Consider the following 138,250-nt stretch of genomic DNA (forward strand, 5'->3'; position numbering starts at 1 on the left):
ATGGAAGAAGAGAGTAATGCACTGAGATAGATTTGCTATGAAGCGAATAAGCTTAAGCTTCAGGGCCCCACACTCACGCTCACATGCACCACTTTCAAAGCCCTGGGAGGGGTCTAGTGATGTAACCATATGGTCATATGTTTTTGCAAAAAATTTCAAATGTAAGGTATTTTGATCACCATTGGTTAGGACCTCTGTCTCTTTTCATTCCAGCTTGCTCTTCATCACAGTTTCTTTTATGATGGATGGTACTGGAGTGGTCATGACATTTGGGGAGCCAGCTAAGGGGAAGCTGACTTGAAGATCCATTTAGTTTAGGTTTATTTGGATATATTCATGTGGTCTTCAGCCACCATGATGTATAGTTAAAGTCGTCATTAGCCATCAGAGTGCATGAATGGCTGCTAAGAATAGTAGCAACAAAAATTGATAACTGTCAAAATAGACTGATAAATTAAACATATTCAAGACTAAAGCACATATAGGAATTTCTTTTGATAAAAAGTTGCATTATCTATAGTGTTCTCCCAGAGCAGTCTACCCAGGCAATAGAAATAAAAACAAACATTAACAAAAGGGACATAATTAAACTTATAAGCTTTTGCAAGCAAAGGAAATCATAAGAAAAACAAAAAGACAACCTACAGAATGGGAGAAAATATTTGCAAAAGATGAGATTGACAAAAGCTTAATCTCCAGAATATATAAACAGTACATACAACTTACTAAGAAAAAACCAATCCAAAAATGGGCAGAAGACCTAAACAAGCAATTCTCCAAGGAAGACATACAAATGGGCAATAGACATGAAAAAATGCTCAATATTGCTAATTATCAGAGAAATGCAGATCAAGACTACAATGAGGTGTCACCTCACACCAGTCAGAATGGCCATCATTCAAAAGTACACAAATGATAAATGCTGGAGAAGCTGTGGAGAAAAGAGAACCCTCCTACACAGCTGATGGTAATGTAGTTTGATACAGCTGTTATGAAAAACAGTGTGGAGATTCCTCATAAGACTAAATATAGACTTACCATATGATCCAGCAATCCCATTCTTGAGCACATATCCAGAGGGAATCTTAATTCAAAAAGACACATGCACCCCAATGTTCATAGCAGCAATATTTACAATAGCCAAGACTTGGAAACAACCTAAATGTCCACAGACAGATGACTGGATAAAGAAGTTGTGGTATATTTATACAATGGAATACTACTCAGCCATAACAAAGAATAAAGTAATGCCACTTGCAGCAACACGGATAGACCTGGAGAACATCATTCTAAGTGAAGTAAGCCAGAAAGAGAAAGAAAAATACCATATGACATCACTTATAAGTGGAATCTAAAAAAAAAAAAAAAAAAAAAGACAAATGAACTTATTGACAAAACAGAAACAGACTCATAGACATAGAAAATAAACTTACGGTTACCAGTGGGGAAAGTGGGTGGGAGAGGATAAAATGGGAGTTTGAGATTTGCAGATACTAACTAGTACATATAAAATAGATAAACAACAAGTTTATACTGTAACTTACAGTGAAAAGGAATATGAAAATGGATATATGTATGTTCATGTACGACTGAAGCATTAGGCTGTGCACCAGAAACTGACACATTGTAAACTGACTATATTTCAATAAAAATATATATATACGAAAGTAAATAAATAAATATATTTATGAAAGACGCCCAATCTCCCCAATAATTTAAATGAAATAAATTAAACCATAGTGAGACATTATTTTTTCATTATAAAACTGGAAACACTCTCGTGTTTGATCTAATACTGACTGCTCCTTCACCATGAGTTTTCAACTTAGACTTTTGTTTTATTTAAAACATAAGTCAAATGGTTAAAAAGAAGTCAACAGGAATACATTATGCTGACGGTCTCTTCCCTGTTCAACTTGGCTATAAGACATCCATTCATCAAAGGAAGTGATACATTTATCAACTTGCTCTGTGCAATGGTTACACATTAATAAACTCAAGGAGGGGAGTCAGATTTAAAGTTTTTTAGAAAAATGAATGATGCACAATATATTCTAAAATCCAAACTTTAAAAAGAAAGACCTCCCAAATTCAATTCTCCACAGAAACAGTAAGAACACTAGCAAAAAAGTCAAAAATTTTTTTTCAGTTTTCTGGAAATTAATCAAAGGCCTGCAACAATCCAATTTTTCTTACGTCCTCAAGAAAAATGGCTGAATCTCTGTAAGAAAAGAAAATCTTGCGGAATTTTAATTTGCCCTATTCTTAACCTCATGGTAGTCTTGAAACCCAACAGTCTCGCAATCAGCAGCTGATAATACAAGCAGCCTAGAAGTCACTGGGGGAGACAGAACAGGTTTGACATTCCCCCAAAATCTCCATTCCCAAAGCATTGTCATTATGTAACCTGTCCAGCAGCTGCCTAGAAACCCCCACTCACAGGGCCAGTTTCCATTTGGCCTAACCCAGCACTTGCTCGATGGAACAGCCTCCCCCCTCCACCGACAACGCTTGTCAAAAGCAATCCATGCATGAGTGGCCAAGAGAGTTAGCTGGAGGACACTGAGCTCATCTCCTCCCACAGGCACACCAAAACTACAACCACTTACAGAGTAACTACCTATGAGAACGACCTGAAGACTGGAAGAAAAGAGTTCCCACAACTAAAGACATGAGGAAGGAACCACAGGATGGGTAGGAGGGGCAGAGACAGAAGAGTCAAGACCGGCACTCCCCAGGGAGGCAGCACGCAAGCAGGAGGGTAAGCACAATTGCAGACGTTCTCCCCAAGGAGGGGTTTGAGCCCAGCATACGACGTGCCAGCCCAGGGGTCCTGCATCAGGAAAATGAGCCCCCAGAACGCTTAGGAACAACAGTGATGTTCAAACCTGTCCACTAAGGGGCCAAGAGGTTTCTGTCCCAGAAGTCTCACCCATCCTCCTGCCTGTGGCTAAAGCGTCACAATCCCACCTGGAGGGAGAAAGACCCACACTCCATGTCTCTTCTGAGGGAGGCTGAGGGGAGGGAGGAGCTCCACTGAGGGAAGGGGGCAAGGTCTGATGGGGCATGGGAGATGCTGCTGCCGCTGTTATCTGCTGTTGGGGACTGAGGGCGCTGGGGCAGAGAGACTGCATATTGCACAGCCATCTGCCTCCAGGGTGCTGGGGAGGGAGGCAGGTCTGAACTGAGCTACCAGAGAGGGTGAGTGGGCAAGAGGGCCTGTGTCCTCAGGCCCTGCCCCTTCTACAGTATGTGTCGCCATGCACTCAATCACTTTTGGTTTATGAAAGGGGCAGCTCTACACTGGCCATCCTGCTGCAGCCACAAACAGACCATGGCAAAAGCTGCAGAAGATCATCCCACACTTCTGGAGCATCCTCAGAAATCCCCAAGAACCACCCCCTGGGTGTCAGAGATGTCGGATGGGAGGCAGTGAAAAATAAACATGGTGAGTGGCCAGAGAACTTGTGTGACATATTGTTAAATATGTAAAAGAGAAAAGATCCGTCCGCCTGTGGAAACGCAAATGGAATTCATTTTACATGTAGAACCTCAATTTTATTACCTATAAAAGGAGGATAATGTCTACCCCTTAACACTCAAGGACCCTATAATGTAATCTAAGTGTTAGAATTCAATTCTATTCAAAATCTATCTTCCACCTACTAGCCCCAACGATCTCTAGTACATTTCAGGTGGGTGTTTCTTTTTTTTTTTTAATTAACAAAAATTTTTTTATTGAAGTATAGTCAGTTTACAATGTTGCATCAATTTCTGGATGAACTCTTTTTTTTACAAAACAGGTGGGTGCTTCTTGAATTGCAGGAGTGAAGTAGCTACTGTGTTTCTATCCAACAGAGAAAAGACAACACACACACACATTAAACACCTGCGGGAAAAAGAAAAAACACATAAAGTGAGATTGTAAAAACAGATCAGGAATTCAGAGAAGAGAAAGCTCACTGCTGTCTGGAGCAGTCGAAGAAATTTCATGGAGACTTGAATTAAAGGAAACCCAGGCCTTGGCCCGAGGGCAGGCTGAGACTGGCTCAGAGGGAAGGAAAGGAAGCAGCCATACGTGGACAGTGGAGAGTCAAGTTGGATGGATAAAGTGAGTGTTTGAAAGGCCAGGTCGGGAAGTTTGAATTTGATCCAATAAACAATCAGAGCCATTTTAGATCTCATGTACAAACAAATGACAGAGGAACAGGCTGGAGCAGAAGTGTGGTAGCACCCCAGGACGGGAATTTTGGAGGCTATAGCAATGGCCCAGGTTTGAAAAGCAAGAAACAACAAAATGTCAGTTCCCCAGTGGTCAGAGAGACGACGCTGATATCACGCACCCCCAGATATGACGTGATGAAAAGGCCACCTTTGTGGCATTTTCCTCCCAAATCCATAACCTCAGTCCCATCAGGAAAAACATCAGACAAACCCACACTACGGGGCAGTATACAAACACCAGTGCTCTCCAGAAGTGCCAAAGTCGTGAAAGACAAAACACCAAGAAACTGTCACGGATTAGAGGAGACTAAAGACTAAGGACTAAGTGTGTTTCCCGGATCGGATTCAGGAACAGAAAAGTCGTGGTGGAATAACTGGTGAAATCCAAACAAAATCAGCAATATAGTTAACAGTCGATTTCATGGTTTGTTTGTTTTTTTTTTTAAGTTTTGACGGTTATATAAATCGTTAGCATTAGGGGAAGATGGGTGAAGGGTGGACAGGAATTCTCTGTGCTACCTTTGCAACTCTTCTATAAGTCTAAAATCAATCTTTAAGTTAAAAAAAAAACTACCAGTCCTTCTTTCAGCAAGGTGGGCACACCTTGCAAAGCATGAATTAGAGGGTCTTTCAGGGGAAAGGGTCCTGTGTGGCCCCAGATTAGGATCTACACAGCCTTTTTTGGGCAAATGATTTATACTCTCTATGCTGGTTAATTTTCTGTGTCAACTTGACTGGGCCACAGGATGCCCAGATCTCTGATTAAACAGTATTTCTGGGTGTGTCTGTAGGGATTTTTCCAGAGGAGATTAGCATTTGAGGCGTTGGACTGACCAAAGCAGAGGGCCCTCCCCAGTGTAGGTGGGCACCATCAAACCCACTGAGGACCTGAACAGAACAAAAAGACAGAGGAAGGCTGAATTCCCTCTCTGCCTGACTGCTGAGCTGAGACATGGATCTTCTCCTGTCCTGGTGCTCCTGGTTCTCAGGCCATCAGGCCCAGACTGGAATCTACACCATGGGCCCTCCGGCTCTCAGGCCCTCAGGCTATATCAATGGCTTTCTTGGATGTCCGTCTTGCAGATGTTAGATCGTGGAACATCCCCATAATTCCATGAGCCACTAGCTTATGATAAATAAACAAGTATCTATCTAGTGGTTCTGTTTCTCTGGAGAATCCTAACTAACACACAGTCTAAGCCTTGAACCCCACGTCTTAAAAGCAAGGTTGGCAAGGACGGTCTTTCCAACAATGGGTATTAGGAAAACTGGACATCCACATGCAAAAGAATGAATCTGCACTCTTACCTTACACCACATACAAAAATTAATTCAAAATAGATCAAAAACCTAAACCTATGAGCGAAAACTACAAAACTCTTAGGAAAAAACAAGGGGGAAAGTTGCATGACATCAAATTAGGCAGTGATTTCCTGGATATGACACTAAAAGTACAGGCAATAAAAGAAACAATAGATAAATCAGACTCCCATCAATATATAAATATTTGTGCACTAAAGGACACTATCAACAGAATGAAAAAACAATCCCCACAGTATGGGAGAAAATATTTTCAAATTACATATCTGATAAAGGATTACTACTCTGAATATATAAAGACTGCTACAACTCAACAACAAAAAAACCCAAGTAATCCTATCAAAACACAGGCAAAGGATTTGAATAGACATTTCTCCAAGTAAGATATACAAATGGCCAATAAGCACATAAAAAGATGTTCAACATCATTCATCGGTAAGGAAATGCAAAACAAACCACAATGAGAAATTACTTCAAACCCCTTAGGATGGCTATTATCAAAAACAGAAAGTAAGTGTTGGTAAAAATGCAGAGCAACTGGAATCCTTGTGCATTGCTAATGGGAATGTAAAATGGTGCAGTCATTACAGAAGAAAGTAAGCAGTTCCTAGAAAAATTGAACATAGGACTACCATATGATCCAGCAATTCCTCTTCTGGGGATATACCCAAAAGAACTGAAAGCAGAGACTTGAACAGGTATTTATTTGAACACCACGTTTCTAACACCATTATTCACAACAGTCAAAAGGTGGAAACTAGCGTCCATCAATGGATAAACAAAATGTGGTAGATATGTGTAATGGAATACTATTCAGCCTGAAAAAGGAGAATTTTGACGCATGCTACAGAATGTTTCAACCTTAAGGACATTATAATAAGTGAAATAAGTCAGTCAGAAAAAGGACAAAATGTTTAATTCCACTTATATGAGATACCTAGAGTACTCAAATTCACAAAGACAGACAGTTGAATGGTGGTTGCCAAGGGCTGAGGGAAGGGGAAATGGGAAATTACTTAATGGCTATATTTCAGTTTGGGAAGATGAAAAAGTCCTGGAGACGGATGGTGATGGTGGTTGCACAACAATGTGAATGTACTTAATGTCCCTCAACCGTACAAGTAAAATGGTTAAAAGGGTAAATTATATCATGTATATTTTGTCCCAAAAGCTTAAAAGTAAATAAATAAGACTGGCTTGATGCATTCTGGGGAAGTGTGAGGACCACACGCAGCTGTTCTGTAAAGCATAAATGACCGGACACCTAGCGGACACTCGGAACTAATTCCTTTCTCCTTCCCTTCCCAAAGTAGATTCTCAGTTGCACCCAAGAATCAATCCCTTAAACGGAAATTCTGCAGCAACATTAAACTCTTATTATAATGATGATTTGTTTATTGTATGTATGCATTCCTTTTAGCGTTGCCTTCCTTGCCAAAAGGTTTGCCTTAAGTGCGCGCGCACACACACACATCCCTAAAACATTAAAACCTCAAAAACCGGACAGAGAAAGTGTCTAGAAAAGCAACAGAAGGCAGCATCACGCCCTCAGAGCTGCTGGTTTCGCTCGGCATGGTGCGTTTTAGCTTCCAAGAGCGGTCCGCGCGCCGCCGCTGTTTCACCGTTAAGGGTTTTATCGTCTATAGACGCGGGACCGGATTCTAACTTCTGAGATTCTGTCTAAACAACGCAAACTTAACTTAAACTGGAAAGAGAGCAGTCACATCCCACTGTCGGCTTTTGCCTCCCACAGCCCCAAAGGCACCGCCGTGCTCCCCTCTCCCCCTCGACTCGCCGCCCTTTCCACCTCCTCTCTTCCCTCTTCCGTTTTTTCAGTGATGAGCTCGCGCAACCACAAACCCACCACAAAAAAATGCAACCCTCTTGAGAAAAATTCTTAAGAAGCGAGAATCAGCGAGGACGTGAAAACGGAGTAGACCCTCCAACTCCTCCCTCACACCCCGGAAAGAGCCGCCCACCAGCACTGGGGCCGCCGGCGGCCTGGCTCTCGGGCCGGGCCGGGATCCTGGCCGGTGCCCACTGCCCCCCGGGAACAAGCTCTTCACTGTTCCCGCCGGGAGCGGCTGCCAGCCGCCAGGCGCGCCCGGGCCGCCCCGCGGGCCAGGGTCGGTCGAGGGACCGCGCGGGCGTGCGCCTAGCGGTGGGGCCGGCCTCCGAGCCGCGGGAGAGCCCGCCCCGGCCCGGCCCCGCCCGGCCCCGCCTCGCGCGCCGGCCCCGGCGCGTTAAGTCCGGCAGCCGCCGCGCTCTCCGCCACCCGCCCGGCTCGCCGGCGCCCGCGCCCGCGCCCTCCCCACGAGCCGCGGCCATGCGTCCCCCAGCCGCACGCGTCCTGGCGCTGCGGCTCCTCGCGCTGTGGGCGCTGCTGTGGCCGGCGGCCGGCGCTTGGGAGCTCACCGTCCTGCACACCAACGACGTGCACAGCCGCCTGGAGCAGACCAGCGAGGACTCGGGCAAGTGCGTCAACGCCAGCCGCTGCGTGGGCGGCGTGGCGCGGCTCGCGACCAAGGTGCGGCAGATACGCCGCGCCGAGCCCCACGTGCTGCTGCTCGACGCCGGAGACCAGTACCAGGGCACCATCTGGTTCACCGTGTACAAGGGCGCCGAGGTGGCGCACTTCATGAACGCCCTGAGCTACGATGCCATGGTAAGACGGCGAGCCCGGGAGGCTGGGGAGCCCCCGGGGGAGGAGTCCCGGACCCAGAGGGAAGCTGGGATGCGGGAGCCGCCGTTTGCGTGGCGCAGGCATCGAACCTGGGACCTGGTGCGCAGGGCGATATGGGGAGAAAGCGAGGCTGGTCGGTGTGCGAGGCGGACGCAGACCTAGAAGTCCCTTGAAAGATTAGTCTCGAACTGGTGGTGTTGCCCCCGCACTGTGAGATGGGGCACTTAGAGGAGCGGGACGCAGCCCTACCTGTGAAGGGGTTCGTGGCACCCCAGTTATCCAGTGCCTAAGACCGAAGTAGACCCATCACGCATCTCTTACTTACTGCTCAGACTATCGAAGAAACTCTTTATCTTGATTTTACTGGAAAGTAAACAAACTCAGTGTCAAAGAGGTTAAGTACATTATCTAGGTCACCATCTTCAAAAGACGGAGACAGGATAAGAATGGACTCCAAATCCCTTTGACCCCAGACCTTAATTAAGCATGATTAAGCTCGCAGCCTTGGGTGGAATCCCGGCCGGACACTTCTGTGTGCAGTTGACTCTGTGCCTCAGTTCCAGCCTATATTAAGTGAGGATGATAACTGTATCTACTTCAGAGGCTTCCCTGGCAGTGTGGCCTCTTTAAATGTTAGCTCTTATTACCAGACTCGACTTTATAGATTTTTTTAGAAAGAGAGAAAGAGAGAGGAACTTCCAGAGAGGACCAAAATGCTGAGAACACTGGGTTTCAAAGGATTTCAGTAAAACCAGTTTGGCAGCAGAAATTTAGGAAGAGAGTCCAATTTAAGAGAAGAGAGGCTCTTAAAACATGTGCGAGAGTTTAAGTCCAAGTTCCCCAGTGCTCTTTTAAAGGTGGTGCCTTATTTATTGGACTAAATTCTGGAAGAGGAACAGAAAGGAGCTACACAGTAATAAACAAGTATGATCAAAACAGAGAGAGAGAGTGTTTGCTGTTTGTAAATCAAACTACCACCCAGGTTTAACCTTGTGTAAAATCCAGGAGTGAAGGGATTCTGTGGAGAAACTGGAGGCAGGAAATGCTAGGGGCTTTAGAAGAGGAAGAACAGAGCAAGCGGCCAGGGAAATCTGTGGAGTCCATGGGCGTGGAAGTGGACGGCGGGGAGGTCCAGGCTGGGATACAGAAGGCTAACAGCACACTTTGTGTGACAGGAGCACAGAATTCAGCAATGCACGAAGCATATTTTTCCCCTGGAAACTTGGAGAGAGGAGGACAGGAAAAGATAAAAGGGTAGAGTTGTTTAGTCTTGGGGGTTTTTCCCAAGAAAGATGTGTGAAGGGCAGAGAACTCCGCTCCATTGTGATTGTTGGTTTTAAAGTTATCAGGAGCGCTCAAAGCAGCAGCAATTTAAAGGGATCTCTGAGCCCTAGGGTTTATCTGCGGGCTCACCAGCATCTGGACTCCACAAAAGAATCACGGGTCTCAAGAATTCTGTGTGGCCTCAGGCATTCTTATTTCCACAGGTCAGCCTGTCTGATGCTCTGTCCTATGTGATGACAGAATAAATATTTATAAAATTGGATTGTTACTAGCCTGTGTCTGCATTCCCCCTCCCGAGAGGGCAGAATAAACCTTACACGAGTTTGTTTTCATATACAAAGCACAACTTTCTAAACTTTTTGTGACACTGTTTTCTCCACAGTTGTGTAGGCTCCTTTTGATGGGGAAAAAAAAAGGATAATTCCTAATTTTCCCTAATATTTTCCTCTTTTAAGTCAAATTAAGTTCATGACATTAATTGTCATATCAAGTGTTTATGACAGGACACTGGGTGAAGCTGAAGCAGTCTGCTGCAAGTTACAACCCATCACCACTGGGAATGTTTAGAATATTTTTTATTGGATGGAATTACTGTCTTTTAAATTTCACCAAAAATAATTGGACTGGGGCCTGAGAAAAATAGGCGACTATATAATGTTGGCAGAGGGTACAGAATGGGAAGAGAGCCAACAGTAAGGCTGATAGCCAGGTTCCTGATAGCTTCTTATTACTCTGTGCCCTTCTGGGGTTTGACGAACATGATCTGACCTGCATTAAACCCTAGTTCTTGTGAGGCTTTAGCATACAATAAAGCTCTGCCATATTCTTGTTTTACAGAGATTTTTCTTTCCAGTGACGTTTTGCTCGTACTGCTCTCAGGGAACTGATTGCTGTTCTGCTGTTAACATGCCCCCTTCCCCCACCCGCCGCCGCATCTGGACTCCCAGGAAGCTGGAGATGTAGATCAGGGTGGAAAACAGTTGTAGAAAGGCATCTCCAGTTCTCTAGAAACAACCTGGCTAGAGGAGCCACATCTAAGGACGTGTGGGTATGGAGGGCAAAGAGGAAGCTGCTAGAATGTAGTTCAACCGCAGGAGTTCTCGAGAACAGGAGTCTTTGAGGAGGTGTAGACCTTCTGGACCTCCGTGTCCCAAGGGGAGCTGCTGGCACACTTCTGACAGTTCTGGAGCCCCACGCCAAGCCTAGAGACCCCCAGCTGCTAGGCAGAGAATTCTAGAGGGCGGACGTCAGAAGCCCCTAGTTGATGTAGCTGTGTTGGTGGAGGCACAGGAAGATGGCGTGGCTGCACTCACTGTGTGAGTTTGGCGGGTTACTGGCATGATGGGGGGCTATGCCATTCACCTGTCTAGATAACCAGTTCCTCATCTGTAAAACCTGAGGTTCCTCACATCTCTAAACAAATGGCGTCCTAAGAAGTGTTTTGATTCAGCTTCGGTTCAGTGAAGGGGCACAAGGATGAGGCAAAGGTGCAGAGGCAGGAATCTGCAAGGTGGACCAGGAGTCAGGGGAGGTGAGGTTGTATACAGTTTACAGGCCACCCTGAGAAGCATGGGCTCTTCTCTGTTGTCATGGGAAGCATGAGTAGATGGCCACTGTGGTTAATAAAAAATAAATATTTTGTCTTTGTCTCCAGCACACAGCTGGCACACAGCTCCCAAAACTCTCGAAATCTCATGAGTAATGAGTGGCTTCTGTGTATTAATGAGGTGATTAATATCTGGGGACCCTAGGCAGCTTCCGAATAAGGGCTGGTGGCCTGAAAGACCAAGCCATGATGAGAGGGTATGAACTTTTGACCACAGGGGAGGAGAGAGGAGGGGGCCCGGAGATTGAGTTAATCACCAAAGGCTGATGATTTGATCAATCACGTCAATGTGATGAAACCTCCATAAAAACACCTAAATGATGGGATTCAGAGAGCTTTTTTGGGTTTGCGAACACATTGACATGCTGGGAGGATGGTGCACCTGGAGAGGACATGGAAGCTCTGTGCGCCCCCTACCTGTACACCTTGTCCTGTGCATGTCTTCCATTTGGCTGTTCCTGAGTTGTATCCTCATAATACACCCGTAATAGTGACCAAAGCACCTTCCTGAGTTCTGTGAGTCATTCTTGCAAATTATCAAACCTGTGGAGGAGCTTGTGGGAATCCCTGATCTATAGCTGGTATTTCAGAAGTACAAGTAACCCAAATCTTGTAACTGGCATCTGAAGTAGGGGCAGGCTTGGGGCTCTGAGCTCATGATTTGTGGGATCTGAGGCTCACTCCAGGTGGACATTGGATTGAACTGAATTGAATTGTTGGACACCCAGTTGATAACCGGCAGAGAATTGGAGCATTGATGGAAAACTGATTCCCACAGAGGGAAATCACGGTTTTGGAAGATGAGCAGAAATGGATGGAATGGTGAAGATACCAGAGAAGAGGCTGTGAGAAGAGGTTGAGCAGTGGTCTAGACGGGAGATGATGAGGACTGAATGTAACAGGGCAAAGTGCCCGTGTGCCCATGCCCATGGTGCAGAAAGCTGAACTCTGACAGCAGGAGTTTGCATCAAAGTACAGATTTATTGCAGGGCGCCAAGCAAGGGAGTGGGAGACAAGCCTCAGATCTACTCCAGCTTGGTCTTTGAGTTGGGGGTGTTTTTAAAGGAGAAGAGCAAAGAGGCTGGGGTTAATCATCGTCTTGCGACATTTCTTAATCTCAGTTTCAGGAGTCAGGATGTGTCCAGTTTACAGTTCTCTGGCCAGGCAGCCTGGGGGCCTGTTGGGAGAGCCTGAGTCGATATGTTAATGAAGATGTGGACAACAGCAATCCCACTCTGGTTGGTGATTGTTTCCTTAGCACGAGGTTGAGGTCAGGGAGGAGGAGAAAGGGAATAAAGTTTTTAATGGGGACGTTAGTCATCAACTCGGTAAGGGAACTCGCTTTTAGGGGGGTTCTGTTTCAGAACCATGGTGATGGAGAAAGAAAGGCTGATTCCCCCGGGACCAGTTTCAGTAAGCAGGCAGTGCAGCACCGGGCTGTGAGGGTGAACTTGGGGGTGACTGTCTGGGATCAAGTCCCCTCTCTGCCACTTCAAATCTGTGGACCGTGAGTAGGTGCTTTAATCCCGTGAAGCCTTCCTTTCCATGTGGGGAAGATGGGTGTGATGGCAGTCTTCCCCCCATAGGCAGTTGTGGGGTTAAAGGAGGTAATGTATGTGAAGTGCTTTGCACGGCGCTGGCCCTTGGTCGGGTCAGTCAGTGCTGGCTGGGCTCACCTTCTGTTGGCAGAGGTGGCTCAGGGCAGGGTATAATCAAAAGATGACTGAGAGGGTTCAAGCCAGGGACACCGGGGAGTCAGCAGTGTTTGACACTGCACCTCAGGAGTACAGATTCTTCTACTTAAGCTTACCCGCTGACAGCTGAAGCCTACTATTTCCGGCACAAAAATGCCATCTTAAGGCTTTTGCTGGGCTTCCTGGACAGGACTAGACCCTGTGAGGCGTGAAAAACTGGAGCAGTGGAAAGAGGTGTGGACAGGACGTCAGGATACACAGCTTTCACTTCTTGGATCTTCCAAGCTATGTGAGTTAAACAGGGGAGTTGGAGATGGTGGGCTGTCTGTCATTTCTTAGCACCTCAGCCCCTGCCCAGCCATCTGTCTTGCTTCTAATCAGCCAACATAGCTTGGTTTATCCCAGGACTTAATTTTACACACAAGTCCTAAATTTGCTTGACGACGCTCTCATTTCTCCTTCACGGTTCCTTTTGTGGCCGCTGTTCCCTTATGGACAGATGGCTTGGGTCTGTTCCCGGGGCCTCCAGTCAGCCACTGTTTCCAAAGAGTTTCCCAGGATTTGGGGTGGAGGGTTGCTCTCTGAGAAAGGGAAAATGGTGGCCAGAATGGGAGGGTGATGAGCCCAGTTTCAAGCCTGTTGTCTTTGAGGTATTTATTCATTCGGTACACACATATTTGCTAGGCACCAGCTGCGCCAGGCTCAATGCTAAGTGCTGTGGGCAGTGACCAAGACCTACCAGTTCAGCTTAAACTTACTGTTCAGTAAAGGGGATCATGTGCATTTAAGCCCTTTTTAACCACATAGGCTGGGGAAGACCTATGAGGGAGGCAGGGGTTAAGAAGCAAAGCAAAGAAAAGCAAAAAATAATTAAAATTCTAACATCTGTGCAGAGGGATTCTCGAGCTAAAAGATCTGGTCTGCAGAAGACAAAGGTCAGGTACCATATATGTCCAAATTGGTAGGGGATCTGTTTCCTCTCTCCCACCCCCCGAAACAAGCAACCTCTAAGCAAAGAGAAGTCACTTTATATTCAAGTCCTTACAAAGTCTCTCATATCAAAGAAACTCTGAATTACTTTATCTTCAGTAACAAAGCAGCGATGTTCCAGGAAGACAGATTAGCAGTGCTGGTTTAGAAAGCTTGGAAGAGTTATCTGATGGCAGTGGTATTCTTTTTTAAAAGCAAAGAAAGCTAGTAGTTAATTCTAGACCTCAGACCTCGGAAGTTGTGCGAGCCTAGTGGATTGTGACTCCCCGAGCATCAGTGACGTGAGCACCACCACCTCATCCCGTGGCTGTGGGCCTGGGCCCTCTGCTTCTTCTCTTCCAGTCTGAGTTCCACACCAGAGCTGGGCTGGGTGAGACCAGCTTCAGGCACAGAAGGGAGGAAGTAATCTGAGCTCATCTTGTCTGAGCATCTGTGTTTCCTTAACTGAAAATGGGAAAGAACCAAACAAACCACGCAGCAGATTGGCAGCTCGCCCCACTTCACTCACAAATACGTGTAAACGCTGTGTAGACACGTTCCCTGTTTGTGTTCTTTAGCACAAAAATCCTCTTACACTTCTTTCCCTCACCTGAATCATCGGTTCTGTATAGAATCCAAACATTAGCTGGAGCCCTCTGCCTCCTCAGGGATGTAGTTAAAATCTGCCTGGAATCCAATTAGTTGAGCAAGTAATTCTACATGTTACACTGATATGGGTATTTTGCTGTCGGGAGAGTTTGTAAATTTCTCCATCTGATACAGTGTATGTGAAGTCCTTTCTTCAACACTTGTTCATTCATTTAACAAACATTAAGGTGTGGATGAGCTAGGTTGAGCCCAGGGATCTTTTTTGCCATTCAGTCAGACCACCTCATCCACCTGCCAGGGTCTGAGATGGGGGATGTGGATCAAAACCCAGCACCAGAAGCAGCCACAACGCCAGAAACGCACCAACCAAACCAAACCTAACTTGGAATCCTCCCCTCTTCCGGTTATTGCTGGCCCTGAGTGACTGGCATCTAAGCCCCATTGTGTAATAGTCCAGGTTCTCTCCTAGCTCTTAAATTGCAGGGTGTACTGCTGCCTCCAGCCCTTCGTGGGTTGAGCTAGGGTGTAAATGACTAACTAAAGTCATGTGTTGCAGACTTCTTGACATCTGGCTTTCTGACGTTATTACAGTTGATTCCTGTGGATTAAAACAAATTCTTTCCTTCTGTACCGTGCATACTGCACTGCTCTTAAATCAATTCTTCTTTCCTTTGTTTTTCTTGTATGCAGGTTTAAGCTTCTTGTCTTCACTTGGGACATTTTTAACTGTCTCATTCCCTCATCTGTAAATACAGCTGAATGTCATTTGCCTCTGAGTTTCCCCTGCCCAGCGCCACGGAGGTGAAGCTCACACTTGGAGCCCTGTCCCTCCTTACCTAGCAGGGTGTGTTATCCTTACCAGGCTTCTCGTGCACGCCCCCGCCCCCTGGGGTTCCCACTTGCTTTGTGGAAGCATGGAGGGATGTTTTTATGTCACACTCACCCCCTGTCTGCCCTCCCCTTCCCAAGGACAAGGACCAGGGTCTTGTTACTTGGCATTCTAACCCTGGAAGAAACTCGTGAGTTGCTGAATGATGCTCATCCCTTCCGGATGGTTGCATTAGCAGCAATTTGGCAGGAAAGTTAAGGTCCCGGATGCTAAAGCCTTGCTTTGCTCATATCCCAGCTCTGCCACTTCCTGGCTGTGGAAGCCTCTTGCCCCAGTTTCCCCATGTATGTAAAGGACAAATAATAACGCCTAACTCATAGCATTGTAAGGATTGAATGAGCTCATGTGTGAACAGGGCCTGACCATGTAGCATGGAAGTCTTAACTATTAATATTTTTTGTCATGGTTTTTGTCTTTAAAACATTTTTCTCTTTCTTGAAATTCCCTTATGTCAAATTCACTTGTAATTTTCACAGCCCTTTGTGTACAAACCTGGAGCTATGAAATGTCCGCTTTCTAATTCAGAGACTATATAGGCACCCTTTGGTAGGCCAGGGAACTGGTCTTCCTGGCAGATTTCCAACAGAAAGAGACTTCAGCAAGTTCCATTTTATCCCTAACTGGCATCATGAAATTTATGTAACGGTCACGTGTACACACACAAAATGCTGAACAATTCAAAAACCTGTTTTTAAAAATCTGTTCTAACCACAAGTAAGTGCCAATAAGATATTAGTGGAAATACAAATTAAAACGTGGGACATGAAATAAGAGACCCAGGCCAAGAATCGTGATGCAGTTGGCTAAGCTTCCAAGCTCATTGGTTGGTCACCTTCCAAGCAATTTGGTTTCCCCAATTTTACAACTAAGCTATTGCTTAACTACTGTTTTCCAAGTGTGTTTTAAATATTGCCTTCTTGTAAAACATTTTATTGGTTCACATAATAAATCATAGAGTAAAACAGAGCCCATTAAAGAAGCAGGTGGGGTAGGTGTTTTTATTATTCATTTAGTACACGTCTGCTGGGTGTTGGTGCCAGGTGCTTTGGTGTCACTAAGGATGGTGGACACCGCTCCTGCCTCCCGGAGAAAGATGTGTGAACAGACGGCGGCAGCCAGGTGTGACGGATGCCACAGGAGGGGCGTCTGTGGTCCATGGAAGGCTTCTCATGGAAGTCACACTTGAGCTGCGTCTAAGACAGCTCACTGCACGTGGGTGCTTTAATGTTCCTGGAACTGAGGGCTTCTAGTTCAGTAGGAAAAATGAGGCAGCTCAGGGAGATCAGGGAGGGGCTCTCATGATATCTAAGGAGTACGGACTGGGATTTCGGTGGGAAGTGGGAGCCTTGGAGAGACTCCTGCTTCTAGCAGGGTTAGAAGCCGTCAGGTGGGGGTTTGGGGGACGTGCATTCTGGTGGCCGGAGGTGAGTGGGCAGAAGGTATGTGAGCCTGGTGGCCAGGAGACTGGCCAGAAGACTCTGGAAAGGTCTGGGTAAGAAGTGATGAGGCAGTGGGAGTGTGCGGAGGAGGGACCCTCTGGAGGGTTGATGAAAGAGCAGAAGCAACAGGGTTTCAGGCTGGTTAGCCATGAGGGGCGGCCCTAGGAGGGGAGGGCTGCCCAGGTGCTGTACTGGGTGTTGCTCTTTTCCAGCACCTGGGACCACTGCATCCTCACCAGTGTCTCCTGCACAGTTACTGAGGGCATGTGTCCTACTGGTGGTCAACCTGGCCATGGACTCCCTGGCAGCAGATAGGGGGGAGGGGGAACCCTGGGGAGCATGGGGAGAGGTCAGTGAGCATCTCGACGAACAGAATCAATAAACAATCAATGATAAGAAGAGAAAAGAGTTTTATTTGAGCCAAACCAAGGACTATCCCAGAAGCCAGCTTCCCAGATTACTCTGAGAAACTGCTCCGGAGAAGCAGGGTTTTCAGCTCATTTTATATCTTGTCAGAACAAAGATTAGATAAGTCAGGGGTACATTTCTTCATTTAAAAATGAAGGTTTAAAAAAAGAAAAAGACTAGCACATACACAGCGAGTTAGTATGACCCTGGCACCTGGGAAGGCAGTCTTACTATCCAAAGCAGGACCAGCACTGGCATTCCAGGAAGAGGGGCATTTAATCCTTATTTTTAACATGGACATTTTTTACTTCTGATCAGTACAGCCTTTTCTTTAATAATTAGAGCAGATACACAATGTATGTTTTATAAGCCACAAAACAGGCCACTTTAGTCAGCATAAAATTCAGGTTAACATGTATGAGCCAGAATGAATTCCCCCTGCCTCAATATGTGAACATTCCTTTTAGCAAGCACATCACTCCCAGGCACCTCCACATAGCGTCTCCTGAAACAGGCAACGGGCAAGGCGGCCCAGGCCTCTGCCCCATGGCCACACCCCCGCCCCCACCGCAACTCCATGGGCCCATTTTCAGTGTCTGAAACCTACCTTGCCTGGGTTCAAACCAGGCAGGCCTGAAATGGGGGGAGGAGGAGAAGGGAGGGAAGGGTCATTTTCAAGCTTGGGGGGAAATCTAAATTTTCTGGTAACGCTGGAGTAAAAATTCTGCTGCAGGACGCGGCAGACTAACCAAGGGTGCTGCATCAGGGGCTCGTCGGAGCTGAGCCACGGTGACCACCTCACAGGTTAATTATCTGGGGAGGCCTGGCAGGTTCTTGGCCTGGGAGTTTCTCTCACTTCTGGGGCTTTACTGCTTGCTTGCCTTTTGTGGCTCTGTTTCCTGCTAAAAGTAACACTCCGCGGCTACTGTGTCCACTCATCAGAGGCTTTCTGTGCAGAAACTATTTGCCAGTTTGGTACCCGGATTTCTAGGTTACGGGGAAGAGGCTGCCGTTGGCCACTGGCCCAGGATCTGAGGACCAGTAACCCCAGCCTTAGGAATAATTCTTTTTTTTCCCCCTTCACCAATTATTTATTCAGTTGTTCATTCATTCAGTAAATATTTACTGAGCATTTGCCCCGGTACATTTTAAATGGATTATTGGGGTATTAGCAAGTCCAAACTTGTTCTGCTCACCACACGACAGTCCAGTAAATCAGGAGATGAGGTGCTGGGGCAAGGAATAGCAAACTTATTCGGAAAGCCGAGAGGCCAAGAAGATGGCAGCATAATGTCCTGGAGCACCATCTTCCCCAAGTCAGAATTCATTCTTCTTTTATACTAAAAAAGGGAGGAGCTGTGGTTGGTTGTTGCAGACTTCTTGGTGTCGGAATTTTTTGTTCTTGCAGCTGTCCAGGTGGATCAGGTCATGGTGCCCCTGTAAAACCTCTAATAAAACAAATGTTATTTTCTATTCTGCAACTTGTTATCTTCATGTAAGTGCAAAAGTGTTAACATCCTTAAAGGTCAGAGCCTTGAGAATAGGCTCTCCTGCGTATTTCAGGCTAAAGGCAACACTCTTACAGAAAGTGCAGCGCTGGCAAGATTAAGCCTAGAAAACAGGGCACAGGGTTAAAGCCAAAGAAACAGATCTAACACGGAGTCAGATTTGTCATTTTCTATTACAGGGGCTGATTACTGCAGACTATTTCATAACAGGGAGAGAAATTGCTTTGATCAGTCGACTGTCACTGGAGAAGTCAGCAAGTAGATTTCTCCATAAAAACAAAATGTTCCGGAATAATAAGAGGCCTTCATAGAAGGCCGTCGGATGGCCGCTGGCTTCCGCGTTCCCTCCTGCAGACGACAGATGAGTAGCAGCACCAGGGTTCAGGCCTTGGTCCTCCTCCCTGCGTCAGCCAGCAGCCCACCCACTCCCAGGCCAAATGTCTGCACGTTTCTCCTACTCTCACCCTGTGGAGTGTCCTTATTATTTCTTCTGTTCATTCATCCACTGATACCACTGGCAGCGTTTTTTTAATGGGTGAAGGGAGTAAATGAGGGGAGATGGCAGCTGCCCCTAGAAAGAGCTTTGGGAAAGAAAACACCTGGAAGTGGGCACATGGCCTCGGAGGACAGTGTGGTCAGGCCACAGCGTGTCAGCTGATGGCTGAATTCAGTTGCAGATCGCATCCACGCCGTTTGCAGAACAAACGTGGCAAAGAGAGAAACATCAGAAAGGATTTGAAGGTGTTGCCTCTAGCCTGTGGTGCTCACTGAAGATGTATCTTACTGCTGTTAGAAGCCCGTGGATTCCATACTCTTAATTATTAGCATGAGCATGAAAAACAGTTTCATCTCAAGTTGACTGACAGTGACTTCCTGCAGGGCCAGGACAGAAAGGGTTTTGAGGTTCAGTCCAGCCTCAGTGGGAAACACTGACTCCATCAGTGAACAGACATCTGCCCTGGGTAAAGGAAGGGGCGGGGGGTGGCATTATGACCTCGTGTATTTGTTTGCACTTCAACTTGGATGGATCCTAGGAACCTTCCTTTCCCTTTGGTATCCAAAAGATGATAGTTGAACGTTAAATTCTCTTTAGTGTACAGTGCAATGGAATTAAATAAATCAATACAGTTGTGATCACCTCATAAAGCAGCTGAAAATTGGTCCTAGTAAGGAAATTGCTTATCCCCAAAGGAAGTTAGACTTTGTCCTGGATTCAGAATTCATGAGAATTACAAACCAGTGTCTGTCAACATAAGCTTTCCCTCACTTCTAAGTGCAGGGTGTTTTTACGAATCAAAACAAGAAACTTGGAGACAGAAATCTCAGAATATCTTCGTACTTCCACTGCTGACTCATACGACTGGAAAAGTCTCCTGGGTCCTCTCCTTAGTCAACAGAGAGCTTCTCGAAAGCCACTAGACTTGCACAAATAAAACACATCAAATGTAAATGTTAACAAATACCTGCAGAAGGGGGTAAAAATCATCTGACTGTATTCCTCAGAGCTCATTTAACAACAAGAGGCTTTTGAGTCACAGAAGAAGCAGATCTCTTGTCTTTACATTTTCATTTGTTTTTAGCTTTGAAGTGTTTGGTTGGTCAGAAATACTGGGCTGGGCTAGATGGAGAATGTGGAAATTTCTTCATATATATGCACACACACACATATATATATAATTGAGGTATAGTCAGTTTACAATTTTGTGTCAATTTCTGGTGTACAGCATAATGTTTCAGGCATACACGTACATCTATATGTTTGTTTTCATCTTCTTTTTCACCATAAGTTACTACAGGATACTGAATGTAGTTCCCTGTGCTGTACAGTATGAATTTGTCTACCTATTTTATGCATATTAGTATCTACAAATCTTGAACTCCCAATTTATCCCTTCCCACCCTGGCAACCATAAGCTTGTCTTCTATGTCTGTGAATCTGTTTCTGTTTTGTAAATAAGTTCATTTGTCTTCTTTTTAGATTCCACATATAAGTGATATCATATGGCATTTTTCTTTCTCTTTCTGACTTCATTTAGAATGACAGTCTCTAAGTCCATCCATATTGCTGTAAATGGCATTTTATTCTTTTTTATGGCTGAGTAGTAGTCCATTGTATAAATACACGACAACTTCTTTATCCAGTCATCTGTCTATGGACATATAGGTTGTTTCCATGTCTTGGCTATTGAAATAGTGCTGCTATGAATATTGGGGTGCACATATCTTTCTGCATTAAGGTTCTGTCTTGATATATGCCCAAAAGTGGGATTGCAGGATCATACAGTAAGTCTATTTTTAGGCTTTTGAGGAATCTCCATATTGTTTTCCATGAAAGTTTCTTTCATAGAAGATCATCAGGTTTGGTTTGGTTTGGTTCAGTTTTGTTTTCTGTTGTTTTTATTGAAGTATAGTCGGTTTACAATGTGTTAATTTCTGGTGTACAGCATAGTGATTCAATTATACACATGTATGTGGATTTTTTTATATTCTTTTTCATTATAGGCTGTTACAAGGTAGTGAATGTATGAAGGTCCCTGTGCTATACAGTAGGACCTTGCTGTTTATTTTATACATAGTAGTTAGTATCTGCAAATCCCAAGCTACCAATTTATCCTAGTTAATATTTAGATTTCTCCTGAACAAAGGAAGCAGTGAAGGTCAGGAGCTGGGGCTAAGCCAGACACTTTCATTGTATTCCTACAATCCTGGTGTTGGAGATAACTGAAGAAGGTCATTTTGCGAGTCTCTTAAATTACAGAGATTTAAAATGTAACTGCTGGGGGCAAAGGCAGGGGCGGTGTCCCTGTGGCTGTGGGACATAAAGGTGCAGAGTCAGGAGAAAAGTCAGGGATGCAGATGTTCAGTTTGGGGTGGAAGGTGTGTGTGTGAGTGAGATTATTCAGCCAGTCCATGCGCAGCATTGAGCACCCAGATCGGGGCTTCTCTCCCCACCCGGCAGAGAGGTCAAAAGGCAGCCGAGGTCACCACCTCGAGGGTGTGACACTCCAGTCCAAGGAGGAGATCCCAAGAAAGCCAAAGAAATGAAAACACTGAGTACAGCTGTTGCTCTGTGCCACAGAAGCAATATGCTTTTGGTTAAGTGCAAGGTGGCCAACACGCTGAGTGATCTTTCATGAAGAGCTGTAGAAACAGTCGTTTAAAAAAAAAAAGCTTTACAGTTAAACCAGAAAGTTACTGTAATCTCATAAGGCAGACTTCTTTCACCATAGGAAGAAACCATGGTGTTCTAATAACAGACGAGAAAAAGAGTATCACCCAAGACTGGGAGAACCTTTAGCTAGGTCACCCTTTAAGGGGGAAGCAGTTAGGTAAGAGGAAGAAATAAAAATGCACATTTATTCAGAGATGGGGGTTGGCAGATTCAGAAATTCTAGTTTAATCGGGAAGACAGGCATGTGGGAAAGTGAAGACACTGTGCTGCTTTCTCTGTGTACATGTGTACGCGGTCCTTCGAGCACAGGTACCAGGCTGCCTGCGGAGCAGGGTGGAGGTGGAGGGATGCACGGTGGCTCAGGGAGCAGTAAGAGCATCCGGGGGCCTAATTTGGGCAGAGGGGTCACCAGCCAGCACTTCCAGGCCCGTTCCTGGATGACCCTCCAAGTGAAGCAAAATCCGACGTGGTAGTTAGAAAGTCTGAAACTCGCTGGCCTACGCACTAAGTTAGCAAACCAGCCTTGCAGCCAGAGCGAGTGGGTGGGGGCCCAGGAGACCTGGGCTTCTTCCAGGAGGCCCCCAGGGGGAAGAGGGAGTGGAAGGCTTTTGAGGAGGTGGCGGCCATGCCAGATGTCAGAGCAACTGTTTTCCCTCCTAGATGGTCCCAGAGCAGTGAGGGACAGGAGCGAGTAAAGAAGGTGGGAGCAGGGGTTGCCTTACAGCATGCCAGCTCCTCCCAACATCCAGCTCAGAGCGAGTCCAGACCCCACAAAGGCCAGGGATGATTTCACCATCCTGCTCGTCCTTGGATGTGAAGCTGCTGGGGATGAAACAGAGGGGAGCCCAGAACTGACTGGAGGAAGAAACCAATGTCCTGCTGTCAAATCTGTTTGCCCCAGGGGGTCCTCACCTTCCCAGACGAATAGAGGACCATAGAGTGCTTGGGAAGAAAGGATTGTGGGAACGCAGGACATCATGACCCAGGAGGTGCTGTGGAGCCTTGAGGGGAAAGGAAAGCCTCTGGCGTCTGTTAATCACCCACCCCCGCCCCCCATGCCGCTTCTCCCCTTCAGATGGTGGTTGGAGCAATGGGGTTGCTGGATTGAAATGCAAGCTTATGAGAGACAACAGAATATGAGAGGACTGGGCAGAGCCTGGTAAATTCAGGTGCTCAACCCTGCCCCAGATCTGGGGGTGACAGGACAGCGGACACCTGGCCAGGTCTCCAGGCGACGCCTACGCACATTGATGCCAGCCTAGTAGGTGGCACGGGGTCTGGGGACAATTCTCAAACCAGCCTGATGATCTGGCTGCCCCTGGGCCCAACCCCAGGGCCCCAAAGTAAAATCTCAGGGGTCACACAGTCACCTCCTAGGGCTCTGCCAGGTTTAGGAGCCCTGGACCAAGGTAATATTCTTTAAAGTATGCTTGTATTGGCAGTCCCAGAGTACCTAATTCTTTTTCTCTTTTCCCTTTCCATTAGGCACTGGGAAATCATGAATTTGATAATGGTGTAGAAGGACTGATTGAGCCACTCCTCAAAGAGGCCAAATTTCCAATTCTGAGTGCGAACATTAAAGCCAAGGGGCCGCTAGCATCTCGAATATCAGGACTTTATTCGCCGTACAAAATTCTTCGTGTTGGTGATGAAGTTGTGGGGATTGTTGGCTACACTTCAAAAGAAACCCCCTTTCTCTCAAATCCAGGTATTCTCTTCTTTTACAGCACTTGCTGCTTAAAAACAGATGCACTAAATCAGAGCTTGGCATTGTTTTTATGGACCGTGAGTCGTCGTAGGAACATGTGTGGTGCTGGACACACAGGGACTTAGGATGACGTTGAAAAATCAGCGCAGAGGCTGCCACGTTGTCCTGAGCCACTTCTTAAAGGCATTCGCTCCTCTGCTCAGCAAACTTCTTTGCAGAGATAAACGGCATCTTAGTTTAACTCAGCACATTCAGAATTGGACTAGAAGGCCTTCTGTACCCATTGCTGAGCAGTGCAGTCACTGCAAGAGCCGTGTGACTCCCACCCTCCTGCCCTTGGAGCCAGGGCACCCAGAACTAGGGTTTTGCCTCAGTTTACTTCATCTTTCCCTTTTTTTTTTTTTTTTTGGTGGGTGGGGGTAATTAGGTTTATTTCTTTATTTATTTAATGGAGGTACTGGGGATTGAACCCAGGACCTCGTTCATGCCAAGCATGTGCTCTACCACTGAGCTCTACACACCCCCATCTTTCCTTTTCTAGTATGATTATTACATGTCTAGTTAACTCTCCTGTCTCCCTTTTCGTTATTTATCTCTTGTAGTTTTAATGACTTTGTTGTACCTGGCTTTCTGGGAATACACGTGTGTGTTTGTGTGTGTGTGTGTGTGTGTGTGTGTATTCCTGAATGATCTTACATATCTGTCATGTAGCAGCTATATATGTACACACACACACACACATACAGGTATAACCCTAAAATCATTCAGGCAACATTTTTGAGCCACTTTTACAGGAGCACTTTGGCAGTGAGAAAAAAAGTACGGTTTTATTCTAAATGATCCAAATCAATTTTCTTTCCGTATTTGAAACAAAAGGGGAAACTCGGAGTGAGAATTATCCAGAAGCAAGGGTTTTTGTTAAGAGCTAACTGATAAAGGACATCTAATTAACAATTAGAGATGCCATATGCTTATTGCTGTTAAAATAGACGCAGGCCATCCGAAACAAGAGAAGGGCCAACTGTACCTGGGCCTGGGCAGCTCCGGAGGGGAGAGGTCCTGCAGGGCTTGGAGGCGGGGTGTGGCCGTCTGCCCTCCACTGATGGGGCCGGGGGGCCCTGGTGGCTATCTGTCCCACGGTGACCAAGCCTTTGCACACGGTCAGGAGCTGTTGCTGAGGTCATTGTGAAGCCACAGGGCAGTCACCGTCTTCTGAAGTGTTGTAGGAGTGCTCTTCTAACTAAAAGGGATGTGGTCCCATCAGAGGGGCCTGGTTTACAGTCTCCAGCTGCTCTCCTCCTTCCCGGCCTGACCTCGGTCCTTCCCTCCCCCTGCAGACACGCTGCTCGGGCTGATCAGACCTTCCCCTCAGGGGACGCTGTCCCTCTGGGCCTCCTGGGGCCTTCCTGCCAAGAGGCAAGGGTGGAGATCACAGAGTGAGCCAGTCACTGATGTGGTGGGGCTGGGGGGACGCAGTCCAGTTGCTGCAGCCTTGCTGCAGGTCCCCCTCCTCAGGTGGGATGCCCCAGCTGTGGGCCCCTGGGGTCCCCCAGAAGACACCCCCCCATCACATTTGTCCCTTGCTGTTGGCTTCCTGCACCACCAGAACAGCCTGAAGACAGAGCTGAGTCTCCTTTCCATCAACATCTGGAACCTAATAGAGAGGCCAGCTGAGGGTCTTTGGCTAAAGCTGTGGATGTGTTGAGTAATTAAATAATTATGTGTCTCCATAATTTCTGTTCCATCCGTGGGTTTTTTAATTCATTTAAAATAGAATGTAATTAAATGGCCTAAGAGAGCCATAAAGTCAGGGAGGGAGGAAGGAGGGTATGGTGAGTGGAAGGTGTGACAGCCAGGTCAGGGTGGCGTCAGGTAGCTTGGGGGAGACCCTCCTTGGCACCCTCCAGGGCATGCGAAGCATCTGAGGTCAAGGGCATCCCTGAATTGAGGTCAGAGTCACCTGCTAGAACACAGGCTCCTGAGGGCGGGGACCTTGTCTGTCTCACTCACTGCTCTGGGGTCTGCTCGGTGCCGGCCACAGGGGAAGTTCTCAGTGAATGTTGCTGAAATGCGCACATGAGAGCAGGGAGGTGTGGGCCCACAATCACAAAGTGGCAGGTAGTTCAGTCTCCTGGAGCATAGGTTCTAAGTAGGAAAAGCGCGAAAGTGGGGTGAGAGGCGGGGAGGGCATAGCCCGAGGGGAGAGCACATGCTTAGCATGCACAAGGTCTTGGGTTCAATCCCCAGAACCTCCATTTAAAAAAAATTTTTTTTTCCAGCCACACCATTTGGAACATTTTGAAATCTGTTTCTTTTTTTCCAAAAATAAAAACCCAACTACTTACTGAAAAACCAAAAAAAAAAAAGGGGGGGGGTGCTGAGGACTGATTCTTCGGCTGAGTAGTTCAGCATGATTTGGAGAAAAGCATTATCTCTTCCTTAACAGTCACCAATAAAAAGACAGAAGGGGAGGGATGGGGTAGAGAGACGGGGGGTTCCGGAAATCAGACCAGCTTGCTGGGACTCTGACAGCACCCCGTATTAGTTCTTTACTAGGTTATGACACAAGGGGCCAAGCTCTTTCCAGCAGCTCCTGGGAGAGAAAGGCTGGATCGTGCAGGGACTCAGTGCAGGAGCTGGGCAGCAGGTGGAGCAGTGCCTCTGGGGACACTTGCTGCTTCCAAGACCACAGGCCCAGCAGCCCGGCTCCTCCGACAGGTCTCTGGCCCCAAATCCAGCCTCGTTCCTTCAGTCCTGATGGCCTGGGTGCCCACAGGTGGACTTTGTATTTCTAGCACATTGAATTTGTTTTAGCTACGTAATGAAATTCCTCTCACACCCCTCACAATATCCTGAAATATCCCCCCTGCTTTCTTTATATGAGATGCCTGATCCTGTGAGGTTCCCGGTGTGTTAGGAGAATAGGTTCCTTTGTCCTCAGAGGCCTTTCTCTGAACTTTTGGTTCCTTCTTGCAGCCACACGGAAGCAGAGGATAGTAGGCTTCTCTCAAAGTCTTAGCAGACATTCATTCACTGACTCGTTCATTCATTCCCCCGAGTACTCTTCTAGGCACTGGGGATACTGACCCCAAAAAGCCCTGCCCACTGGAGCTCACACATTTAGTGGGAGAATGAATACATAAGTAAAATGTTTGGTGCATCAGAAGGTGGTAAATGTTATCGAGAGAAATGAAGCAGGCATGGGGGAGGGCACACCTTGTCCTTTTAAAGGGACATTCAGGGAGAGGCTCACAGAGAGGGTGATATGGCTCTGAGGGTGACCTAGGAGCCCTGGGTTTCTTGGGGGGCTGGCAAGAAGCAGATTATTCGTGATGTCCTCGTGGCAGACAATGGTGGCCAAGTTGTTAGCATTCCCAATTTTTAAATGTTGCCTGTGAGTTACTCACAGCACTTCCGGTCCCACCCAACACGTCCATGAGCCACTCCGTTTCAGGCCGTCGGTCTGGAGTCTCTCTGGCTTTGCCATCAGCTGTGTCCTTTATTTTTCATGTTCATTTGCACGCACTGGGTTGACTGATGGGAAGGACTGCAGAGTTCCCCACTGGCACACATAGAGGCCCCCAAACACCACAGCTACAGTCTTGTAGCTCCTTAGAGGAATATTCTTCAAACTGGAGATGGCAGACTCCTGGGTTTGGAAGGATCTTTATGAGATTTATTCATGTTTTGATGTTTTCATTTTAGTGACGGTTCTGAGCTATTAGCATAAGGGAATCCAGATCATCTAGAGGGTCCCAAGTCACAGACTGCTGGACGTGACTTCAGGGCAGCATGTCTGTGTTTGCGGTCACCTTTGTGCTAATAAGAGCCATAAGCCCTCAAGCCGTGCTGGGGTATGGCCACAGAGATGGGGAGAATCTGGCGGTCTGGCCACACCAGGTAGCATGTGCCTGCAGCGCACGGAGCCCAGGGCTGTGCAGTCACACCTCACTGACCAGCCTGCCCCCGTGGGCCAGCTGCTGTTCCCACTGCACAGGGCGTAAGCAGCCAGGAAGGATGTGTGCACTCCCCCAGCCAGCTGTCCTTGGGTGAGATCCCCATCTGATCCGAGCTCGACGATGCGCTAATGCAAACCTCGTTGAGTGGACAGTGCAGAGTGCTCGACTGCACCTTAAGACTGGCATTCAAGGACTAGTTGCTAACATGAAGACTGATCATCCTGAACTTGCAAACAAAGCCATAGAGTAGCTAATCTGGTTTTTTTTTTCTCAGTTTTATTGAGAGATGATTGACATCCAGCACCATGAGTTTAAGATGTGCAGCACAATGACTTGGCGTGCATATAGTACACCAGGCTTGTGTGCTCAGACATGTTCGCCATTGGCATAAAGGAAGTCTAAATGTAAAAACAGACTTAAAAAGATAGATTCCTGGTCTGAAGCCTCCTCATAGTTTGAGATTGAATTTGAGCAACATAATACCATCCACAATCTTAAACGAATGCCACATTAAGGAAGTGTAACTGAGGCTGTTGCTGTGCATTTTTATTGGTTTTGTAGAAATTTTATATTGACTTTATAAAAAAGTTTTGGTCTTAGTAATTTAAGCTTTAGGAGGTTACTTGATATGCCTGTATAATAAGCAGTATAATAAAAATTATTGTTTAAAATGTCCATTCTTATTTATTTTCTTCCTTAGGAACGAATTTAGTATTTGAAGATGAAATCGCTGCATTGCAACCCGAAGTAGATAAGCTGCAAACTTTAAACGTGAACAAAATCATTGCACTGGGACACTCTGGTTTTGAAATGGATAAACTCATCGCTCAGAAAGTGAAGGGCGTGGACGTCGTGGTGGGCGGACACTCCAACACGTTCCTTTACACAGGTAACGGCTTCAGGGGGTTGGATGGGCCAGCACGTCGGGATGACTGGCTTTGTCTCTTTTGCTTTTGTAACAGTTATTATTTTTACTGCTATTTAACATACAATATATATTACATGTACTATATAATATATACATGTAGCAGTGTGTATATGTGATGCATTTGGAATAGTAATGTGTAGATCTTACACAGAGACATGACTAAGAATAATGTTTTGGTTTTATAATTATGTCAATTCCACGTGTGTATATTATAAATACGTATATGGCACACGTATACAAATATATAACAGAAAGTTTACTAAGTCCCAACCAAAAGTCATCAAAAAGCAACATGTCAGAGGGAGGATATAGCTCAAGTGGTAGAGTGCAGGAGTGCATGCTTAGTATGCATGAGGTCCTGGGTTCAATCCCCAGCACCTCTGAAAGAATAAATAAACAAATAAACCTAATTACCTCCCCCTTCAAAAAAAGAAAAAGAAAAAAGAATTTTAAAAGAAGCAACATGTCATATAAAAATGTGTACGCAGCTCAAGGTGATAGGGTTTGATTGCCGGTTCACAGGTAGCAGAAGCTGAGACTCTGGGCTCAAGCCCTGACGGTGCTGTGTCCTAGGACCGTGAGTGTCCTGGAAGCCACGTGGCCCACGCTTCCGCCAGCACTCTCTCCTCCTCCCTTCTCTTCCTACCCCCACCTTTCCCTCCCTCCCCATCTCTGCCTTTCTCTCCCTCTCTCTCTCTCTCTCTCTCTGCCCCCCTTAGTCTAATGTAGTTTTAGTTAGAAAAACTCTTTTTTCCATTCAAACCTATAATGTTCCAAAACTTTTTTGAGTCTGGCTCAGTGAGTCTGTCCCACCACAGCCCCTTCCCCTACCACTGGTTCCTCGAGTTTTGAGGTATTTTCAGGAAAAGGAAGGAGGAGGGCCTGGCTGGTCAACAGCTTTTATCAGCAGCGGGAAAGGCTTTGGTGGGGAACAGCCCTCCCCTTGGAGAGGTTGCTGCTTCACCTGTCCCCATCTGAGCTGTATAAGGCGATACTATGTTTATAAAAGCAGAAATAAAATATACCCTAAACAGTAAGAAATGCCCAAATGTGTTAAAAGAGCCTATCACAAAGAAGAGCCTTTGGGTGATTTTTACTTCCCTCTTAGAACCTTTGAGTATTTTCAAATAACTAATACATCTTGCTTTTGCAATCGAAAGAAGAAACACAAGTTATAAAAAGAAAAGAAAGAAACACAGTATCAGGTCAGAAGTCCTCATTCCTGATTCTACTGAAGGACCTGGAGGAGGGCACTCCCTCTCTGAACCTTCTAGCTTCCCTTCGGAATGGGGAGGGACAATACTCCAGGTGCCTCAAGGTGGTGAAAATTACTTGAGACGGTGTGTGTGAAAGCATGGTATCAGCGGGGCATAGCCACGTCCCAGTGTGCAGGGGCAGCTGCCGCCAGCGAGATATGCCCAGTGACACGGGCCCCTGGGCTCTCGTCTGCTGGCTGGGCTGGCCTCCAGTTCAGGACTCAGTTTCAGTGTTCAGTTGCTTCACATGTGTTTTATCTCTCAGTAGACACAGGCTAGAGACTTATTTCAAACTCGATTACACTCGTTCGTGGTTGTGAAATCAATATAAAAAAAAATGTTGAAAGAAAACACAGTAGGTCTGTGTTTTAACAGCCTAGATGAAAACAGATCAGGCACTTACATTGCTCGTTCGTGGAGATACACTGTCTCATGAAGAAGGTGGATGTAAAATGATGAGAACAAATTCCTGCAGGTCTCTAGCAGAGGATACAGGAGTGTGACGAGGTCAGCGGGACACTGAGAGGCATGTGAACTTCTCCGTGCGGGTAAAACTGCCATCAGACAGCTGAGAGGCACTCCAGGAACTCGGGGAGAACCAGCTGGGCCAAGGGCCCCAAGACCAGGAAAAACGCCACTGCAGCTGGTCACTGGGCAGCACTGGGTAGAGATTAAGACTCTGGTGTGGACGGGCTGGGCCACTGTCTAGGGGTGGGCACCTGTCCCCACCTGATCACGCCCGCTGTAGAACGAGGGTCTATTATAAAGCGCCGTTGTGACTTGACGTGCATGACGAATGGGTGTAGGTGCGGTGGCTCAGGACGCGGCTAGAGCTCTAGTGGGTCTTAACGTCAGTCGTGTCCCGGCTCTGTGGGTGGGACACCCTCCCGGGGCCTTTCCCTAGCTTCCCTCTGAGGCAGTGTCAGACCCCCAGGACAAGGGGGCAGCTCGGTATCTGCGTCCCACTCCCAGTCCTTTAGAGCAGTGGTTTCAAACACATTTGATTATGATCCACGATTAGAAAGGCATTGTCCATGAGGACCTGGCGTGTGCTCACACCCGCACACACACACAAACACACACACACTGAGCAAAATCTTTCACAGAGCACCTGGGATGCACCCTGATATTTTCTGCTCTACCATTTCATTTGTTTAAGTGCCAGTTATCACCCACTTACTTAATTTCCTCATATTTTAGCTAGGCCATATTTTGAAAAGTTCAGCGTTCAGGTATGACCAAAACCGTGCGTGAGCAGTGAAAGGAGTCTGACGTCCCCGCTCAGATGCCGAAGCCATCGCCTTGTTCCTTTTGACTGGGTTTCAGACCCTCCGAATGATGCCCTCGTCACAGCCCCCATGACCACCCGCAGCCGTGGTGCCTGGCCATCAGTTAGCGCCCCCTGCTGGGCTGGGCCTGGCCTCGCAGTAATTCTGCTGCCTGTTCTCTGGTTCCTGTCCCTTCTGTTCCAGCCAATAAAGTCCTGCAACACAGTATGTGTCTTTCGCTAAGGAGATGAATTTAGAGTGGTGAATGACTGGATGGAAAAAAGATTTGGGGATAAAAGTTATTAACATTTGTTTATCCGTTAATCTTGAAGTAGGTAATTACAGTCTCAAAAAAACTACATGTAGAGTCTTAGCCATTTATTTCACATTTCATGATTGCTTACCAAGATTAAGCTTGTTCTCATGAAAATATTCCATTTGGAGACTCATCATTGTGAGGAATGAACTTAACAATCAAAGGTAATTCCAGGGCACAGTAGGAAATGAGGCAGGTTTGCTTGTTTAAATTTTCCCAACCTTAAAAAACAAACAAAAAATTAAAAAAAAAACCCTCTATTGAATTGCTTTTGGAATTACTATGAAGTTAAATATATTTGGTTAATAAAATTAGGGTTAAAACAATACATCTTTGGGAATTTTAAATCTTGCTGAGAACCATTTCAGCACACACACAGAGGACCCACCACACACACATACGTGCTCACCTGAATGAAAATTTCACAGAGCATCTGAATTGCATCAGATATCTTCTGCTCTGTATTTTAATTATTTTAAATGTTGGTGACCACCTACTACATAGATTTCATTGTCTTGTAGCTAGTCCATATTTTTAAAAGCTCGGCTTTATTTGAGGCATAACCAAAACAGTGCATGAATGGTTCCCCTTCAAGTATTGAAGGCCACTGCAGGTCCTTTGGATGACAGCTGCCGTGTACACGCACACAACCCTAGTGTTGCCTGACCACTCTCCTGTGGGGATGAAGAGGAGAGGGCTTCCCTGACCAGGCTGACCATCAGAGCTGCAAGGAGGAGGGCTGGTACACAGACGTCTTCTCTGAAGGAAGTGAATCCCAGAGTTACAGACTGGTCCATGCTGTTGCCTTTGGAGAAAAAAGTCGTAAAATGAGTGCAGGTTGAAAGCAGCGGCAGGTGTGCGAGGGACACTCTTCTGTGTGTGACCTTTGGAGGCAGGCAGGCTGCTAAGATGCTGTCTCTGTCTCTGTTTGCCTCCCACTATTTTAACTGAATTTTGGATCACGTGAGCCCATCTTGCTGGCTGTGGCCTTAGTGAGTGTAGACGTCAGTCTCTGCATCTGCCGAGTGAAGGAGTGACAGGTGTTAAGTCTGTGATCCCCTCTGTTCTCACATCCTGCTCCCTGGAAAGTCATCCGTGCAAACAGCCTGATTGCGTACTTTCCAAAACTGGGGGTAGTAAAACCCTTCTTGGCAGAACGCTAAGGTTACAGCGGTCGATTTAATTATACCTCCAACTGCTTTGAGGCTCTCACCTCCTGGCTGTCCCTCCCTCCGCTGTCTCCCTCCTTATCACTGTCATCTGATGGCCTCCAACCCCTCCCCAGCATCACCAAGAGTTTAGCACCCAACTTCCCGTCTTCCCATCCACTCCATCCTTCATCCTGGTGTCTACATGGATGGTTGATCCAGTACCCAAAGCTCAGAGTCCCGGATCCCATCAGCTCCTGGAGTGTCACCTGCATTTCCACTTCACTCTGGGACTGCAGGCTGAAACCGAGTCGTCATCCTGAATGGCTGCATCTCCACAAGCCCACTCCCCACTGGCCTCCTATCTTAAGGCTGTCTCACCCTTCATTTCTCTGAGAGCCACCTGCAGCCTCACTGAACCCTATGTCTCAGGACCCCCTCTCCCCTGCAGCCCCTCAGGTGTCACTTCCCTTCCTCTTTAACCGCAGGTGCCCAGGATTATTGAGTGAATGCCACCAGCAGATGCAACTCCTTTAAAAGTAAGATTTATTTATCTGAACAGTTATTTTAAATTAAGTACCTAATTTGCTTCTGGTTTAGGCACACATTTGTTGAATATGAAGTGCAAGCCTTTTCATGGACTTAGAAAACATAAATGATTTTAATGACCACGGTATTTTATTCTCAAAACAAACAGAGGTCACAGTATAAAGAAAACCTCAAAACCTAATGGCCGCTCTTTCCGCTGCAGCTGGTGGCCCGGTGTGCGCCGTTGCAGGGTGAGCCCACCCCCGCCTTGTCAGAGTGAGCGGGCGAGGGCAAAGGGCTTCGTTGTGGTTTGCAGTCATCAGTCATCTCTCCATTGTTTCACTCTTGTCCTTTACATAGTCTTGTATTTTAGAACAAGAAAATGGTCCTGTTATTTACTACATTCGCAGGACAGGGAGATACTCTCCAACAAAGAACCACTTCCCTGAACATCAACAGGACTGCTGACATGTGGGTTTATTGAGTGAGCTGGGAGAACCAGCCAAAGGACAGGGGTGTGGCCGGTAGCTTCAAGGATGCTGTCCATGGTGGCACAGGGACTCACTCTTTCCTGGGGTCACTACTGGGGACCTGTCGGTCAGCTTCCAGCCATACCCCAGCCTCGACACCAGCTTCCTTCCCGGAGCAAAGCCAGAGCCTCTGGTTAATGATTTTTGAAGCATGAAACACTGATCAATTTTAATTACGTGTCGTGGAACTGCTTTCCAAGGCAAAGTGGGACGAGCCAGACCCCAAATGTGAAAAGAACAGCTATAAAACACAGTCCTGTCATTTGGCAGGGGTGAGTGGTTGGGGAAGCTGAGAGCCAGCTATATACTGTGAAATCAAAAGCCCATTCCAACCACCAGGTCAGGTCTCTTCGTGGGGCCGCAGTTCGTCTTGCCCTAACCTTGCCCCTCGATGGTCTTTGAGAAGCACCTCGTTCCTCCCACCTCTGGCAAGCAGCATGGGATTGTGGAGAGGGCTTTGGACTCTGAAAGACCCAGTTTTTCCCTGGGGTTGGTCACTACTGGCTGTCCGACCTTGAACAAGTTACTTAACCACTCTGGGCTTCAGCTTTTTATTTTTAAAAATGGCTGCAGTGACACGACTATTCAGAGAGTTGCAGGGACTGAATGAGGTAATATGTGAACAGACGGAGCCCTGGAGCACAGGAGGTCCAAGGCAAACATGTCAGTTCTCTAATATTCTGCCACATGGGAGGAAAATGCACACAATTTCATTTTCAAAGAAAACGAGGAAGATGCAAAAATTTCTCTTTTACAACTATCTAAAAATTTATTATCCAGACAGTAGTCACAAGACACTCATAGATCCAAGCTGACTTATGGGGTCACTCCTCCTTTTGATAAATAAAAAGATTCTTTTTTTAACATTTTTTATTGATTTATAATCATTTTACAATGTTGTGTCAAATTCCAGTGTAGAGCACAATTTTTCAGTTATACATGAACATATATATATTCACTGTCACATTTTTTTCTCTGTGAGCTACCACAAGATCTTGTATATATTTCCCTGTGCTATACAGTATAATCTTGTTTATCTATTCTACAATTTTGAAATCCCAGTCTGCCCCTTCCCACCCCCTGCCCCCTTGGCAACCACAAGTTTGTATTCTACGTCTATGAGTCTATTTCTGTTTTGTACTTATGCTTTTTTTTTTTTTTAGATTCCTCATATGAGCGATCTCATGTGGTATTTTTCTTTCTCTTTCTGGCTTACTTCACTTAGAATGACATTCTCCAGGAGCATCCATGTTGCTGTAAATGGTGTTACGTTGTTGGTTTTTATAGCTGAATAGTATTCCATTGTATAAATATACCACTTCTTCTTTATCCAGTCATCTGTTGATGGACATTTAGGCTGTTTCCGTGTCTTGGCTCTTGTGAATATTGCTGCTATGAACATTGGGGTGCAGGTGTCATCCTGAAGTAGGGTTCCTTCTGGATATATGCCCAGGAGCGGGATTCCTGGGTCATCCGGTAAGTCTATTCCTACTCTTTTGAGGAATCTCCATACTGTTTTCCATAGTGGTTACTACAAACTACATTCTCACCAGCAATGTAGGAGGGTTCCCTTTTCTCCACAGCCTCTCCAGCATTTATCGTTTGTGGACTTTTTAATGATGGCCATTCTGACCAGTGTGAGGTGATACCTCATTGTAGTTTTGATTTGCATTTCTCTGATAATATTGAGCAGTTTTACATGTGCCTCCTGGCCATTTGTATGTCTTCATTGGAGAATTGCTTGTTTAGGTCTCCTACCCATTTTTGGATTGGGTTGTTTGTTTTTTTGTTATCAAGTTGTATGAACTGTTTATATATTCTGGAAATTAAACCTTTGTCTGTCACATCATTTGCAAATATTTTCTCCCATTCCATAGCTTGTTGTTCTATTTTGCTTACAGTTTCCTTTGCTGTGCAAAAGTTTATAAGTTTTATTAGGTCCCATTTGTTAATTTTTGCTTTTATTTCTATTGCCTGGGTAGACTGTCCTAGGAGAACACTGCTAAGATTTATGTCAGAGAATCTTTTGCTTATGTTTTCTTCTGGGAGATTTATCGTGTCTTTTCTTATATTTAAGTCTTTAAGCCATTTTGAGTTTATTTTTGTATATGGTGTGAAGGAGTGTTCTAACTTCATTGATTTACATGCTGCTCATATATCCTTTGTTAAATTCACAGAAATTATATTGGTCATTGCCATAAGGTGGTGGGACTACAGATAATTTTTTTTCTCTCCCTTAGTCAGATATTCTGTCATGTTGGTTTTAACTTTTATATTAAAAAAATTGTTTAAATCTCTCTAAGCCTTCTAACTGAACCATTAATCTTAAGGTTTGTTAAAAGAAAATTTTCTGCAGACAGATTACTGATCAATAGGCTTTTATTCATTGATTCGTGGGTGGAGCAGCGTGTCCCCCAGCAGAGAGGGAAAGGAGCTCAGAAGAGCCATACGAGGCCAGAGAGTCTGAAAGACCAAAGGGAGTGGGAACAAGGAAGTTGCCCTGGGCACTGCTGACGGGTTTAAAGCAGGGTCATGTCACTTTGGTGGAGCAAAAAGAGGTCCTGGAGCTGGTGAGGCGTGTGTGCTGCAGGGGCAGGCGCTGACCAGGGGAGAGCCATACAGAAGCAGAGGTAATGCCTGGTTTGCTGATGGGGAGCTTAGCATGAGCGGCTCCATCTTGGGCTTGATCTGGTCACTTGAACAACTTGAACTATTATTAATATTTGTGTTAAACTTAAAAAAAAAAATAGGAGACATATACTAAAATTGAGAATCTGAGCTGAATACACAAGTGACTGAATGTATCTTCTTACCTTTAAAAGGTAAGAAACCAGGAGTGCAGGACTTGGTCCCAAGCAGCCTGGCTGTCTCACTCAGCTCTCTTGGGCTCAGTTTATAAATTTCCCCCATGCCTAGAAACTCGTACAGTTGTCCATTTTGACAGCTCATCTGTAAGGAAATTCCCAAATACTCTGTCATGATGTGGAAGCAGAGCTTCCAGAAGTTCTCCGGCTCTCTGAGATAAGCCCATTTGAACTGTGCATCCGATGCTCCCTTGCTCACCCATGTGGTTGACACTAATGATTTGTGATAATCAGCTCTTCAGACCCTCACTGAGCACAAATACCTGGCATTTCCCATTGCACAGACCCACTCTGGAGTGCCTTTTCCAGTTACATGCTGATTTTCCCTAAGAAAAAAATCAGGTTTACATCAATTCACGGCCATGTATACCTCCTTTTTACTTTCAAGCACTGTTAGTAAACAAAACAACAAGTCACATTAAGGTGAAATTCAGGGGAAAGTGTGTGCTTAGCATGCACAAGGTCCTAGATTCTGTCCCCAATACCTCCATTAAAAATAAAAATAAAAATAAAAATAATAATAATAAACCCTCATTACCTCCCCTCTCCAAAAAAAAAAATACAGCAGTGCTCAGCAAATGTTAAAAATAATAATAAATTTTTAAAAATATTTTTAAAAAATCTAAAAAAAAAAGATGAGAATCAGTCTGTCTCTCTATCCCATTCCTTTGAACTCAGCACTTTAACAGATCATAGTGGTAGAACCAGAGGATGGCTGCATTATGATTTTGGTTTTAATTTTTATATAAAACCCCAGTTCTGTAATGTAAAAGTAAATGGGAATTCTCATATCTGGAAGGATGCTCAGCCAAGGCTTAGATTCTCTGTGAAGACAAGAGGGTGATAGACAGAGGGGCCTCACTCCTGCCCCTGCTCCGCCCTCCATCCTCATTGAACAGCCTCTCCTGGCCTAAAAGATGAAGCAAAGCCCTTAGGCTTGGCCCCATGGGGCAGTGGAGTCCAGCACACTGGGCACTTGTTGGAACTTAGAGATGTTACCAGAAGTAGGTTCTTATCTCGTCACAGAAGGAATTCAGAGACGAGACATGGAGGTCAAGAAAGTAAAGTGAGGATTTATTAAGTGAGAGATAGTCACTCTCAAGGGGAGAGTGGACAGACTCAGATGAGTAGCTGTGCTGAGTTCCTTTGGCAAGCTGGTTATATGGGGTGTAAAAATGAATATTCATTGGAGAGGGAAGGGTTTGGGCTCATTATTTCCTTTCATCCCAGCTCCACCTTCTCGAGGGGAGGAATGATTTTTGTCCTTATTTAGTCTTGATCAGAAGTGTCATGGCGTCGGTTCATGATGGGTACTTCTAATCTGCAAGGCTAATTTTATTGTGATGAGGGCATAATGCACAAAGGGTTACATTTGATCACAGGAGATTCTGGCTTTATCCCACCTTTCCTTGTCTGCCTCCAGGGCACTTGTCACCCCAAAATGTGTGGTTTCTTATCAGTCTAGAGGTTCCTGCTTTCCTCTGTCTGCCCAAGGACCCTTGTTGTTTATAAGATATATGGTTTCCTGCCATTCAGCCCATGTCCCCGTTTCTCTGCTCATTTCTAGCTGTCTGCCTTCTCTAACAGAAATGTTTGTTAAGTGAGTGAGTGAATGTGTATGAGCCTGTTCCCACCCTGCAGGGCTCCCTTATCAGCCCCAGCCAGGCAGACAGCCTGGATTGGACTTCAGGAAGGTTTGTTCCCACTCTGGGTACAACTCAAAGATATATCATCTTTTTAGACCTCCCAGTTGTCACTGAATGTCCAAGAGCAAGAATGTGGGCAGTAATCGAAGTGTGTACAAACCAGAAGAACACAGTCCCAACATGGAGAACATTGGTAGCCGCTTGAGTTCCCTGGAGGAGGCATCACAACCGTGTGTCATGGTTGGGGACAGAGATGGCTGAAGAGATTATGACTCTCCCCTCTGGCTATGGCATGCCTCTTCATAGCAGCTCGCCTCAACTGCATCTTGGCCTGCCTACATCATGGTTCATAATGTCACAGGATTTCCTACATGCAAAAGATGCTCAGGGCCAAAAAAAAAAGTTAAACCACTGTTGGTTTAAACCACTAATAAAATTTCTTGTTTTCACAAATACAGGAAATAAATTTAGGTCCCATTAGTGGAAAGTCTCTTCCAAGGGCATGAAGCCAGATTGAAAGTGAGTTAGTACCAAAATCACTTCTCTTGACTAGTAGCTCCATTCTGCTTCATGGGCCCCACCCAGCTCAGTAGTTGAGGAAATTGAATTGAGGAGAGTTGGGGGACAGGGCACGGCTCCCCTTGACATACGGATTCCTCCACAGGAGAAGCATATTAATCTTACCTGACGTCTAGAAAAGTGTTGGCTAAGCCACGCAAGCTTAGTCATTCAGTAGACATTTACTGACCAGCTGTTATGTGCTGAGCAAGCCCCAGGGACACAGCTGCCTCTGCCTTCATGGAACTTCATATCTTGAAAGGGATATTGACCCTGATCAGATTTTTTTAAGTGTGCAAAGAAATCAATCATTATTCATATATAATTACAAGTCATGCTGCAAAGTACATGATGATGTGAGAGCAGGTATCGGAGGACGTGATCCAGCCTGGGGGATCATCAGAGAGTGCTCTCCTAAGGAACTGACATTTGGGCTGAGATCAGAAAGGCATCCAAGAGATAACTTGGTGAATAATTACCGCTAACCTTTAACTCCCTGGTGGCTTTCAGGGAAGGGTTTTTAAACGCAACAATTGGGGTGAGGGTTGCAGCTTGTGGACCTTCTGATTGGTTGGTGGTGAGGGAATAGGGAGATGTTTCAGGAACCTTAATCATCAGCCTTCTGGTTCCAGCCAGTCTGGGGTCTATGTGCTTGTGGTCAGCATGTAGTCGCCATCCTCCACCTGGGGGGACGGTGTTAGTTTCTGCAGAACAACTCAGGGATATGCATCAGATTTTTATGTGCATCCTTTGAGGGGGAACTGGGGCTTTGTTTATCACTGAACTGTATCACTATCGTTACTTTCCTTGCTCAACTACTTTTCCATTGTCTCTGCACTTCCTCACTTCCCTAATTAGTAACTGCTTGAATCTGCTCTTTGGAACTCAGGGAAGGCGTAGGAGACAAAAACCTTTTCTTACGAACAAAAAGTCGGGGACAAGGAGGGACTTTTGTACCCAGGAGGGCCCCACAGGGTCCTGCTCCATTTCATTGTTTTTCCTGAGGCCAGCAGGAAGTATCTTTAACCAGAAAGTTATGATTGTCAGGGGACAAGGAGTACGGTATCGTGGGTGGTTAAAGAGTTTACCAAAGACAAAGAATGAAAATAGGAAATGAGTTTATAGGGTGCACTGCCATAGACAACAGCGGGCCACACAGACGAGGAGTGCCTGTGTGAGCTCCGAGGGCCGACTGTTGGGGTGTTTAACAAGGTCGGGTCACAAGGTGCCTGAACAGCTTGCACACAAGTCTCTGGTGGTGGGTGAGGTAAGAGGTTAAAGGTCCGTGAAGGGCAGTGGGGTTCATGACTCTGGTAAGGTGGGCTGAAACGAACCGGCCTGAGCTGTTGTGAGATTAGGCATCACCGCGGGCTATTTGTTAGGGGAGACACGCCCAGTAAAGAATGTACTTTATCTGTTGAGGGATCACAGGCAGACATCTGAGAGCCCAGGAATGGGGTCAGTGGACCTTGAAGGACATCCTTTGGCCCCACGATGATCATATCTATGTCTTAGAAAGATCACTTAGGCTGCTGCATGGAGACTGGATTCAGAAAGAGGCAAAGAAGAGGGAGACACACAGACACCTGTTCTGAAGCTGCCCAGGGGCCCAGGGGCAGGATAATGGTGACCAAGGCTGTGGCTCTTCTGAGGAGATGTAGAGAAGTAGACAGATGAAGGCGAGCACTCCCAAGTAACTTGAAAGAGAGACTCAAGCCCCTTAGAAGCATTGATGTGAAATATGCACCAATTGCTTTGTCCTTTTACTGGGATTTTGGAAGTTCTCAAACTGGCCCTGTTATATGGTAAAATCGTAGCATGGACTGCCTGAAAACATTCTGGAATTCATTTAGCCAAGTGAAAAACCATGTCGAAGGCCAGCTCCCCGGTCCCTGTGTCACCACATGATCCATCCTCTCAGCCCTCCTGGCCTCTGGCCGGCCCTCGCCCAGGCCCGCACTGGGAACCCCACATTCCTGAGGGGCTGCGGCCAGGGCTGCAGTTGGGTTCCCTGGGCACCCGCACTGCTCTGGGAGACACTCGGTTATCAGCTCCAAATGTCAGCCCACAACTGACGGCTCCCCCAGGCTGGGTTCCAGGATGATTTATTTGCTTGACGGCTGGAATAAGGTTCTGGTAAACCATTTCTCCCCTGCCAAGAAAACAAGCTGGGTTTCTAAAGACAGATATGTGGCTCGGTGTGGAGAGAATAGCTGGGGCGTGAGCATCTTTGGCTGAATGGAGTGCTGTGGGAAATGCGGAGCCCTGGGTTGCTTTCTCTGCCCGCAGTTCTCTGTGGTTGCCGAGTGGGGGAGCAGAGGGGGGCGTTCAGCTGTGGAGGAGGCAGACGGCAGCCAAACTGGACCGGCTATTGCCTGCGCCTCGTGGGAAGCATCCTCCCTTTCCTGATTAAGTCCGTTTAAGATGCAGATGTCTTCTGTTCTAAAAGGACAGAAGGAGCATCAGGGCCTTTCAGAACTGGAGAAAGTCCCCTGTCCCACAGGAGCTGGCACTGATAGCTCCTGCCTGGCATGAGCAAACTGATCTGAGGAGGCATCTGACCAGATAGTTAGGTTCCTAACGTTTACATTCTGTTTAAAATCAGATATCTTTATGGAAGGCAAAAAAAAAAAAAAAGGCTGGCCCTTCTCTTGGGTGTCCGGAATCTGCCAGACACTGTTTTGAACCAGATTAAGTGCCTTTTCCTCCTGGATGGGGTGTTCTGCGCCACCTTGTGGACCTATTGGGAACAGCACCTTGTCAAGCTTCTCCAGGTTCAGAGGAGATACCACTTTCCCTAACCCTGCCCAGCTGAGAAGTTGGGGGGTCGGCCACACCTCCGTCCCCTGAAGTAAAGACCACGCTTCAAGCTTGCCCAAAGAAGGAGCGCCACAGACCGAGTGAGGATGATGCAATGTTAACCTTCCCACCTCTTCTGCAACGCATCAGACCATCTACGACCCTCATAGCCACCACCTCCCCGTTGCCGGCGAGGCTGTGCGCTGCAGATGGAGATGGGACAACAGCCTGCTCTGAACCTCAAGTCAAGTGCTTTTGTAAAAATAAAGTTCCGAGGCTTTTTTCTTTTTTCCCTTTCCAGAGGGAGCAAGAAAATGGGAAATGAAGGTTGGCAACAGCTATTTCCTGCTTGTGAAGTGTTGGTATTTGCAGCACTTCTCTGTGGTTTTTGAGCTGGAAGGGGCTGCTCTTGGCATAGGAACAAGGCAGGACTGGGTTTTCCATCACAGTCACCCCAGCGTGTCTTCGGTAGAAAGGGAAGCCCAGACCCAGCCTGGGGCACAACGGTGCAACCCCTGGGCTCGCATCTGCTTTGGCGAGTGGCCTTTGGAAACCAGCTCTTGCGGGTTCTCTGAGAACAGCACATCGTAGGCTGCGCTGGGTTAGAGAACGTAAGCTCCGGAGCCTCACAGCCCGGACTTTTAGCCCGCCCTCCTTCACACACCAGCTGCATGGCCTTGGGCACATCGCCCATGATAATCAGTCCTCTGGTCTGTACCGTGGGGGGAGGTGGAATAGGAGCTGCCTCGGGGGATGCCTGGAGGATTAACAAGATCCAGCCCAGGGCCTGGCCCCTGGCTGACTCTCATAACTGATCCGGGGAGCAGCCAACACGAGCTAAAGTTCCCGGTGGGGAGGGTAGGGGGTGCTGGGTAAATGTCTCCTAGGAAGCACTGGTGGTGGGTGTGGTGAGGGAGGTGACAGACGCAGTCCTATAGTCTCTGACTCAAAACAACCCCAACCAGGTCCCGATCTCTGTGGAAGTGAGAGTGGCAGCGCAGCCCACCTGGGCACAGGGGGTGCAGCCGCAGACTGAACTGTGCCAAGTGACTGGAGCCCAGGAACGGAGGCGGTGGTGGGTGAGCCTCCCAGCCTCTGGCTGATGAGTGGCTCCCAAGCTCTCCCCAGGGCTCGCCTTTGAGACAGAATTCAGCAGAACATGGTGGGGATGCGATCTGCCTGGGGAGGGTAGTGTGTGTGACAGTCGGGCCGCCAGGGTGAACATGCCTCTTCCAGAAGGCGCCCGAGGGGACACAGAACTCAGCAACAAAGCCTATGGACAGCTTAGTGTCACCTCTGCTCATCTTCCGTTGAAGGGTCTCAGCTCTGGAGTGTGCATCTAGGGTTTCCAGAGGTTACTGTCACCGCACGAGGGAAAGAAATGTACATTTACGGAGCATCTGCTGTGTGCCTGGCCCTATGCCTAGGAGTTTAGACGTTGAATCCTCTCAACGGCCCCATGAAATAAGAGTTGCTATTTTGCCCATTTTACAGATGAAGAGGGGGAGTACAGGGGAGGGGTCTGGCTACTCCAGCCGGCTGCAAGAGGAGCCAGGGTCAGGACGGAGGCAGGAGAGTCTTAGCGGGCTTGATCTCTGTGTGCTGCACGGCCCCGGGCACGGTGCCCCGACCAAGGGAGAGCTTAGCAAGTGCCTGCTGAGTTGAGAATGGAAGCTCTTCATGTGCCAAAGGGGCATCTGGAAACAGGGGCAGATGCCCATGCCAGGCTCTGTAAGGCCAGCTCTGTGAAGCCCCAGCCCAGTCGTCAGTTCAGAACCTGCTGTCACCTGGCCAGTGGCCTGCGGGCCTCCAGCCAGCCATGCACAGGGACCAACCTGACCCACTTCGGTCCTCTCATTGCAGGCAACCCACCTTCCAAAGAGGTGCCGGCGGGGCAGTACCCATTCATCGTCACCTCCGATGACGGTCGGAAGGTTCCTGTGGTCCAGGCCTATGCTTTTGGCAAGTACCTAGGCTATTTGAAGGTTGAGTTTGATGAGAAAGGAAATGTCATCACTTCACATGGAAACCCTATCCTTCTCAACAGCAGCATTCCCGAAGGTACGTGAAATTCAGGGTCCACCAAGCCCACGATGAGGTGGCTGGATTTTTTTCTCTTTTTGGGGGGGGTGGGTGAGTTACTGTTTCAGGACAGTACTTTTGAAGAACTGAGCTTCTCGCTTGGGTTTACTCTTTGTGGATAAGGAGTTTTAAAAGACACCCAAATGGGAGGAGGATATAGCTCAGTGGTAGAGTGCTTGCCTAGCATGCACGAGTCCTGGGTTCAATCGTCAGTACCTCCATTAAATAAATAAATCAATAAACTTAATTACCTCCCCCCCCAAAAATTTAAGAAGACACCCAAATGCCAGAAACCCCCACTTGCTTCTCCGAGCCCTCTGAGCATCAGACCCTGCGTGGGTGCTTCTTGTGTCTTTTCCAGCTTCCCCCTAGTGAGGGAAAGCCTCTCTCAGCTCATGTCCAGAGAAGAACATATTATTGAAGCAAAGGGGTTCCAACTGGGCAGGCAGGGCTCCACCCTGCCCCCACCCCCAGCAGCCATGTGCCGGGGGCAAGTTGCCCAGTCTCCACGGGCTTCAGTTTATCAAATGAACATGTCATTATTTCTTTTTGGTCTGGGAATCAAAGTAAAAGTACATTTTATGTCATCCACGTCATCTGTTGTACGTGAACACACTCCTCTGCCTCTCTCTCATCTGCCCTTGCCTGCTTAACACAACCCGATCCGGGAAGGATGGGTGACGAGGAGCCCCCAGAGAGCCAGTACTCACAACACAGAGCTCCCAACAGCCAGAGGGAGGGCGGGGACCACACCGCAGACCCTCCCAGCCCTTGACACCTGCCCTTGAGCCTTTCATCACCCCCTGCCCCACACTAACACTATCCTGGGGGGCCGGCAGGTACTCATTCTGATGTGATGAGTTGATGCTGGTTTTCCTTGGCACATCTTTAAAATAAGAGCCGTTCTAGGGGGGGGTATATATAGCTCAAGTGGTAGAGCACTTGCTTAGCATGCGTGGGGTCCTGGGTTCAATGCCCAGTACCTCCTCTAAAAATAAGTAAATAAACCTAATTGCCCACCCCTGCCAAAAAAAAAAAATGGTGAAATAAAGACTTAAAGAAAGAAAAGAAAAAAAAAAGCCATTTGGGGCCTTGTTACCAGGAAACAGAATAGAGGTTCATAAGGACATTTCCCAGTCAAAACCAAAATGGTACAGACATGGGGACTCACACCAGGTAAGCTGAATGATGTTTGAGTGTTTCTCCAACATGTAGGCCAGTGTGAGATCTGCTTTAACCACAGGCTGATTTTTTTTCTTTTTTTGCTTCCTTCTAGATCCAAGCATCAAAGCGGACATTAACAAGTGGCGGATAAAATTAGATAATTATTCGACCCAGGAACTGGGGAGAACAATCGTCTACCTGGATGGCACCACTCAGTCTTGCCGCTTTAGAGAATGCAACATGGGTAACCTGATTTGTGATGCTATGGTGAGTGGTTCACGGAAGGCAGGGCCTGTGCCCAGGGAAGGAGGAGCGGAGGCGGTAAGAGGGAGGGAGGCTGTGAGAACAGACAACCTAGTAGTTACAGAATTGAGGATTTTTAAAAATTAGTGCCCAAATGCTTGGCATGGATTCAGGCTGAGTAGCTGCCTGAGCCAAACCAGCAGACCATCACATTATTGCTTTACAAGAACGGAAGTCTTCATTTCACAGTGTTCATCTTAGAGGTCTGAATTTTGGATGTTGATTCCCTTTTGTAAGAGGGTTGGAATCTGCAAATCTGAAGGGGTAGACGCATCTGCTGGGGCCTAACGAGGCCGGGCTGTGTTTTACTGGTCTGTCCTCTTGGCCCCAGAGAACTAGGCCTTGTGTGAACCTCCTTCACAAGCAGCGAATGACCACACGCAGTTCCAGTGAGAACAGTAAGTCCTGTGGCCGAGCAGGGTCACACACGAACAGCACCCCTCCGTCCACCTGCCTGGCCGTGGCGGCCCAGGTCAGACTCACCACACCCACGGGCATCCAGGGGGCACTCCTTTGACTGTGCTCCGCTCAGCACCTGGTGCCAGGGATGCAGCCACACTCAGTAAACATCTGCCAAGTAAACTACGACCTTCACACTTGCCAAGGTGGGGCCGGCGCCGGCTCCTCAGCACCACGCAGTCGGCGCGAGGGAAGTAGGTCAAGAGAAGCCAGGGCGCGAGCGTTTCAGGAGGGCCTGGAAGGACACGCCCCGGGCTCACGGCAGTGCTCACCTCACAGCGAGAGAACAATTCCATTCTCCCCTTGGTGTCAGGAACACGTAGCCACAGCTGGCCCCAAGTCTCCCTCACCGCCTCCACCGTCATAATTTTTCAAATGAGGACGTACTCATTTTATTTCTTGTAACTGAACATGTTATTAATAAAAGAAAAGTTAAGAATGAAATTGATTCTCCACAGTTTCGGGAGGCTGTCCCTGAGTCTCCAAAATTGCCAACTTGGGAACTGGCTGGGGACTTAGACTTGGAAACGGGGGTTCTTATTGGCCTGAGGTCTAGAGCTGAAAGGCTTTTGGGCCCCGACCTCTGGAGCAAGTGTGGGGCCCGCACTGGGGGAGACAGTGGGGAGCAGTGCCAAGGGCTGGTCTGTACGGGCCCGGTCCTCCCACCCCAGGAGCCGGCTCTGATCGGGCCCGCTGGCGGAGGAGTGTAGGGGTCTCCAGGGAGGGGCCCAGAGCTGCTGGCTCCTCAGAATCTGACATGCGACTGGTCACAGTATCTTAGTTGTTGCTTCTCAGAGTATAAGTCTAGCTCTGACAAGTTGTACTTGAGAAAGCTCTGGGCCCACAGGAGCAGGGGAGAAGCAGCTTTACATCCTCAGTAGAGCTGCGCAGATTCCTGGAACTGAGCCGAAGAAGAAGGCCCGGAATAACGTGAACTGATGCTCCTGTTGCAGATTAACAACAACCTCAGACACACCGATGAGATGTCCTGGAACCACGTGTCCATGTGCATTATGAATGGAGGTGGCATTCGGTCTCCCATCGACGAGCGGAACAACGGTGAGCCCCCCGGCCCGGCACAGGGCCCAGGCAGGGGCTGCCCTCGCCCTCGGGCAGCCGCAGCTCGTCTCTGCTGCCCGCCACCCACCGCAGTGCCAGGCCCTTCGGTTGGGGTGTAACTGCCACTCAGGTCCACGCCCCGCCCCATGAAGGGCACACTCACGCTTGTGTGCTCTCGGACATGTTCGCACACCGAGGCTGCAGCCAGGGTTAGTGGAACCGGGCTTTTGCTAAACTTCTGACTCACAAAGCGAAACACTAATTGCTGCTGATTTATGCAAAATATCGACAGCCTCCTCCTTGATAGCTGGAAAGAGGAGGACAGAATTGCCAATCTGATATGCAGGCAAAAACATACACTGGATATTAGTGCGTTTATGGGTAGCCAGGATGACACCGTATGGGAAAGCAAACCAACTAGGCAGATATTCAAGACCCTCTTGTGGTCTTCCCTGACACGGTCAAAACCAGGCACTCTGTGTAAGCCCCAGGCTCCTCTCGTTGTCACACGGGGACAGGCGGCAGGGACACGCTGCCTGTCTGGAGGAGCTGAGCGGTGCTCACACCTGCTGCAGACCCAGCCTCAAGCTGGAGACCCTGGACAGAAGACAGCTGCCTGGAGCCAGAGCCAGTTAGAAGTTCCCGCCGTCTTGCCCAGTGGTGGAGGGCACGGCCGGAGGCCTCTCGATCTGTGCTCCCCCGCGGTGTCAGGAACACCCAGACGCAGCTGTGTGGTCCCAGCAGCCTCCCTGTGGCCCCCTCACCTCCTCCAGCAGCCCTAGACGCTGGTCTTGGGGTGAGTTTGTTCTCAAGCTGTTTTCCTTCTTGCCTCATCCATGACCCCCGCTCAGGCACCATTACCTGGGAGAACCTGGCTGCCGTGTTGCCCTTTGGAGGCACCTTTGACCTGGTGCAATTAAAAGGCTCCACCCTGAAGAAGGCCTTTGAGCACAGCGTGTACCGCTACGGCCAGTCCACTGGGGAGTTCCTGCAGGTGGGCGGTAAGTCACCTTCCAAGGTGAGGAGGAGTTTCCTGCTGGTTGGCTTAGCTCCCCCCTCACCGGGACCACCTGGCCAGGTTTGTTTGGATTTTCACACACCCAACACCAATGCAGTGTCTTTCAATGGCTGTGGACTCCCAGACCACTGAGACTAGGGCGGGGTCAAAGCCACAGGGCCCCGACCAGGAGCAGTATTTGCCAAGTCTGATAGGGACATCAGATGGTCCTCTGCAGGAGCTGGCTGTCCAAACTCTAAGCAAGCAGCTGCCTTGCAGCCTAGTTTCCCTTAAAATCTTAGTGATTTAAAATTCAGTATTCTTTGTTTAAAAAACAAAAACAAAAACAAAAACCCCCAAACCCCTTTCTGTTCTATTTGCAGTTTCCTGGAACCAGGCAGGGGTTCAAAGGAAGGCAGTGTCCAGTGGTATTAACAAGGATAAAATCTCTGGGAGGGCAGCTTGGATGAGACGGTAGAACCCCTGGTTCTGGTTCCACTGTGACCCGGGGCAAGTCCTCCACATCACGAGGACCATCAGAAAACCTCCCTTATCTTGTTGCTGATGACTGCGTTCTTGTACCATCGTAGAAAGAATTCAGAGATGGGATGCAGAGGTTAGGAAAGTAAAGTGGGGGGTTATTAAGGGATGGACAGTACTCTCTCAAAGGGAGAGCGGGCAGGCTCAGGTGAGCGGCTGCTGAGTTTCTTTGGCAAGTTGGATACACAGAGTGTAAAAGTGAATGGACGGACTATTCACTAGGGAGGGGCGTATTCCCTGATTTTCATCCCACCTCCGCCTTCCTGCAGGGAGGAGAGATATTTGTCCTTAGTCTGGATCGGAAGTGTCACGGTGTCAGTGCGTGATGGGTACTTCTCATCTACAAGGCTGATTTTATTGAAATAAGGGCATAAGCAAAAGGTTACATTTGGACACTGGAGGTTCCTGCCTTTTCCCAACTTTGCCTCCAGGCCACTTGTCACCCCAAAATGTGTGACTCCATATCCACCTAGAGGTTCCTGCTTTTCTTTCTCTGCCGGGAACCCCTGTTGTTTACATGATGTAGTGATTCCTGTATCCTTTTTGCTCAATTCCTGCATCCTTTTTGCTCAATTCCTGCCATTTGGCCTGCGTCCCCCTTTTTCTGCTCGTATCTAGCTCTCTGCCTGCTCTAACCAGCTCAGGGACTGCAGTGAAAATGGAAGGAAAAGAAATGCTTCCCGAGTAGCCAGGGACTTCTCAAATGTTTCTTCAGTAATTAATTCCACAGTCCAATGGATTAATCTTTAATATTAATAATCTTATTTGACTCTGACACCTGTCCTGGCCTCATTGTTCAGACGGTAGATGGTGGGCCCCACTTGAGGGGTGTGATTGCTTTGTTGAGCCTTCCCTCTGCAGAGCGCCCCCACGCTGGGATCGAGAGGCTGCAGAGGGTGGCGGACCCTGCCTGCTAGCCCAGACACGCTGCATTTTCCAGGAGAGCCGAGAGGGAACAGCGGGGGTTTGATGCCCCAGCACAGTACTGGGTAGTTGTATGTTTTGTGAAAGTCATCCAGGCCTGAATTATTACCATTTATTAGTCATCAAAATGGCAGCAGACGTTCTGCGCCTCTCATTTCTCTCTCCCTACTAAGTTGCTAGACCAGTTAATTCAGGGTTTTTAAAAGGTGTGGTTTCTCCATGCAGGGTCACCCCTGCCCATTCTGGGCCAGAGCCAATTTCCCTCCCAAGAGTTCTCAGACCTCCCAGAAGGACTCAAAGAAAAACCTAACCAATTTAGGGTAGTTACAGTGTCACCTCAATGCTCTAGCTGAGGTTTCGCTCAAGTTCAAATTAAGTGAAAACTAAGCCCAGTGCCTCAAATCCAGATTTGAACCAAAATCCCTTTCTTAGAAAACAGAGATTTCCCTTTGGATTCATAGACTCATTTCTTTTCTAGGAATTCACGTGGTGTACGATCTTTCCCGAAAACCCGGGGACAGAGTGGTCAAGTTGGATGTCCTCTGCACCCAGTGTCGTGTGCCCAGTTACAAGCCGCTCAGGATGGATGAGGTGTATAAGGTGATCCTGACGAGCTTTCTCGCCAACGGTGGAGATGGGTTCCAGATGATAAAAGACGAAGCATTAAAACACGACTCTGGTAAGCACAAGTGTCCCTTCCCCTCCCTGTCCCAAAGGTACACAAGACTAAACCGGTCCCAAGAGGGAGCTCCGCCAGATGCTGGGAGGGCAAAGCCAGAAACCACATCCACCCTGACTCCTTACAGCTTTGTTTTTGGGAAACAGGCATGCAACCTGGGGGAATATTGCCCTGCCCCTCCCCAGCTCTCCACCCAAGCCCAGGGAAAAAACATCTTTTTGCATAAAAAGTGTTTTAAAACTCTTAAGTACATATAAATAGCTATATAAATTGTGAAGTTTAAACGACTGTTGCATTTATAGGAAAACCTTACCTCTAGCACTTTAGGTTGTATGTGAGAAACCATATTAAACCATCTAACCTTTTTTTTTAAATTTCTTAATTGAAGTACAGTCAGTTACAGTGTGTCAATTTTCTGGTGTACAGCACGTTAGTCACATATATACATATATTCATTTTCATATTCTTTTTCATTGAAAGTTACTACAAGACATTGAATACAGTTCCTGTGCCATACAGAAATTTTTTTTATCTATTTTTATATATAGTAGTTAATATTTACAAACCTGACTCCCAATTTACCCCTTCCCACCCCACCCCCATTTCCCCCAGTCACTATAATATTGTATACTGAGTCTCAGTGTCTATTTGTTTTCTAGATGAATTCATTAGTGTCTTCCCTTTATTTTAGATTCCACATATGAGTGATATCATACGGTAACTTTCTTTCTCTTTCTGGCTTACTTTGCTTAGAATGACAGTCTCCAGGTCCATCCATGTTGCTGCAGATGGCATTATTTTATTCTTTTTTATCACTGAGTAGTATTCCATTGTGTAAATATACCACAACTTCTTTATCCAGTCATCTGTCAGTGGACATTTAGGTTGTTTCCATCTCTTGCCTATTGTATATATAGTGCAGCTATGAACACTGGGGTGCATGTATCTTTTTGAATTAGAGTTCCCAGGAGTGGGATTGCTGGATCATATGTTAAGTCTACTGTCAGTGTTTTGAGGAATCCATATTGTTTTCCATAATGACTGCATTTAACGATGGCCATTCTGACTGGTGTGAGGTGATACCTCATTGTAGTTTTGATTTATATTTCTCTGATAATTAGTGATATTGAACATTTTTTCATGTGCCTATTGGCCATTTGTGTCTTCATTAGAGAATAGCTTGCTTAGTCTTCTACCTGTTTTTGGATTGGGTTGTTTGGTTTTTTTTTATTAAGTTGTATGAGCTGTTTATATATTCTGGAAAGTAAACCTTTGTCAGTCACATTATTTACAAATATATTCTCCTATTCCATAGGTTGTCATTTTGTTTTGCTTATGGTTTCCTTTGCTGTGCAGAAGCTTATAAGTTTAATAAGTAGGTCCCATTTATTTTTGCTTTTATTTTTATTCCCTGGGTAGACTGTCCTGGGAGAGCAATCCTAAGATTCATGTCAGAGAATGTTTTGCCATTGTTTTCTTCTAGGTTTATCGTGTCTTGTCTTATATTTAAGTCTTTAAGCCATTTTGAGTTTATTTTTGTATATGGTGTGAAGGAGTGTTCTAACTTCACTGATTTACATGCAGCTGACTAGTTTTCCCAACATCACTTGCTGAAGAGACTGTCTTTTCTCCATTGTATATTCATGCCTTCTTTGTCAAAGATTAATCGACCGTAAGTCTGTGGATTTATATCTGGGCTGTCTGCTCTGTTCCATTGATCCATATGTCTGTTTTTGTGCCAATACCATGCTGTTTTGATTACTGTAGCTCTGTAGTATTGTCTGAAGTCTAGGAGGGTTATTCCTGCAGCTTCATTCTTTTTCTTCAGTATTGCTTTGGCAATTCTAGGTCTTTTGTGATTCCATATAAATTTAGAATTATTTGTTTCAGTTCTGTGAAAAATGTCTTGGGTAACTGGATAGGGATCGTTTTAAATCTGTAAATTGCCTTGGGTAGTATGGCCATTTTAACAATATTGATTCTTCCAATCCAAGAGCATGGGATATCTTTCCATTTCTTTAACTCATCTTTAATTTCCTTAATGTTTTGTAGTTCTCCACATAGAAGTCTTTGACCTCCTTGGTCAGATGTTTTCCTAAGTATTTTATTGTTCTCGAGCAATTTTAAAAGGGATTGTTTCTTTACTTTCTCTTCCTGATATTTCATTGTTAGTATAAAGAAATGCAACTGATTTCTGTATGTTAATCTTGTATCCTGCTACCCTGCCAAATTCTTTCATCAGCTATGGTATTTTTCGAGTGGAGCTTTTAGGGTTTTCTATATATAGTATCATGTCATCTGCATACAGTGACAATCTTACCTCTTGTCGTCCAATTTGGATTCCTTTTATTTCTTTTTCTTGCCTGATTACTGTGGCTAGGACTTCCAGTACTACATTGGATAGATATGGTGAGTGGGCATCCTTGTTTTGTTCCAGATTTTAGTGGGAAGGCATTCAACTTTTCACCATTGATTATGCTGGCTGTGGGTTTTTCATAAATAGTTTTTATTATGTTGTATTATGTTCCCTCTATACCCTCTTTGCTAAAAGGTTTTATCATAAATGGGTGCTGAATTTTATCAAATGCTTTTTCTGCATCTATTGAGATGATCATGTGATTTTTGTCCTTTCTTCTGTGGATGTGGTATATATCTCATTGATTGATCTGCATATGCTGAATCATCCTTGTGTCCCTGGGATGAATCCAACTTGATCATGGTGTATGATCTTTATGTGCTGTTGGATTCTGTTTGCTAACATTTTGTTGAAGACTTTTGCATCTATATTCATCAATGATATGGGACTATAATTTTCTGTTTTGGTAGCGTCTTTGATTTTGGTATCAGAGTGATGGTGGCTTCATAGAATGGGCTTGGGGGTACTCCCTCCTTTTCAGTCTTCTGGAAGAGTTTGAGAAGGAGTGGTGTGAGTTCTTTGTATGGTAGAATTCCCCAGTGAGGCCATCTGGTCCTGGACTTCTGTTTGCAGAGAGGTTTGTTATTGCTGATTCTATTTCACTTCTAGTGATCGGTCTGTTCAAATGATCTATTTCTTTTTGATTCAGTCTTGGACTGTGTATTTCTAGAAACTTGTTCATTTCTTCTAAGTTCTCCAATTTGTTGCCATATAGTTGTCCACAGTATTCTCTCATGGTTTTTTTTTTTTCTTTTGTATTTCTGTAGTGTTGGTTGTAATTTCTCCATTTCCCTTTCTTATTTTATTTGTCCTCTTTTCTTGATGAGCCTGGCCAAAGGTTTGTCAATTTTGTTTACTCTTTAAAAAAACCAGCTCTTGGTTTGATTTTTTTCTGTTTTTTTTTAATCTCTCTTTTATTTAATCTCCTCCCTGATCTTTATTATTTCTTTCCTTCTGACTTTAGGTTTTGTTTGCTCTTCTTCTAACACTTTTAGGTGGTAGGTTAGGTTGTTTATTTGAGATTATTGTTCTTTTTTGAGGAAGGCCTGTATCACTATGAACTTCCCTCTTAGGACTGCTTTTGCAGCATCCGCAGATTTTGTGTGATTGTCTTCTCATTGTCATTTGTCTCAAAGTATTTTTTAATGTCTTGTTTGATTTCATCATTGACCCATTGGTTTTTCAGTAGTTCAGGTATACAACATGATGATTTGGTATTTGTATCACTGTAAAATGATCACCACCAAAAGTCTAGTTAACACCTGTCACCTTACATGGTTACAAACAAAATTTTTCTTTCTTATAATGAGGTTTTTTCAGATCTATTCTTGTAGCAACTTTCAAATATACAATACTGTATTGTTAACTATAGTCACTATGCTGTATATTACACCCCAAGAACCCATTTATAACTGGAAATTTGTAAAACCTTTTGACCCCCTTCACCCCATTTTGAACCTTCACCTCACCCTACCCCTGCCTCTGGCAACCACCAATTTGTTCTCTGTCTTAGCTTGGTTTTATTGTTGTCTACTTCTATGTAAGTGAGATCATGTGGTGTTTTTCTGTTTGAATTATTTCACTTAGCATAATGCCCTCAAGGTTCCATCCATGTTGTTGCAAATGGCAAGTCCATTCTTTTTTATGGCTTAGTAGTATTCCATTGTGTATGGAATCTTTTTTATTCATCCATTGATGGACATCTGTTTGCTTATCTTGGCTACTGTAAATAATGCTGCAGTGAACACGTGGTGCATATATCTTTTCAAATTAGTATTTTCATTTTCTTTAGATATGGTAATTCTAGTTTTAATTTCTTGAGGAACCTCCATGCTGTCTTCCACAGTGGCTGCACCAATTTATATTCCCATCACCAATGCACAAGAGTTCCCTTTTCTCTTCATCCTCACTGACACTTGATTTTTCTTGTCTTCTTGCTAACAGTCATCTTAACAGGTATGAGATGGTATCTCATTGTGATTTTGATTTGCATTTCCCTGATGATTAGTGATGTTATGCATCTTTTCGTGTGCCTGTTGGCATCTGTATGTCTTCTTTAGAAAGATGTTCAGATCCTCTGCCCATTTTTTAATCAGATTTTTTTTTTTTGGCTATTGAATTGTATGAGTCCTTTATATATTTTAGATATTAACTCCTTATCAGATATATGATTTGTAGAATGGTATTTTTTTAAGTAAAATTCATGGGGAATTAGTATTTGTCAGTTCTCCTTCCTTTGGGATTTGAAACCTCCTTTGTCTCACAAGCACTTAAGTGAAAATGATTCCTGAACAGGCAAGGAAAAAAAAGAAGCCACTTTTACGTCTTAACTGATTCTCTGATCCTCAGCCTACTTCCCTAATGTCCTTGCTCCAATTTGGTTCAGAGGCAGTGATGTCAGCAACCTTTCTTGAGTCATCTCAGAGCTGAGACAACTCTTTTCCCCTGCAATTATCCAGTATTGGACAATGAGCACATTTCACACTTGGAACATGAAAAAGCAATCAGATTCTTTGCACTTATGATCACCATTGTTCTTTTCTTCTGTGACACTTTATCTCTGCTTGTGAAAGTAATATCTTCCTTCTTAAAATTACAAAGGACTTTAGAAAAATACATTCGTTTTCCTCCTTACTATTAATTGTTATTTTTTCTGTAGGTAAAATAATATACGTGTTTTCCTAGGTGACCAAGACATCAGCGTGGTTTCTGGATACATCTTAAAAATGAGAGTAGTTTATCCAGCAGTTGAAGGTCGGATCCAGTTTTCTGCAGGAAGTCATTGCCATGGAAGTTTTTCTCTAATATTTCTTACAGTTTTGGCAGTGATCATTGTTTTATACCAATAGCTTCCTTGCCATTAATGGAACTGCATTTTTTTCTCAAGTGAGGCTCCAGTCTGCCTTTTAGGAACTGGTTTTATGATGACGCAGACCATCCTTGCAGTCTCCCAGAAGCTGAGCTTAGAGGGTTGTAAATGAAGACACTGATATCAAAACTCAGGATCAGCAACTTAGTGAACACACAGGAAAAGAAGTGAAAATGGACCCTATGAGGAGAATGGCAACCATCTTTAGTTTACGTATGTAAATTTTAATAAAATTTTATTAACAATTTTAAACCATCCACATCCTTTTTTTCCTTTATATCCATTCTAATCCAACAAACAATGTATGCTTACATAGAACTTTATCATTTACATGGGCATTTTCAGCACGTTATCTTATTTGATGCCCATAACTTTCTTTGCTAGGCAAGACAGGTATTGTTCTTCTCATTTGACAGATGAGGAAACGGAAGCTCAGAAACAGTTGACTTGTTCAAAGCCATACAGCTAAAAGGGACTGATCCCAGACCTGCACCTAGTCCTTCTGAACTCAGTCCAGCACCCTTTCAACTATATGCAGGAAATGTTCAGAATGACACTAATGGTCTCCTGGCTTCATAACTATCGGTAGTCCCAAACTCATGGGTGACAAGCCTCTGCTGTATTCCTAGTCTCTATTTGTTTCCTTTTTAGCTCGGGCTGTTGTAGCAAGTTTAACAGACATGGGTGACATTCTCTCTTGCACCACCCATGTGCCTTTGATGAGTCAGAGGACAAATGGTGCAGAGGATTAATGGGAGAAGCCAGAAGCTGCAAAAGGCAGTCAAGGGGCAGGGAGAAAGGGCGGGAGAAGCAGGACACCCAGAACCAACCTACAGTACGTCTGATTTGTTAAACAGATGCTTGCTAAGAAACAGCAGCAGAGTGCCTGGCATGGGCTTCTGTCAGTTCTCCCTGTGTTCCTTCCTCCCTCCTTCCTAAGGTGAAGGTGTCATGAGAAGGGGTAATTCTAAACCTGCACCTGTCTCTCCCCAGCAAGATGCCAGTGCTGTACTTAGTCCAGACACACACGCTGACTCCACCCCCTCCCCCAGTTATGGCAAATCCAGAGGGGAGACAAGGTTGAGTTTTTTCTTAATGGTATATGTAAGTCTGAAATCAGCTCTGCCTCCAAATCTGAACAATCAGTCATGCTAAGTCATCCTCAAGATAAGAGGACTTTTGCCTGAGAGTGGGCCCCTCTGGGTGCTCAGGAAATACCCAGACTGATGCAATAAATGATCTATGCACAAAGAACAAATACCTGTGGGACCATGTGAGCCTGCCCATCACTGTGTGAGTGATTCAACAAATAATGGGAGCCTCACCCTAAAAAATAGTGAGCAAACAGCAGCTAAAGGTTTGAAGAGGGGGTAAGTTTGTTTTTTAATGTTTACAAATATTATGTACCCTTGATACAAAATATACTTTAAAATTTCACAGCCTGTTTATAAAGGATGTTGCAGTAAAATAATGCCCTAGGTTCTATGCATATACAGACTGGCTGTCAATCAACAAATGTCAGTAAGACTGTAAGAAGCAAATGTCAGTAAGACTGCATTTGGGGTATATGTTTTTATGCTTGGCCAGTAAAACAGGGTAAATCCTATTGAAGCACAAATTTTTAGAGAACATTTCTGTAAGTTTTCTAAATATGTGTGCACGTATTTTGCAGTGGTTTACAACATGACCTAAAAACACTTGGCAATTTTAAGTTCCAAACAATAAAATTGAAAATATGCTCTTTCTCTTTGGTAGTTATTTCTTCTCTCAAGCAAATGCCTACACCCCAAGACAATGACTGAAGGGAAACTCGTTGACAGTTTATCACTGGTATTATAAGCCCCTTGCCATCTGGTTACCCTCCATATCCCCCTTCTCACCCAAAAACTGAGACTAAAAATGCATGCAAGTTTTAGGTAGGAAAGAACAGTAAACAAAGGATATTTGAAGTAAGGCTACTAAATTTTATGGCTTTTATGTATAGAATCTGTTTTGAAGCCAGTAATCATTTCCTAAAAATAAAAATGCTCAAGTTATACAGTGTTAGGGATTTTCATTAATTTATCTGAACTGGCTGTGCATCTAAGAATCTTCCTCAGTTAATACTGATGAAGCAACAGTCCAGCTGTCACACTTTGATCAATCAGACACATTAAATCCACTTGGTGGCAGTGCTGCCTTCAGCAGTTTACAGCACAGAGTAAGACCCCTCAGGGAGTACGTGGCCCCATGGATATATGGCTTGGCTTGCTAAAATCAGTACCATTCCCACATGTACCTTCCGGGGGCTGTTGTAACAGAGTGCTACAAACTGGGTGGCTTAAACAGCAGAAACTCATCATCTCGTGGTTCAGGGGGCTAGAAGTCTGAGATCAAGTTGGCAGGACTGGTTCCTTCTGAGGGCCAGGAGGGAGAATCTGTTCCAGGCCTCCTCCTAGCTCTGGTAGCCTCAGACATTCCTTACCTCGTAGGTGGTATTCTCCTCATATTTTTACATCCTTTTCCCTCTGACTTGTCTGTCTCTGGGTCCAGATTTCCCCTTTTTATAAAGACACAGTCATACTGGATCAGGCCCACCCTAATGACTTCGTTTGAATCATCTGTAAAATCCCAAATAAAGTCACATTCACAGGTACTGGGGGTTGGGACTAAAGTTCTGCCACAGGACGTCAACATCCTTTTTAGGGGACACAATTCAACCCGTAACAGTCCCCCGAATGACCTACATAATCAGCCGGGACAGCCCTGAGGCAACCTTACAAATGAAAGGTTATAAATGTTGTTACTATTGTACTAGTAAAATAGAACACATCTTAGAAACTGATCTGGTTCAACTACAGCAAATCAAAAGGGACAGTTTTCCTAACTAGTGCTGTCCAAAGGAGGCACTTTACACTTCTGAAACAAGCTAGGAGATCTCAACTCTCTAGTAAGTAGTACTGAGCCCTCTAAGAACCACTTTTAAATGAAATACTTCATGAAAACTTTACAAAAAAGTCTGTAAGCAGAGACATACTGGAAGGATGTGAGCTAGTTCCCAGAATCATCTAGAGGCATGGAGAGCCAGGCCTAGAAAATGGAGAGCAAGCAAGGAACGTGAGGCATGGCTAAAATCCTGCCACAAGCACGGCCTTCATACACCGCCCTAGTGCTGCTGGGTTCACCTCCACCACAGGTACACCCGCGAGGGCTTCTGACTGTCCCGCAGACCCCAATCAGATGGGAGCAAGTAACAGGCAGAGCCTGGTTCAGGCCTAAATTGTCCTTCATAAAGATAAAAGAAGGCTGAGTGGGGATTTAACTCCAGCGCTTGGCTTCCATAGTGTACATCAATGCACTCTCCCCAATTACCTTGGAATTCCTCCAAATAAAGATGTTCCAATTCTGGAACATCGAAAATGAGAAATGAATACTCCAAGAATTTTCTAGTACAACAAATAAATATGAAATGATGTTAAAAAGAAAAACACTACCTTCTGTGTCCGTCTTGAAAACTATACCGAGTTCTTCCTCTCCAACAATGTACATTCACATGTGATACCTAGATTTTTATGAAAGGCAAAAAGATGCTAGAAGTAAATAACACCACAGGGTTGGGGCTTGTTTTGGGGTTTTTTGGTAATTTAATCATTAAATAATCTGTGAGCATATCAGTAATGAAGTCAGACCCTAAGATATGTTGGTATTAGTTTATAAAGAAAAATAAATATAGTTAATCAAATTTGAGCTCAAAATTTTTAATTTGATGTTGATTGCTTTTCAGATCTATACAGATAAAGTAAGGAAATCCATACATTTAAAAAACATCAAATTAACAAGACACAGTGAAATAAAAAAGCTATTTTTGACTGGATTTAACAGTCTTCTAGGGGCTATCAGCCTCAGGTTAAAGATTTCACCTCATGTATCTAGCACTGTTGAAAAAGAATACTGGATACATAAAAGAGAACACATTCTGACCTGCAAGACTTACTTGTTTGTTCATTCCTTCATTCAGTCAGTCATTTTATTCTAGTGTTGACCAAATCTGAAACTACAACTTGTGTATATATCATTACACAGTCTGCAAAGAACAGTGGCAAATTAGACTTCTGTTTATATTTCTACTATAAAATCTAATGGTTTTCAGTAAGTCAATAAATGAAAATTTAAGTGCTTTCAACCATTTCTCAGACTTTTCTGATATCTATAACTAAATGATTATACTTATAATACAAACTTACAATGTCCTTCATAAATTTCAAAGTGTCTTCCATCTATTTAATTTCATAGAACCACCCCAACCAGAAACAATGATAGTTATTTCTATAAACACATTTCCAGGTGTGAAGCTCATGCACTAGAGGACACACATAAAGATGGATAGAAAGGAATGTTCAAAGTAAAATATTTGAAATACACCAGAGGGATCCAAAGTGACCACTTTTGGAAATAAAAGCTCCTTTTATGGGGTAATACTGACAAGAACATGAAGACTAGCGACAGATCTAAGTTTGAATTCCAATTTCACCATTCTCTAGCTTCAATATCCTCACCTATAAAATAGGAATAATACCAACTCACAATTACTGTGATGGACGATGAAATGTATAAAATGCCTGACCAACAGAGACTGCATCTAGTTCCCTTCCCTTTTATAATGTGAACGACTAATTTTGTATGTGTAAATTTTCATACATCACATTTTCTTTAAATAGAGCTCACACACTGCTATGGATTTAAATATGTCCTCCTAAAATTCGTATGTTTAAACCCTAAACCCTAATACGACTATATTTGGAGATGAGGCCTTTATGAGGTAACTAAGGTTAAATGAGGTTCTAAGGCCTAATCCAATAGCTTATGGCCTTATACGAAGAAGAAGTCAGAGAAATATCTCCTTCCCTCTTTCTTTCCTTGCCTGCACAAAGAGGTCATGTGGGCACACGGTGAAAAAAGACAGCCTCCTACAAGCAAAGGGAAGAGGTCTCAGAATGCAACTACCTTGCAGGCACCTTGATCTTGGACTTAGCAGTCTCCAGAACTGAGAGAAACAAATTTCTGTTAAGTCACCCCATCTATGGTATTTTATTATGGCAGCCTTGGCTGACTGATACACTCATAACTCTTTTCTCATCTAAATAAATAAAATACCAAAAATTATAGGAAAGTAGGTGAGGATGGCATAAAAAGGGCTATAAAATATTTTATTTTTCCAGGTCACCATGACATTTTAAATAATATTCAAAATGCTATGGATTTAAATGTAAAGAGTTAGCCTGATTGATTTGCCACCTGTCCCTGAGAAACCAGTAAAATGTTTAAGGCTTTGTATTAAAGCACTGATTCACGGAAACTCATACATATTCTAGAATTTTTAAGCAATTAAAAAGATAAATAGAACTACTGACAAAACCTTCACAAAAATTTATAATACCTAACGACTATTTTTTAAAACCTTGGGAAAAAAATAAGTGAATGGTATCATTAAATGGGTTAGTTTTCCAAATTATATTTAGAGTTCCTGCATTATCAGTGCCTGCTACATGGCTGAAACTCAGTAAATATACTCTGAATGAACACTGCAGCCAATATCCAAACACAAAATGGCCAATCTTGACAGACAAATGTGTTTCAAGGAGAAAAGCACAGCAGGGGAAGGAATTATAAGTAGAGTTCTAAACACTCAAACTTCAAAGATAATCATTTAAGTTAACTTTCCTAAATGAATACACTTAATTCATATTTTTCTTTTGGAGAGACAATGTAAACCAAAAATCTACTTGACTAAACTTTTATGTAAGCTTTGGAATATAGTTACATACATTCAGTGAAATGTAGCTGCAACCACACAACCACAAATATCTTTTAAGTACTGTTTTCACACCCAAAACAGCTATATATAACCTGTCAATCATCCAGCAAGAGTAAGGAGAAATCCTTGTTTGTTATGAAAAACTCATAAAGAATCTCTTCCTTACAGACACACAGTTCACTATGTAGAAAAATGAAAAGGGGTAGGGAGGGAATCTACTAAAATGTATTAACTCTAAGAAAGCAAATCAGATCTTACTTCTGTTTCTCTACATGAGACCTAATTGTTTTCAAAGTGATACAATACAAACGTTATCAGTCTTATCTATTTGCCCCAAGGAGACTATGAATTATCTCTTTAAAAAACACCAATAACAAGTGATGTATGTCTAATAAAATTTGGATAACAGAAGCAAAATGAAAGGCTATGAGACCCAATCACCTTTAATCATTATTATTAAGTCTGTTAGTCTTTATTAAAACAAAACAAAAACCCAAAATTTCAGACACTGAATTACATGATATATACAAAATATACAAAAGTAAAAGAAAAAAAAGTACATGTCTACTACCCTAGCACAACAGAAATTTCAACTGGTTATTCAAACCCAAATCCAAATGTTTTTTATATCCAGGACGTCACAGAGGTAACTTCCTTTTGTACCTAAAGTAAAAATAAATCTGTTTAATAGAAGATTAAAAAAAAAAACCAGAGTTCATTTGTGAATTGCTTAACAGTTCCAGTGTATAAAAATTCTAACCTAAGACATATATACATATATATATATATATCTCTTAAAAACCCACAAGAAATCAGCTGGCCTAAGTCTCAGAGAACTGAAGCTTTCTTGATACTGATTCCCATGTAAGTTGAACACAAAATGTCCATAACCGCCACCCTGTTCCAGTATAATTTAATATTGCTGTAACATGAAAACTTGTATTTAAATCTAGTTTCCTCTATGAAACTGACATTTCATTGCTGTATCACAACCTTGAAGAATAGTTATTTCATCTGACCAAAGGGATTAGTCAAAAAATAAAAACAGTAAAAAGCAATGCTCAAAACTCAAAATCCTCAAGATTCAATACAGTAATAATACTACCATCCTCCAATTCCAATTCATTTTGTGCTCCTGGGTTAATATAAACTCAACTGCTTCAAAAATACTCAAATCTGACTTACACAGCATTCAGTGTTGCAGGTAACAGCCTGCAGAGCTCGGCCCATTCTACTGCTAGGACGGAAACCCGCACCTCCCCCAGGAAGACTCCGCAGGGTATAATGTCCCTCTCTGCTTGTAATTAGGGAGGGAGGAGATCAAGGGAGGATTAAGTTCCTATCTCCCAAAATCCACTGTGTTTGAGCATGTTGAACTAAAATACATACATAAAGAGCGATTTGTTAAGGTTGTTCACTTTTAAAATGATCAGAAACACAAGTATTTCCTTAATTTTTGTGTCCCTAATTTAAATACACGTCAGTATACCATTAAAAACATAAAGAATAAAACTGCTGCTTTTCAGTTACCTTACTGAGCTCTGGAAACAGTTCTTGTATCACAATGTCCAATAAAACGTAAGTCAGCTAAAGCACCAAAAAGAAAATTATTTTTAAGGCATTAAGGACAAAAAAACCCCAAAGAAATGATAAACACAAAATTCAGGACTATGGTTATCTCTAAAGGAGAAGGCAGAGAATGAAACTGACAATATAAAATGAGCACAAAATTAGCTTCAGTAGTATCCATAATGTTCTATTCTAAAGGTGAGTGTTAGATACATCTGTATCCACCTGGAGACATTTTATTATTGTGCCTCATAATTCATGTTGTGTTAAATATTTTATGTGTAATAACAGTTTTAAGGAAACAAGCAGGGTACAAAACTGTAACTATAGTAAGATCTCAACACAATATGTACAGAGTATGAACAGTAAAATGTTAACTGTGGTTATTCTATGTAATCTGAATGATGGAATTCTTGTTTAGACTGTTACTTTATTTCATGAGTTTTCAGTATATGCCAAATTTTCTACAATGAATATGTATTTATTTTTAACCAAAACAATTCATATTGTAAAGGGAAAAAAAAGGTAATCAGCAAAAAGAGTTAACAAATAAAACACACTTTTTTCTACTGAATGTTTGAATTACATTGCCTTGATTTAGTAAAGCATCACTTCATAGTAGAATAACATACCAGACACCCTACTGTGTCATTCAACAAACCCAGCCAACACTAGTCCACCTGCTTTAATGAATTTTACCTGCTTGTTGAGAACCGGCTGCTGTAAACCATCAAACAGAAGTCTGATGCTTTCATACTTGGCTTCTTCACCAATACATTTGACTATCAGATCTAAACAAGAAAGACACATGTGAAACAATTTTATATTATAAAGTGACTCATTACTGACTGAATCATAAAGCAAAATCTCTACCCCATTTCCCCGGTTTTATGCAAAAACTATAAATCAGCATTTCCTAAACCAATTGTTTCCGCAAGAGGCTCTTGGAAAAAAAGGGTTCTGTTGTCAAGCTGACAAATGCAGCATCGTGTATCCTTTTGGAGATTCACAGTGCACGAAGGAAAACCACACTGCAGGCTCTGGGGACTACTGCAGTAAAGAAATCGGTTTATACTATTAAGTGATAAAAGACAGTTGGGAAATAATACATATTTTATTATTCATTCAAGGAAAACAAAATAAAAACCTATAAAACAAATTTCTTCTATATAGCACAGGGAACTATATTCAGTATCTTGTAATAACTCTTAATGAAAAAGAATAAGAAAATGAATATATGTATACATATGCATGACTGGCACATTATGCTGTACACCAGAAATTGACACATTGTAACTGACTACACCGCAATTAAAAAAAAGGAAACTCTAAAATTATGTATGTACATTTGTACACACACATATAGAAATGTATAAAAACTGTCCGTGAGGATTAACACCAAACTGGAGCACAGGGCTCCTTCTGCACAGTGGGGACAGGATGGTGTCTACATTTTGCTCTATTTATTTTCATAACGTTCAGGTATCTTAATATTTTTAAAAGTCTAATTTTATGGTGAACATAGACTCTCTTCAGTGAATATGACCAGTTTATTTCTGTACTTTTTGCATGATTACTAATTATAAACCATCTTACAGAACAATCTTTGGGGGAAATGTTTAAATACTAATTTAGGGTCCCAAAAGTTCCAATTCATGTTTGACTGTTATGAATCATTCCTGTTACCACAGAGAATCAGTCCTTATTAAAATCTCTGCTGGATATTTTCCTCTAAGCAGGAAAAGAAAAGTATCTTAAGTAAACAAGGTGCTCAAATACTTGTCTTTCCCCCAACACCCAATCATAATGAAACTCTTAATGCTATTCATGGAAAATTCTCATTTTATGTTTGCTTATATGAGGCAAGTCTAACCCTAAGAGTTTAATTTGTAATAAGCATAGTAGATTCTTGATATTTTCAAGATATGTGGCCTAATGTGCATCTGTGTGAATCCTCCAGTTCACCAATACTGCATAGAATTTCCCAATTAATATGCATGAAGCGTAATGGACAAAAATAAGTGATCCTTTCAGATCCTTCAGGGGTCGCTAAGGAAGAAACAAGGAGAGGACAACAGAAAGGCATGTTAAGCTTCCTCACTAGTTACTTCTTTCTAAATGGAAGTCTTGAAGCAGATGTGATTCAAATTCATGCCTGAGCAAAATAACAAATTATTACATTCACTGGCTTTCCACGTGATTCTGAATATCAAAACTAAGACTGTTAAAACCTTCCATGAATGCTGAAGGCCACTATAGTACAAAACAGGACAGAAATGACTTCATTGTGTACCTACAGAAGATTTACTCAAAAACAGCTTTTGTTCCCTTTCACATTCAGACCAGGGATTTAACTTAACTGTCTTCACGTAGAGCAGGAGGACCATTCTGAGATTCACTTTTCAATGATGAGACTTCTCTAAGGTACCAAGGAATTCTCCAAAGCCCTCTTCCATTCTTACTCTGTATTTTCTCCCTGGGCATGCCGACCCACTCACATGACTCCCATCTCTCTACCCGACACCATCTCTCCTCTAGTTTCCAAACCTAGATATCTAATTGCTTACTAGACATGTCCTCCCACAGTGTATAGGCTCTTCACATGCAAAATGTCCCAAGCTGAGTAACCTCTACTTTGACCCCTCGATGTTTTTTCCTCATAGCTCCCATCTCAGTAAGAGATTGCTATCATTCATTTACTTAGTGGTCCAAGCCTACTTCCTTCACAGCAGAAGTGATCACCCTCCTCCTTTGAGATACTGTGTAACTTGAACATGCCTGTGTTGTCACAGGTATGTTTTGTCTGCATGTCTGTCTTCCTGCCAGACTGAGCTACCCAAGTACTATTTTTATATCCCTTGCACTCTACATTGTGCCTGGCACATAGAAGGTGCTCAATAAACTTGAAATGAATGACTGAATTATGATCTTCTACACACCAGTGGAGCTCTTCTCATGGTGAAGTGAGCAGCGGGACTCCAATGGTCCCACAAACACATCACTTTAATCATTCTGATTCTGAGCTACTGTTGAATCTAACTATTATGTGAGTAGAAACAGTCTTGTCTTAAAGTCCTCAGTGCAAACACCATAAAAACCAAATTTTATTAACTAATGAGTTAATTTTAATCAGTTCTTATATAACTATTTCTAAGATTAAAAACTCACAGTAAAAATTAGCCTCAATAATTATACATTGTGACCTCAAAGGAATACTAATCGATATTAAACAACTTTTTAAATATTACACCTGGAATGTAATTCATCATTTCTTCAAAAGTCTGTTTTGCTCGTTTTTGCTTATCTTGGAGAGAGCGAGGTTCAGTGTTTTCACAGAATACAGCATCTAAAAAGAGACAAAAAGAAACATCTGCTGGAATTTACACCTATTATATGCAAGGTATTTCCTCGTGGTAGAAAAACTAATAAACCAAAGAAAAACAAAACTTCTCACTCTTTCAGATCCAATTCAAATCATTAAGAGAACACAAAACATGAAAGAAACATGAGAAAATACATGAGAAAATACTAACCTCTAAGAAGTGTTATGAGTGAGACCAAACGGTGCTCCTGAAACAGCTGTTCTAGTTTACAATGAAGATAATAGTCGGTGTACATTTCCAGGGTGTTTTTAAAGAGGATTCGAGTTCCCATTAAGAGATGATGAAGCCAGTCAGGAACTTGGAAAACCACCCTTCCTGGGAAGGATCACATGGAACACTTTGTTAAGGTAAAAAGATATCTGAACATTTTCCAATACAAAAAGCACAAATGGTCAATATTTTATTTGTAAACACTAGTAATTTCAATATGTTCAAGACCAATTATATATATTGAATTCTTAGAAAAGAAGTATCTTCAATTAAAGAAATTTACAATGGGGCGATACTCAAGAGCATTCATCTGCATCACAGAAGAAATACAACACATAAATGAAACAGGTTTGAACAGTAACCATGTAGCTCTTACCTACATACATCAGGTAATCATAGACTCCTTCTACGGTCATCATCTCCATAAAGTAATTCTGATTTTGCTTTCTTTCTGTATTCTCAGCACGGTTTGCATTATTCTTAAACAGATCATTAAAAAGCTAAAGGAAAAGATGAAATAGTAAAAAAGATATAGTTTACTATACCTGCTGATAATAATTACTAAAGGTAAGGTGATACAGAGCAAAGGCATTTAAACTTTTTCCAATCAAAACAGAATATCAGATAGGTTAAGATCTGCCTCCAAGATTCCACATTTATACCCAAAACTGAATGAAAAAATGCAAGATTTTGGGGGGAGGAGTCAAAATATTATATAAAAGTCTAATCATTTTAGACACAACAGACAATTATTACCCATAAAGAACCCCTTTGATTTTTTACACCAAAAGGAGGAAATGAACATGTAAAGATATAGAAAGCATTAATAATAGCTAACTTTAAATCTAACATGATTTAAAAATTATCACTATTCAACTGAAGGATGTTCAGAGATGAACATTAAGCTTTTAGTAGTTTATTTGGACAGTAACAGTCAAAGCCCACAAAGGCCTAATATATGAAAAAAATAAGATATGAAGAATTACAGCAAAAATGAAAAAATGCAACTAAATCTCAGCTCTACTTATCCTAAAAACACATAAAAAAGAGACTATTATCATTAGTAATAATTAAATAGCAGAAATTAAGGAACTGAAAATAACTGATAGAAAAGATCAACAAAATCAGATGATAAAATGGACAAAACCTTCACAAGATTGATTAAAAAAGAAAAAAAGACAAACAATGTCAGGAATAAAAGGGACATAGTTACAGATGTCAGAGAAAACGAAGAGGACAACTTCAGGCCAAAAATGTTTCAAATTTATGTAAGCGGGAGAATTTGTTAAAAAATGCAACTTATCAAAATCTGACTCATGAAATAATAAGCCTGAAGAATACTGAAATTAAATTGGTTGTTAAAAAAACCTACAAACAAAACTTGAGGCCTAGATGGCTTCACCAAGATAACACTTACTTAAAGAACTAGTAATTCCAATTATAACTCTACCAGCAAACTGAAAAAGGTTAATATAACCCTAATACAAAAACCTGACAAAAATAGAATGAGAAAGAAAAATGACAGGCTAAATGCACCCATAAACATGGATGTAAATTTCTTTAACCTCATGAAGGGTATCTACCAAAAAAGCTACGCTGTACTACTTAATGATGAAACACTGCAATCATTTGCCCTGTGTAACAGGTCCCAGCCATGAATGAAACAAAACTGCCATCATTTGCAGATAAGTGTGTAAACCTAAAAGAATTAATAGATATGTTACTAAAATTAATGTAAGTCTAGCCAGATTATTGAATTAAAAATCAATACACAAAAATCAACTGGATTTCTGTTTACCAACAATAAACTTATACAGTGAAAAAAATTAAATATACCCTTATTAATAATTTTTAAAAATGAAGTTTTTTGGGAGGTGAGGAGGGCTGCTCTTTGAGCTCACATCGTTCCCCTTGCTGGGTACTACTCTGGCACAAAACTAATCTTCTTGCAGATAGGGAATTTATCTTTTTATTCCTAGTGCCTAGCCCTCAATAGCAGGCACATAATAAACTGCAGGGTTTAATGAATGGATGAAATATTTTATAAGCCATTAAAGTTAGATAATACCATCAAATAAACAAATATATTACAGCAACTAATTCCTTGATTACTGGAAGTTGATCTGCAATCTAAGAAAACTTTTAAAAAATCGCCCAAAATACAGAAATGGTAGAAGCTTGCAAATACAATTTCCAAAGAAACATTTACTGTCTTATAGCAAATAACCAAGGAACTACCGATTTCCATATAAGCAAAATATAAAGTCCCACCCATTTCATAAACACAGGATTCTCCTTATAATGGAAAAGTCATCTCAAGTAGCTATTTCAACTTCAAACTTAACAGCTCTTTGAGGCAGTGTATAGTACCTTCTTATTGTTTTCTGAAGTCGGGCTGAGAATGGTCAGTTCGGGTTTACTTGGTTTAGGCTTTGGAGATTCACAAGAATTAATGAAATTCATGATGAAAGGTTCCAAATGCTGACCTTTCTGTGGAGATGATGGTATAAAAATCAAAAATCAAGACTATGATTTTCAGTATCACACAACTCATTAAAATTTACTGATATTTTAAAAAGCTTATAACTATCATTTTATAGAATGCACATAAATCAGTTATTCACCTCTTTCATTAGTTTTCCAGGAACAGATTTTATAATTTTCCCTGCAATTAAAAGTAAAATATTAATTTTATAAAGGCATAACATACTGCATAATTGATCATATGAATACTTCACTGGGTAACTTTAAACACTGAACAGCCAAGTAAAAAGCAAAATGATAAAAATATTTATAATTGACCATTTCACATTTAACAAAAATTTACAACAAATATGGCAATCTTAACTATTTATAGATACAACATTTGGGATACTTTAAAATAATCGAGTGGCGTGGGAGGTAGGGCAAGGGTCGGAACAAGCCAAATGTTGATAACTGCTGAAGGGGTAAGGAGTTCATTATACAAATTTCTCTACTTCTGTGTATATTTGAAATACTCCATAAGAAATGTCTGCAAAAGATTTTAAGCAATAGTGAGTATATAAAGGTATCAAAAACTATGCAAAAGTTAGTCCAAAAACAGTCCTAAAAATTGCTACAACATGTAAATTGGCTATTTGAATAGTTGATATCCTGAATTTCAGATTAAGAATACACATTCTAGTCCTGTTTGCCAGAATTTTTTCTTGATCTTATCTCGTTTCCCTTATTATAAAATATTACACATCATAAGATTTTCTCAAGCAGTTAGAAGTGACTACAAAAATTAGTCAAAATTGAGAAATATAACTTAAACTTCTTTCAGCTCATTTAGAAAAAACAGCAATTTTGCTATTGTTAATGGCAACAGCAAAAAACAAAGAAAAATTTAAAAAGAGGTTGTTTAATAACATGCACACCTCCAAACCCCTCACCAGGCTATTTCTCTTTTGGTACCCCCCCATAAACTACTCCTGCCTTAGAATTTCCCAGGTTCCTTAAATTACAGTGTTTCATCCTATGCTTATCTCTTTGACATGCTCTTCCTGAGCCAAATTATTTCCTCAGTCTGATTTTCTGATTTCAAATAGCATTCAAATCTCTACTCCATGCCTGTCTCCTGGTCTCTCCTCCTTATAAAATTTCTTGAACTGGATTCTATAAACTCAACAAGTTCAGAACTATGCTAAATGTATTCCCTATCTCAGCAAGTAACAGCATTCATCTAGTTTACACAGAAACCTGGATCATCTTTGATCATTTTTCTCCTTTAGTGAAACCTAGTCAGTAACCAGGTCTACCCAATTCTATACCCTAAACATTATATATAACCAAGTAAAAAATGTTCTCACATTTTCCCCAGATAGGAAGATCCCCCACCAAACACACACCAAATATTTCAGCTCAACTATATATATTTATTTGGAGAGATACGGATAAAAGCCAAATGCCCACTTACAATATTTAATCCATTCATTTAGTTCTATATATACTTAAGATTACATTATATAAAATATACTTAGAAATACTGCTTTTCTTTCGTTATTATCTCTAACAATTTTATTCAAATTTTTCAGACTTACCTTATCGCTTAGTCGGTATTGAACTTTATATAAAAGGAATCATGCTGTATATATAATTTTGTGTCTTGCTTCTTTAATTCAACATTATGTTGTTAAGATTATCAACACCGTTCCAAGCATGATACAGGTATTCATTGCCATAGGTATACATTTTGTGAATCTACTACAATTTATCTGCCTACCTCATTGCTGACAAACATTTGTATTATTTCCAATTTTGGCTATTATAAACAATGCTGCTATGAACATTCCTAAACATGAATACAAGATTCTCTCAAGTGTACATCTCAGAGAAGAACTGCTGGGTCATTCAGTTTTACATACAAGTGGTTTTCCAATTTATATTCCCACTAACAGTGTATAAAAAGTCCTTTAGAATTTGATATATTGCTTCATTATATAAACTATTTTTCTAAATTAATCTGAAAATACTACTTCCTTTCTTTTCAGTTCATCCTACTCTACATGATTCTTTAAATTGACTTACCAAGATTTACGTCTGGTAGTATCTTATCAAGAAATTGTGTTTCCCCACCATTGGGGGAGAGAAAATCTGCCAGAAGTTGACTGTTACTCAATTCTGGATGCTGCAGAAGTTTCTTGATGAACAAAAACAGAAAAAAAAAAAAAAAAGGAAGAAACAGTTTTCAAAATATAGAAGGGTGATGAAAACTACATTAAAATGATTTTTTAACCAAGAAAACCAATTTAAATCCTCAAAAGCTATTTTATATTCAGAATAATAACAAAGCACATCTACAGAAAGAATAGCATCACATAATAGGTAAGACCTCTGTACTCAGACACGAATGGGTTTCAATTCTGGCTTGTCCATTCGCTAGCTAGGTGTCCCTAGAAAAGTTCCTATACTGCCTAAGAGTCGGTTTCCTCATGTGCAGAATGAAGATAACACTACCCACTTAAAGCATTGTTAGATAAGGCATTGAGCACAGTACCTGACACACAGGAAGGAAGATGAGCTATATTACTTCTCAGTTTCTCAACTACAGAACAAGTGTTACAATGTCATACAACTTTCTTGATAATTAAAGGAAACTGGTATAAAGGGTTTTGCAGAGAACCAAACATGGAAATACAAAACAACTTGGAGACTCTATTGTCTGTCCTTGCAACACTATCTTCTAACAAGATAAACTGATGTTTTAAAGCCAAATTTAACCCAGTCTTACCTAATAATGTTTTGTAACTATTTCATAGTTACAAAGCTCTATGAGCAGAAATCTATATAAATGAAATACCAGTACTGCAACATTTAATTCCATATTACCAGAAAATATTTATTCTAGAATGAGGTTCTCTAATTCTTAGAAAGAATTAGTCAGTTCAAATAATGGGTTAATGATATCAACAAAGGCACAGGTTTTTGCATATGCTGTGTTCAAATACCCTTGCAGTAGTTCATAGTTATTTCATATTTCAATTTTCATACCACCAAAAACTTACACAAAAAATGTTTTCTGGGTTGAAATATTCTGGGTTCAAATACAGAAAATAAAATGTAAATATTCCTTTACACTGTTAAATATTTTTAACTTAAAAGTACTTACTGTTGGCTAAAAAACATACAAATTTAACTGAATTAACACTTAAAACTATAAAATTCCATGCCCAAATAAAGGAGTTTTTTCTTTTTTTTTGTAATAAAACAAATGAAAGTATCCACTCTTTGGCCTTATTCACTTCATTAAAGAAAAAAGACATTACTTTTAGAGAAGTTTCAAGTAAGTAACTTTTAAGCAGACTATACCAACAATAGAAATATATCAATTACACTGTTTACGAAACACAATGTACACACATTGAGAAAAACAGTATTTAAATTAAAGTGATGACTGGTAGAGAGTAAGAAAATGCCAAGAAGTTGGAAAAACATCTACAAATTGCAGAAAGAAAAAAGAATTAAGAAATAAAACAGGAGGGAAATTTCCAGAGTTCAGAAAATGCAAAACACAAAATAACAAAAATCACCCAGTATTCTTAGGATGCATTTAATTTTTTACACCGAAAGTTTTTCTTTCCTTCTAACTTTCCACACCAGAAGTTTTACACTAAGCCCAACACAAGACTTTTTTCCCTCCAAGAAAATACCTGGTATTTCACTGGTCATCATTGTTTTTTAAAAGCACACTCTTGACAATGATCCATTTCCACAGGGGAAAAAAATTTTTTTACTAAAAGAATTCTAGAAATCCACACTGACAGGTATTTCTAAGGCAAAGCACATATGTATGTACAAGAGAAAAAGGGACAAATTAGAGGACGTTTTAAATTATGTTGCTGCTATACCTGGAGATATTCCTGAAACTCTTCTCTCTTAGACTTTAAGAATTCATAATTTTTGGGGCCAATAATTCTCTTAGAAGGAAGCTGGGCATCAGGAAATGTGCCTGAAATTAATACATATGAAAGTTATTACTATGATCTGTTACTATTTTAAAAACCTAATTTATGATTTACTATGGCAAATTCGGATTCACAATGCTGCCTTGTAGATGTGGCATTATCCTTTAAATAATCTTGACAAAATTCAGAGACAGAAGTTCAGAACAAAGAACCTGAGTCTAGTGATAACCAAAACATCACCGCTTTTAGCTGACACAGATTTATTTAGCCTTCTATACTAGTAAAAACAAAAAGCTTCAAAAAATTATGAGATTATTTTGAAATTGGTGGGATTCTATTATACAAAATCTTACCAAAGAAATACCTACTGGGGTGGAGGGGAGGCAATATTCCTCAGAGGTAGAGCACACACTTGGCTTGCATGAGGTCCAGGGTTCAACCCCCAGTACCTCCATTTAAAAAAAAGAAAAAGAAAGAAAGAAATACCTACTCTATCATCATAGGAAAAAGGAAGTATCTTGCCAATGCTATGTAAGCTTAAAAACAAAATTTTAAAACCATGAACATTTTTTTCTCAGATAGGGCTGACTTTGGAAATTTTAGTGCCAAAAAGGAAAAGTACTGTTGGGAGTCCAACCAACACTGGTTGATCCAGGATTTTAAATTATGGAGATAAATGATCTTCTCTCAACTCTAAACCAAAAGGAAAAGTCTCAGAGAAAGACCAAGACAAGGATGGCATTGTACCAGACTGGCAAAAGGCAAAGAGAAAACTATTTAAAGGCAAATACAAACTCAAAATCTGGGCAAAAAAGTATGCAGTGGGACCTTGTATTTTTATCTTCTAATAGTCTCCTTATTGTGGGTTTTGGTCTTATAGCAGGGTGAAGAAGTCTCCATGTTCTTCTCAATTCAGAAGAAACCTGAACTTGGCTCAGGGGACACTCTATATGGCTTTTTTAAAATAAAAAGATTCAGAATACACAATTCAAACTTAACAATCTATATACAAAATGACTGGAAATATTTCATGACTATATGTCTAATATTAATTAAAATAAATGTATAGATAAGAGAGACTGAGAAGGGAGAGAAAGAACTGAAAAGAAAAAATGTTCTCCTTTTATAATTGATCTACCCTTAAAAGAAACATATAACTATAAGGTGTTTTCTCCGTAACTAAATCTAACAAAATATTTGCCATGTTGCATAGCAAACGTGTTTACTTCACATGATGGCAAAAGAACAGAGCAACTCTGAAATATCTGGTTTAAATTCTCCGCCACATTAAGATAAACAAAAATTAAATTGGAAAGAGAACCTTTCTAAAATATACTTAAAGGATAGCTATCTTTTAAATTTTTAATATCATTATTATTTAAAAAGCAATAAATTTGCATTGTAAAAACTTGAAAAAATAAATAAGCTAAAGTAAGATAAAAACGGTACATTTCTATCATCAATAGTAGTGTATACAATTGTCACTGTTAAATTTCCTTAGTATAATTACTTAAAATTAGAAAGTTAATCTTGTTCAACAGCGTTCAAGAAAGCTAATGCTGAAATGTAAAGTTTTATACAAAAAGGACAACATACCATGAAATTCTGTTAGTTTTGATTCAAGTACGTAGAATTCGAGATATCTTCTATAGACAGACCAATGTTCAGGCTCATGCCCAACTGTAAAACAAATGAATGCACACTGAGAAATAAATAACTTAACAAACTACTACTGAGAGGATGCACTATTTAAAACTTTAAGCATACAAAGCTAAAAATTATTCCAGTCTTAATAATTTATTATTCTTTGGCATCACATTATGAACATATTTTATCCAATATTTTAAGTTACTTAGTAGAGACTGATACCTTTCACCTATTTATGAAGTCATCTCAACAATATATACATTTTCCTACAACAGAATCAGAAAGCTTACAGAAGGTTCAAAAAATTATGCAATTATGCTTAAGTTTTAAATGTCACAAAAATGACACATTTCATAAAAATTTGTAATCAATTTTGGAGCTCTCAAATATTTGTCAATTGTCCTGACCTAATATATCGCACAGAAGAACGCAATCCAAGAGAACTTTCTGCAATTCTGAAAATGTTCTATATTTTCACATAGGTACTATTAGCCATATATTGCTATTGATCACTTGAAATGTGGCTAGTGTAAGTAAGGAACTGAGATTTTAATATTAATTTAATTTTAACTGCCACATATGGCTAGTGACTAGAAAATTGAACAGCACAACGTAATTTCATCAGGTCACAGTGCCTATTTCAATTCCAGCTCCCCCATTTACTAAGTATGTGAACTTGAACAAAAACTTAACTTCATTGTGCTTTAGTTTGCTTATAATAAAAATTACCATCTTTAATTGTACCTATTACATTAATAATCCACCATAGAACTTTTCTGTACAGTGCACAGCAGAGTAAACACCCCAAAAATGTTAACAGCTAGCACAGATTTGGAAATGCAATGGATCAAGTTAACTGAACCCACGACAACTCAAAAACAACACATGTATTCAGAAAAACCAACGTGATATAGTTACATCCTATAAAGCAAATACTATTTTTCTAAGATCTATATTAAACTTAGTTTTGGTTTTAAAAATGTTAAAATTGTTAAAATTCTGCTATACATATAAAATCAATGTAGTATTTAAATGATACATTTTTTTTCCATTATGGCTTCCTAAGAGCACATTATATTGATGGTAAAATGTCTGCAGCACTGATGACAAAAATTATCTTAGAATACAAGTTTTAAGATATTTTGGGTTTAATTTTATGTCAAATTAAGCCAAACTTTTATAAATAAAGCAGAAAAATTAAAGACGGTTGTCCAAAAGGCAAAAACAAAAGTATACTCCTAAAACATTGTACAGTATATGACATATAAATCTTTCAAAAGGAGGTAAAAGTTACTACATGTTTTCATAAATTTACTTATATGGGGGGCAGGAGTCCAAGATGGAAGTGCAGGAAGATCGTAGACTCAGTACCTCCAACAGACATACCAAATCTATAGCTACATATGAATCATTTTCTTCTGAAAAAGTTCTAAAAACTAGATGAACTGTTCCTGCACAACAAAGGACAAAAGGACCACACCGAGACAGGTAAGAAAGGCAGAGACATGATCTTGGCAAAAACTTTATCCCCAGCATGCGACACAGAACAGAGAGGGATCTCACCAGTCTGGCACTTCTCCCAGAGAAGCAAGGGTTTGGGGCCTACAACAGGCCCCCCAATCCCTGGGATCTACACCTGGGAGATGAGTCTGCAAAATGTCTGGCTTAGAAACCCAATGTGACTGACATTCAAGGGACCCAAAGTGCTATAGGAAACTGAGATTCCCTTTTTAAAAGGCTCATGTGGGGTCTCACTCGCTCCAAGCCCCACAGTAAGCTTGAGAAGTGCCTAGACTATGTGTAAGAAGACTCATTTGCTAATCTGAAAACATCTGCTGGAGGGGTGGGGGAGAGCGGAAACCCTCTCAGAGACGCAGACACCGACAGATGCCGGTACCTCACTCCCTATGTGCCCTGCTAGCACAGGCAGATGAGCTCAGAGATGGCAGTGTCCTGCAGGTGGCACCGTCCTGCTGCCTGCCGTGCTGAGACAGGCAGGGTTAAGTGGTCGCAGCACGATGCCACTGCGGTGCTGACACTGGAGAACACCAGCGGCTGCAGCACGAAATAGGGCAACAGGGATGACACAGAATATCCTGAGCTTTCATTCAATTTTCTGTCCTGAACATCTTTTGTTATCTGCAGTCATATTCAACAGTTAGAAACTTTCATTTCTGAGAAATACAAACAAATGGGCATCTTTCAAGAAAGTACTCATAAAGCTTCCTACCGGCTCTTCTATCATTTCTTTCAACATCAATACAAAACACAGGTATCCTCTCCTTTTTCTCCTTCCTTTCAGAGGATGTATCTTCAAAAAAGTCTACATATGGAATGCTAATTTTCCATGCAGCAAGGTTCCGAGGAGTATTAGGTGTGTTCACGGCTTCTACTGGAGAATCATCTTCCATTACAACAATACCTTCCTCAATCTGGAAAAAAATCATCAGTAAAAATTAAGTATTTCCAGGACCTTTACACCTATAGCATATGAGATACAACTATAAAGTAGTATAAATCTATAATTCGTTATTATTTTTGAAATTAGGTGATATCAAATTTTCTATTGAAAATGTAAAGATGAAAAACTAAAACTAACAAGTTACTAGCATCAACTCCAGGTTTCATTACATCATCCACATATGAAAATTCAACAGAAAATAGAAACTTCAGCAATTACTGGAAAAGCTAATAAATATACATAAATATAGAAAAATATTTAACTTTGGTAATAACAAGTAAAATTACTGTACTGATATCTTTCATTTAGGAATGTAAGGTTTTATGATAACAGCCACTGATGGAAATTGCACAGATAAACTGAATGCGTAATACATTGGGGATTTTTTGTTTGTTTGCTTGTTTTTTTGGTGAGGGAGGTAAGTAGGTTTATTTATTTTTTGTTTTATTGGAAGTGCTGGGGATTGAATCCAGGACCTTGAGCATGCTAGGCATGCACTCTACCACTGAGCTATACCCTGTCCCCCTATAATATATTGTTAGTTACAAGATCTAAGTAAAACCCTTCTGGAAAGTGTTTGGCAATATGTATTTACAAAAAGCCATAAAACAGTTTCAACTAAGCAATTCCACTTGGGAACTTATCCTAATGAAAGTATTTATTCTAAATAAATATTTTTTAATCTGTGAAAAGGGTACAAGTATAAATATACTCACTGCTGCATTAAATAATATTAAATTAGAAAAAGGTCTGAAAAGGACCCACCTCTATAGTTAAGATTGTTTATTCATCTCCTGGCTTCTAAAATTTTAATAATGTTAACTGTTTAAAATAAATATTTTTTAAAAATTACCAGAATAGCAATTATGTTTAAAAAGCAATTTTAAACATGTTCTAGAAAAACATATGCAGAAAGAAGGGGGGAAAAATGTCTACTTCATTAAATCAGAAGAGAACCTCTGAATTGGCACATTATAACACCTGGTCACCAAGACACCTCTGATTCATACTAAAGGGGCAAAATTTTACAGATAAAACACAACCATCTTGAACACACTTTTTTAAGAAAACGAGTCAAAGTTTGTAGCACTCAAGAGAATTCAGAATAGTCTAGTCAGAGCAAAACAGTAGCAGAGAGGTACTTCTCTCCAGAATTCTAGCACCCTACCTTCGCTCTCTATTCTACTCTCCTCTCACACCTGGGAGTCACCTTTCTTTTAAGTGAATTTTTTTCCTCTTCCACAGAGTTCGTGGCAATGATCCTTTTTTCTGTTTCTGTCTGAAAATGGCTTTCAGTAATCCCTAATAAGACTGTTAATAATCTTAGGAGGACTTCTTAATGCTCTGTTGAAAACAAAAAAGTCTCGTAGGCCTAAAAAAATAAATAGAACTATAAAAACAGATGACAGATCTTGGTTTTCTGACTCTTTGGAGACAAGGCTATCTCCTTATAAAAGTGGAAGAAAAACAGAGAAGCTTGTGTGAGGGAAATGCACACTCCATTGCCTGGAATCTGAGGTACAGGGCAGCATTTTCTGTGGTTAACACAAGTGTATTTTTGTTAATGGATTTGGCTTTGTAGAAGAGACAATAAAATGAATCATAAAATGATAGAGAATTTGTTTAACATGCTGACTAAAAGTCAAAAATGGAACATTCTTAAATAAAAAGAAATTCCACAAAATCAATCCAAGAAACAAAATGGGAGGACAAAATTCTTAGCAACATAAAAATATCAAAGACAAAGGACAAAGTTTTATATTTTAGTACTCTTACCATTAAAATGGTGTTTATATAAAAAAAATCAAAGGAAAAACTTCTAGGGAAATATTTCTTGAAGAATTTTCAGGGATTCCTTTAATATTATTTCAAAGTACATAACCAAAATTTTTAAAAAAGGAAAACCAAGTACTTTTTCATTTTCAAATAGATGTTCCCTCTACAAAGAGTGTATCTTCCTGCATAAGAATAAAGGAGGTCGAGGATAAAAGGCAAAGAGATGTCCTCCTATTTCCTTGAGAAACACTAATTAAACTCGTTATTATCTTTTCCCTATGTGGAGATAACTGTCAATATACCAATGGGCATATTATGTTCCAGAAGTTTACTTGTAAATCAGTTCTGAACTTGGAAAGAAATTTTCAGAGAGATCTAATCTTACATCAGACTCTGTTCCCAGGCCAGCAGACATATGCCGGTTTAATCAATAATTTATATAATGGTATTATAACACTGTGTAGTACTCACTGTGCTTACTATGTGCTAGGTACTTCTAAGTGCTTCATACATATTACTTGCTTAATCCTCACAACACCCATATATAAGCTAGATACTCTTATCCCTATTTCATACATGAGGAAATTAAATCAAAATAAAATTAAGCAATTTACCCAAGTTCACATAGCAAGGAGGCACTGACATCAAATGATCACATCAAGGTGATCATTTTTCTAAAAAGAAAAAAAAAAGAGAGAGAGAAAAAGTCTTTCAGGTCCCAATTTTGGATCACATACCACTTTAGCCCTGGCAGTGAGACTGGCAGTTTCCCTTTCCCCTACTTCCCTTCCCTCTAAACTTCCTAAACAAGGCAAAGATTTCCCAAGGTCCCACAGCTTAGAACTAGCACAGAGCCCCCTACATCCTTAGTGGGCACCATCTTGGTCTGGTTTAACACTATCCACCCCTGCCTCTTCTGTTCAGAGTACTAGAGATTAGTTTGCCCTCTTCTTCTACTTTCCATTATTATTGTCTTTGCTTCAAATCAAGAATTTTCTTCCTCCTTTGGCCACTACAAAACGGAATAAACTTTCTTAGCTTTTTAAAGATAGCTTCCTCTTCCTGAAGCAAAAATATAGCTTGTATTCAAGTAAATGGAAAGAACAACAAAGAAAGTACATCTCCTCCCATAAAAATTATGTTTCAAAAAGTTCACAAAACATGAGTAAATGCTTTTGTTATAATATTAAGTGGAGAAAGAGCAGGATAACAAACTATATATGCATATATATGTATAGACGTGTGTGTGTGTGTGTGTGTGTAGCCTAAATTTATGGGGGTGAGAAGGGAAAGGTATTTTAAAAAAACAGACTCACCAAAATGTTAACAGAAGTGGTTATTGGGTGATAGAATTATAGGTGGTATTTTAAATTTTTTCCACTTTTCTATATTATTAAAAAATTGAGACTTTAAAAACATGCTTAAATTTTAAAAACCTAAATAAACATTATTTTTTTAAAAGACTCCCTCCTTTGGTCTACTGTCTTTCTTCTACCCATATTCTTAAGGAAAAACAAGGGCATAAAGAGAAAAAAAATGCTGTATTTAGATTATCTAAAAACAAAAAAAGGATTAAATAAGATATCCTTCCATTTAAATTATTGTGAAGAAGCAGTGAACCTTTTTAACAAATGTTAAAAACATTGAAAGGAAGGGGTAAAGAGGGAAAATGTTTTTTTTTCACTCTTCTCTCCCCAGTTCCTTCTTGGTCATTACCAATCCAGTCACTAATATTCATTCCTTTTACACTCAGGTTAGTGAGTTTCTTATAAGCAAAGTCTAGGTCCTAATCACCTTTTTTTCTCTAGTGCTCTGAGATATTAGAAGGCAAAATGAAGATTGAGGATCTCTGCTCAATAAAGATTTGTTAACGCAAAGGACAAATGAGACAATTTCTGCCTTTATGGAAGTCACTAATTGAGAGGGAAGATATTCATAAACATACTTTCAAACACATAAATTAAATCATAATTTCAAACACAATATGGTACATGTTTTAACATATGATCTAATAGGGGCAACAAAGGGGGGAATGTTCAGTTCTATTTGGGGGACTCAGGTAAAGGTTTCTGGGAAGCAGCTGGACTTTGAAAGGTCAGTATGAATTTTCTAAATAAATAAAGGCAAAAAGGCATTTCAAGCAAAACTTCACGTCAAAAGATACCAAAGAAACAAAACAGCATGGAGAGTGTAATGTGCATATAAATCAACTGGGGATCTTGTTAAAACGTAAATTATGATTCAGCAGGTCTAGGATGCAGCTTGAGATTCTGTATTTATAACAAGCTCCTAGCTAATGCTGATGCTATTGATACACAGATCACAATTTGAGTATCAAGGGGTTAGGCAGGACATCTAATCAGCACCATGAAACTATAATAACTAATGGAAGAATGGGAAATATAAAGGAAGTTTGAAGTAAGAAGTAAGGTAAAAAAGAGGCAAAATAACAAGTGAGCATATCCAATTTGTTATGTCCACTGTAAGTCTGAAGTTATACAGACATCAAACAGAAGAATTTTTACTTACAAAGTCATCTTCACCTTCAGCTAAACCATAATTAGGCAACATAGCTCCTTCCATTGTGGTGCTCTTGAATACTCCTTTAATTTTGCTACCTATTCTGCTGATTCCAAATGATTCTCCTCTTTTCTGTGTGCTCCTAAATATTAAACAAAAATGCGTCAAGAAATAGCAAATCACTGTAAACAGCAACAAAAAGAGTTGTGAAAGGTAAACTGAAGGTATAGCTAAACGTAACTTTTTGGAGTCCTCAGTCCTAAATTAACTCTCAGTATCTCAAAAGCCAAAAGGGACAGAATATTTAAAGTTTAAATGTGGGGTTGGGGGGGATGAACCAATGGGAAAATATTTATTAACCAACATTTGAAATTTACCTACTATTTAACTTTAAAACATTAACTGAACTAAGAAGTATAAAAGATGAGAGCCCCCTAGTGGTACTTATTTCTTACTGCCACACACGTTTTGAAATAACAGATTAAAAATGTGGTTAAGACTAATGTCCAAAACAGACTATCCTTTAGAACTGCACTGTAATACTGAAGTAACATAGTGTAACAGAAAAAAATATAACACTACAGCCTTCTCAGTACCTCATTTTCAGACGAAACTGAACAAAAAATTTCTAAGAATGACTAAAAATGTTTAAGCAAACTTCAACTTGATAATCATACATATACTTAAAAGAAAAATGAAGTATATTATGTAACTTCAAAGTAATAAAAACAAATGATTAAATGCCAAAGGGAAGGGTTAGCAATGAACATAAAGATAAAAGCAAATGTAGCCTAAGGAAGAAGCCCAGTCTGTCATATATATTAAATACCGGTTTTATCATTTTTTTCCAAAAGTGAATTTCTAAAGCAAAAATAGCTAGAAAGTAACAACAAAAACATGCCAAAAAGCAGCAAAAATTTCCTCCATTACAGCCTACTGCCACATGTTTCAACAAATAAAAACATAACTTTTATCCAATTTAAAATTCATGCTCACTATAATACTACCCTTACAAAAGATGCCCAAATAAAAACGACTGTTTTAAATCCAAGAAAGTTTGTTTTGAATGCTTAACTTAATGAATAGCTATTATTCCTAAAGGAAAATGTATTTATAAAAATAATGCAACAATTACAGAAATAAAAGTAAACTGATCAAATTTCAAATACACCAGGTATATTAGTGACATGCATTTTATACATGTCCAAGGAGCAAATCAAACTAATTTTAAAACTGGAAAAACTCTAATAATAAGTAGTAAATAGTAAAAAGGGTACTTAAACTAGAAGATTATTTTATTAAACAAACATGCAATTAGTATTTTTAAAAAATTCAGGATTGTAAACATAAGTCTCTCTGATAGAAGAAATGTTTCCAAAAACAAATATGAAAATGTTGAAGAAATATTATTAAAATCTCTAAAATCTAGATAGATTATTCTAATCTTCAGGACCCAGATAAATCATAAAATGATTGGGCTTTTTGAAATATGACATATTTTTAAAATATATCACTTGTGATTATGCCCCAAAATACTATTGTACTTTTTGCTTTTGAAAAAGTTCTTTTAAACACAAATAATTCCAAAAGTAATTTAGTAAAATTAGTAACAAAAAAATGAGTCAATAGCCTTTAAAAGCTAAATACTAGCTTTTTCATTTTATTTTTATACTGATGTTTTTATCTTATGATGACATGTATCATGCTATTTCAAAAAGGAGACATCTAGAATCAAAGTAGAGTTAATTGTAAAAGAACATCCCAAATAGCTTACATAAAGGAAGTAATAAAAGTATTTCATCTTTTTTTTCTTTTTAGTTATATAAAGTGTACTTTCTGGAGTTAAACAGATAATTTATACAGAGAAGAATCACATGCTGTCTCAAGACTTACCGAAAATCATCCAAACTTAGGCTACCTCTGCAGTAACATATACGTGAGATTATATAAGGAAAAGAGAAAGAGAAAGCCCAGACATTAAATAAGTTTCACCTCAGAACACAAAACAAAATTAAAAAGCTTTAAAAGTTATACAGAGGGACAGCATTCATCTTCACAAAGGAAAGGAATTCTTATGAATAACATGATAAAGGAAAGAGAAACAAAACACAATGACTAACTGTTGGGAGGGAGAAGTCTGAATTCTAGATCATTAAAAGAAGTTCTTAAAAACTCAATATGTCAGGAAATAATTCTGTATTTTTTCGTCCTCATTTAGGCATACCATTTGTTTGATACAGCGGAAGTATTCAGAGACTAAGCCATCAAAAACCTGGCACAGAAAACAAACTCGTATTTTCTAGCACGGAATTCATGTCTGGATTAGATAGAACTGTGCATGCTACAAACGTTTTTTGTTTGGGTATTTTAAAAAGTTATGTTTTAAGCTAAGAAGCAAAGTTAACAGAAGACCCCTAAGTATTTTTTTAAGGTATGCTTTAAGTACAGAACGAAAGAGAATAGTAGATCAATATTAACACACATTAAAGCTTTACTTTTAAAATACAATTAAAAAGAATGTAGATATGAAATATATGAATAAATCCTTTACATATTTTAAGTCATCTAACAGCAAATTAGCAATGTTACTCTAAATTTTCAATGAAAAAACGTTAAAAATCTTTAGCTTATTCTACATAGGTAAATAAATCATTAAGTATCACAGAAGCAGAGTCCTGACAAGACTGATAGTTAATGTTAGAGTCAGGTCAGTATAAAGAAAAACATACTTTAAAAGACCATAATCAGTACCTAGAATGAAAACAACTCATATTTTCTTCATATTAATTTTATGCTTTAAAGCTAGCAAAATCAGTGTCTTAATATGTTGAAGACAACTAGGTTTTCTCAAAGCAACAAAGAAAGTTTTCCATCTCTGACGTTATGATCCTGACTTACATTTAGCTACTCCACAGGCTTATGAGATCAAAGAACCATTTCCTCTTAAATAGTCTTATATAGGTGTTTCATTAAGATCAATGTCAGTATGAGACTCTAAACGTCCTAAATACATAAACAGGGATAAATTCCACCTGCTTCTCAAGTGATGCTGGGAAATCTGACAAAAGTTTTGAAAAAGCATTCACATGAAAGAAGGTGCATGAATTGGGTAAAGAATACTATTTGAAATAGCATGAATAGGCTTTTTGTTAAATAAATTAACTGTTGTTTCATGACTGCAATACATAAATTCTAACAAAAAAGTAAACAAGTGACAGTTTAACAAAGAATCATAAAGATATTTCCCACCTTTCAGAAAAATTACAACATGTATACTACTTATATTGAGGCATTATGTAAAAATTAATAGTCAACATTAGAAAAACTTTAAATCTATTTCTACAACCCTTGGTAATGCCAAAAAATGAAATACATTCTCCCCATGGCTAAGGTTTTCACATTGTTCCTTGTACTATCTCTATATAAAACTACTCCATTTTCTGACCTATCTACTTCTCTCTTTGTACCACATTTCCAATTTATATATATGTATATTATCAGATCCTTGCTCAAACTGGACGGTGTTAAAAGCAATGTGAATATTAATTCTACAGATCATAGATTTGATATCTGTGTCAATTTTGTACATATAACAATGTAAGGGACAAATCATGACATTAATTATCCAGTTTATAAATGGATAAAGCGTCTCTCTTCTTTCTTGAAGAGAAAGATGCCTTTCTTGAGGTCATCTGACTACACACTTTTGTTTCCAGAAAGTCAAGAAGGGAAAGGGAGAAAAAACCCTCCACGTTTATAACCAGTGGGTACTTTACTAAAAAGCACTCTCTGGGAAAAAAACAACCTATTCTCTAAAATTGAGTTAACTGTGGATTTCAATTACGCATGCAGTACATAGTGTCCAGTAAAGCAGGTGATTAAGCACTAATAAGTGTTAATTATTAGATTAACAAGGTAATGGTATGTTTCTTAAATTTTTCTAAAAGAATTTCAGGCATTTTCAACTTACTATACGTAATTTAGCTCTACAATTCCTTAGTAAAATGTCTTGCCTGCTTATGTAGCAATGAAACCACATATTCAAAGAAAAATAGCTAATAAAAATAACAATGCTATCACAGAATGATTAGCATCAAGAACCAAAAAAAACCATACATGATTGAATAACCATACCTGTTGAATTTTGAATTGCGTGTTGGTGATTCTGCACCTCTTAAAAGTTGTCTGAAATACTTCAAAAATAGTTATGACTTATTAAACTAATATTTGATATTGAAACATGCTATTTTACGTTACTACTTTCCAGTTTAAAGAAAATATTACTTAAATCAAGTGAATATAACCACAGTCAAATAGAGTAAGGACAGATATTGCAAATGGAGGTATTCAGGCCATTTCATTTCCACAAGCCTGTAAATAACATATACACAAGAAGAATAGGGTTTCTGCATCACCACTACAAAGTCACTCAGGCATATGGCAAATGAGATAGACCAATTTGGTCACAATCTACTAGTCATATACATACACACATGGTTTTGTTATTGAGAATTATTTTTATAATCAATTTCTAATGTCCTTTAAGTTATGAAGTGGAAAACAATATTCATTTTCTTAATTAATCATGCTTTATTTTTCTGTTTATTTTGTTACTTGAATTACTCATCTAACATATCAAAGCCACTAATAAATTCTGAAGAAGAATCCTCAAACAAGATTAATATTTTGACTTACCTCATCACTGTGACAGAACATAGGAGTAAACACATTTTCCAAGAGAGAAAGTACATGTTCATATGCTTCAAAAAGACATCTCATAGTTTGAAGTTTCACAACATCTATATATGGGCCTTCAGCAACTATTAAAAAAATTACAACATAGAAATTATTTATGAAAAGCATAAATACATTATATATTAGTTTAAAATTTATGACAGTGAAAGAGAATACAAACAATACTAAAACTGTTTTACAGAATATCCACTGTCAGGCATATAAATCACACTGGAATGAGGAATCAGAACAACCAAGCTCCAGTTCGGGCAAGTATTAGTTACGTGAATGGTGAATAAGTTTCTTCATCAAAGCTTTCATCTTGTTAGGAAAACAGGATAATGGCTGCCTGTGTATCTCACACAGCTGTTGCAATAATAAGCAGGGAATACATGAAAAAAACTCTGAAAAGAGTAAAAGAGCTACAAAATTCATTCTGATCATCATCTTTTACTTACTTTTTTGAATCTCTTCTACAATGAAGGGATCAAATCGAATTTTGTCAATACTCTCATCCAAGCAGTATGTTTTATAAATCTTCTGCAACTCCTCATGAAGAGACAGCATTTCATCATTTGATAACTCTGGTCGCAAAATTCTGTCATTGAATTCCTCTAGCAAATTCAGAAAGAGTTTTTTTTAAAAGTGAATTATTTTCATTGAATAAAACTATTCAATGAAAACCTCATGTCCCTAGTCTAACTATAATCAATATTTAAAGCAGCAATTATAAGCAATCTACTCATCATTTTAAGCTTTTTCAAAAGATTTAATTGGGAGTAAAACAACTACTCAGATGAAAGAAAAGCTCAGTCAATCAAATACTTTATATACTAATATGAAATATGTAAACACCTGCATAGCAATACAAATGTTCTAAGATTTAGAACAGTAAACACATTTGTAAAATTCTCTTTAAAGAACATATTGGATTAATTTCTTATATCAAGGGTTTTTAATATTTTGAAATGATTCACTAAATAACAGTGAAAACTAAGGCTTTTTTTAGTCCCAGACAATGTTTTTAAACAATGTATCTTTCTACCATGGAGGCTACAGACTAGTGATGGAGCAGAGAGCCTGAACAAAACAATCTTTTTCTTCTAAAATGATAGATGATACCATTAGGAAAGTCAAAATATTGACTGCCTTTTTTTTTTAATTACGAGAGGTAATATGGAGTTTGCCTCTTAAATCTTAATTATCCAAACTGAAACACAGAGAGGAAAGGAAGGAGTTTTTTGTTTTAAAAAAGAAGAAACTGGAATAGAACATAAAAGATCTTTGGGAATGATAGCAAATTCATGTAACTGGAGTCTCAAAAAGAAAGGAGAGAGAAAACAAGGCAGAATATTTGAAGAGATAATAGCCAAGAATTTTCAAAAATGATTAAAGATACCAACCCACACATCCAAGACTCTTAGTAAAATCCAAGAAGGATAAATAAAAAGAAAACATTATAGTCAAATTGCTAAAAACCCCCCAAAATAAAGAGAAAATTACAAAACCAATCAGGGAGAAAGGGACATATATATAGGAGAACAAACATAAGAATGAAAGATAATTCCTCATTAGAAACAATGGTTCTGTCTATAAGGCAATGGAAGAATGATTTAAAATGCTGAAAGAAAAAAACCCCATCAACTTTAAATTCTCTATCTGGTGAAAATATCCTTTTTAAAATGAATACAAAATAAACATGTTTTCAGACAGACAAAAGCTAATAAGGGAATTTACTTCCAGCAGATTGGTACTATAAGAAATGCAAAAAAGATGTATTTCAGCAGAAGGAAAATGATAACAAAATCCAGTTCTGCAGAAAAAAATAAAGACCACCAGAAAAGTAAATATCCCAGTAACTCTCAGGGCCAAAATGTGTGTGTCCGCGTGCGCATGTGTGCGTGTGCGTGTGCGTGTGTAGAAGACTGTTGATTGTTTAAGAAAGAAATAACAATGTACTGTGGGGTTTCATAGCCTACACAGAATTAAACTATATGATAACATGCACAACAAGCAGGAAGGGAGTAAACTCAGGTACACTCAGGTTCTTATATTATTCCTGAAACAGTAAAATATTTTTAAATTAGACTGTGATAAACAGAAGACGCATAGGGTAATCATTATGATCACTGAACAACCGCCAAACAAAAAAAACAGAAGAGACATAAATAAAAAGTCAACAGAGGAGATAAAACAAAACATTAAAAAATGCTCAAATAACTCAAAGAAAGGTAGGAAAAGATGAAAAGAAGAATACATGGAACAAATATGAAACACCAAGACCAAAGATCTAAGAATAAACATACAATAGTTACATTAAGTATAAATGTACTACACACCCTAATTAGAAAACAAAGATTATCAAACTAGATTTTTTTCTTAAAAGCAAGATTCAACTATATAGTTTACAGTAAATACATTAAATACTTTAATTATATAGAAAAAAGTATACAATGCAAATTCAAGTGTAAAGAAAGATGATATAGTATTAGTATCAAACAAAGCAGACCTCAAGACAGAGAATTACCAAAGTTAAAGAAGAGCACTCTATAGTGATAAAAAGACAGATTCATCAAGAAGACATAACAATCTTAAGTGTCTGTGTACCTAATATAAAGTTCAAAATACATGGAAAAAAATTAATAAACTAAAGGGAGAAATAGCTCCATTAAGAAATATGAAAAAATATGTAATATATGAACATGAGCCATCAATTTAACCTAACTGACATTTACAGAACACTACCCAAACACGGCAAAACATTCTTCTCACATCCACATGAAATATTCGTTAAGACAGACCATATGGATGGGCCATAAAACAAGTTTCAATAAATTTCAAAGAGCTGAAATCACACAGAATATGTTGCCTGAGCAGAACAATATTAAATCAGAAATCAGTTATAATAAGATATCTCAAAAATCCCCAAATCTTTGAAATTTAACAATATATTTCAAAATAACTCAAGGGTCAAAGAATAAACCACAAGAAATTTTTAAGTATTTCAAACTGAATGACAATAAAAAAACAACAAATCAAAACTCTCAGAATTCAGTTATAGCAATTCATAGAGAGAAAGTTATAGTTTTAAGTGAGAATATTAAGAAAGAAGTGATGTGTACAAATTAATCATCAGTGTTTTCACCTTAAGAAACCAGAAGTGCAAACTAAACTCAAGTAGAAGAAAGGAAATACTATAAATGAAAGGTGAAAATGAGTAGATCAAAAATATTAAAAATTTTATAAGCCACTAACAATACAGATTAAGAAAAAATGTACAAATTACTAATAAAGAGGGGACTTCACTACAGCTCTATAGTAAGAGGACTTTAGGAATAACATGGTGACAAAATAGGTTACTGAAATGCACTAAAATCATTTAAAAAGCCACTGTCCATTCATGATAAAAATTCCCAGCAAACTATAAAGAGAAGGAATTTTCTCAATCTAATAAAGGGATCTACAAAAAACCCAGACTAATATCATACTTAATGGTATAATACTAAATGATTTTACCCTAAAGCAAAAATGTCAGCTCTCACCACCTGAATTTAGCATTAGAGTAAAGGTCCCAGCCATCACAATAGGCAAAAAAAAGAAATAAAAGACATAAATATTACAAAGGAAAAGGTAAATCTGTGTATTTGCAGATGACATGATTGTAAATATAGAAAATCCTAAGGAAATCTACAAAAAAGCTACTAGAACTAACAAGTGAATTCAGCAATGTCACAGGATACAAAGACAGTATGTAAGAAATCATACTTTAGCAACAATTTGAAAAATTATTTTAAATACCACATGCAAATAAATCCAAAATCAAAGAGCCGTAATGAAAACTACAAACCATTTTCATGAAGAAAAATTAAATAAGACTGAAATGAATGAAAAAATATACCCTGTTCATGCACTGGAAATCTAAATACTCTTGAGACACCATTACTCCCTAAGTTGATCTATAGATTCAATGTAACCCGTGTCAAAACAACAAAGCAGGCTGTGTGTGTATGTTGGGGGAGGGTTGGCAATTCTAAAATTTACATAGAAATGCAAAGAACCTAAAATAGCTAAAACAATCTTGAAAAAGAACTAAGTGGGAAGCCTTAGACCCACCAGATTTCAAGACTTACTAGACAGCCAAAGTAATCAAGACTGTGGTACTGGCCAAAAAAAGCAGACTTGTGGATCAAAGGAAAACAGAATCCAGAAACAGATCCACACATGTATGTTTTAACAAAGATGCCCAAATAATTCAAGATGGGAAAGAAATGTCTCTTCAAAAAATGGGTATTGGTAAAATTGGATACCTATACAGGGGAAAAATAAATCTCCACCCCTACCTAATACCAATACAAAAAGTATTCCAAGATAGATCACACACCTGTATGTAAAATAAAATACTATAATGCATCTAGAGAAAAACAGGGAAATAAATACTACCTTGACTTAGGATAGGCAAAGATTTCTTATGGAAGTCTCAGAAAGCACTAGCCATAAAATTAAAAACAGATATATTGAATTTCATGAAAATTTAAAAGTTCTGCTCATCAAAACACACTACTCAGAAAATGAAAAGACAAGCCATAGACTGGAAGAAAATATTAATAATACTTATATCTGACAAAAAGACTTGTATGTAGAATACATGAAGAACTACTATAATTTAATGACAAAAAAAAAGACAATTCAATAAAAAATAGGCAGAAGACAAACAATTCCATAGAAAGATATTCAAATGGCCAATAAGCACATGATTAAGTGTCATTAGAGAAACTCAAATTAAAAGCACAGCAAGATACCACCACACACCAACTAAAATGGAAAAATTCTGGTAAAGCTGTGGCACAATCAGAACTCTCCCACTTTGCTGGAGAGTAAAATAGTACAATTACTCTGGAAAACAATTTGGCACTTTCTTATAAAATTAAACATATATCTATCCCGTGACGCAGCAATTCTACTTCTAGTTATTAAATATATGCCCAACAGAAAGCCCCATACAAAAATGTGCACAGCAGGTTTATAATGCCCCAAAGTAGAAGCGATGCAGACAATCATCTCCAAGGAGAATGAATTAAGTGTGATATCCTCATACAAAAGAATACTACTTAGCAATTAAAAAAAGAACAAACCACTCATCTACACAACAACACGAATCAATCTCACAAAGCATTATCCTTAATCAATGAAGCCAGGCACAGAAGAGTGCATACTACGAGATTCCATTTATACAAAGCAAAACTAATCTGTGGTAAGGGAAACGAGACAGTGATTGCTTTGGCACGAGTGGGGGCAGGGGTGGATCGTTTGGGAAGGGCCCTAAGGGAATTTTCTAAGGTGAAGGAAATATTCTTTGTATCTATAAAGGTGTAGGTTATACTGATGTGCAGATTTATCAAAACGGATCCAAGTTCTATGAGTTTCACTGCACAAATTATATCTCAATTTTTTTAAGTTATATTTAAAAAAGAAATCAGGTGCATTAAAAAATTAATCTTTTAACAGGTAAGTCGATACAGTGTTTCTAAATCCAACAATGCAAGATGTTATAGAACATATAATCAAAATAAAACATTTTTATATTTGATTATTTAATCAAAATAATCCTTAACAAAAACTATGACAAAAACGCTAACGATTGGGTCTTTAATATATTTTCATTATTCTGAATTTTTAGTAGTTTTTTTTTTTCCTACTAGTAGGATTTGGCTGAAACGAGTTACAGACTATGTCACAATGTGGAAAGGAGTGGACACTTGGGAGCCAACTCACAGGTACCCTTAGAATATCTAGTAAATGAAATTTAGTACAGTGACAGAGGACAACTAAAACATCAGATCTAATCTAAATACTGAAGTATACGGAAAAGTTTTACAGTGACTTCGGTCAAGTACACAGGTAAGCCTCACCCACAGTCAGACAAATCTGCAACACGTGCACTGCTCCTTCTTGCTTCAGAAAGTTCATGAAACGAAATAAGAGATCTTGCTGCTCTCTGATCTGCTTCAATTCTAACTTCAGCACCTTGATACAATACAGGAGGAAGAATAAGTTAAGGCTATATAAATACGTGCTAAAACTGTTTATATCAAAAGTAATATCTATCACTGCTAAAAATACTTACAGATGGTTTTTTATTTCTAGGTTCTGCAAATTTCTGCAAGAATGGAACCAAAGGGGAAGGTGGTTCAGTTGCTTTTTCAGGCTTTGAAGAAAGAGAATTAATTAATTCAATAAAATGCCATTTGATTTTACAGATACAAATCAAAATTCAATGCAATCTGAAGTATTTTCTAATATGTCCAATACTTACTGGACTGTCATCTATGAAGATGATAAGCAAATGATTCACAGTATCCTAATGGAAAAGAATAAAGATAGATCAAGATAATTCCATTACTGTATGCTGTCCAGAATTCTCAAAGCTTTTGTCATATTATGAAAGTTTCTAGAAAAATGAAGAAATAAGTGCAGCAGTGGTAAAGCATTGCACTTATGTAATACAGAGGGACTTTTAAAAAATCTACAATATAGAGTTCTCAACTATCATGAAAATGGGGAAAGTTATTTTGACTTTGGCATTAAAGACACTTATAAATTATTCCTGTTTCTTCAAAATCTTATGAGATCAAACGTAAAAGCAACTCAAGTGTCCACCAATGGATGAATGAATAAGCAAAATGAATAAGCCAAAACATAGAATATTACTCAGCCTTGAAAAGGAAGGGAATTCTGATGAACCATGAAGCTACAACATGGATAAACCTTGAGGGCATTATGTTAAATAAAATAAGCCAAAGACTGCAAATACTGCATCATTCCCCTTATATGAGGTACCTAGAGTAGTCAAATTCATAGAGACAGAAAATACAATCAAGAAGCAGGGCTGCCAGGGGCTCAGAGGAATGGAGAATTACTGTTCACATGGGTATAAAGTTTCAGTTTTGTAAGACAGAGTTCTGGAGATAGGTAACGGCGATGTGGCTCAAGAATGTAAGTGTACTAAATACCACTGAATTGTACATATAAAAACGTTTAGGATGATAAATTTTATGTTAGATGTATTTTATCACAATTAAAGAAAAAATATTTTTTTACATCTTACCGGATCAGCTAGGAAATCCAAAGAAGGAAGGAACACTGAACCAGAGAGGATCTCTCTTAAAAGTAAGGTCAGGGATCTGGAAAAAGGAACGATATTGTATATATTTTAGTGATTTACATGAGTTCTTGCAGAGTAATCCTGCTCATATGCAGACTATGACTCAGTAGGTCCGGGTGTGCCCTGAGATTCTGCCATCTCTAACAAGCCCCCAAGTAATGTTCATGCTACTGTTCACAGACCACACTTGGAGTCCTTAATTGGCTAAAAGAGGAACCTACTTAAGAGGAAAAAAAGTATTTCTTCAGCAGAAGGAACTTGAGTGAGCATTAGAAAACACTATCTCAGAATATTAACATTTTTATATGTAATAAATTCATATGTAGAATTAATACTTGTAATTAATATTATAATTAAGTATTAGATTAATTGTAATTAATATTAAAAGTTTAACACTGAAGTGTTTAAAATATTTAAAATACTAAATTAAAATAATAAATTTTTAAAAATTAAAATTTTTGAATAAAATAAAGTAATATTTAAAGAACATCACTGAAAATAAGCCATGATTGGAAATATTATACAGCACAGGGAAACACAGGTTATTATTTTGGAGTTAACTTTAAATGGAGTACAATGTATAAAAATACTGCATCATTATGTCATACTCCTCAAACTAATATAATACTGTAAATTAACTATACTTCAATTTAAAACAAACAAATAAATAAATAAAATAAGCCACGGTTTTCCCTCTAAAGATTATTAGGATAAGAGTAAAGAAGAAACTTCATGAAATAATCTAAATATGCCCCTGAAGGAACAAGAGAGGCTAGACTAAATGACCTCTAATTATTCTTCCCAGGTAGATACCTTAAAACCTAAATTTGTCTGTACAGCTTACTCAAAGTGTTCTGCCAGGGAGCCATAATGTGGCTGTCTTTAAAAAGGAACACTAAGAAAGTAACAAAAGTATAATGATCTCAAGTAAGAAAATTAATTTTTTATATTTATCTTTGATCCCGAGATCAATTTCCAAGAAAAAATAATTTGCAACACAACACATCATGACTACTTAGTTCCTAAGATGGTATTTTAAGATCTAATAAATTATATTTCATAAATGAAAAATTATTCACATCATAGGCTAACCTCAAGTTTCAATATACTCCTATTATGATCAAGAATAGCAGTCTACATATGGCATGTACTGCTATGACATTTTCCAGTCTATTTATACCTGCAGTCTGTTGCTTTAGGAGGCAAAATATAAGGAAAAAGTAGTTCAGTAAGTTTCCTTAAATAATGTAATTCATCTCTTCGACTCCTCAAAGCCACATGAAGCTCTGGACCATATTCTTCTAAAGCAGCTTGCTGTAAAAACTCTGTATTTTCTACTATAATAGAGATAAGAAATAAATATTAGAAGAAGTTAAGCAACATAAAATAACTTTAACCATTTCCAATAACAAATAGAAAATAATTTAACATAGCCATTCCTTTCTTAGCCTTCCTTTCTTTCCAAAATGTATGCTACTGGGAAATGTTTCACAAACAGGATATAAACAAAGTAATTTTTCTCTTTGTTAAAAGTTTTTAAATTATTCAAAATAAATTGATAAAAAGGCTCTTTCCCCCCAGGTAAACGAAATTTTAAATTCATGTTGTTACTTTACAAATTATATTAAATATATGTAAATTTTTTAAAGTGGAGAAAACTACAGAAAACATCTAACACACACAAAACTTTTGTTATCAAATGTTGCATCTTGTTCATACTCTGCAAAAAAAAAATGAAAACCCTGTGTAAGAGTTCTTCATTGTCTCTTCTGTCAAATCATTCAGGTAACCTTTTGAAGCAATTACAGTAATAGAAACTGGCTTCCTTGGTTAAGCTCTGTATCTTCTGCCCAGAGTATAGGACACAAGAGGTACAGAATTGTGTATAGTAGAAGTCTATGAAGTTACATTACTTAATAAATATTAACTGATGATAAAATTTACACTAACAGAAAGATTTCTTAACAGGTCAAGCAGTAAACTAATACTTTAAAACTTAAAAGTAATAGTATTGCCACTCCTTTTTATAATCCTTACAAGAGTAAGAGAAAAACAAGTCATACTTTCTTCTATCTGATTCTGGGCCAAGTTTTAAAAGCCTGGTGTCTGTGAAGGGAATCTTAACACTGATTCAATGACATTTATTTTTGACTATTTATTTCTTTTTTTGTTTGTTTGCTTTTATTGTTGCTGTTTTTCCTTAATGGGGATGCTGGGAATTGAACCCAGGATCTTTTGCATGCTAAGCACACGCTCTATCACTGAGCTATACACACCACCTATTTACTTCTATTTTTATTGAGAGATGCAAGCAGGTTTACCAAAAAAAGCCAATACATGCATTCTAATTGTGTGAGAACCAAGAAGGTAAATGAAGGTTACCTGAACCAGAGGTACAAAAGCAGGCTTGGCAAAGGAGGACATAGTTTTTATAAGAATGCATTTTATTTTATAATCATGCAATTGTTTACCAAGCACTTTCCCCTGAGAATTTGGGACACAGGTCTTTTACCGACTGATGATTTTGAACAAATGATATGATCCCTTTGAGACTCAGTTTACACACCAGTAAACAGTTATTAAATAGTTAACACAGAAAAATTGCCATGCAAAATGCACAAGTAATGATAATATTTGGTGTGATTAAGTATTCATTTATAACATAAATCAAATCACTAGATTGGAATCTACTCAGCATCTCTCAGATGTGAGATTTTTGTAGTCCTACATAATGAGAAAATAAAGGAATCAGGCAAAAGATAAAAAGAATATAAGGGAAAGAAAACCTTAATTGGGAATATAAGCAAAATACAGATGCTGAAAAACAGGTCACGGATTAATCCTCACTAATCACCAGTATATCTACTGCCTAATCAATGGGCAGTTTTCAGGCCACAAAAGGAAAAATCACAGAATCCAGGACAAAGAGATATCGTTAGGATGAAAGACTGCAGTAAGTTCCTTCAATTATTACTGAATTTAAATTAAACCAATGCTTCTAATGTATGTATTTTCAACATTCCTAAGGGCGATGGAAGTACTTACACAGAAAACCTCTACGTAGTTACTACTCTCAAGAGGCAGATTAAGGAGAGAACACCAAGAGAGTAAAAATGAATATGAACGAAGAGTTGAACCTTTAATTATTTCCTGAGTATAACTGAGGGGCCAAAGGATTTAGAAAACAAATTCATGCATTAAAGGAACGAAAAATCAAAAATCTGAAAGTCTTTTTTTACAAGTCTAATTCACTGTTATAATATTTAGAACACCAGGACCTTTGGATAAAATGGAGTCCTCCTAATTCTCTGGCCTTTTCATTCTATGGATTTCATTATGACAATGTCATGAATGAACCCAATCTAACATTTTATGGTGATTTTATAATTGATAACCATTTTTTACATGAAAATTAGCAACCCCTCTCCTGCAAAGACTCAAGGATAAGTTTCAGTCAAACTGGTCTGTGTATTATACATATATAACATCACTCCTACAGAAACAAAACAATTTGAGATTTTATTACTTGATCAATTTAACTAAAAATAAAAGACAAATCCATTTACTCATAGCCTGAGATCAAGGTGTTTGTCTTTATAACAAAATTAAGAATATATTAAAAAAAATAATTTCCCACACAAAAACTTGCACACAAATGTTTATAGGAGCTTTATTCATAACTGCCAGAATTTGGTAGCAACCAAGATATCCTTCAACAAGTGAATGGATGAACAAACTGTGGTACAATGGAATATAACAGCAATGAAAGAAATGAGCTATCAAGGCATGAAAAAACATGAAGAAGTCTTAAATGTATAATTCAAACTGAAAGAAGCCAGCCTGAAAAGGCTACAGTATGATTCTAACCATATATAACAATCTAGAAAAGGCAGAATGATAGAAAAAGTAAAAAGATCAGCAGTTGCTAGGGGTTCATCAAGGAGGGAGGGTGGGATAAATAGGTAAAATGCAAGGGATCTGGGGGGCAGCGAAACTATTCAGTAGATATTGCAACGATGGATACATGGCATTATGTATTTGTCAAAACCCATAGGAAGTACAATGTAAGGAGTAAAACCCTAACGAAAACTACAGACTTTATCATGTGTAACTGAAAAATTGTGCTCTACGCTGGAATTTGACACAACATTGTAAAATGATTATAAATCGATAAAAAGTGTTAAAAAAAAAACTACAGACTTTAGTTAATAATAATGTATCAATATTGCCATATCAATTGTAACAAATGTGCCAAGTAATGCAAGATGTTAATAATAGGGAAGGGGGATTACATGGGAACTCTATACTTTCTTCTCAATTGTTCTATAAACTTAAAACTGCTCTAAAAAGTAGAATCTACTAATTAAAAAAAAAAGGTTTTTCTGTATTTTTTTCAGACATTAAAGTAGACTTAACAAAATGGCTACAACAAAGTTACTACTTTCTGGTGTTTCTGCCAGTGATAGGACAATGATTTTAAAAGTTAAGTTTTTTTAATTTAACAATTAAATTATACATATTTAAATTCTTTCATTTTTTAACTATGTTGAAGGTAAAACTATTTTTAATCATTAAAATATTATAGGATAAACACCAAAAAATTTTAAATACATAATTTGAAATGCTTCTCATATCTGAGGAATTATACATAACAAAAGGACAAATAAACTAATAATTTAAACTTCTGTTCAATAAAAAATAAATAAAATAAAAATAAACTAATAATTTAACTTCTGCTCAACCTAAAACACAATTTCCCCAAACATACTGATCATAAGAATTGATATTATGAGGGAGGGAAAATTGGTTTCACGCTCAAAAGAGTTTGAGATGTGGTGGGTTAAACAAAGTTAAAGCTACTTCTTTGCTGCAAGACTACTCAGGAGAGATTTTGGGAATGCTAGTGCTTACTGGGAATTTCCAGAAGAGGAATACAATACGTAGTAATTACCAAAAAATATGACCATGAAACCTCTTCTACATAGTCACGTACATAGAATGGTTTTCTCCTTGTGAAAGCCCTGACAAAAAATACCACATGCAGACACAAAGAAAATTTCAGTTTCACAAAGAACCAAGTGTAGAGCATATAAGTAATTTTGTTAAAAATTAACATTTCAGCTGATCTAAGAGCAAGAAAAGCCCCAAACAAAGATTTCCTTCATTCAGTCAGAAAACATTTGATGAATACATGCTATGTATACATCACGACACTACAAAGGCCAGGACACACATGAGAAACTGCAAACAGGTCATCCTGACTAAAGCACAATTCATAGTGAAGAACAAGAGTAAATTAAAAATACTTGACTAAATCGGAAAGGGTGTAAATATATGACAGTTTAGACTAGATAGCCGAGTCCCTAACTTTTTTCTTTTTAAAGTAGGGAGGTAACGTATGAGAACTATGGCACTATGAAATTAACATGGTAGTAGTATATAGGCTAGGCGAGGCTCGGTCAAACATGCTGAAATCACTAAGGGAAGGGGGGAGATGTGAGAGATACCTCAGGGGAAGTAACAAAGGCAACAGACTACCATTCAAAAAAAGACAAGATTCATCAATAATATACCTAAAAATTAACTATTTTAATTTTCATAGATTGAGTTCTCACAATAACTTACATGGTTAACAAACTATTGAAAAGGACTTTAGTTTAAAAGAATACTCTCACAGCATCTGTGAATATATGAGTTAATGTATCAGCATTCAGACTTAGATATTTAAGTCGAAAGTTGGTATATGAAAAACAGTCACTCAAACTTTGTAGTAGAAAACTGTGTTACCTTTATGACTGGCTTTAACTATCACTTCTATATGTTTCATTGCTGCTTTTAATAATTTCTTGGTGATAATAGATGGAATATCCACCTAGAAAAATTCAACAGTAAAATAAAACCTTTAAAATACTTATCACTAAGTTACAATGGCAGGTACACTATATTTAAGATATTGGAACATATGATCTTAAAAATTAGCAATATTATTTGGAATCTTTCAAAAGTATAATTTAAAAGCACTTTACATTCTTGGATCATACTAACTGCCACAGTAATGGAAATATAACTTAATAGGCATACCCTATACACTAAATTTTTCTCACAAAATAATATCTTTATTCTCGACTTATTTCTTTAATGTGTTTGTTCTAAATGCATTCAAGAAAAAAATCTCAAGTAACTTATCTCTTTGAGGTTACAAATTTGTGTTTACTAAGGTTGCTTGAAAATGAACTTTTTCACTGAGTTTACAAGATAAATTCTGGTTTTAAGATATATGGAAACATTCTATTTTGGAATAATACTAAGTTTCACCATTCCTCACAGACATTTTTCAACTTAAAGGCTGGAAACCGTAGTGACTACGGTAGGTTAGTGAGAGACAACTGGGGGCTCACAAGTACACACATAAAGAGACATAAATAACAACATCAACAAAAACCCCAAAACCTGCAAATTAAACTAAATCACCAAAAAGCACGTTTATTGTACTTCAATGGTCTTATCATCCATCTAAAAACTCAACACATTATGTTCTCCCTTTATCAAAAGCATGAGAAAACTGCATCACAATAGTGTTTTCTGTTAACTTTTCAATTCTTTTTCAACTCTGTATTAAGGAAGATAAAAAAAATCACAGGCTGATAAATCAAACAAGCATGATGGATCATAAACCCCCAAATCTTAGTAATTTATTAGTAAAACCCAGAGCAGTCTATAGATATCTTTTAACTGTATAAGATCAAACATGTTCAACAAGAGGGGATATTTTTGCTAGTAGTAGGACTTTTTACAAAATAACACTACTCTTCATATATCCCTGCCCTCTTGGTACTAGTGATTATAAATTGGTCTCATATTTATCAAATAAACAAATGTTTTCATTTTCAAACATTTTACAGAATCTTGTCTTCTGAGGATACTGAAAGATTTTCATTTTTAAGTTCCATTTGAGAGACTTCAGGTCATAATCAAAATGGTAAAATAAAGAGTTTGTCACTAAACTTTGACTTAAAAAAAAATTGTGGATCTTAAATGACTGTTTTCATTATCCCCAAACTGCCAATTTACAATATTCAGGCAATGGTATCAAGGACATAACATTGTACTAGGAATAACACGACCTAGGCTTAATCCTTTGCCCATTAAAAACCTCTGACACTTTGACAAAGAATATTACTAACTTTTGTGGGGAGGGTATAGCTCAGTGGTAGAATTCATGCTTAGCATGCATGAGGTCCTGGGTTCAATCCCCAAGTACCTTCACTGAAAAAAAATTTTTTCTTAGAGAAAAAAAATAAAAAGTATTACTAACTTTGTATAAAATAGGTGTGATAATGACCCATTTATCTTCCAGCATAGTATGCAGATAAAATGAAAAGAAAAAATTATAATATAGCATAACAATCCAGAAAATAAAAAAAATTTTGCAAATCATATATCTGATGAAGGAAGTATATTTAGAATAAACAATGAACTCCTACATCTTATTAATAAAAAGACAAACAACCTATTTTAAAAATGGGCAAAGAATCTGAATACTCATTTTTCCAAAAAAAAAGATACACAAATGGCCAAGAAGCATCTGAAAAGATGTTCAACATCATTAGTCATAGGGAAATGAAAATCAAAGCCACAATGAGATACTGCTTCATATCCACTAGCATGGTTAGAATCAAAAAGGGAGATGATAACTACTTCTGGCAATGATGTAGAGTCAGAACCCTCATCCACTGCTGGTGGGAACCTAAAATGGTATAGCCACTTTAGAAAACAGTTTGGCAGTTCCTCAAAAAGTTAAAACACACAGTTACCATTTGATCCAGCAATTATACTCCAAAGTAAACCCAACAGAAATGAAAACATACATTCCATGCTCCTCCCCCTCAAAAAAAAAAAAACCATACACAAATGCTATGGCAGCATTATTCATAACAGCTAAAAGGTGGAAACAATCCAAATGCCCATCAACTGATGAATGGTAAGCAAAATGTGGCATAAGCATATGATGGAATATTACTTAGACATAAACAAGAGTAGGTACTGATAATATGTTACAACATGACTACATTGATGAACTTTGAAAACATTCTGCAAGAGAAAGGAATCAATCACAATAACTACAGAAAGGATACTATAGTTGTCATGTATAATATTCAACCAACCAATAATCCTATCATTGAACATCAGTTCCCCTTTTCAGTCTTCCTTATTATAAATTATACTGCAATGAATCTTTGAACATACATTTTTACACACTACTCTGATTATTTCTTTAAAATATATCATAAAAAAAGGAATTAAATTTGGAAGTATAGACATTTTTAAGTCTTTTAATAAAGATTATCAAACTGCCTTCCAGGGTAAGAGTTATACTAATTTGAATTTATACTTGCTTTGCCTGTTTCCTTACAGTTACCACTACAGGACATTATCATTCTTTTTTATCTTTCCCAATCTGTTAGGTAAAAGAACAGTATCTCATCAAAAGATCATATTTATTTCATGTGAGACAAACATATCTTCAAATATTCACTGGCCATTTCATATTTTCTTTGTGAACTACTTATTCATATTTTTTGCATATCTTTGCTACAGTGGTTGACTATACTGCTCACTTCTCAAATAGGTATAAAGCTTTTAACAAGATTTATCTTTACTTACTAATGGCAGAGATATTATATACCAATTTATTGTCAATATGTTCAGTTTTATTGAACTGACAAGGCTGTAGGCAAGTATTTGTGCCTACAGACAACACATTGTTAAGAATTTATAGATAAAGACCCAAACATAAACAAGATATGGCTTGAAATTTTTTAAAAAGTAGATCATAATCATTACCATTTATTCAGTAAATTCATCTAACCGGAACATGACTTTTTTTTCCTATAGTTGTCTTTTTTTTTTTTATTAAGAAGATAAATATTTTATTAAACTGTTTCTTATTTTCCTGCCAGGCTGTTGCTTCATTGTATAAAAATAGCACCAGCAAACACAGAATATTGAAAAATTAAAATAGTACTGTTTGTTCTTCATCTGACACTGTACAACTAACAAAAACTTTTCTCTATTGCCAGTTATTTCCAGTGGGAAGATCATTAAGTATTTTCACCCCAAATCCGGGGATGTATGTAAGCAAGTTACAATATTATATAAGGCTTAAGACGACAATGTTACCCTTCAATTACATACTTTTTATAACTATAACTAGTTTTTACCACAGATAATTTCAGAAATTCTGAATGTTATAACTCGAGCCTAGCCTAAAAATCACAGGGTGCTTTGAAAAAGCATAGTATTTATCTGATGCTGTTAGTTAAGGGGTATTTTTCTTCTGGTAACATTGTTGCAAGCAGTTTCTTTTACTAAAAGCTGCTTTTTAAAAATCTTCTATCCACCACTACTTTAAGACAACTATGCTAGATTAAGTTGTTTCAAACTAGTTTATTTAAGGGTTCCATTTTCACTCTTCAATAGATTTTATGTATTTCTCATATGCTTCTTCACTCATTAGTTCATCTAGTTCTGAAGGATTACTGAGTGTCATCTTGATCAGCCAACCATCTTCATAACAAGATTTGTTGACAAGTCCTGGATTTTCTGCTAGAGCTTCATTAATTTCAATAACTTCTCCAGATAGAGGAGAATAGAGTTCACTAGCAGCTTTCACACTTTCCAAAGCACCAAACTCCTCTTGTTTGTTCAATTTTGTCCCAACTTCAGGCAGACTACAGTAAACAACATCTCCTAAAGCTTCCTGTGCAAAATTGCTGATTCCCACTGTTCCAACACCGTTTTCTGTCGTTATCCATTCATGTTTGTCTGTGAATTTACGCACGGAGAGCAGAGCCGGGCCAGTGCGCAGCGTCCGGACGGCGCCCGCCCGCAGTCCCCAAGGCCGCGGCAGGCAGGGTGTGGCGGGCGCAGAGACGGCGCGCAGGCTGCAGACTGCGGCCCGCGCGCTCCGCGCCGCTAGCAGCGCCATGTTCGCAGGAGTGCCCTATAGTTGTCTTTTTATTTTTAATTGTCACAAACCAAGATATCCAAGCATTAAATTACAGAAAGCAAAATTAATCAATGAATCAAAAGTGATCCATGTATCTTTTAATCTAAAAAAATTAAAAGTGAAGAACAAATACAAACAGTATAGGATAAAGTAAAAATAAGATTTAAAAAGTCTCTTTAGTAACAATGAAATCTCATTTCGCAACTTCTCATTATAAATACATACCTTGTGAATCCTTCTAATTAAGACAGATGCAAAAAACCGTAATATAATTCTCAGTTCATCAACAAATGACTCATCGTCTGTTACATCCCTTCAATTAAGGAGAAAAGTAAGCATTCAGCAGTTCAAAGAAATACAGAGCTTCACCATTTACTTATGTTATTTTTTAAAAAAATAATGCATTACATTACAAAATAAATGCAAAATATAAAGAAGAAAATAAAAATCTCCCATAATTCTAGTACCAAGACTTTATCTCCCTGCAGACATTCACATGTATATAGTCATATTCTTAAGATTTTTAAGATCATTTTCTAAATATCATCAAAAAAGTATCTAAGAAACAGAACAAAGAATAACTGGGAAGCTACAGAATTAAATACAAAATTTTTAATTAGCTTAAAATATTTATAGATTAATAATATAAACTAATTCTAAAAGTTAAAAAAGTGTGTTCTACTTGAAAAATAAATTGAAAATCAAATGTCTTTAAACAAATTTTGACAACCTTCTGAGTTTTCCTGCAGTTTTGAGGTCCCTAGAAGAATTAGGACATTTCCTTAATCAAATGCAAGAAAGAAAGGTACGTATAATGCTGATATCTGGAACTTGAAGAGGATGCTAACTGTTAAGTTTCTTGGTAGAATAAGGAAAATAATTGTATCAACCATGCTTCCCACTATTAATTCCAAGGAAGGTTAATATCACATCATTAGTAACTATACAGGAGAAAATACATACTTCAACATTTAGAAATACAACCAGACTTTGTGTCTGAAGAGTCATAATAGGGGTGTGGGGGTGGAGAAGTTTTTACAACAGGATTCATTTTACAAAAGGCCTCACCATCAACTTTACTTAAATGGTAAATGCCCCCTATTTAAGACAGAATGCAGTGTAAAAAATTAATTTACATAAGCTTTTCAGGAAAATATGACATATAAACTGGATATTAAATTTGTTTTAATACACCATAGATCAACTCAACTACTAGCATTTTTTAATTAGGAAATTCAAAATATACTGCATCAATATAAAATTAGGGTAGCTGTCATTAAATATTACATCTATAAGTCATATGGGTGTTAAGTGTTGAAATATATAATTAAATTCATGTTTATGTAAAACAACATGTATTTATTAAATAATATAGCTTGGATTTTTGATTCCCAAACCAGAGTTTGAGTTTCACATCTAGAATATTTTCTATATCCTGCTAAGCATTGGGCACTTATACATCCATAGCAAATAAGAAAAACAGTTATTTCAGGAAAAAAACATTAATTTTCCAGGAAAATTCTACTGAAATTTAACTCAATTTAATGAAATACCTGAATATAAATTTTCCTCTAAATGTACAATTACTTCAAATGTAAAAAGTGCATACAAAATAGTAAATCACTATAATTAAGTCATGAGAAATTCTACATGTTACTTTTCTTTCAAAAGATAGTTTAGAGTTTTTTCCTCTTTGCTATGACTAAACAGTTAATTGATTGCCGACATCAGTGGTTCTTAATTGGGACCATTATGCCTCCCAGATAACATCTGGCAATCCCTGAAGACATTTTTGGTGGTCACAACTAGAGGGAGGAAGGGATGCCACTAGCATCCACTGGGAAAAAGCCAGGGGTGCTGCTACATATCCTATAATGGACAGTACAGGTCCCCAAAACAAAAGAATTATTTGGCCTAAAATGTCAATAGTGCCAAGTTTGAGAAATTTCGGCCTACACTGAAAACACATCGTTAGCATGCTTAACTTAATGGTATTCATTATACTAAAGAAAAAAGGTGTTACAGAAAGAACTTACCTGTACCAGGGGTAAACAAAGTTCTCCAACACTAATTCAAGAACCTGCACACAAAATATTTTTTAAAGAAAATCAAATTAACTAATTCCAAGAAAGTAAACTGCACTACTAAGTAATACATAATAGTAGCAAAAACCAAGTTTAGTATACCAAATGTTGGCATCTAATATCACACTTCCACATGAGAAAATGTGTATGTCAACCTTACATGGTTGTGATGATGAAAGAGAACATATGAGAAAACCCTTTGACAACCATAAAACTCCACAAAAAAGAAAAATTACTCTAATAGTAATGACACACACACATTTCTAAATATTCTCATAATTTAAAAATAGTTTTAAAAACCTAAATTGTTCCTGACTCTGAAGCGTCACTGAACCAAAAAAGTTCCGTGGAAAGAAGGAAAGTAACAGGCTTGTCTTTTGCATTCCTCTCTCTGTAAGTCAGTAGTCTCAGAATAAAATGAGGAAACAAGCAACTAAGACTCCTATTAAAGGATCAAAATTAGGTGTCCATGATTATCTTTGAAAGGAGGACAGTGACTACAAGGGAGCATGAGGGGAAATTCGGGGTGCCAATAATGGTTTTATTTCTTGATCTGGGTGGTTATACAGATATGCTCACTTTGTGAAAATGTAGCTGTACATTTAAAGTCAATATGTAAGTTTTATGTGAAAAAGTAGTGAAACAACACAAAAGACAAAGGCTGTTAAACTTCCATTTCTTGAGCCTGGGTGTTGCAATATGGTTTAATTTTTAAAGGGACTTGCAGCAGTGGGCATTAACTTTAAAAAGCACTGAGGAGGGAATAAAACAATATATCTAATCTGATTATATACCTTCTCTGCAGCAGTAATGAAGACAGTGGACCCTCTAAATATTAAGATAAGATTCAGGTTTTTTAGTAAAAAAAACTAAGCATTAGTGATATTAGCTGCAAAAAGATACATACAGACAGAGTTAGGACACAGAGAGGAGACAAAAATAATTACCATTAAACATTTAAACTTACTTTATTCCCCAAATCCAATCAAAAATTCTACTGATTTTACATCCTACGTAGCTTTTTCCTACAGCTCCGCTGTTCAGGTCCTCATCTTCTCACCCCTCTACACAGCAATAGCCTGTGGTCTCCCTCCTTCTAAGCAAGCTCCCCTCCATCCTCCATAAAGCTGCCAAAGTTGATCTAAAACATGTATTTGGCCACATTACTCCCTTGCGTGAAACTCTCAAAATATCAAACCACAATATATCAAAGTAAGAAAAGTGGAGCTGCACTGATTTTGAAGGGGCGGGAGAAGGCTGCATGCCAGCAGCTTTGACCATCTACTTCCTTTTAACCACCCACTGCATCCTGTGAGTCACATCTGAAAACTCTAGCTACACAATTTGAAAATCACTGACTTCCACGATCAATTAAACTCCTTCAGCATGGCTTCTGATGATCTGATTTGTAAAGGGCCATATAAAAATTGCTTAAGAACTAAGTAATTCCTTGGTTTTAGACTGAACTCTACCACCAACCAGCTATGATATTTGAGAAAATTATTAAAACTCTCTAAACCCTAGCTTTGGTAAAAACCATCAATAATAGCACCTACTTCACAGGTTATGTGCTGTCATGAATAATGCAAGTACAGTGATTAGCCCAAAGCCTGCTACACAGTAACTGATCAGTAAATACTAGCTACTAGGATACAACCTCTTCATTACCCACATCCTCCCTCACATTTCACCCTCCAGCTTACTGAACACTCTACCTTGTTTCAACGCCTCTCCTTCCTTCCAAAAGCTCTTCCCATACCCTGAAATATGCTTTCCCACATCATCAGGCTGGCAAACTTCTAGTTATACTTCCTGACTGCCCCGCTCTCAACAGTTATGTACTTCTTTCTCTGTACTAATGCTATATTTTGTACATTTCTTCCACTATTGACTGCACTACATTATACAGTGTATATCTGTTTATATGTCTACCTCGTGTCTTAGACCAAAGTTCTCAGAAGAAAGAAACCAAACCTTATTTCTATTTTTATTCCTAGGGCCTAGTCCAGTTCCTGCCTATAGTAAGATCTCAAAAAAATGTTTCTAAATATTGAAGCTAATATTTTTTGAACACCATTATGTGCCAGGCACTAGGCCAAGAGCTTTACATAAAGTTCTTTCCATTTTTTTTAAATGAGTGTCAAAGCACAAATAATAGTCTTGCTAGAGGTCTTGTCTTCAACAGACCTTACTTAAATCAGCATTCTCCAATAAAAATATAATGTGAGCCACATACACAATTTTAAATTTTCTAGTAGCTATATTTTTTAAATGTAAAAAGAAACAGATGAAGTTAATTTTATATCTTATTTAACCCAAGATACCCAAAATGATATCGTTTCAGCATGTAATCAATATAAAATATATAATAGGATATTTTACACTTTTTTCCTTACTAAGTCCTCAAAATCCAATATATATTTTACATACACAATTTAGACTAACACACCTCAAGTGTTTATCAATAACCACATGTGGCCAGTGGCTACCATATTGGACAGCACAGTCTTAAATCAGGGAATCTAGAGGATGAAAGCAGCTTACAGAAGAAATGAAAAACAAAAATGCAAACAGTTTAGCATTTATGTAGCACACTTTTAGCCAAAGAAGGATTCAAATTGGAAAAAAGGACAATTAGGTAGGACTCAGATGCCAAATGCTGTTCTTCAACCAATTAACATTCAATTTATTCAATACATATCTATCAGCTACTAACAATACATCTGGTCCCTGCACTTGGTGCCAGGAACAAAAGAGACCCATTTCCTGCCTTGAACTTGACTGCTTTCTCAGATGGAGGGAGAGAACACCTTTCTCAAAGAAATAACCAAAACATGGTATGTTACCAAAAAGATACATATAAAATGCGACTGCAACAAAGATAAGAGAACATGCTTTCTATTCCTACATTAAGCAGAAACAGTGAAATGCATCCCATTCTCTGCTCTACTCTTAAGTTAGTGTCAAAAATGGGATCATAATTCAGTAAGATATACATTTGCTCCTTGAAGCTCAGGTTTCCTTTGGAATTACAAAATGGTTATTTGTACTGCCTTATCATAAAAATGACTGTTTTTATAAGAGGTAGACAATAACTAGGTAAACCAGCACTTTCTTTGGCTATTATGTCCATTTTAATGAGACATGGAATCCAAAAACATTTCTAGCTTACCATTCAAGTTGTGTAACAATCAACTACCAAGCCAAGAATTGATTATTGGGTGGCATATATTAACATGCTCCATGATTAAATTTTCCATGGGTATTTAGTATTTTCTGCTTGGGTGTATATGGCAATATTAATTAAGTCAGTTACCTCTGAGAGAGATGCATCAACCTTGGAAGAAATTTTTAGGTCTAGCCATGGTTGGTAGTTTTCAAGTAACAAGGAAGGCCTAGAGAAAATCATACAGTTAAACTGCTTGAAATCCAAAATGTAAGTGGAAGGATCAACAAATGTAAAGTGTTTAACTTACCTATGTCGCTTACATTTCACTTTACCACACACAGCACAGCTACGACCTTGAGGAAATAATTCTTGAAGTCCTAACTGCTAAAAGGGGGAAATGGGAAGATTTGTCTTTACTTTACATATATTTAGTAAAGAGAATCAACTTTTTTCCAAAAGCTTGTTAATCAGTGTATGAATTCAGAGGACATAATTTTATTTTTTTCCTACCACCCACTTTAACACTGAAACCATTCTCTGTAATAAAAAAAATACGTGCTATACCAAACTGCCAACAGGGAAGAAAATACCTAATGAAATGTTTTACAATAACTAAGCCAAATCTCCAAGCTTAAAATTAAACTCAAATGTCATGTTCATTTATAAAAAAAAAAAAAAATTTTCAATCAATATTTGAAAATGATACTTTGCTGCAAAGGTATAAGAAAAAACTATTTCCTATTTCTCCAAAACCTTGAATTCAGTGAGGGAGAATGTATGTGCTAACTAGTAAGGCTCCTGACCACATACAGGTACCACTTTCAGCTGCATTTCCACTGAGTAAAAATACTGACCAACCTGAGATGAGGGACTGCATCAGCTTGAAGAATTATCAAGTAAGACTTCAAGATATTCCACTAAATTCTGATCTACACACCAGGGACTTTGCCTACCAGAGACAGACTCAATACACTACCACCTTTATCAAATTTCAGAAATACAAATTACTTTGGTTAAGAAAACTGCCTATTTGTCTCCATGGAGCAAACAGACATTTAGGGAAAATTAGTTCCCTAACTGTGTCTGTGCCTCAGAATCATCTGGAAAGCTTTTAACAAGTAGTAATTACAAGGCCCTAAGCCAGAACTATTTAATCAAAACCTAGTGGCAGGGTCCAGGAATCTGTCGGGTTTGTTTTTTTTTTTTAAATCCCTCAGGTGCTTTTACTGTACAACCAACTTTGGGAACCTCTGTTTTAATTTACTGTCCTCATAGTTAATATGCAGTTAGAGGACACTAAAATCGTGGGTCCCAATTTTCCGAGAATTTTGTATTCTCTTTTTATAGCTCCTCCCAGAACTATATACTCTAAAAACATACACATATGCAAATTTCACTTTGAAAATGTTCTGATGTCTTCCATAAGTAACTAATAGCAGATATATATTTTAGAAATCACTGTTTTAACATGCTTTGAACAACAATATTGAATAGCACAGGGTCATATATACTGACTCTTTTAAAAGAACATATATTTTACCTTGGGTTTGTATTTTATTGTGAAGAATATATTTGGTAAGAGAGAATCAGGTCCTAATGAGCAGTAGAATGTGACAACTCCAGCAACAAATGACCAGAAGATCATTAAAACATGAAGATACCTTAGAAATAAATGAAAATAATTATTAGAACAACAACAACAAAATAGTACCTAGGTTGCCATGTTTAACTAGGCAATACTACATTTTTCCAGAATATCTTCTAATGATATAGTATAGTACTCACACCCCACCAAAATTCTGATTATTTTTCATTAAATCAAAAAAATTTTTCCTTAGTGCCCATTTTGTGCGACACAGTAGTAGGCTCCGGGGACACAGTAAAGAACAGCACTGCCATGGTCTCTATCTGCGTGGAAAACACCATCTGGTAGGTGTGACAGGTAAGTAACAGAGCACAGTACAACGCGGTGATGTGTTCTATACCATGACAGAGAAAGTACAGATGATATGAGAACACTTCAGGTGGAATATACACCCAAATTTGAAAAGACAGAAAAGCTTTTTTCAGAGAAAGTTGTGTCTATGGAAAAACTTAAAAAGTGAGTAGAAGAAAACCAACAGAAGAGGACAAGGTGGAGGAATGGGGGACTGGGGAAGAGGTAGGGGAATTTAAACTTGAGAGAATTACATGGGCTAAGATCTGAGCATAGACCTGAAAAAGAAGTGGCCTTGAGATGAACCTAAAAAAACCAACCAGAAACCTTAGGATATAGAGTGATAAATAAGTCATATTAAGGTGTCTCAACACAGTGAGCACACTGCACAGTTCTGATATGCACAAATTTCAGGTACCATGATTTTGTGAAACACCAGCCTCCCCCCACCAACAACACAGCTCAAATGCTAATGACCACATTGTGTCTATTAATTCTGACTAAATGCATATAATGCAAACTTTGGTGATAGCTCTTCAGTCCACAAATCACTACATATCGAGAAGAGAATACGGCCAATTCAAAGAGAAAAGGAGAAAAATCTGGGATGTGAAGAAAGTATTGGTGGTATCCTAATCCTGGGGATTGAACCCAGGACCTCGTGTAAACTCTGCCGCTGAGCTATACCCCCACCTCACCCGGCCCCCCATCTAGGCATTTTCAGTAGAATGGCAAAGGACTGCAGTGGACTGAAGAGGGGTGGGGAAGTGGAATTGATAAATGTGGATAATTCTCTTTTTAAAGGAAAGAAGAGCTAAGGTGAGAGCTGGAGAGGGACAACAAGGAAAGGTGTTTAGTAAAAACCTGATCACATTTAAATGTTAATAGGAGAAAGTGAAAAGAAAGAGGTGACAGAGAAAAGATAACCGAGGGAATTATTTTCTCCTACAGAAGATAGAAGTTGCTGGGATTCAGAGCTGAAACAGCAGAAAATGTTATAAAAGGGAGAGATACCTCCTCCCCAACACCAGAGAGAAAGAACAGATAGATGAGAATGGAGTTAAACCTGTACATTTAGTAACAAGAATTCAAAACTATATGATGGCCTTGAAGTGTAACAGGAGATGCTGAGAGTAAAGGGCGAAAGTGGCATGACCGAAGTTCTAGAAGACCAAGGAAGTTCTTAAAAAGCTGGTGGGGAGAAGGAAGGAGAAGGGTATCCTGGGGAACTGCTGGGCAGTACTGGGACAGAAGGTTAAATTTACCGTGTGAGATTTTTCTCTAGCAGCATTCAGTAACCATGATATGAACACTAAAAAAACAGGCAGCATCACTGATCCAAGATTTGAATTTTGTCAGGTACATGGAATGTAAGGAAAGAGAGTTAAGGATACTGGCAATAGAGCAGCTGAAGTGATGGACCATAGACTCTAGGCTAGACTGACTCTAAACTACACTGGAAAGTGACAACAGGAGAGGGACAACAGATAGGAAGAAAGCAGAGGAAATCAGGAGGCTGAGAAATGCAGGTGCAGTGTGACTGACTGACTGAGAGGAGGCGGCACTGGTCAGCAAGTGGGATGCCTGAGTTTTAAAATTTCACAGGTAGAATGCCTTCTGGTGATAACAAGGGCCACCATATAGTGACCCAAGTGGGAGACTATAGAGGAGTCACCTCTCGATAGACTAGAATATTTGATGGGTTACTTGCACACTGAAGTTACCTAGAATGATGGCAGGATTTTAAATGGAGAGAAAGTCTATAAGCCAGCAGCTTATAGTACAAGTGACCTGGAGAGTGATATCAATGACAAAACACACAGATGGTGTCTGTTTCAAAGGAGTAAACAACTTCTACTTCCTTGACAGAATAACTGGTAACAGACTTGCCTTCCCACCATAAACAACAACAAAACTGGAAAAAACATATGCAGCAACTGTTTCTAGGCACTGGTCAACAGCCAATACAGGAACATAATCTTAAAGAGAAGGGAAGCACACAAGTGAGTTCCACATCCACCTCAGTTCTTTGAGAACAACTGCTCAAGTGCAGCAAGGAATAGAAAGGGTTACAGAAGATACTGTGAAGTCCTGGGATTTCAGAACTGTGGAATAAAGCACCAAGTAGTAGGAAGAAGTGAAGATGGATGATTAAAGGTGCTTACATATTACGGACAGTGACCAAGTACAAAAGCTGTGAGATAATAGCTGTACCGCCCAACTAGATGACCCAGCCAGGTCCCCAGGTTCCCAGGGCAATTTTATACTTGAGACTCACCTTGCTACACTTATTTCTTCCCATTCCTTTACACAAAGCTTCACTCCAACCAAAACAGCATACCTGACATCAAGCCTTAAAAAAAAAACCTTAAATTTGGAAACTAACTCAATGCGTTATAGAGATATTCACAGAGGAAATTATGAAATTCATGTCCATAGTCACTTACGGAAAATCGTTTTGAGCCAGAGAGATAGACTAGGAATTCAGAATTTTTAGGATTCTTGAACTGTTACATAGTATATATCTCATAACTAACATAACACATAAATTATATGACCCATAATATTTCATAATACAACATAAATAATATAATGAGGTCTGAATGCAGGACCCCATAATCAGATATTAATATTTCTGCAGGGAGGAGGGTATAGCTCAGTGGTAGAGCATCTGCTTAGTATCCACAAGGTCCTGGGTTCAATTCTCCATTAAAAAAGTATTAAAGAAAAACATTTCTAAAAAAAAATTTCTGCAGCAAAACATAAAAACAATGAATAGGTCAGAAATAAACATTATAATTAGTCTTATGCCTGTTCAGATCAGGTTTTGTAATTGGTGCCAAACTAAGGGGATAAGTTACTTCTTCGGAGCTTTTCTGATCTCAGAATTACAGACTAGGAATTGTAGACTTGTACTCAGACTGAATGACAATAAACACTACAAGCAATATGTATACTGCTATAAGTAAGGTAAGCAATAACTAAGGCATTATTTAAGAAGAAAATCTATAGGTTAAATGCATTAATCCTGCGGTTCTCAACCAAGGGTGATCTCACTGCCCAGGGACATCTGGCAGTACATGGAGACATTTTTGATTGCCACAACTGGGGAGTGTGCTACTTAGACCCAGTGGCTAGAGGCCAAGGCTCTGCTAAACACCTTACAGTGCACAGGACAGCCCCCACAACAAAGAATTATCTGACCCTATTATCAATAGTGCTGAGGTTGAGTAACCCTGCATTAATCAGAGACAAAGAAATGCTGAAAACCAACAAGCTAAGCATTCATAAAGTCGAAGGGTAAAAAAGCACAAATCCAAATGAGTAAGAAGGAAGGAAACACTAAAAAGAACAGAAATCAATAAAGTAGACAACAATGACAACAAAATATAAGCTAGTTCTTTGGAAAAACTAATTAAAATAAGCAAACCTCTAACTGAGTACTCTTGGAGGTTACTAGGGCACCAATAATTACTCTAAAAACTGATAATTAAGAAAAAGAAAGTCAGAGACAGTGTAGAGAAAAGGGAACCCCCCTACCCTCCTGGTGGGAATGTAGTTTGGTGCAGCCATTATGGAAAACAGTATGGCGATTCCTCAAAAAACTAAAAATAGACTTACCATATGATCCAGCAGTCCCACTCCTGGGCTTATATCCAGAGGGAATTTTAATTTGAAAAGATACATGCACCCCAGTATTCATAGCAACACTATTTATAATAGCCAAGACATGAAAACAACCTAAATGTCCACTAACAGATGACTGGTAAAGAAGTTGTGGTTTATTTATACAATGGAATACTATTCAGCCATTATAAAAAAGAATAATGCCATTTGCAACAACATGGATGGACCTGGAGACTGTCATCCTAAGTGAAGTAAGCCAGAAAGAGAAAGAAAAATACCATATGATTTCACTTACATGTGGAATCTTAAAAAAAAAAAGAAAAAGACAAATGAACTTACTTACAAAACAGAAACAGACTCACAAACACAGAAAACAAACTTATGATTACCAGGGAGGGAAGGGGGTGGGAAGGGATAAGTTGGAAGTTCAAGATTTTCAGATACTGACAACTAGATAGAAAACAGATAAACAACAAGTTTATACTGTATAGCACAGGGAACTATATTCAGTATCTTGTAGTAACCTGTAATAAAAAAAAGAGTATGAAAATGAATATATGCATGTATATGTATGACTGAAGCATTATGCTGTATACCAGAAATTGACACAACATTGTAAACTGACTATACTTCAATTAAAAAAAAAGTGTAAGCATTTATCTTACTTTTCCAAGGTGAGCTGTACTTCATTATAAGCAAACAGATCTAATGGATGGAATAAAGTAATTCTACACATAACACACACACACAAAAGAGTTCAAATTAAAAAATATAGAAGGAATGAAAAAATAAAAAATCATCCTGTTACAACCTATAATGAAGTAACTGATTCAGGCAGTAAATAAGTGGTGAAACCAAAACCAAAGAGAAAGTTTGTTGGGCAAGGTATCAGCTGTCACTATCCAAATCCATGAAAAGTGAGGCAACTCCATCTAATGTTATCCTCTGGAGTTATCCTCTAATGTGATGTAACAGGACGTACACAGCATCAGAAAAAAAAAATTAAAAATCTAAATCTAAGTGAGCCTATAAATTTAATTCCCTGTTTACAAAAAAAAAAAGTGAAGGTGAGGATAAAAATACAAGACACCATAGGAAACCATCAGCAAAATCCAAAATGTGAACAAATGACCCAGTTTCAAGAAGTCAACAAGGCAAAGGGGAGAAAAAGAGCCGCTGAGTAGGAACGTTCTAGATTAGGGTTGACAAACTATGGCTATGGTACAGCCCTCAAGCCAAGAAAGATTTTTACATTTTTAAATGGCTCTTTTAAAAAAGAATATGGGGCAGAGACCTGAGGGAGCCCACAAAGCCTAAAATATTCACTCTCTGTTTACTGTAAATTTCAACATCACTGTAATGTTTAAAATTTTTCATCATAAAATGTTGGAGGGTAAAGTTCTAACAAATTCAGGGAAATCTGAACATTGATAGATATTTGAGTATGCTAAGAAATTAGGGCTTTTTTTAATGTGAAATGGTATTGTGGTTATGTAGAAAAAAGTTCTTATCAGAGACAAATACTGAAATGTTTGATGTTTATAGATAAAATACGTCATGTGGGATTTGCTTTAAAATAATTGCGGGGTGGTCATATTTGACTTTAAACTGATCATTTTTGAAGCTGGGTGATAAGTACTTACAGGTTACATTGTACTATTTCAATTTTGTACATGTTTGAAATTTTCCATAATAAAATTTTTAAATGAAATAAAAAACATTAAAAGGACATAAAAGCAGATCTGAATGAATAGATAATGATTAGGTTCATGGATGAAACCATTAAATATAGTTAAGATCCCAACTTTGCCCAGATTAACACAGAAATTAAACTGCAAATTCCTCGACACGCTTCACATCAAAAGCAGGAATCTAATTTCCTTCCTCTTGAACAGAGGCTAGCCTTAATAACTCACTCCTAACCACAAGAATGTGGAAGAAGTGAAAGTAGCAGTAGTGCCTAACCACCTAACTTCCAAGGCTAGGTCATAAAAAAGATACAGCTTCCACCAGAATCTCTTTCTCAGGATACTCACCTTTTTAATCAAGCAACACATTGGGGAAAAAAGCCACATGTGAAGGCCATATGTACATGTCCTGGCCTATAGCCCAGCTGTACATAAAAAAATACTACAAAGCTATAATACTACCATTAAGAAAAAATTGGTACTGTTGTAGGAAGAGAAAAATAGACAAAAGAAACAGAACATAGAGTGAAAGACCCATTAAGTTTGGAAACAAAAATATTGTAGAGTGTGATTGGGTTATAATCCTGGCTATGACACAATGCAGATTACTTAATCTCTCTGACTCTTGTTTGGTCCTCTAGAAAATGGGGTTATATTAATACCTAACTCATAGGGTTGTTATGATGATTAAATAAGTTCATAAAAGCACTCAGAATAGTCTGTCACATACTAAGTTAAGTGTATGTATGCCAGTTGTGGTCAACTAAAAAGTAATAAAGAAAATAATAATAAACATGTTAAGAATTAGGCACCAAATATAGAAGGCTATATATACAGAAAAATCTCAATTTACATAAAAAAAATTGTAAATTGCAGGTAAAAGTGACAAGAATGTTAATAGTAGTCATCTTTGGTAAATTTCTGAGAGATTTTTAATATCTTCTTTGTATTTGTATTTTCTGATTATTTACAATTTATATGAATTAATGTTATTTAGAAAGTTAATAATAAGTATTTTTCTATACAGAATACCCAAATAGAGTTGAAGAACAAAATCACTGAAATGAATAACACACTAGAAGGAACCAAGAATAGACTAAAAGAAGCAGAAGAACGGATCAGTGAGCTAGAAGACAGATTACTGGAAATCACTAGTTCAGAACAGAAAAGAGAAAAAAGAATAAAAAGGAATGAGGATAGTTTAAGAGAACTCTGGGACAACATGAAGCGCTCTAATATTAGCATTACAGAGGCCCCGGAAAGAGAAGAGAGAAAGAAAGGACCTGAAAAAATTTTTGCAGAGATAATCACTGAAAACTTTCCCAACTTGGAGAGGAAACAGTCACCGAAGTCCAGGAAGTGCAGAGAGTACCACATAGGATCAACCAAAGAGGAACACACTAAGGCACACAGTCATCAAACTGACAATTAAGGATAAGGAGAAAATATTAAAATTAGCAAGAGAATAGCAACAAATAATATACAAGGGAACTCCCATAAGGTTATCAGCTGATTTTTTCAGCAGAAACTCTACAGGCCAGAAGGGAGTGGCATTATATATTTAAAGTGATGAAAGAGGGAAACTTACAACCAAGAATACTCCATCCAGCAAGGCTCTCGTTCAGACTCGATGGAGAAATCAAAAGCTTCACAGATAAACAAAAGCTAAAAGATTTCAGCACCACAAACCCAGCTTTATAGCAAATGTTAAAGGAACTTCTCTAGTCATCAAACCATAAGAAAAGAGAATAATAAGTATTTTTCTTAATAATGTCTTTTTAATGTAATTTTTAAAAGTTTGGGTTTCTAAATCAGAATGATTTGCATTAGAATCCCATTCTGCTACTTACTATGAATCCGGGAAAGTTATTGAACAAATCTAAACTTCAGTTTGCTTATTTGTAAAATGGGGCTAATCAAGGAATTACAAATTAAAACTACAATTAGCTACCATTTTACACTCACTAAAATGGCTAAATTAAACCTATAGACCATATCAGACAGAACTGTAAAACATTTCTGGCAAGAGTATAAATTGGTATAACCACTTTGGAAAACTGGCAGTATCTACTTAAGTTAACAAATGCATGCACTATGACTAAGCATTTTTACTTATAGGTATATATACCCAAACGAAATAAACATACATGTCTATCAAAAAACGCATACATAATAATATTCACAGCAGTGGTATTCATAATAGACGAAACTGTAAACAATTCAAATGCCTTTCAACAGAATGGATAAACAAAGTGTGGCATATTCTCAATGGAATACTACACAGTAACAAAAAAGAATTACTACTGATATACACAACAATATGGATAAACCTCAAAAGCAGAGTTGAGAGAAACCGGAAACAAGAAGACCATATGACTCCTTTTATATGAAATTCAGAAACAATAAAACTGATACATGATGAATGGAAGTTTACTTACTGATAAGGGAGCCTAATAGGGTGCTAAAGATGTTTTGTATCTTGATCTGGGTGGTAGTTACATGAGGAGCCATATTTAAAAATTCACAGAACTATATAATTATTATTTTATGTGCTATGCATTTTTCTGTAAATTATATATCAGAAAAAAAAATCAGAGGCTAGTAACATTACCTACTTTACACTATTGTGAGGCTAAATGAGACAAAAATAACTGCTAACATGTAAAGAGAGCCCGTGTACTGAGCACCATTCTAAGCACTTTCAATGTATTAACTCACTTAATCATCAAAATAACCATATAATATAGGTACTAGTATTATCCACATTTTACAGATGAGGGGACTGCAAAAGGTAAAAATTAGATTACTTACCCACAGTCACGTAACTAGTTATATGTTAATGGAGGAGTCAGAATCAAATTCTTACAATCATGCTTCAGATTCAAAATGTTCAAACACATCAAAAAATTGCCTCAACAATAAATGAAAACTCTTAACAAAATACCAGGCCAAACAAAGCACTCACAAGTGTTAGCTATTATTACTATTATTATTATTATTAGGATTAACAAAATATTTATTATAACACTCAAATACTCAATTCTATGACTGGCAAATAAACAAATCTATATAATTGTACCTATGTTCCTATTTATCCTAACAATACTGTAAAGATGAGATCATAAATAATCTTACTCTACTCTTCCCACAAATCACTGACAATGCTCCAAAGGTTTGGTCCATTTATCTTTCCAGAGATAAGATTCATAATTTTAACACTTATTGAAATAAAAATGTACATGCTAAATAACACCTTGAGAGGTCTTTATGAGATAAAGTTTCAAGACAATAAGAGAAAAAATTAATTTCAAAAAGATTATTATTCTATATTTAACCATATAGAGGAAAAGCTTCAAATACCCATACTAACCAGGGAAGATTTTTAACTGAAAATTCCTTTTAAAGTTATTTCTGAAAATTAACTGGTGAAATGCCTGTACAGAAGTCATTTATTGAAGTTATGTATTAAGCATATCTTTTCATTTTTTTCTAGTTCCATTATTATGCCCCCAATGTGTTTTGTATTTTATTTATATTTTTTAAATTTCTGAATAGATGTGCCATGTATGAGAAAACAATTTCATTCATGAACCCAACCACTCAGAGATAACAGGTGCTTTTTCCTTCTTTCTTTGCATAATACAAATACAGTACAGAGAACAGATGTTACACCGACCGGATGCTATCCTGTGACTCCTTAACAACACAGAACACTAGATGCTATGATTAAGTAAGCGACCTGAGAAATCTAGTTCATCCTGCTCCTACATAGTTGTCTTACCCTGAGACAAAATGACGCGGCTCCCAAAGAAGTTAGGTAAGAACCCCTGAACAAAACTTAACAATCGTATAAAGTTTACATGCCTTTCATATTCAACCTGTTAATCTGGCTTGAAATATCTTCTAGATGACAAAGTAAGTAAGTATTAAATAGTTTCCACTCTCTTAATGATTCTACTTCTTCCATACTTTTATAATCAAACATCTTTCCATCAAAAGTACATTTTCCAGTGAAATAACAATCGCTGTTTAAACCTAGTATCATATAAGCCAACAAGAAAGCAAAGCGGTGGGGGAAGAAACTCAACTTCAACAGAGTCACGGAAAATGGTTATCTTTGAACAAAACTGCTACCAAATTTCTTGTGAATGCGTCCCTGTTCTTATCCCTGGAGATCAACTACCTCCAGATAAAGAGTAAGGAAAAGTAAGGATGTTTGCAAAACATCAAAGAAAACATCAAGCAGAGGCTGTCGCTGACGCCGTCTCAGATCTCTTTCTACCGAAAGCAAATCTGGAAATAATTCTGAAAGAACATTTCTCCTCCACTACTTTATTTCATCACTACCGTTTCTAGATACAGCAAAACGAAGGAAATCTACCAGCTCATTTCGGGGGCAGAACCTTCCGCTTGCAAAATGTCAACGAAATTTACCAATTTCACCTTTCAGTCTTCCCTTTAGGGAATAAACTAGAGATGTTGGTACTATTTTGCCTTCTGACTCCGGTTCAACAAACCTTTATGACCGTGCGCTGTAACCAAGAACACTGCGAGGAAAGGCTCGGCTGCCATCTATATTGTGGGTGGGTGGGTGTGGGTGGGCGTGAGCGCGCGCGCGCGCGGCGAGAGTCGGTCTAAAACCGCGACTGCGACGGGACCTTGCACACTCCTCCGTCAGCTGATGGGACCGCCCCAGTACGGTCTCAAATTGCGCCGGGCTGACATTTCATTCTTCCGAAAAATATCGATTATGGAAGTCCAGGTTTTAAGAAATGCGTGAAAAAGAGGTAAGAACCGGGGCCGGGTGGCCACGGAGGCGAGGCCTTAGGATAGGGGGCACTTGAGCCCACCCACTGCCGCACTTCCGGGCCCCGAAGCTCCGCCGGGCTCCCGCAGGCCGCTCTCCGCAGAGGCCCCGCAGCCCGCCCCGCGTCCTGCAGCTGCGCAGCCCGGCGGCCTCCGCGCCGCGAAGCAACATGGCCTACGTCCGCAGTTTCGGAGGAAAGCTGGGCACCGCCCGGCCGGCTCCGCGCCGCAGCGTTACCTGTTGAGGAGCAGGGAGGCGGCGCTGAGGCAGAGCAGCAGGAAGCAGAAGAGCGGGTACTGGCGACAGATCTCGCGTCCCACGTCCAGCCGCAGACGCTGCTTCAGCTTCTCCCGCATCGTCCGCACCCAGGACGCCATCTCCGTCGAGGTGGCTGAAGCTGCACTACAGACAGGCTGAGGTCGAGGAGACCCCCATCAACCTCCCGCGTCTCCGCCCCCCCACCCCCCAGCCGGGCCGCGGACCCAGCCAGCCGGCTGCCGGCGGACCGTCTGCCGGCTGCAGCCGCCCAAAGCCCCGCCCGAGGGCCCGCCGCGCGTGCGTGGCCACGCCCCTGTCGGCCAAGGGGACAGCCGTACTTGTCCGTCGTCACCACGCGCAAGGCCCGTCGGGTCCGGCTGCTCCGGGTTCCGAGCTCCGGGCCAGGTCTCTGCGCCGGCGTTCGGCGAAGGGCCCGACTTCCCGGCGACCAGCCTTTTCCGGAAACGGGGGAAAGCTGCAGCACCCAGTAACAGCCTGTATTGCGCAGGAGAGGGAACGTTGTGCCCGAGCACCGGAGAAATTACAGCCCCCCCCCACCTACGCGGCTACCAGGCCCTGCCTGCGCAGGGACTCCCCGAGCTCGCGGGGGCCGCTGGGGACTGTAGTCTTTGTGGCGCGAGGCCATGGAGGGTGGATCGCGCTGTCGCGCTCCCCACCGCTCTGCAAGCCTCCTCTCTGTAGGGTCAGCTCTGTATGGGGTCTGGTCCAAGCTTTGCGCGACGCCCTAGGGGGAGGAGGGAGGGACGCCTCTCAGTCCTTACGTGAGTAAAACAACCCTGAAACACGGAAGAGTCAAACCCACCCGGCCGTCACCCCTGCGAGAGAGCATCTTTTACGGGCTCACGGGCGAGACAGAGCTCAGTTCACAACAGCCCCGCGGGCCAAACCAAAATCCAAGTGTTTGGATGAGGCAAGTTGGCAGGTTAGGTTAAATTCCTCTTGTAGAGTCTCGTGGGGCTTTCGCTTTACTAAGTGATCATATTTCTAAATTTTAGTTTCCGTATTCTCCGGTACTCTGACAGAGTAAAATTTTTTTAATAAGTAAAATTTATTTAGGTGGCGCGCTTTCACTTAACTTCACACATTCTCATGATGTAGGTACTCTGGGTTTCTCCCGATTTACAGCTAGATTACATTACTGAGGCGGAGAGGAACTTGCTCAGAATCATACAGCTAGCGAAACCGGGATTTGAAACCGTTCTAACCACAGAGCCTGCGTTCTCATACTGCCTGTGTTTTCTCTTTCTTAGTATCTTGCCCTCTGAAGTGCAGAGACAGAAATGTTCAGAAATTATTTTTTAAAAACAAAAGCCAAAGTGTTCAATTAATATTTTCCCATCTTATTATTTCCAAACACATGGATCATCTTTAATTATGCGCTATTTTCCTTAAGAATGTATCATCCTTTATTCTACTAATGCTGCTTATTTAATTTCATTGATATAATGGTCATTACCACCCTTGATCACAAATCTATACACACTTCTAATCATTTCTTTAGGATCAACATCAATACCATTGCTGGGTCAAAAAGTAACATGATACGTACTACCAGTTTTCTTCCTAGAATGGTTTACCAATTCCACAATGCTATGTAAAAGTATCCATTTCACTGATCCTCATCATTAGGTATTGTTTAAACTAACTTCACAAATACACTGAAAGACTACTCTGTAACATCATTGGAAAGCTTAGTGCTTTTATTTTTAATGTTTTGAGGTACATAATTAAATATTTATTTCACTTTCTCATCCTTTTTAAAAAAGTGTCTTGAACTACCTATTATGAACATTCCAGGGCTATACTTAAGCATAAATAAAAAGTGTATGTTTTTCTATACACAGTCCACCTACTGTGGACTTGAGTACTTTATACTTGGGTAAGTTACTTAAACTTTTCTGGGAAGTTATGTTCCCAACGTTTTTTTTTTTCTGTTTACAAGTTTTGCTTCTTTATAGGCTCATTCTGAAATTCCTGTTCAACTTTTCACTGAAAGCCAGTACATTTTAATGATAAAATGTTGTCCATTCTTTCAAATTAGACATCTTTACAGCATCCAATTAAGGCTTATTTCCCATATGATTTTCTTTGCAGGGGCAATTAGAATAAGCTATCTAGACAACAGGCAATTTAGATTTTCATATTTCTCTTATGCTCAGAACAGGAAAAAATAAATTCCTGCTACAAGAAAATTCTATAAAACCCACACCTAAAAATAAAAAGAAATTTTCTTGTTCATACAGACCTCATCTAATGAAATAAAATTTTTACTCCATTAAATGTTTTCTCTTTAACCCTAAGGCCTAGTATCCATAGCAACACTCATACACAGAGCTTGAAATTTTTTTCCCAACTTTTTATTAAGACGTTTGAATATCCTAGTGGGGATATGGGATAGCCACAAACAATCCTGGTTCTAAAATTAGCTTCACTTTCTACTAGCAATTTCATTGATTCATTGAGCAAGGTTAACTTCACGTATCTCATATCCTGCACTCTTAACATCCTCAACTCTAAAACAGGTATCATCTCCAAGATTTTAGAAAAGAGAAAAATTAGGTGGAAAGGGCCTATTAAATGACTATGTACAATGCTTAATATAAAAAGATTTTATGGATTTATGAACATGACAAAAACCAGCCAAACCAATTAGCTTTATTTGGATTATAACCTAAAATGACAATGACATGAAATCAGCTTTGAGGTACCTTACAGGAAGCTGAGGTCCAGAGAGGCTTACTGCCTATCCTTAAGTTCTAGACCTGCACTGTCCAATACAGTAGCCACTAGCCAATATCTGGCTATTGAGTACCTGAAGTGTGGCTAGTTTCAATAGACATGTGCTGTAAATGTAAAATACACATCAAATTATGAAGGCTTAGCATGAAAACAAAAATATAAACTATCTCAACTTTTTAAAGTGTTAAATGATATTTTGGAAATAATGGGCTAAAAGTATACTAATTTCCTATTTTCCTTCTGACTTCTGTAATGTGGCAACTAGAAATTTTTAAGTTACATGTGTGGCTTGCACTGTATTTTTTCTAGACAGTGCTGCTCCAGATTAATGTTAGCAGTTGCTCCAGGTGCTCCAGATTAATGGAAAGCCAGTATAATTAAATGTGGAAATTTTTTATAAATGCCATAATTATCACAAATGTTAAGGGCACATTTTCAAGCTATAAAAAGTAAAAAATAGTTGCTAATGCATTCATCTAAAGGGCTCATAAACATCAAATTACAGTATCTCCATTATTTTATTGTTTATTAAATTAGCAAATAAATGTAAGGCACTGAACTAGATGTGATGGCAAATACAATGATTTATATGCTTTTTTTTCCTGACCTCCAAAGGCTTACAATCTAGTGAAGGAGACATGTCACACAAGAAAAGTAAGGTATAATATAGGGCATATTTATATATAAAGGTTGTAATGGAGGGTTTGTTTTTTTTTTTAATGACAGGTGATGGGAAAAGAAAATTTTCAACAGGTGAGGACCTGGAAAGTCCTCTGGGAAGACTATATTTTGAGCAGACTAGAATTTATCTCTTTACTTTGACTTAATTTTCAGAAGTTACGCAGCACTAGGCGAAGTATTTTAAATGATTCTACCTAGTTAAACCTGATTCCCCCCACCCCACCAACAAATTGCACAAATTGCTTTGTATATTGGTACAGGAATTTGAAAAGATGGTATTGATTACCTGAATCCGAGTAATTAGGCCTGCTTAACTCTAATGACCCCGAATATCCACCAGATTTTAACTGTCAAGGGCCATTATTTGTGTGGCATGAGTGTGTCAGGAAGACGATAGATGAATATTTACCTACTACTACCCCCTCGGAGCAAATTCAGTCCCTCCCTCTCATAGCTGCCTTCTGACACAGGATTGGCATTTCCATACCCCAGTTTCCCTCACCATGTCTCAAAGCATCAAGGTTCATATTTTACCTTCTGTGGCATTTGTAATGTTATTTTTACAGTCTGAAGTTTACATTTCATAATACCCCCTTCTCCTTTGGACATAATAATGCCTGTAAGAGGAACCATTAAAATGCCTCCTATACTTCAAGAAATGTTCCTTTCCTTGGTTTTCAAAAAAAGGAACTCATTACAATGGAAAATATGTAATTCAAGCAAGAGCATTAAGGGATTTTTGAGTGGGAGTTTGAGATTTTCAAAATGCAGTTACTACTTTCACATTTAACGTGTGTGTGTGAAATAAAAACCTCCAATGGGAAGATATGGAGAACTGCAACTTCATAGAACCAGTGGGTCAAAGAGGTACTCTCTGGGTAAAAGCTGTTTGACCATGAAATTCTGGGTGGTCTCATTATCTTAGTACCAAAAATTAAGCATTTATTGTTTTCCATCTTATTTCTAAGATATGGTGCAATAACCATCCTCTCAAACCTCACTTTCATGTTAATAGGTAGTTGGGTCAATTTCAGAAAATGTAAATTATTAACTGATTAGAAACTAAAAGTATATTCACCTGCCTGCTGATAAATACTAAAGATTGGAAAAGGCACTTATAACCCCATACCACTACTCCTTGTATAAAATGGCCAATGTTTTTCTTGTCTCAGAAAGTTTTTAAAAAGCTTTAAAAGTTTACTTAAAGGTTTTCTTTAAATAAGTAAAACATTCCACCTTATTTCCTATGTTAACTATAGAGACAATGGCTTTCTTTCATAATAAGAAAAATGCCAACTATATTCAGATATTTAAATATAGCTTTCAACTGACTTCAGTAACTTCCGAAAATATTCTGGGAAGTCTCTGCTGTTTTCTAAAATATAAAAACAAAAGCACTCTAACATAATACCTGTAAACCACCATGCAACTGGGGTTGGTTCAGAATTGTGAATATCACTAATATTAGTACTTCAATTCCAACTCTAGTAAAGATGCTACCAAATAATTAAAATTAATTTTTATCTTCACTTTTAAAAAGAAACTTCCATTTTGGTAAACTGACTCCATCTCTAAAAAATACTCAGTACAGTATATCTAAATAGAAACCTTGAATAAATTAATTCTAGAAATTTTTGTTGAAAATAATTTATTGGAAATCTGCCCCTATATATTGAAACATAGTTACTGTTTAAGTGTTTTAGCTCAAATGAACACATTTTAAAAGTCTGAATTTTGAACATTATCAGTCATATGGCCTATACCTTCAATTTTGTGAAAAGTTCAAGACTTGTATATACAATATAATTAGGAACTATCCTAGATGTTCAGAGAACAGTTCTATCACTTCTATTTTCAGTTTTATATATATAATATATAATCCGTATTATATATTATATATTAAAAACTAAAAAGATTAGCTCACTTTCAGTTCTTTACTTCTTGAGGCTAAGAAAGCTCCTCCAAGAATGCCCACAAACATTGACGGCAGGATTGGAGCAGTTCTTGCAGAGCTTCAGAGTTAAGAGACAAGCAGCAAATATCCCTAAATAGTCCTTTACATGTACTGGGTTTTCAGATGTTGATAACACATCATGTATTATCTCTAAATTGGTTTAAGCCGATTTACATATTCAGCCTCTGCTGAGTTTCATAGCTTTATTTTTTCCACTGTTAAAGTAGAGTATGAAACTGTTAGTGATCACAGTAGAGGATGGGAAATTGTAATTACCATGTACACTGTTGACAGAAAATGAATTTGAAGGGTAGCAGCAGTAATGAACATAATTTAAGTGTTTCTGAAGATTCTTCTTGCAATTACAAGGCATAGAAATACCAGATTTTCAAATGTTGCCAGATATTTTTAAAGTGTGCTTTTGCTCCTAAAATTACCTTTAGGCAGAGATTGATAAATTTGGGGTTTTGAGTCATATATATAAATAGTTATGTTACAAACCTACAGCACAAGCAATAAAAGAAGAAAAATCAGCTAATACCCTTATTTAAACCCCATGAAGCCAGGACTTTTGATGTTCTAACCACACGTGTTCTCAGGAATACTTTGTTGATCATTTTAATGCACCTACAGCAAGGAGACTTTACTATTTGCCCTGAAGATTTTTGAGAGGTTGGCTTGGAGGAGCAGGGGTGTTGTGGGGTGAGGGTAGGGGAGAATACACTAATAAAACACCAGAAATTTGAAGCATGGGGGAGGGTACAGCACAAGGACCTGGGTTCAATCCCCAGTACCTCCATTAAGAAATAAATAAATAAGCCTAATTACCTCCCCCCTCCAAAAAAAATTTTTTTTTTAGATGTGAAGTGAGCCAAAGAAAGATGAGGCTACCAGTTTGTTTACAGGCAATACCAATGGAAGGTTAAGACTAGAAGGATGAGCTCAGATCAAATTATAAAACTTTAAAATACTTCTGTGTCTTGCATTTTATTTCTATTAAAGTGCTGTTGTAGAGATAGATGTGGAGAGCCATTATATTGTACCACTTATAAATCTGGAACTACTTAAGATATTTATATAGTTCAGCCAGACATGAACTCCCTAGAGGGTAGGGTAGGAGTTGGATAAAGATGATTTTCAGGCCTATTCAATAACAAAGTGATCAAGTGGAAGTGGATGTGATAAGAGAAATTAACAGGACATAGTCACTGACAGAGCAGAACACCCTAAAATGGACAGCAAAGAGCTGAGGTGGCAGACCTGCATATAACACAGAGATTAATCAAGCCCCGACATTAATGCAGGAGTCCAAAAAGATATGATATAAAGCTGTGAAGGTAGATGAGATCAAAGAGGCAAGTATACAGGAAAAAAGTAAGAACAGATAAGAACAGGATAGTCAGAATATTAAGAGAACCAGCAAAGTACCAAGGAAACTTTCCAGTGAGAGAGATTCAATATAACTAATGCCTTAGAGAGGTTAAAGCTTTTTAAAAATATAATTTTCATATCAGGCTATGGGTAACCTGTGATCAGTTCTTAATAATAGAGGGGAGCAGAGAATCAACTTAAAGGGGGCATCATTCCAAAACCTCTAAGCTGCCTAGGAAAAGATGCAGTACAATGCGTTATCCCAAAAATGAAATACGTGCTTTTTCAATTTAAAGACAGTTTACTGGGGGTGAAGGGGAAGAGACTGCTGGTGCTTAGGAGTTAGAACACATACACTTTATAATTTTTAGAAAATATTTGACTATTATTAGTAGTAAAGCAAATTCAAGAGGCTGGTTTAGCAGTCAGACTGCCTTTTATTTCCTGATCAGGTTAATATATTAGCTTTATACCAAATGAGTTTTGCCTAGAATTTCAGAACTGAGAGACTTGAGGTAAATGAACACTTCATTCTAAAAATTAAAAAACATAGTTACTACCACAAAAGTAGGTTCATATTGCTCATATATAGTTGACATCTGTGTTACAAGGTTGACTCTTAACTAGTGCAATATTAACAGTAATTTAGGAAATTTGGGAATAATTTGAATAATGCCCAATGAACTATACAGGGATTGACAGTTTTCTTCCTCAGAATATACAGAGTAATAGATTTGTTCTACTTTCTCTCCTTCCAACTATACCGAAGTATCACAAAAATAATGTACCAGGAAATGTTCATAAGGTATTACAGAGCAAATGAACAGTAACGTCTTAACATTTCCTGTATTTTGTCAAACTAAGCTTTCACAACAAAGTATGAATGAAATTAGTCAAAAAACCTCTAGCCATAATTTTTTTAAAAGCACAAGCTCTATCTCATAGAATGTTGAAAGCTAGAAAATATCACAATATAATCTTTTTACAGGAAAGGAAGCCCAAAACCAAAGAGGTTATACCTGTATTTGCTCACATTTACTTTCATTAAATGTTTTAGTGATTAGGAAAAAATATTTCGCTTTTCACCTAGAACCATTGGGGAAACAAGAGGGAGTACCTAACTCATTGCAATTGTGAGACTGTATCAATTCAGTCTTTTCCTTTAGCAACCTCTACTTTTCTAAGTTTATATGAAAAGTTAATATATATACACAGGCTACACCAGGCTTGTTAAAATAGGAAGGTTCTATGAATACAAGAGACTGGCGTGTCTTATGTCCATCAACTGTAATTGAATAAACCTAGGTATACTAGTTAACAAATTATTTTTCCCCTTCAGATCGCTGGTGTTGTGTCCAGATACAACCCAATGGAAACTTAGCCAAGATTTTTAGTACCAAAACCCTTGAAAGTCAGTTTCCCCCTTTTTATCAATTAATATTTAGTATCATAAAGTCTAATTTAAAACTTTTAATACCTGAAAGAGGTCCTTAACAATAAGCAAAGTGATCTAAAATGTTTAAACTGCCATAGTTAGGTGGAAATTATTTTTAAGGATTTAGACCCTCTAATCAGAATTTACAAAAAAGTGTAAAAAAATATATTCCACAAGTAGATTTTTAACATGGACTCTTAACAAACCCCAGAACATCAAATCTGGAAGGGGCAAGTGAGATCCCTGCCAAAATAAGGAATGTAGTCTCACTAACTGGTAAAAGAACATACATGAAGATAGCTGTATTAAATGTAAGTGGAAAAAAGATAATGCTCAGTGGTTTCTTCTAAATGATTAGAAAGTATATGCTAAAATAAAACCTATTGTACTATTCCCCAAAAAGTTCTTTCAAAATAGTCTGCTTTGCCCAGTTAAGAATGTCACTAAATTTGCATCCTTAGTCACATGATGTCTTCTCTCTACCCATTAGCATGCTAGGTGCTGTTCTTTTCAAGTAAGATTTATTCAATAACTTTTCCTAGACAGTTTATTTTAAATGAGATATGACATATAAATTAAAGTGGCTTCTTCTAATAAATCCAAGTTAATGTACACTATACAATTGTATTTTACTACTCAGTTCTACTTTAAAACTATCACTTTTTATATTAATTTGTACAAATGAGCACAAAAGATGAACTGAGGCTCATGTTCATTTTGCACTCAGATGGCTGCAAGAACAGGAGCCATTTTTCATGAGAGGGATGACTGGCAAGGAAAAGGCAAAACCTCTCGCTTGCAAGAGTGGAAAGGGAAGAAATTTAGGTGCCTGAGGGTTGTAGAACTGCTTTAAGGATCTACCCAACTCCTCAAAGCAAGTAACTTGCCTGGGAAGGGTCAGTGTTCCTGCAACTGAGCACCCTTCTTTCTGGCATTGGAGGGGTAACTTGCTTGCCTGCCTGCTCCCAAGGAAACAAAAATAAAGCCTGTTAGTCCTCCTGTTCTCACATACAAACTTACAGTCAGTTGTCTCAGTGGACAGGCCCAGGAACACCAGGTACTTTTATCAATACCCTTCTTTCATAACTACCAATAATACAGAATCACCAGATCATTTGAGAAAAATCAGAAGCACAGAAAGTAAATAACTAAAGTGAACTAGTATTTCAGTGCATCCTATAAGGAACCAGTTATCTTTTAAAAACCTCCAGAATTCAAGAGTGAGCAAGACAGTTTCCATATAAAATAAGAAGAGCCTGCTCTATTGCTGAAACTTAGTCAATATATGCCCTGAAAGAAAAAAAGTGAGAGAAAAGTAAAGATAGAGCTAACAGAAACTGAGAGCTAAAAAGAAAGTATTGAGTGTGCTGTTTCCTTTCATAGTGAGGAGCAAACAGATAATAAAATTGGTGTAAGCAGAGGCTTAAGTGTAGTTTGAGTAATAAAGGTGATTAATTGAACTTAAAATAGTGCAGGAAAAGGAGAGCAGGACTAGAGTAAGCATAATTCCTCACAAGGGGTTAAAAAAATACTGCTTAATTAAACTTAGTAACAGTTATGAGGTAACTACAATAAGAACTAAAGAGAGGAGTCATTCATCTTTTAATTGACTAGGATGTGAGCAGAGAAGTAGAATTTCACCTGTGCTGTATGTATCTTGTTTTCCAGGTACAGGTCTTCTAAATTTTCTTTAAAGTACTGTCAAATTAAAATACCGGCTAAGCATTTTTAAGCATAAATACCACCTTTATCCATCACTATTCAAACTATTAGGTATATATACTGTAGTGAGAAAACGCCTTAAATGCAGACCCTCCCTTCAAGTGACTTAAATTCAACCAGCAACCAACTGTAAGGTATGTATAGATTATTCATATGGATGCAATCATTGCTTAAATTTATTTTAAAATACACTAAGTAAGGATTATTCTCAGAAATAGATGTTTTCAGGGTGTTAATTTATAGTTACCTAGCCTGATGCTCTTCTCAAGCATCATTACTTGAAGTCTTGAAGTATCCCTTCATCATAAAGAAAGAAAATACAGATGGGGTTTGGAGGTTGATACTTGGCAATTAAGCTGAGTATCAGTATGAAGCAAAGTTGTTGGGCTGGGTTGTTCTAATAATTAAATTGATGTAAAACACAAAGCAATCTAAATCCCACAACCAACTGCTCCCTTCAAGACTTTTTTAATGTCAGATAAACTATTTCAGTGATGTATCTTCATGATCTTAATTTGCTTAAAACATTAGCATTTCACATTCATTAATTTTTAAGTTTTCCACGTTGTAAATTAAGTGGCTCAGAAATTTTGATTACTTTTTCAATTTAACATGCAGAAACTAAGCCTACTTCAGCAAATAAACAAAACTGAAAATTCCCATCAAACTAAAAAATGTTTTGATAAACACCTGCCTAGCACCATTAATTCAGAATACCCTGCCCTAGAGGAGCTTCTTTTCTAGTAGGCGGCAAGAGATTATATATAAAAGAAAACTGAGTAATTTCAAAGAACTAGTGGTAGTAGTAATAATTGAAATACACCAATCAAAAGACACTGAGTAGCAGGGATAAATCAAAGAAACCACAGCATCTGCTGCTGGGCCCCTAACTGCTGATGTTGCCCTAAATGCTAAATGGATCTTAAGAAAACCAAGAGATCAACAAAGACTTAAGATACAACTTTAGAATAAAAGCTTTTCGTCATGTTTTAATTCTAGTTATAAATGAATTTGAAGTTAGGCAGGGTGCCTAGAGGAAAATGCACCCATCAGTGTTGAAGGGTTCCTAGGGATTCAATTTCTGCAAATTCATGTGAACTTTTACTATTTCAAGAAGAAAGTGAGATATTAAATTTTGCCAAAACGACAGCGTATTACATATGCACATGGCTGCAGAAAACTAAAAAGTGTATTCCACCAATTTTTATAGATGACCTTTGATGTATTGCTTATTTCTGGTTTAACTCCAAGCTCATTCCAAATATCGAATGTACTAAGGAAACACGATCAGTACATACGTACGTGTACGTACGTACGTACACACACACACACACACACACACACACACACCCCTTCTCATGACATGTTACATAAAGCAATTTTAGAGGCTTAATTCCTGAATTCCCCAATTAAAGCAACATGAATACCAATATATTAAAAAATATTCTCTTAAAAATGAACTCATCAGGGCTTTTTCACTTATGACATTAAAATAGATGCAACTAGTTTGAGCAATTCTGTGTTCAAATGATGCAGTACTGGCGTTTACTAATTCCCATAGGAAAAAATCAGGACACAAGTCCAAATGCAAAATTGTGTTACACAAATGGCAATGATTATTTATCCTACTTAAAATTAACAGCATTAGAGCCATACCAGATGTGATGTTAGCACTCTCCTGTTACCTCAAGATATGTTTCTACACCTTGAAGACTGAATTTTGGTATTTAGTATTAGCATGAACACGCTCGAGTCATACTCTTTAATCTGTGGTAACGGAGTGTCCACATCAAAATCTTTGTCCTTTTGCCTTGAAAAAGAAATTGGCTGTAGTTCTTAAATGACAGAAGATGTCAATTCCCATAGGTATCCCAAAATTCTCTCCCAAACAAGTTAGTATATTGTATCCCAAAAATCCTTTCAGAATACAGACTGAAAGCCTAAAAAATTTTAGTCAAGAAATGACAATTTGTGAAGATTACAGATAGCAGCTTCAGATTACACTCCCTTCAGATTAGAACTTCTTTTAAACCACTTTACAATGTAAAAAAACAGATAGTCACTGAAGCTTATAGTAAATTATTCTAGAACAATCTTATCTTGATCCTATTGCTTGTGTTAAAAAAACATTTTAGGAAAACTAACACTTGAAGACACTTATTTCCAAAATGGTTTATTAGGACGTCTCCCTCACCCAAAAGGTCTTATTCAGAAGTCTTGATTTCAACAAGAAAAAAATGTACTAGTTTGGCATCTCCACAGGAAGCCAAATAGGCAATGTAAATGGTTTTCAAAATCCCCTAGGAGTACACCAGAATATCTCAGGTATAAAACTTTCATAACTATTCCAAAACGACAAAAACTTTTCCCCGTCATTTCTATAAATTTTAGTAATCATTAACACAAACCCTGTACTAAGTGACCTAAAAGGATTTTTGTCATGATGAAGTGACCAAAACTACCTCCCCCACCAAGAAATTGTAGGGCTGTGCCAAAACCCCCTGAATATATTTACAAGTTCCCCAACTTTTGATGATGATTTGCCAACTTGGCTTAATAAAACATTTTAAGCTGAACTCATCTAACCTCATTTGTGCAGTCTACCTAAGAGTGCAACATTAAAAACAGACCAGTTTGTTCATTCCACTCTCCCAAATTACCTGCAACCTCAATCACTCATTTCCAAATCTTCAGAGTCATAGTGGAACACTAAATGGTGGGGGCATGTTACCAGAGAAGCAGAACCAAATTACCATTAACTTATTCACTTAGTCCACTGGCATGTGTGTGACCACAGAATATTTTCATCGTCAATTAAAATCAAGTGGAGACCAACACTATACATTTATTCTATACATCTCCCCGTTATGTGCTTGAATTAGAGGTTGTGGGGAATTTGTTTTTACCATTGGCTAGTTACTTTGAACATATGGATAATCAAAAAGGTGAAAAGAGCTCTAAATATTCCAAGTGTCTATTTAAAAGCTGTTAAATGAAAAACGATGAAATGGAGAACACCCACAATAACTCTTGGACTCCTGGAGATCCTAAGACATGCTACAAAAATAGGTCTTTATTCTTAGGAAAATATAGTCAGAGCTAGCTTCCTTATGCTATACATAAAATCTTAACATCAGAGGCAGTACAGATAGTACAGATAGTTTTTGAACTGATCGCCAAACAAGCACAAACCCACTACGTGAAAAGAACAGGTAATTTGAGGTTTTTGGCAAAAGACAGTACTTCACACATCTAATCCAAATCAAAGAGCCTGCAGACAGTTTTCAGTGAGATGAAAGGAATGAAATAAATATAAATTCTACAGATAAATAAATGTAAGAGAATTTAAATAAGCTAACAGAACTAATATTTTTTTAAATAAAAATACTAGTCAGGTACAAGCTTTTGTTTCTCAATGCCAGACTTCTAAATGTTTATCAGACTACTGTTATCATTAAAAACTTAATCTTGGACCAGGGCATTAGTTATAATACTGTTTTGCATTCATAAAAAAGATGTGTTTCTTTCAACTGAATGTTCCTGGTCCAGAAAAATATTTTAGGCATATACTGAAGGCAGACTGTGGTACTAATAAAACTGATATCTTAAGTACTTTTTTAAAAAAGTGACAGACCAAAGAGTCTATCTACTAATTTGCCCACAGTTAAAAATGTCTTTGAACATTGATTTAATTTATAATTAGCATCTTAAGAAAAGTAGTGGCATGCCCTATTGAGTGGTACTGAGTGATTAATACTACATTTTAAAACATCATCCCCACAAGTTTATTCATTTTATGTATTGTTACTTAACTTCTTTATTCATTCATTTTATACCCACCATTGAATTCCTATGGTCATAAAAATTTCATGGTGTATGTCACTGGGGAGAAAATGACCACTGTGGGGATTCTTGGAAGTTTTAGGAACCTGAGCAATCATTTACTGTAGGGGGTTAGCTGTCTCACCTAATGCATTGAGTCCTTCTACTTTTTAATTTCTCCCCTGAAAATAGACTGTGTCATACTCTAAAAAACAAGGTGGTCTTTTTTTTTTCCCTTTTATATTTCTCAACAGTGACTTTTAACTTAGCAGTCAAAAAAAGGATCCGGAATGTGACAATTTTGCCCATTTAGCATGATATTCACCCTGATATAAGTCTTTTCAAATATCTTTATACAAGTGAATACCCAAGGCCACCCCATCAAACCATTCCTATGTTGTTCCTATTTGATCATGAAGGAAGTGTTTGTATTTTGTAAGATCAGACTCGCAGTAATTGGTAGATAAAATTTCTCACGATGCTACAACAGTAGCCATCATGAGTGTGCAACCGCTTTTTGTGCTAAATCCCCAACCCCCCTTCATTCCTAACATCTGATTACGTCACAATGGCTGAAAACCTTCCACAAAAAGCATGTTTGGGAGAATATGTGTAACACAATTTTCTCACAAAGCAACTTTCTGAAAACTGATTAACTAAACTGATGATCACTTTTGATTGCCAAGTAGTCTGCAGAAACAAAATCTTGCGTCTGCTTTGGTTAGGTAACTCAAGTTTTTTTTAACAATCAGAATGCTTTAAGGATACATTTTCACCCCAAGGAAGGGACTTGACTCTTGGATTTAAGACCCATTCCTTGACAATATATACAAAATTTCTGTAACTTGTCATCTGTCCATTCTTTGAAGCTGTCAAAGCCAAGAACCCATAAACAAATCACAAATATAGCAATAACCTACATTAATTAACATTCCCCTTTTAACATGTTGACATTTTTACTAAAGGATTAGTTATTTTTGCATTTCCATTTCTCATATCCCATGACATTCCATAAAAATTGCATTATTGCTTTATAGGCCACACAACATTCAAAAGTATGTTTATATGCATTGCCTGTTTTCCTTGATCTCTGATAAGAGTTTGATACTGATTTTACTACAGAAATTTAAGTTTGAAAAACCAGTTAGTATTTCTTCTCAGAACTTAATTGTTCACATCACTAATCACTACATGCATATTTAGCTCTGATTATATTGCTCAAAAACTGCACCCATTATCAGAACAGTGCAAATGATTATTTAATTTTAAAAGTAATTATAATGGCTTAAATTCAAAGTTATTCAAATGAACACTGTCAAGTAATTTCACTTGAGTGTGTATATATTTCATCACCACTTTTTTACATTTACCCATCAATTCTTCACAATTTTTTAGTATCAGATTTCCCTCCCAAATCCCCAAACTAAGAATGCCAAATAGCCTTGGAAACCCACAGCTCCGTATTTTAATGTTTTAAGAACACATTTGTGGACTCACAAAAATGTTCATCTTTCAACTTTGACAATGCAGTTCTTACTTAAAACAAACCTGTTCTAAAATCCCAACAAATAATTCTGAGAATTAACTTAAACACCTTGACAGTGTCCCATAAAAAGGGTATGACAGTAAAGTGCCAATAGGCATGGCAATGACCTCTTCGATGGGATCATTTAACTCCTTGGGACTGGGAAATGCCAGCACCAAGGATTACACTGAGATTCAATTTTACTGAAGGCTACATTTAATTTACCCATTTTCCACAACCTATTATACTCATTAAATGTTAGAATGAAATGTAAATGTTTTGTGTAGCCCTCAAACTTATACTAAGATTTGAGAGAGATGTACTTTAAAAAAGCACGGGGTTATATATATAAAATCAGTGGCAAAAAGTTTCATTAAGCACCAGGAACTAATTTTTGTCACCCCATACTCATTTTGTAGGTAAGTTTCAATAACCGGCAAGGCACATTTACAAATATTCCAATGAATACTTATTGACAAATTTTAAATTACACTCTATGTCCCAGCTATCCCAGTAACTGACATACAACATACTAAAATGGTTTATTAAGATAACATAAAAAAAAACCAATTAATGTGAAACATACAGGCTATTGGCAACCACTATCTAAAATTATGTAAGTACAAATAAACATACTGAAATGTGTGCATTTCTAAGTTTTTAAACCAGAATATTTCTACACTAACACACATTTATATTAATGACACATAAAAAAAATAAAAACTTTATTACAAAAATAAGTTACACTCGCCTCCAGCTTACAGTATAAAACAATTTTATTTGCAGGAATGCAAAATGATTGTTTGCCATGAGCATTTTGAACATATGACATGTCTAATTTTCTTGTTAAATTTGCATTTACTGGGGGAACTGGTGTGTATAAAACCTTAATTAAGTATAATAAGCTCTGATCTTCATCGTGGTGCCTATTGGGTATGTGATATAACTGCAGTATCCCTTTGGGGAAGGGGAAAAGGGATTTCTTTATACCAAGTCCTAATTAAACTATAATTTCACTTTTGACTTTAAGCTATCAATTTAGGACTTGGCAAAAAATTTTTTTTGAGGGTGATTCAATAGAGGATGCTTCACCACTGAACACTCACTGTCATCAAGGTGCTTTAGAAAATTAAAAACATAGCACAAATGATTGTACTCTATTCTACAAGTTATCATGACCTGCATAAGAAATGGAAAGCTGATTCACATTTTTGCAGTGATCAGCAGTAAGAAATGCACTAATGAAACATACCTTTTACCTAAAAAGCTAAACTACAGCCATATACTAATTTCCTATGATTTATGAAAAAACTTCAAAATATCCAAATGTCAGGCTTCGCTGTACAATTGTCAGTTTTAGTCTGACTTTTTATAAAGGGACACTGCAGTATTTAGTACAAGTTCGGATGCACTTTTTTTGAACATCTGATGTCTTACAAAAGTAACATCTTGCTAAACTATTATACATCCAAATAACTACAATATCTGAAGAAGCAAGGCTGCTTTTTCAGCCACAAAATACGACAAAAGCAAGGCCTGTTATGATGGTCATGAGGAAGTCTTACAAGCCTCTGAAACTAAAGGCAACTAAGAATGTTACATTTGGTATATTAAAATCTTACCCTCATATCATTTAACAAGCCTTGCTTTTATCTACAAAGATTTTCTATGTACAGTACAGACAGGGTATAGTTCAATCCTCTGCTACTGAGGTAGTTAACCAACCCTTTAAAAAAAGGTTCTGAAAAGAACCACTATCTGGAATGCCTGACTAACCAGCTCTGATGATTACACCTGAAACTGCATATCTGAACACAATCCAAAAGTGATTACTATAAAAAAGATATAGACAATCATGATTAACCTTGGTGAGCAGAAATAAAATTTAAGGATACCAACAATGGCATTCATCTATACCACTGCAATAAAATTTAAATGCACAAATTCAAGAGAATGTTTCAGAAAACCACTGCTGGGATCCTTAATTTAAAAAAACAGGGGAAAAATCTACTTAGAGCAGATTTTTTAAAGAGAAGAACTTTATTCTTTATTAAGATACCATGCTAGAAGTTATGAAGAATTTCTGTTGGAACACATTTGGAAAATAGAGTAGCTTTAGTTTAATAACTTGCACTGCAGAGAAAATTGTTAAAGAAATTCATGTCAAAGTCCAAGTATTAGTTCAATGTCCTGTATTTGATTCCATGATCTTCATAGGAAGGTCTTCTGCAATAGAATATGCTCCTATACAGCCGAGATATTTAAGGTTGCTTGATTTCCTTACCATTACTCCACTGCAAGCTTCTGGTGTAATCCCACATAGCAAGTCAGTCTTCATTGTAACAGGTCAGGACCGGCCTCGACCCCTTTTCCCTGCTAGCCAGGTAACAAAAGGAATCAGTTAGATAAATCATTTTAGATTAATAATGTGTACATACATAATGACAATGTTAAAAAATAAAAGCTTTAACATAGTAATTATTTAAAGTCTAACCATAAAGTTTCCTTTAATAACTATTAACTTCTTTTTGCTTGTTTTTCACTTGTTTTGAGGTGAGGTTTTTGGTTTGCTTTTTTGTCCTTTATGGAGGGCTGCAGGGTGGGAAAGTACTAGATTGAGGTTTGAAAACCCCATTTTCTTCACAAACTGATTTTATTAAAAAAAAAAAAAAGTAAAAGCTAAAGGAAAACCTAACAGAAGTTAACACCTTAAGGCATGTGCCTCCATTAACTTTCAAGAAATTCCTGTTTTTGAAACATTAAGTGATCATAGCATATGCTGAAAGTAAACATCTGAGATCTTTCTGACCTTCACATTTGAAACTCACTGATTAATAACATTTATAAAAAACATAGTTTTTCAATATTTTTCACATGTGGCCTTAACTGTCAGGTGTAAATCTTCAAATTTAG

At 39.0% G+C, this 138,250-nt stretch overlaps 4 protein-coding genes across 12 annotated transcripts in view; 1 reads left to right on the forward strand and 3 right to left on the reverse strand.

Annotated features, from left to right (window-relative positions):
• Positions 1-7,777: 7,777 nt before the first annotated feature.
• Positions 7,778-55,057, forward strand: NT5E (5'-nucleotidase ecto). The gene is made up of 9 exons (XM_031680248.2): positions 7,778-8,209; positions 23,291-23,513; positions 28,173-28,361; positions 43,177-43,374; positions 44,672-44,826; positions 46,275-46,380; positions 47,232-47,381; positions 49,320-49,520; positions 54,622-55,057. Exons 1-9 carry the CDS (start codon positions 7,871-7,873, stop codon positions 54,783-54,785), a joined length of 1,725 nt encoding a protein of 574 aa, XP_031536108.2. The 5' UTR covers positions 7,778-7,870; the 3' UTR covers positions 54,786-55,057.
• Positions 55,058-61,036: 5,979 nt separating this feature from the next.
• On the reverse strand, positions 61,037-120,328 carry SNX14 (sorting nexin 14). 7 transcript variants are annotated; one of them, XM_031680244.2, is made up of 29 exons: positions 120,047-120,328; positions 109,292-109,412; positions 108,059-108,132; positions 107,899-107,977; positions 104,535-104,578; positions 102,724-102,811; positions 98,277-98,361; positions 93,670-93,826; positions 92,433-92,508; positions 91,641-91,685; positions 91,452-91,532; positions 91,237-91,351; positions 85,786-85,941; positions 85,289-85,413; positions 84,728-84,786; positions 82,487-82,513; positions 80,603-80,735; positions 76,067-76,268; positions 73,786-73,869; positions 72,133-72,233; positions 70,313-70,424; positions 68,386-68,426; positions 68,132-68,251; positions 66,138-66,261; positions 65,702-65,866; positions 65,419-65,514; positions 62,868-62,959; positions 62,130-62,186; positions 61,037-61,262 (listed from the first exon to the last, which is right to left on the reverse strand). In XM_031680244.2, the coding sequence occupies exons 1-29, from the start codon at positions 120,184-120,186 to the stop codon at positions 61,224-61,226; spliced, it is 2,838 nt and encodes a 945-aa protein (XP_031536104.1). In that variant the 5' UTR covers positions 120,187-120,328; the 3' UTR covers positions 61,037-61,223. The 7 variants fall into 7 exon arrangements, with proteins under 7 accessions (XP_031536104.1, XP_031536103.1, XP_072821673.1 ...); XM_031680243.2 differs by having other exon boundaries at positions 108,059-108,135; XM_072965572.1 differs by having other exon boundaries at positions 93,670-93,823; positions 108,059-108,135; positions 120,047-120,314.
• LOC140697647 (glycine cleavage system H protein, mitochondrial-like) lies at positions 101,922-102,478 on the reverse strand. The gene has a single exon (XM_072965575.1). The coding sequence runs from the start codon at positions 102,475-102,477 to the stop codon at positions 101,956-101,958; it is 522 nt and encodes a 173-aa protein (XP_072821676.1). The 5' UTR covers position 102,478; the 3' UTR covers positions 101,922-101,955.
• A 15,763-nt stretch (positions 120,329-136,091) lies between the features above and the next one.
• SYNCRIP (synaptotagmin binding cytoplasmic RNA interacting protein) overlaps positions 136,092-138,250 on the reverse strand; it is a 25,659-nt gene continuing 23,500 nt past the window's right edge. For 2 of the 3 annotated variants that reach the window (XM_006200317.4, XM_006200319.4), the window contains one exon: positions 137,359-137,713. In XM_006200317.4, the coding sequence (XP_006200379.1) occupies positions 137,672-137,713 (42 nt within the window). In that variant the 3' untranslated portion in view covers positions 137,359-137,671. Of the gene's footprint in view, positions 137,714-138,250 lie in introns of all 3 variants that reach the window. The other variant, XM_015236021.3, reaches the window with a different exon arrangement.

This window comes from Vicugna pacos, chromosome 8 (genome assembly GCF_048564905.1).
Source record: "Vicugna pacos chromosome 8, VicPac4, whole genome shotgun sequence".
Taxonomy (NCBI): Eukaryota; Metazoa; Chordata; class Mammalia; order Artiodactyla; family Camelidae; genus Vicugna; species Vicugna pacos.

Bases quoted from the DNA above. Each gene is read 5' to 3' on its own strand.
- LOC140697647 (XM_072965575.1), bottom strand. From the start codon at position 102,477: ATGGCGCTGCTAGCGGCGCGGAGCGCGCGGGCCGCAGTCTGCAGCCTG.
- SNX14 (XM_031680243.2), bottom strand. From the start codon at position 120,186: ATGGCGTCCTGGGTGCGGACGATGCGGGAGAAGCTGAAGCAGCGTCTG. The intron at 109,413-120,046 runs GTAACGCTGCGG...TTTATTTCTAAG, and splicing joins GCCTCCCTGCTCCTCAACAG to GTATCTTCATGTTTTAATGA. The intron at 91,352-91,451 runs GTAAGTATTTTT...TATTGTATCAAG, and splicing joins CTAGAAATAAAAAACCATCT to GTGCTGAAGTTAGAATTGAA.
- NT5E (XM_031680248.2), top strand. From the start codon at position 7,871: ATGCGTCCCCCAGCCGCACGCGTCCTGGCGCTGCGGCTCCTCGCGCTG. The intron at 8,210-23,290 runs GTAAGACGGCGA...CCTTTCCATTAG, and splicing joins CCCTGAGCTACGATGCCATG to GCACTGGGAAATCATGAATT. The intron at 49,521-54,621 runs GTAAGCACAAGT...GTGTTTTCCTAG, and splicing joins AGCATTAAAACACGACTCTG to GTGACCAAGACATCAGCGTG.